The sequence below is a fragment of the Schistocerca nitens genome, chromosome 2 (genome assembly GCF_023898315.1).
Source record: "Schistocerca nitens isolate TAMUIC-IGC-003100 chromosome 2, iqSchNite1.1, whole genome shotgun sequence".
Lineage (NCBI taxonomy): Eukaryota > Metazoa > Arthropoda > Insecta > Orthoptera > Acrididae > Schistocerca > Schistocerca nitens.
The window spans coordinates 799,222,232-799,366,410 of NC_064615.1; the positions used below are offsets into that span (position 1 = coordinate 799,222,232).

A 144,179-nucleotide genomic window follows, 5' to 3' on the forward strand; every position below is an offset into this window, starting at 1 on the left:
TGGTGAAGTTAACGAACTAAGTAAAGAAATATTTAGTAATAATTTTTTAGGGCATGTAATTTTGTATAAAATTGTTTTCGTGTTTCAAGAAGACACAAATTATTAAATTCCAAACTAGAGATTTGACGTTATCTGGCTTCAATAACTCATAGCCCGAGGCTCGGTATGATACTTGGAGACGAATTAGTTATCAGTCAGGTCAGAGATGGATACTTAGTGATCTCTGTCTTATCGTATCAGAATTATCTGAAAAGATATCAAGCTGCCGCTTAAATACCAGAATTAACGCTGAGGCTGAAGGATGAAATACACGTAGGCAGAGTGGTCACGTATTGACTTGCTGTTGGGGATATAGTAGAATGTTTCGTTAGAGACAATTTAAGTGCTTAGCAGAACCCAGCAAAGTCCGTGTTTTCGGGGCGTTCAACTAATTTGCTACTCACCGGAAATTGTGAATTTCGATAAATCTACAGTGAAATGGCAGAAATACAGTGCTGTTTCTGAGACGTTTCCAACAATGGCTTATTAGTGTTTATAAAACTATAGAATTGTGTTCAGACATTGCTTTTTTTCATTTTCATATACTCATAACAGCCGAGATATGATGTTTCTCTGCGCCAGAAGTAAACCCCTCCCCCCCCCCCCCCCTCATTTACTCCTTAAACTATGTAGCAACAATTTTTCGTGCTGTTCTTTTCTTCCTACTTTTACACTCTCTTCGCACTTACAGCTAGTTGATTTCTCATATCCTTCTACAGCACTAAATTTCAGTGCTTTCAGTTTCTTTTCCTCTGCTTTTTTCGATGTTCATATTTCACTTCCATAAAAGACCAGCTTAGTCATTTCGTTGAAACAAGTTCCTTCATCTGAGTTAACTGTTCTCAGTATCTTTGTTGCCGTGAGATAGTGTCTGCAGTCTTTCTACAAGGTAAGTGGCTTTATATTACTTTATTATCATACACGTCGTGCGTTAAGCCATTCGTGTCACTAATTTTTGTGGTCCCCATTCCTTCAGAAGCTCCATGCCATTGAGCTCTGTTTATTCTTACCGCTGCCCCAAAGGCAGGAGGATGAGTCTCTATCCGTTCGTCGACGCTCTTTTCATAAGGTCGTTTGCAGCTTACCCTTGATGCCGGAAGTTTCTAGAACAAAAACAAGTTTTTTAATAATTTTTGATGCGGCTAGAATTGGGTAGTAGTGTATAGCACCAAACTGTGAACTATAAAACTGTGATTCGGTTATAGCTAGCGTTACAATGTGATATGTAAGGAGTGTGTCGGAAATACTTTCGCAAACTTGGGGAACATCAAAACAAGAGGAAGTAGGTATAAACATATTCCACGCAGTTACTTGTTTCTGTTATTGGTGAAAGGGTAGCACACAAACACTTTTTTTGGTCAGTTACTTACACTGAAGAGCTAAATAAACTAGTACACCATCCTAATATCGTGTAGGGCCCCCGCGAACATGAAGAAGTGCCGCAACACGTAGTGGAATTGACTAATCTCTGAAGTAGTGGTGGAGAGAATTGACACCATGACTCCTGCAGGGCTGTCCATAAATCCGTAAGAGTACTAGGGGTTGGAGACCTCTTCTGAACAGCACGTTGCAAAGCATCCCAAATATGTTCAATAATGTTCATGTATTGGGAGTTTGGTGGCCAGCGGAAGTGTTTAAGTTCAGAAGAGTGTTCCTAAGGCTACTCTGTAGCAATCTGGATGTGTAGGTTGTCGCATTGTGCTGCTGGAATAGGCCAAGTCCGTCGGAATGCACAATGGACATGAATGAATGCAGGTGATCAAACAGGATGCTTACGTAGGTGCCACTTGTAAAAGTCGTACTTAGACGTATCAGGGATCTCACATCACTCCAACTGCACACTCCCCATACCATTACATAGTCTCCAACAGCTTGAACAGCCCCCTGCTGAGATGCAGGGTCCATGGATTCATGAAGTTCTCTCCATACTCGTACACGTCCATCCCTTCAATAACAATTTGAAACGAGACTCGTCCGACCAGGCAGCGTGTTTCCTGTCATCAACTGTCGAATGTCGGTGTTTACGGGCCCAGGCGAGACGTAAAGCTTTATTTCGAGCAGTCATCAAGGGTACACGAGTTAGACTTCGGCTCCGAAACCCCATATCGCTGATGTTTCTCTGAATAGTTCGCACTCTGTCATTTCTTAATGGCCCAGCACTGACATTTGGAAATTTGTGGTAAGTTCCTATGGGACTAAACTGTTAAGGTCATCGGTCCCTAGGCTTACACACTACTTAATCTAACTTAAAATAACTTACGCTAAGGACAACACAGACATCCGTGCCAGTTCTAGGCGCTTCAGTTTGGAATCGCGTGACCGCTACGGTCGCAGGTTCGAATCCTGCCTCGGGCATGGATGTGTGTGATGTCCTTAGGTTAGTTAGGTTTAAGTATTTCTAAGTTATAGGGGACTGATGACCACAGATTCTAAGTCCCATAGTGCTCAAAGCCATTTGAACCATTTGAACATCCGTGCCGTAGGGAGGACTCGAACCTCCGACGGGGGAAGCCGCGCGAACCGTGGCAAGGCACCCCTAAGACCACGCGGCTACCCCGCGCGGACCCAGCATTCAAATCTGCACAATTTGCCGAAGGGTTCCACTTATGTCACGTTGATCGATTCTCTTCAGTCGCTGTTGGTCCACATTCTTGCAGGATCTCTTCCCGGCCGTAGCGATGTCGACGATTTGAAGTTTTACCAGATTCCTGACATTCACGCTACCCTCGTGAAATGGTCGTACTGGAAAATTCCCACTTCATCGCTGCCTCGGAGATGCTGTGTCCCATCGCTCGTGAGCCGACTTTAACACCACTTTCAAACACACTTGAATCTTGATAACCTGCCATTGTAGCAGTAGTAACCGATCTATAAACTGCGCCAGACACTTGTTGTCTTATAAAGGCGATGCCGAGCACAGCGCCATATTCTACCTGTGTGCATATCTCTGTATTTGAATATGCATGCCTATACTGCCAGGTGTACCGGTATGAAATGAGCGTTAAGATACAAATGTGTCGATAGGGAACATTTGTTGTGAACGAGCTTTTTTTTTTGTTTGTTTCTTTGACATGACATCTGTCGAAGATATTTAGCATACATCAAGTCATGGAACTAACAACATCATACGTTTTCATCGTGTTAACAATGTCGAACTTTGTACCAGAAAGTGATGATTTGCGGAAAGCATTAATTTTTTTGTTTTCATTTGAAAAAAAGTGCTGCAGAGTCGCATCGAATGCTTGTCGAGGCATATGGTGATCATGCTCTATCAGAAGCAACATGCAAAAGATGGTTTCAACGGTTCAGAAATAATGATTTTGATGTAAGAAATGAAAAACGTGGAAGACCACCAAAAAAGTTCGAAGACGCCGAATTGCAAGAAATATTGGATGAAGATGATACTTTGAGTCAGAAGCAAATGGCAGCAATGCTAAATGTTGCATAACAAACGATTTCTGACCGTTTGAAAGCTATGGGAAAGATCCAAAAGTGTGGAAAATGGGTGCCACATGAACTGAAAGAAAGACAGATGGAAAACCGAAAAACCATTTGTCAAATTTTGCTTCAAAGACATGAAAGAAAATCAGTTTTGCATCGAATTGTTACTGGCGATGAAAAATGGATTTATTTTAAGAATCCTGAACGGGAAAAATCATGGGTTAATGCGGGACAACCATCAACATCGATTACAAAACCAGATCGATTCGGTAAGAAGACAATGCTCTGTGTTTGGTGAGATACGAAAGGTGTGATCTATCATGAGCTTCTAAAACCCGGTGAAACTGTGAATACTAATCGCTACAGGCAACAAATGATCAATTTGAACTATGCATTGATCGAAAAAATATCAGAATGGGCCATAAGACATGGCAAAGTAATTTTTTTAGACGACAATGCACCTGCACACAAAGCAAAACTGGTTCAGGATACAATCAAAACACTTGGCTGGGAGCTGCTACCCCACCCGCCGTATTCACCAGACTTGGCCCCTTCCGACTACCATTTGTTTTCATCAATGGGATACGCATTGGCTGAGGAACACTTCGATTCCTACGAAGAAGTCGAAAATTGGGTGTCTGATTGGTTTGCTTCAAAAGACGAACATTTCTTTCGGTTTGGTGTCCACAAATTGCCAGAAAGGTGCTCAAAATACACTCCTGGAAATGGAAAAAAGAACACATTGACACCGGTGTGTCAGACCCACCATACTTGTTCCGGACACTGCGAGAGGGCTGTACAAGCAATGATCACACGCACGGCACAGCGGACACACCAGGAACCGCGGTGTTGGCCGTCGAATGGCGCTAGCTGCGCAGCATTTGTGCACCGCCGCCGTCAGTGTCAGCCAGTTTGCCGAGGCATACGGAGCTCCATCGCAGTCTTTAACACTGGTAGCATGCCGCGACAGCGTGGACGTGAACCGTATGTGCAGTTGACGGACTTTGAGCGAGGGCGTATAGTGGGCATGCGGGAGGCCGGGTGGACGTACCGCCGAATTGCTCAACACGTGGGGCGTGAGGTCTCCACAGTACATCGATGTTGTCGCCAGTGGTCGGCGGAAGGTGCACGTGCCCGTCGACCTGGGACCGGACCGCAGCGACGCACGGATGCACGCCAAGACCGTAGGATCCTACGCAGTGCCGTAGGGGACCGCACCGACACCTCCCAGCAAATTAGGGACACTGTTGCTCCTGGGGTATCGGCGAGGACCATTCGCAACCGTCTCCATGAAGCTGGGCTACGGTCCCGCACACCGTTAGGCCGTCTTCCGCTCACGCCCCAACATCGTGCAGCCCGCCTCCAGTGGTGTCGCGACAGGCGTGAATGGAGGGACGAATGGAGACGTGTCGTCTTCAGCGATGAGAGTCGCTTCTGCCTTGGTGCCAATGATGGTCGTATGCGTGTTTGGCGCCGTGCAGGTGAGCGCCACAATCAGGACTGCATACGACCGAGGCACACAGGGCCAACACCCGGCATCATGGTGTGTGGAGCGATCTCCTACACTGGCCGTACACCACTGGTGATCGTCGAGGGGACACTGAATAGTGCACGGTACATCCAAACCGTCATCGAACCCATCGTTCTACCATTCCTAGACCGGCAAGGGAACTTGCTGTTCCAACAGGACAATGCACGTCCGCATGTATCCCGTGCCACCCAACGTGCTCTAGAAGGTGTACGTCAACTACCCTTCCCAGCAATATCTCCGGATCTGTCCCCCATTGAGCATGTTTGGGACTGGATGAAGCGTCGTCTCAAGCGGTCTGCACGTGCAGCACGAACGCTGGTCCAACTGAGGCGCCAGGTGGAAATGGCATGGCAAGCCGTTCCACAGGACTACATCCAGCATCTCTACGATCGTCTCCATGGGAGAATAGCAGCCTGCATTGCTGCGAAAGGTGGATATACACTGTACTAGTGCCTACATTGTGCATGCTCTGTTGCCTGTGTCTATGTGCCTGTGGTTCTGTCAGTGTGATCATGTGATGTATCTGACCCCAGGAATGTGTCAATAAAGTTTCCCCTTCCTGGGACAATGAATTCACGGTGTTCTTATTTCAATTTCCAGGAGTGTATATAGAAAGCAGTGGTCAGTACTTTGAATAAAATTGTTTTACTTTTCAGTTCGAAATTAGTGTTTCATTATCACAAAAAACGCTCATTTCATACCGGTACACCTGGTAGTACCTTTGGGGCATCAGCGTATATTCTGTCTGTGTACATATCTCTGTATTTGAATAAGCATGCCTATATTAGTTCCTTTGGCACTTCAGTGTATACAGCGTTCGCAGATGATTGTTACCTCATAAAAATCACAATACACAATAAAATGCGGAGCAGCACTTCTGTTTACGTTAGCTGGACATGTTCTAATCATTGGAGATCCAACTTAGACGGAGTATCTAGTAGTCAAAATGAACACCTGTGATAACAAAAATTTGTGAAGATCTGGAGATGACAGGGAAGGCTGTCGAAACCGATTGTGGTAAATAAATAAGTATTTATGCCGGCTTGGCTTCAGAAAATTTTTGCCAAAAAAAAGTTAAGTTTAGGAAAAGATTCTCGGCTGTGTCGGCTTGTAAGCGTAGGTACTTGACTGTACGTAATCGAGCATGTTGCTCTGCTACCTGTTATTTCGTGCTGGAATTTGTGAGGAAGCTGATCGGACGAAAAAGGAAATGTCGAATTTATCTGAAATGGCATCCGCAGTCGCCAAAATGTACACAAGAGTGCGTGCGGAGCCACGATTCGAGAGGCAGATTCGGCGATTTTTCCCACTCGGTGCTCGCTCTCACACACGCGCTCGGCCACGGCGGGCAGACGTCCCGTACGGAGCCGGCCGGCGTGTCTCACGCTCGTCGTGCGCGCGGAATAGATAGCGACTCATTTCTGGCGGCGGCGTGCTACTTGAATCGGCCTGCCGGCGCGCTTCATCTCCCCCAATATTTAAGAGTATTAGTGGCTGCGACCGGCGGCCCCCGCGGGCACAGCGCTCTGTTGAGACAGCGGGTCCGCACCGCGTGAACTGCCGAGCAGATAAGCGTCTCTATGGCCGGCCCACGGCAGGCGGCACCACTCTCTCTCTCTCCCCCCCCCCCCCCCCCCACCCCTCTGCACTCACCCAGATACACATAAGCGCTCCGGCTCGCCGCTTTAGAAGGCGGCCGATCGTGCCCGCGGTCGAGAGAATGTTTTCATTTCTCGCTTTTCGGTGCGGAGGAGCGGACGATATCTGGCTGTGAGGTAAACGGGCGAGGAAAAGGATGAAATAAAAAAAAAAAATTAAAAAAATTGAATTCTCGACACCTCCCGGGCATCGCGTATGGAAGCGGGTCCCGAAAGCGGAGTGGCCAGTATCTGCATACGGATCGACTGGCCGTCAAGAATTTTAACTAGTTACCGGAATCTCCGCGCTGTCCGTCCGAGCGGAGAGCGGGCCGTTCGGGGAGATTTCTCTCCGCGCCCGGAGGCAATTACCGGGGCGCGGCGCGGCCGGCCGTAATATTGATATAATACCGGCAGATAAGCACGCCAATCTGGGAGAAACAAGTGTTAAGACGTGGCGGCTGCGGCCGCGGCGCCGTGTGTGAACTGGTGGGCGGGCACCAGGGGTGCACACGGTTTAGCGAGCGGCGGGCTCTGTGAACCCCAGCCAGAGGCCCGGCGGAGCGGAGCCGGCTAACGCAGTGGACTTTTTCTCCGTGGAAGCTGCGTTCATATTCTACTGAAGCTACTCTACAGCGCTCTTTACTGATTTTCTCTTGCAGACAAGCGTTATTTAACTGGAATGTCTTGTGTAAACCACATGACGCAACATTCAAATGTCTGGCAGAATGGACACGTCTTAAATACGTACAGTTCTGTAACAACGCGACGTATATTTTATTGCGGATGCAATAATACTGTCGCAATTCGGAACTCATGTAATGTAATGGTCGTCTGCCTTAGAACAACAACAAATGAAGAGGAGATAAAGTTAAGGTAACAGTTCCTGAGAAGCGGGAAATCCGGGTTCGAGTCCCGGTCCGGAAAAAATTTTCAACTTCCGACACTGAATTAGGCTACCACAAATCCCTGTACCTCCCAAAGTCACGAATTCCCATCCACAGAGCCCCTTTGCTTCCCCATCCTCTGTTTCATAAAAACATTCAGAGATACCACCCACCACTCACAAAGGGGACCACATGGCAGTCGGATTTTCATAATCCTTTACATTTATGGTAGGTGAAGTTCAGAACTCAAATACTAATCGCACAAAATAATTCAGCTCTCAAAATTTATTGACAAAAATCGGCTTTGAAGTTTTCTGACCATCGTTAATATGCTAAAGCAAGGTCTATTTTTCTCGACAGGCCATGTAACTGTGTGCTAGAACGCTCTCTTGCTATGTAAGGATTTCTGGTTCGATTCTCGGCTGACGCAAATTTTTAAACCGAGTTGCATGTTCTACTAGCTGTTCCGTGGCGTTTAAAATACGTAAGGACGGAAAAAAGTCAGTAGCGCTCGAGACTGGTACTTGCTGGTTCGAGTCTCGATTTGGTCATTATTTTTTTCTCCTTTTTTGGTTCAGTTAGAATACCTACGACATTTAAATATAAAATTCATTAAATAGATGCTAATTAACAAGTATCTCACTGCTATTTTTATGAAAAATACACGTATTCTTGTTTCTAACTGTATATCCATTGAAGGTATAAATTCCTAATTACTCACCTTTTGTAAAAGATTGTTTAAGTTAAAAATTACAAATCAAATTTATATTCGTCGTTACACATTTTACTCTTCAGGGAGATGTTCAGGGTACGTGCACATTTGTTTAGGTTTTATCAGGGCTGGGAGTTGAACCCCTACCTCACATATATTAGGCGAGCAGTTTATCAAACAGTCTTACAGGCTGTCGAGAAAAATGGACACGAAAGACGGTTTCTCGAGATTTTTGAGATTTATCTCGAACTGCTTTTGCCGAATGATATTTGAGTTCTAAACTTCACGTACCACAAACATAAAAAATTCAAAAATCCGATTGGCAACGAAACTGTTTTTGGACCCACGAGTGAGTTCTTCCACCGATTTAACGCGATTTTTTACAACGGTCGGTGGTCCATGTCTGTCAGGACATTATATCTGCTTGTTCTTGGTTTACCTTTGGTTGTTCCTTAGCCCATCCACTTCAAAGTCACATTGTCAACACTCGACGTGGGCTTTGGATGGGTTAAGTGGTTCGTTATGGATTTGTTAGGTAGACTTCGGTGTCTGCTACAAGTCCGAAGTGACAGAGCTCCTCTGACCGACCCACTCTGCTGTTGCTGCACCTCTACTGACAACACAATACTCCCCACTTCACCATTTTATACTGGCGCGTGCTCTCATCGTATCATCTAGTCGTCAGTCACGCAATTCCTCTGCGTTGTTGGCCGCACCATGTTGTAAAGAAACATTCTGGCCGCTGTTGCAAGTGGATTTTATCAAGTTATATCACAAACTAATGTCTAACGTGGCGTGCTCAAGCATTTGATGGGAACGACAACGATAATCTACAGAGGTCCATAACTGTCGCACATTTTTCTAGCTTTGGCTACGGACTTTTGCTTAGGACAGATTAAGGTGAAATTAAATGTCACAGTCGAGGAAATGTGAGTAACTGCGAACTATACACGAAAGAAAATAGAACTCTAGAGATCATTTTTGTGGTGAATAAATTATTCTTTTTATATGTGTAGAAATTTACATAAAAACAATTTCTAATGCCATTTTTTATATAAGGAGAGTTACATATAAGAGCTATGGACGTCACTAGGAACAACTGAAAGAATGCGGCTTGAGATATACAGGCTAATGCAAAAGATGTCGTACAAACCGCAGGAGCCACGTAGAGCAGTCGGAATGCAACAACACTGGAATAAGTAAAAACTGTCCTGGAAGTAATCCTGAACCAGTGAAAGCTGTGGAGTATCAGAAAAAATAGGGACAATCAGTACACACGCAGCTTAAGTAAAGGTAATGTACCGTTTACTTAACAACGTGAAACATTACAGAAGGTGTTCAACATGCCTATTACCACATTCAACACAGGCATGACATTTTCGTAGAAAATTGTGGCACACACTGCCAAGTACACTGGACATCACGCGAACCTCTTCAGACACTCCAGACATGACGAGAAGTGCATAGTTTTGAGTGACTTGATGTGGGCGCCACAAACGAATTCCTCTCCCGTGCCATCCATCTCAGATTGGCAATTGCAACCTGCGTAGTCAATTATTTTCTGGATGTATTCCAATCTCTGTTTTCCTATACACTTTTTACCCTCTACAGCTCCCTCTAGTACCATGGAAGTTACTGTCTGATCTCTTAACAGTTGATCTATCAGTCCGTCCCTTATTCTTGTCAGTGTTTCGCAGACATTCCTTTCCTCGCACGATCCTGCGGAGAACCTCCTCATTTCTTACCTTATCAGTCTATTTAATTTTTTACTTTCGCCTGTTGCACCACAACTCCAATGCTTGAATTCTCTTCTGTTCCGGTATTCCCACAGTCCATCTTTCACTGTCATTCAATGTTGTGCTCCAGACGTACATTCTCAGAATTTTTTTCCTCAAGTTAAGGCCTACGTTTGGTACTAACCGACTTCTCTTGGCCAGAAATACCCTTTTTGCCAGTGTTAGTCTGCTTTTTACGTCCTCCATGCTTCGTCCATCATAGGCTATTTCGCTGCATAGGTAGCATAATTCCTTAATTTCGTCTACTTCGCGATCCCCAGTTCAGACTTTCTTAGTTCTGCTACTTCTCATTACTTTTGTCTTTCTTTGATTTACTCTCAGTTCCTATTCTGCACTCATTAGACTACTCATTTCATCTAACGGACCCTGTAGTTCTTCTTCACTATCATTGAGGATAGTATGTCATCAGCGAATCCTTTTGCCCTGAATTTCACTCTAAGCACTGTGGGACTTAACATCTGAGGTCATCAGTCCCCTAGAACTTAGAACTACGTCAGCCTAAATAACCTAAGGACATTACACACATCCATGCCCGGAGCAGGGTTCGAACCTGCGACCGTAGCAGCAGCGCGGTTCCGGATTGGAGCGCCTAGAACCACTCGGCCACAGCGGCCTGAGGCCTGAATTTCAATCCCACTGTTGAACCTTTTATTTCAAGCACTGCTTGTTCGATGTATAGATTACACAATAGGGGTGAAAGACTTCATTCGTGTCCTACACTCTTTTTAATCCGAGTGCTATGTTCTTGGTCATCCAGTCTTGGTTCCTATACATACTGTACATTACCAGTCTTTCCATATATATTACGCCTGTTTTTCTCAACATTCGCCATTTGACATTGTCGAACGCTTTTGCGAGGTCTACAAGTGCTACGAACGGGTAGTCCTTTTTCTTCAGTCTTTTTCCATTATCAACTGCAAAATGAGAACTCTCTTTCTGATACCTTTACTTTTCCTAAGCCCGAACTGATCGTCATGTAACAGATACTCAGTTTTCTTTTCCATTTTTCTGTATGTAATTCTTGTCATGAACTTGTATGCATGAGGTATTAAGTTGACTGAGCGATAATTCTCGCACTTTTCGGCTCTTGCTATCTTCGTAATTCTGTGGATCATGTTTTACTGAAAGACAGATGGTATGTGGCCAGCCCCACAACAGAAAATCAAGAGGTGTCACATCAAGGGAACAAGGTGGTCGTCCAGTTGGACTTCCATTTCGGATGACGCGCCGCGAATATTTGGCATTGAGTACGTCACACACTTCCACAGAAAACTATACTACTTTTACTTACACCCAAACGAAAAAATTTTCATTGGTCAGGATTACTTCCGAAACCTTACGGTCTTATTGCATCTCTTTTAACTTGAGCACAACCTTTCGAATCACCCTGAATAGCGAGACAGCAATTAAATATTGTGGGAAAAGAGGCTTATTAGAAGCTTGACCGAGCTACCCTTTCTTATTTCATATGTGTACATTGAAATATAGATAGCAACAGGCACAATACGCAGAGAGTGTGTAACGTTCTTTAAAAAAATGAAAAGCTTTACGGTTACGTTGAATGAATGTCTGAACCGTGGAATGTGTACTGAACTCGAATTATCTTGTAGGGTGTTGTAGCTGCAAGTGGTGTGCTTACTCTGTGTTATTGTTAGCAAAACTTGACACGAATTGACTGGGCGATGCAACGACCAGTACCAATAAAGAAGTAAGTCACTGTAAAAGACATTCAGCCCCTTAGGCACTGAATCATCTGTCCCTCTTCAAAACTGATAACTTTGGTCCCTGTCCACACAACAAGTAAATTCAATTGCCTTACCTCTAAAGCACCATCGGGAGTAATGTGATATATTCTGGTATCTAATGAAAAAATTATAAATATGCTAGCTACAGGCACAGCTGGTCATAATACTTGAAATGCATCTGAAATTCTTTTCGCTGATAAATGAGAGTATTTAACAAAATCCAACATCTTTGAAAAATATATGACCTGGACAGAGAGGCGGTACTGATTGTGGTGAATAACTAACACTGAGTTTTTCAGTAAAAATTATGTTGCAAGTTAAGTTTGGCTTTTCAAACATCTGGCAAATTCATTCACCAACAACGATATATAAACAGCAAGTATTATCTAACCTCACTAAAGCGGTATAAATGCGAATTATCAGGTTACATATATACTATGCGATCAAAAGTATCCGGACATCCCCAGAAACATACGATTTTCATATTAGGTGCATTGTGCTGCCATCTACTGCCAGATACTCCATATCAGCGACCTTAGCAGACATTAGACATCGTGAGAAACCAGGATGGGGCGTTCTCCGGAACTCACGGACTTCGAGCGTAGTCATGTCATACGTCTGTACGAGAGATTTCCACAGTCCTGAACATCCCTAGGTCCACTGTTTCCGATGTGATAATGAAGTGGAAACGTGAAGGGACACTTTACAGCACAGAAGCGTACAGGCCGTCCTCGTCTGTTGACTGACAGAGACTGCCAACAGTTGAGGAGGGTCGTAGTGTGTAATAGGCAGACATCTATCCAGACCATCACACAGAAATTCCAAACTGGATCAGGAACCACTGCAAGTACTATGACAGTTAGGCGGGAGATGAGAAAACTTGGCTTTATGGTCGAGCGGCTGCTCATAAGCCACACATCACGCCGGTAAATGCCAAATGACGCCTCGCTTGGTCTAAGGAGCGTAAACAGTGGACAACTGAACAGTGAAAATGTAGTGGACTGACAAGGCAGCCAGTCCACAGTGACGGGTAGCCGAGAGGGCACACGTACACACACGCCGACTGGCGCGAAGTCTGGAACAGGATTCGTAATGAATGTGATAAAGAAAAGAACGTAGCTACTAGAACACTTAACTTTTATATCGTCCTTTGGTATACAGCAATCTTGATGAGACAAGTGAGACTATCTTGAGATACATGCAATGGTACAAATGGCGCCTTGCTAGGTCGTAGCCATGGACTTAGCTGAAGGCTATTCTAACTATCTCTCGGCAAATGAGAGAAAGGCTTCGTATGTGTAGTCGCTAGCAATGTCGTCCGTACAACTGGGGCGAGTGCTAGTACGTCTCTCGAGACCTGCCTTGTGGTGGCGCTCGGTCTGCGATCCTGACAGTGGCGACACGCGGGTCCGACATGTACTAATGGACCGCGGCCGATTTAAGCTACCACCTAGCAAGTGTGGTGTCTGGCGGTGACACCACAGAAAAAACGTTGTGTGGAGTGACGAATCACGGTACACAATTTGGCGATCCGATGGCAGGGTGTGAGTATGGCGAACGTGATCTGCCAGCGTGTATAGTGCCGACAGTAAAATTCGGAGGCGGTGGTGTTACGGTGTGGTCGTGTTTATCATGGAGAACGCTTGCACCCCTTGTTGTTTTGCGTGGCACTATTACAGCACAGGCTTGCTTCCCAATGCTGAAGAGCAATTCGGGGATGGCAACTGCATCTTTCAACACGATTGAGCGCCTGTTCATAATGCACGGCCTGTGGCGGAGTGGTTACACAGCAATAACATCCATGTAATGGACTTGCCTGCACAGAGCCCTGACCTGAAGCCTACAGAATACCTTTGGGATGTTTTGGAACGCCGACTTCTTGCCAGGCCTCACCGACCGACATCGATACCTCTCCTCAGTGCAGAATTTCCGTAAAGAATGGGCTGCCATTCCCCAAGAAACCTTCCAGCATCTGACTGAACGTATGCCTGCGAGAGTGGAAGCTGTCATCAAGGCTAAGGGTGGGCCAACACCATATTGAATTTCAGTATGACCGATGGGGGTCGCCATGAACTTTTAAGTCATTTTCAGCCAGGTGTCCGGATACTTTTGATCACATAGTATATATCTGTTAACAAATTAAAGGAGCATTACAAAAATGAAATATCTCTTTATCAAAACAGTTTATGTACATTCTGGGGTTACTCAACAATTACTAATTATTAGCCAACTCATTTACCCTAAAGCGCTAGCAAAAACAAAAATCATAATTATTTAAAATGTTTACCTTGCTTGCATGAAGACTCTTGCTTCCAAGTTCACAATATTGTCATTTTTAAATTAATCTAACACTTGGTGACTTCACACAGCACACCATAAAAACTGCCTACTCCACCATCTTTCCTTCACAGACAACTACCTACAAGTGTGTGCCAGGCGCTCTCTTACTCCAGCACTATAATAATCTCAGACCAAAAGCAGTATATCTGTGTCTGCGGTCTTACACAGTCAGCGATATAAAGCCTATCAAAGACATACATCGTTTCAAGCAGAAACAATGTTACATTTGCTACTGCTGTTTGGTACTATGGAATGTTTAGACCATAAATGTAAAGTGAATGAGCTAATGACACTGCCACGTGACGCTCCTCAGATGTGAAGACAGGTGGCAAAAACAAAAGAAAAACAAGAGAAAAGAGCAGAAAGGAAAGGGCGATGAGAGCCAGATGATGAAAGGCTAGAATGTCCGACGAGTTACCTGTAGAAATTATACAGTAGTTATGTCAGCAAATTACGCGCTACTTTAGCCAGCTAGTCAATGAACCTCGCAGTTAATACATGTTTCCAACCTTCTACAGAAAAGAAGCTTATAATTATTTTGAAAGACGAGGACAGAGTTTCAGAAGCAACTATTATTAGGCGTCAATTCAACTCTTGGTTTCCTATGTAAATTGGCGAAAAACTCACTATTCTTAAGATTACAGAAGGTCGATAGAAATGAATGAGTCTGGATGACATGTCAAACGTGCGTGTTTAGCACCCATAATCGGATGTCCATTGCTCGAAGCCTTTGATCAGCGCTGCGTCTAAACCAGTTGTGTTAATGTATGCTGAATGGCTGGAGAAATCCAGCCACAAATCAACTGGTTGGTCGAGACATTACACATTTTCTTTTGTAAGACCTCGTCCAATTGGTGGCGTTAAGATGACTCTCGGGATTAAATTCTATTTGCATGTTGTTTGGTTTAGACCCAGATGACCGAGAAAAATTCGTTTTTTACGTGCACATTGCAATGCTCGTCAGTGTCTCTACGTGGATGGTATTATTTTAGTGTTGGCAATTAATTCTTTTTGCTGTTGATGACATTATATAATGTATTATTGTTGATTTATGGAATTATTTGTAGCGTGACAATATGATACAAGTATGAATGTACGCATGTATGTTCGACATCTCCTAAACTCCTGGATCTATTTCAACCAAACTTGATACACATATCAGTTGCTAAATCTCGAGAGGCATGGTGGTTGTGAGAACAACCTACCTCTCCATGGATTGTGGAGGGGGGGGGGGAGTGGAGGCAGGGTGGGAAAGTAGTGTAACACAGCTCGCGCAAATAGCCAGATTATGTTCATCCACGATTTTAGAAGGAGTGCACTTAACCACTTACAACATACTTAACTCATAATTTCAAACTTTTCCTCGCTGTCGCCGCCCACCTCCCTCGCCTGTCTCCCTCCAACCCCCTCCCCCCTCCGCCCCTCCCAGAAAATAATGAAAGGAAAGAAATTTATCTCTTACTACATTTTCTTTGCTCATGGAGTAAAACTGTCATATCAGACATGACGTTTTAATTTATTACTTCTTTGCTGCTTACTCCATTCGCAACGAAATTTGCAAGCATATCCACATATGCCACTAAATGTGTCTGCAAAATTATATCGTTGTACGACGCGTAGTTGAGGACGAGGCCTATGAGAAAGACGGGCCGCGGCGGGTACGTCACGAAGGCAGGCCAGAACTCAATCGCTCGCTCAACTTAGCACAAAACTACGTTTGTACACCTGTTAACTCGCAGCTGGGTGTGTATGTACTAACGAGAATTCCATCTTGTATTGGAATCTGCTATTATGTAGTGTTACTGATTAACAATACAACAGCCGGCCGCGTTGGCCGAGCGGCTCTAGGCGCCTCAGTCCAGAACCGCGCGACTGCTATGGTCGCAGGTTCGAATCCTGCCTCGGGCATGGATGTGTGTGCTGTCCTTAGGTTAGTTAGGTTTAAGTAGTTCTAAGTTCTAGGGGACTGATGACCTCAGATGTTAAGTCCCATAGTGCTCAGAGCCATTTGAACCATTTGAACAATACAACAACAAAATTCAATTTAAGATTAGTGCTCGATATAAATGTTATAATGGTTTGTTTATAGTATTTAGTCTCTTCTGCACAATAGTCCTCGTATCATACAAGAAATGCTGCGTTATGCAACTGATAATCGTTTTGGCTTGAGTTTAACTTTATTGTACCACAGGACACCCGTAGCAAATTATTAGTAGGCATATGGACTGCCAATCATTATAGGACCAATAACAGTAAGACTCCATAATAGAGGATTCCAGTAGAAGACGAAATTATCGTTAGCACGTATACGTCCAGCTACGAATTAACAGGTTTAGAAACGCATTTTGTCTGCTGAGCTGTCCGAGCGAGCCAACTCAGGCCTAACTTAGTGACGTGCGCGACGTAGGCCTCTGTTCACGAGATATGACGTCATAAAACTGAGATAACGAAAATGCATCATGTATGGCGTTTTAATTTATTACTTCTTACTAATAATTCTATTCTAGTGTTTGATAATGACCGCACCTGGCTTGTTCACAATTTCAAACCTTTTCTAAGCTTATTCTAACTTACATCCTTAATCTCATATATTTAACACATTAACATCTGTAATGTACTCAGAAGTTCGACGCCGTTTTATAGGGGAGTTAGTCTTTAATGAATCGGGGGTTTACTGGTTACTTACCGTCTGGGAAGTACCACTGTGGGAGCTAAGAACAGTCTGCATTCCACTCGGGGTAAGAATTAAAAGGGAATGACATTGAATTATAACTCAGGAATACCTGCAACAATTACAACTAAATTTGTTAGGTTGAAAGTTGGGTTTCTGTTCTGGTTCGGAGTGTATGGTCGTAAATGCATTGCTCGTTATGAAACAAATATTAGATCATACAATAGGAACGAGTGCAGTCCTCGTTCTTCACTTTGAATTCTAACTGTAACTGATTGCGCTACATGATAACAGAGTTTTAGTGAGAACAACGAACATAGCAACTGAAGTTGCATGGCAAAGTAAGCAAGCAACGAGCTGCTCAGAATTTATACAGCACGACCGCAATTCCGACTCTTACCCTAAAATCAGCAAATCAAGTACCCTCCGCACCAAACGGAAGTCGGGAGGCGAGTGACCCTCAAAGCGGGAGGCAGTGGAATTACCACCAAATACAGATATCTCTGCCAGTAATTTCTACTTTCAAAAAAACTGTATGTGGAGAGGACGACTCACTGCTGTTGACAATGTGGTGGATGACAAGATCCCTTATTTAACAAAAAATAGAGGGACGCTACATAGACTTTCACTTTTGCCTTAAAAAACGCACCCTATTGGTCGGCTTTCTTACGCCAAACACAGCGACGGAGCTACTCAGTTCGGTAGGGTGCACCAAATTTTGGAGCGAAATCAACCGACCTTCCCACGCTGGTCCGGCGGCATCTCGATGTATCGTCCGTTGATATCTGAACATAACATGCAGAGATGCTATGTTCAGTTATTCTCTATGAATGGCAGTGGCCATACGGCATCTTCCTCCCACGGCTACGAGAGGCGCCGGCCCTGATGGCAAAAGCTTCTACGAAAACTGCTCACTTCCCATATGACCTACCCTCGCTTAATGAGATTCACCGACGCCTCTTGCTGACGAAGAGGACCCAGAGAAGAGAAATAAGAGAACACGTTTTCAGTGAGACAAATGCAAAGTTTTCGTCCTAGCAAATGTGCCCAGTACACTACAAATAAAATTAACCACGAAATCGTGGCAGAACTGAGTTAGTAAAGCGTAGCGATATCCTGACTGCAAAGTCACAAGGTATGTGACATTGTTGTTGTTGTGGTCTTCAGTCCTGAGACTGGTTTGATGCAGCTCTCCATGCTACTCTATCCTGTGCAAGCTTCTTCATCTCCCAGTACCTACTGCAACCCACATCCTTCTGAATCTGCTTAGTGTATGCATCTCTTGGTCTCCCCCTACGATTTTTACCCTCCACGCTGCCCTCCAATACTAAATTGGTGATCCCTTGATGCCTCAAAACATGTCCTACCAACCGATCCCTTCTTCTGGTCAAGTTGTGCCACAAACTCCTCTTCTCCCCAATCCGATTCAGTACCTCCTCATTAGTTATGTGATCTACCCATCTAATCTTCAGCATTCTTCTGTAGCACCACATTTCGAAAGCTTCTATTCTCTTCTTGTCCAAACTATTTATCGTCCATGTTTCACTTCCATACATGGCTACACTCCATACAAATACTTTCAGAAAAGACTTCCTGACACTTAAATCTATACTCGATGTTAACAAATTTCTCTTCTTCAGAAACGCTTTCCTTGCCATTGCCAGTCTACATTTTATATCCTCTCTACTTCGACCATCATCGGTTATTTTGCTCCCCAAATAGCAAAACTCCTTTACTACTTTAAGTGTCTCATTTCCTAATCTAATACCCTCAACATCACCCGACTTACTTCGACTACATTCCATTATCCTCGTTTTGCTTTCGTTGATGTTCATCTTATATCCTCTCTTCAAGACACCATCCATTCCGTTCAACTGCTCTTCCAAGTCCTTTGCTGTCTCTGACAGAATTACAATGTCATCGGCGAACCTCAAAGTTTTTATTTCTTCTCCATGGATTTTAATACCTACTCCGAATTTTTCTTTTGTTTCCTTCACTGCTTGCTCAATATACAGATTGAATAACATCGGGGAGAGGCTACAACCCTGTCTTACTCCCTTCCCAACCACTGCTTCCCTTTCGTGTCCCTCGACTCTTATAACTGCCATCTGGTTTCTGTACAAATTGTAAATAGCCTTTCGCTCCCTGTATTTTACCCCTGCCACCTTTAGAATTTGAAAGAGAGTATTCCAGTCAACATTGTCAAAAGCTTTCTCTAAGTCTACAAATGCTAGAAACGTAGGTTTGCCTTTCCTTAATCTTTCTTCTAAGATAAGTCGTAAGGTCAGTATTGCCTCACGTGTTCCAGTATTTCTACGGAATCCAAACTGATCTTCCCCGAGGTCGGCTTCTACCAGTTTTTCCATTCGTCTGTAAAGAATTCGTGTTAGTATTTTGCAGCTGTGGCTTATTAAACTGATTGTTCGGTAATTCTCACATCTGTCAACACCTGCTTTCTTTGGGATTGGAATTATTATATTCTTCTTGAAGTCTGAGGGTATTTCGCCTGTTTCATACATCTTGCTCACCAGATGGTAGAGTTTTGTCATGACTGGCTCTCCCAAGGCCGTCAGTAGTTCCAATGGAATGTTGTCTACTCCGGGGGCCTTGTTTCGACTCAGGTCTTTCAGTGCTCTGTCAAACTCTTCACGCAGTATAGTATCTCCCATTTGATCTTCATCTACATCCTCTTCCATTTCCATAATATTGTCCTCAAGTACATCGCCCTTGTATAGACCCTCTATATACTCCTTCCACCTTTCTGCTTTCCCTTCTTTGCTTAGAACTGGGTTTCCATCTGAGCTCTTGATGTTCATAGAAGTGGTTCTCTTATCTCCAAAGGTCTCTTTAATTTTCCTGTAGGCAGTATCTATCTTACCCCTAGTGAGATAAGCCTCTACATCCTTACATTTGTCCTCTAGCCATCCCTGCTTAGCCATTTTGCACTTCCTGTCAATCTCATTTTTGAGACGTTTGTATTCCTTTTTGCCTGCTTCATTTACTGCATTTTTATATTTTCTCCTTTCATCAATTAAACTCAATATTTCTTCTGTTACCCAAGGATTTCTACTAGCCCTCGTCTTTTTACCTACTTTATCCTCTGCTGCCTTCACTACTTCATCCCTCAAAGCTACCCATTCTTCTTCTACTGTATTTCTTTCCCCCATTCCTGTCAATTGTTCCCTTATGCTCTCCCTGAAACTCTGTACAACCTCTGGTTCTTTCAGTTTATCCAGGTCCCATCTCCTTAAATTCCCACCTTTTTGCAGTTTCTTCAGTTTTAATCTACAGGTCATAACCAATAGATTGTGGTCAGAATCCACATCTGCCCCTGGAAATGTCTTACAATTTAAAACCTGGTTCCTAAATCTCTGTCTTACCATTATATAATCTATCTGATACCTTTTAGTTATTGTTATAAAAATATAAAATCCTCATTAGCACTAGGCGAGGGGGAGTGAATGAGAAGGGGTGACATAAAATCTTGTAGGTATTTATTTCCTGTATTTAATTAATATTTAGTTAACTTGTAATACTTCTAAAAGTATAAGATGTAATGTTTCTTTTATTTGTGCTGTTCAGTGTGTTAGCGAGGTCGCGAGAATGGGTACTGAGGAGAGCCAATAATTTTATCAACATGTTTCAGGACCTAAGATGAAGCCACATGACTGAATGCCTTATGTAAGTTTAACAACCACTCTGTAATCATATGGTGTAAAGCAGCAGAGGACCAGAAATATCTGTGTGCAATATATATTACATATGGATATGTTCAACATCTCCTCGTAATCCCCTTCATCGATTTTAACCACACTTAGTACACGTGTTACTTACTTTCCAGAAAGGAACACTATGAAGGCAAAAAAAAATTGCATTGAGGTGATAACGGGGTGATTGACAGAGAAGGGAAGGGGCGAGTAGATGGACTATGGCGATGAAGAGATCAACGCGAAGGAATGGAGGAAAGGAAGTGGACAGGGTTGTAGGAAATGGACAGAGGGAAGGGACAGAGAGGAGATAGACACATAGAGGGGAGAGCAGAAGATGGACAGAGAAAGGGAGCAAAAGGATTTGGATGAGTGATGGAGGTAGGAGAAGGGGGAGGGGCTAAGAGATGGACCAAGACAGGGGAGATGGTTAAAGAGAGAGAGGAGGAGGAGGAGATGAACACAAATAGGAGAGGACGAGAAAGTGGTGAGGAGGAAAGGCGAGAAGAAGGGAAAGAGGGAGAGTGGAGATGATGGACTGTGACAGGGGAGAGTGACAGATAAAGATGGTGAATCAGCCGTGGCGACTTTAATTTTGGCGGGCATGGCACTCTACTGGTGCCTCTAACTACTTCGTTTCCCGCTATCGATTTGAGCTTATGTCAGGAGCTAGGGCCTTTGGCGCATGTTGTTGGTTCAGTGGGCCCTGGTACTGACAGCTAATTGGAGAGAACGTGGCTGACAAGTTGTTCTCTGGTAGAGGCCTCAAGAAGCCACGAGTGGTTAAATCGGTCGAAGGCAGGCCTTGCTGTCTTGTTTAAGGATTGATAGTGGCGAGTGGTAAGAAGAATAGTGGATGTCATGTACAACCTGGTTGGCAAGTTCCAGGCCTAGTGTGGCAGCTTAAATATTACGAGACCTTGAAGACCACCTGTACAGATTGGAGGCAATAACACTCCTTCTTGAATCCAGAAAGTCGTGGATCCATCACTCCTGAGTACAGTTAAGTGTTGTTTTTTTATTTTTTGGGTACGTGGTATCGTGAGGCCCGTTTGTGTTAATGAGGAAATGGATGTGTTATATTAACGCGTCTCCGAGTGATTGTGTGTATGATCATCGGTAGGTGTAAGTGATAGTAATTTGTTGTTCCAGACCACGTTCCGTGCAACTGTGATGAAATTAAATGTGTAACATAGTGTGTGTCGGAGCCAAGGCACTCTTGTAGATGAGTATGCACATTATCAGTACCAGATGTAAAGTGAGTTGAACTTTTTCAAAAATGATAGCTGTCCTGAAGAAATTCGACTTCAGTTTCGTTTACTAGCAACTTTTCTATTATGTTTTGCAACATCTGTTCAATAAAAGAAAAAATGTTATCAACAGGAGCCTCAGCACTATTCTACAGAAAATAAATGTCCTTCACAGTATCGCATACATCTTGAGTGTTGTTTACTTTCGTGACGAATTTCATGTTCCAATATATTTCACTTCAGCATCATTAATGAACACTCTGGTTAATAAATCTCTTGTTACAGCTGTGTAACAATTAACGCTTGGGTAAGGCTGGATTTGTTTACTGCCGTCCAGTCAGTGAGCTTTTTATATTCACTCATCTAAGTTTTCAATTGTTTTAAATTATTGAACGAAACCACGTCAATCATTTTCGCTTTCCTGAACGGCAACTGAGAGGACGCTATTTTCTAAACGCCCCACACGACTTTCAAGGTCCTCTTGCGTTGATGTTTGATGAGTAGACAAGTATTATGGACATCGTGGGTAGAACCTGAAAATATGAAACCACACGTCAAAGTGAACTCACAAAACACATGTAAAATTTACTCATCTCTCTTGGCACAGAATGTACATGGTACATATTACATTATACGTCCTTAACATACCTTTCTTCAAGAACTGATGGTCCAATGGTGCTGTCAATAGTGTACACGTTTTCGTGTCATTTATCCTGGTACTACTTAAAATGGTACCTTTGTTGATATACAACTCACATATTTTTTTTTAAAAAAAAAACATGAAGTTCATTTTTAAGGTTATAGTGAAAATTAAAGAAGTGAGAGATTATAACTGCTTTCCTGGGTCTACTACATTTAGTTCTGCTGACTTGCATTTTACGTAAATATGACTTACCAATGAACCAGAACACACTGATAGTTACTATAGAACGTTTACTGGGTACCTAGACTTGTCCGTGATAAGCCTATCTCCATTCACGTCTCCATTTCTCTTCAGATGAGAAATAAAATACACTGACTTTAGGACCATTATCGTAACTGACTCTGCAATTTGGTGTACACACCTTCAGGACTTTTCAACGGAGTACGTTCAAATGTCCAACACAAACGAAACGGACTTCCAATCAGTACACGCACAACGAACAATATGGACCCAACGAACGCATCAGATCATGCTGCTTCCTTGAAACGACGCCACCTAGTTTCATACCCATATCGGTGACGTCACAGCCTCCTTAGACTTATGATGCGAGGCTTTGTCCCTGGGTAGCGTTGATCTAGGTACTCGTATCACAGTTGCCAAACTGATTATACTTACATCACACGGAATTTAGTGGCTGTATTTGAATATCTGTGGACATCCTACGCCGTTCCCAACACCACTTAGCAGTAGACAACATTAAAAGACTCTGTTCGCACGCATGTTCTAGTGACGTTGTAGGCGAAATCTGCGTTTACGTATTTTGCTCTTTGTGGAATACACCCAAGTTGTTTGTCTCTGGCCACTTAGAAGACAGCACACTATTTCTCACTGGTGAAAAATTCAGACCTGTGGTCTAGGAGTAGCTTCTTTGATTCATAGTGAAAACGTCTTCGGTACATTGTTCGAAAACCGTCACACTTAAATTTTGATTAATAGTCAGCATTGGCGGCCGAAGACTTCCGGCATAACAAGTCACTCCTCATTCTACCAACGGCGCTGGCAAAGAGGGCGGAGGAGCGGACAGAGGTTCAGAGCACTCTCTTGTCTTTGGGGTTGGAAACTGGCCCTAAAGGCGGAAGAATCAGCAATTATCAACGGCATCAGGATGCAGAAGGCAATGGAAACCACAGCATTAAAGGCACGTAACGTGTATCCACAGGACATATGGCCTGTAATTGAAGGAGTGTCAAGATGATGTCTTCATTGGAAAAAGATTCCGGAATAGTCCCCCATTCGGATCTCCGGGAGGGGACTGCCAAGTGGGAGGTTAAGAGAGAAAAAGACTGAATAATCAACGGAATGAGCACGTTCTACAAGTCGGGGCGTGGAATGTCAGAAGCTTGAACGTGCTTGAGAAACTAGAAGATCTGAAAAAGTAAATGCAACGGCTCAGTCTAGATATCATAGGGGTCAGTGAATTGAAGTGGAAAGAAGACAAGGATTTCTGGTCAGATGAGTGTAGAATAATATCAACAGTAGCAGAAAATGGTCTCGCGGGAGTGAGGTTCGCTATGAATAGAAAGGTAGAGTAGAGAGTGTGTCACTGTGAACAATTCAGTGATAGGGTTGTTCTCATCAGAATCGACAGCAAACCAATATCGACAACGATAGTTCAGGTGTACATGCCGACGTCGCAAGCTGAAGATGAAGAAATAGAGAAAATGTATGAGGATATTGAAAGGGTAAACAGTATGTAAAGGATATGAAAATCTAATAGTCATGGTAGACTGAAATGCAGTTGTAGGGGAAGGAGTAGAAGAAAGGGTTACAGGTGAATATGGGCTTGGGAAAAGGAATGAGAGAGGAGAAAGACTGTAACAAGTTTCAGCCAGTAATAGCGAATACTCTGTTCAAGAATCACAAGAGGAGGAGGTATACTTGGAAAAGGCCAGGTGATACGGGAAGATTTCAGTTAGATTACATCATGGTCAGACAGAGATTCCGAAATTAGATACTGGGTTGTAAGGCGTACCCAGGAGCAGACATAGACTCACTTCACAATATAGTAGTGATGAATAGTAGGCTGAAGTTTAAAACATTAGTCCGGAAGAAACAATACGCAAAGAAGTGGGATACAGGAGTACTAATGAATGACAAGATACGGTCGAAGATCTCTGAGGCTATAGATACAGCAATAAGGAATAGTTCAGTAGGCAGCACAGTTGAATGGACATCTCTAAAAAGTGCCATCACAGAAGTTGGGAAGGACAACATAGGAACAAAGAAGGCAACTGCGAAAAAACTATGGGTAACAGAAGAAATACTTCAGTTGATTGATGAAAGGAGGAAGTACAACAAAGTTTCGGGAAACTCAGGAACAGAGAAATACAAGTCGCTGAGGAATGAAATAAATAGGAAGTGCAGGGAAACTAAGACGAAATGGCTGCAGGAAAAACGTGAAGACTTAAAAAAATGACTGTCGGAAGGACAGACTCAGCATACAGGAAAGCCAAAACAAGCTACGCTGACATTAAAAGAAATGGTGATAACATTAAGAGTGCAACGGGAATTCCATTGTTAAATGCAGAGGAGAGAGCGGATGGTTGGAAAGAATACATTGAAAGCCTCTATGAGAGGGAAATTTGTTTTATGTGATAGAAGGAGAAACAGGAGTCGATTTAGAAGAGATAGGGGTCCAGTACTAGAACAAGAATTAAGAGCTTCGGGGGACTTAAGATCAAATAAAGCAGTACGGATGGATAAAATTCCATTAGAATTTCTAAAATCATTGTGGTATGTAGCAAAAAAACTATTATTCACGTTTGTGTGTAGAATTTATGACTCTGGCGTCATACCATCTGACTTTCGGAAAAGCATCATCCACACAATTCCGAAAACGGCAAGAGCTGACAAGTGCGAGAATTACCGCACAATCAGCTTAACAGCAGATGATCCAAGTTGCTGACAAAAAATAATATACAGAAGAATGGAAAAGAAAATTGAGGATGCGCTAGATGACTATCAGTTTGGCTTTAGAAAAGGTAAAGGCGCGAGAGAGTCAATTCTGACGTTACGGTTAATAATGGAAGCAAGACTAAAGAAAAATCAAGATACGTTCATAGGATTTGTCGATCTGAAAATAGCGTTCGACTATGTAAAATGGTGCAAGATGTTCGAAATTCTGAGAAAAGTAGGGGTAAACTATAGGAAGAGACGGGTCATATACAATATGTACAACAGCCAAGAGGAAATAATAAGAGTGGACGACAAAGAACGAAGTGCTCGTATTAAAAAGGGTGTAAGACAAGGGTACAGCCTTTCGCCCCTACTGTTCAATCTGTACAGTGAGGAAGCAGTGATGGAAATAAAAAAAAGGTTAAGGAGTGGGACTAAATTCCAGGTGAAAGAATATCAGTGATACGATTCACTGATGATATTGCTATCCTGAGTGAAAGTGAAGAAGAATTACAGGATCTGCTGAATGGGATGAACCGTTTAATGAGTACAGAGTATGGATTGAGAGTAAATCGAAGAAGACGAAGGTAATGAGAAATAGTAGAAATGAGAACAGTGAGAAACTTAACATCAGAATTGATGGTGACGAAGTAGATGAAGTTGAGGAATTCTGCTAACTATGCAGTATAATAACCAATGACGGACGGAGCAAGGAGGACATCAAAATCAGACTAGCAATGGCAAAAAGGGCATTCCTGGCCAAAAGAAGTCTACTAATATCAAATACCAGCCTTAATTTGAGGCAGAAATTTCTGAAAATGTACGTCTGGAGTACAGCATTGTATTGTAGTGAAACATGGTCTGCGGGAAAACCGGAATAGAAGAGAATCGAAGCATTTGAGATGTGGAGCTGCAGACGAATGTTCAAAATTAGGTGCACTGATAAGGTAAAGAATGAGGAGGTCCTGCGCGGAATCGGAGAGGAAAGGAATACGTGGAAATCTCTGATAAGGAGAAACGACAGGATGATAGGAGCTGTAGAGGGTCGAAAACTGTAGAGGAAGACAGAGATTGGAACACATCCAGCAAATAACTGAGGACGTAGTTTCCAAGTGCTACTCTGAGATGAAGAGGTTGGCACAGGAGAGGAATTCGTGGCGGGCCGCATCAAACCAGTCAAAAGACTGATGAAAAAAAAAAAGAAAAAAAAGTCAATGGCGATGAAAACTTGCATTTCTTTCTCAAACTTTTACTGCATCTCGATAAAGTCGCCGAGGCATGTACTTGCTCTTTCAGCTACTTCTTGACGTTTCGTTATTATGGCTAATTTGAAGTTGTTCTGCGAAAGTGTTTACGTTATTTTCGTAATTTGGGTACTCTTTTATGCTCACTTCTTAATAGCGAACGAGACTTTCTACTGTAACAACAACACACAAACAAATTTTTTCTTCTCTGGTGTGTTATTCGTGTTACTTTACTACGAATCTTTTGTGATATTTTGGTTCAAATGGCTCTGAGCACTATGGGACTTAACTGCTGTGGTCATCAGTCCCCTAGAACTTAGAACTGCTTAAACCTAACTAACCTAAGGACATCACACACATCCATGCCCGAGGCAGGATTCGAACCTGCGACCGTAGCGGTCACGCGGCTCCAGACTGTAGCGCCTAGAACCGCCTGGCCACTCCGGCCGGCTGTGATATTTTGCTTCGGTTTCATAAACATGGTCGAAATTCTGTGAATTCATTGCATAAATATTCCAGATTTTTTTCTTTCCTTTTATGGTTTTTATGGTAACTATACGTATGATCAGTATAATACACACATATTCATATTAAGTAGCACACAAAAAATTTATTCGTTATGCGTCACACTAACGAAGCTTCAGGCCCTTGCTTCACTTTTATAGACTATAACTGCAGCATCGTCACTACCAGCAGCTGACCATTCTCTTCTTCTACTCCTGCTTGTTCTAGAATTTATGGCGTTGTCATTGTTTATACCATGTTGTTAAAGCTATTCGTATATTTTGCGTAAATCGTGATTTTCCAGATATCATTTTCAGTATATAATAAACAATTTTAGTACGTTATGTGCCGCATCTCATAAAAAAGGAGACCAGTTAAAATATTTATTGAATTTTTAAGATTTGAGAAAACTGCTGCTGTAGCATTCTTCCGAAACCCAATTATTTGGAAGTTTAGATGCGTCACAATCAACGCATCAGAAGTTAAATATGAAAAGCATAAGCGAGTAGAATAAAAGCAATTTACTATAATTTCTACTGAGAATGGTCTGTTACGATTACTTATTTTTAACCCGCTTTGTTGATTTTCAGTCTCAGAATCGTTATTGGCGAGCAAATAAGTTTGGTGACGGGGGACGTTTTTAGAGTGCAAACGTTCGAATTTTCTGTGGTTTGCAAATCGACAAGCACTGGCATGTGGATGGCGCGCAAATCGGCACTTCACGAAACTGAACTCCCTCCAGTTACATTTGAACAGAATAACTTTTTCGTACCATTTGTCGCAAATTGTAACAATAGTGATCTACAAATTAAACATAAACAAAATTGGTAATTACGATTAGTATTAACAAACTTCCTAGTTATAATTACAGGGAGTACTTACGTGGCTATGCTGCTGCAAGAGCACCAGAAAGGAAGTGACCAAAGATAGAAGGCTAATAGTGCCCCTCTTATTTGCAAAGGGATGTCGTAATTCACATCAGCAATTGCTGTATTAATTTGGTAGCAACATGTTAGGTTGAATTTGATATCGAAATATTTATTTAGAGTTGCTCGGTGATGTAGTATATATGTTGCAGTATGCACAAGCATTGTTCTTTGTTCTCAGGATGTGAGTATTTCGGACAGTACCAATTCAGTTACATCTACATTTGCGGGGGTTGTGCTGTCGATCGCTGTCAATTTCTGACGGACGAAATTCCGAATATCACTTGCGTGTTGACAAGTAAATCTGAGGATTAATGTATCAACATTTCTACAAACAATGCTATTATCAGTCTGATTAAGATATATTTTATGGAGGTTTTGATTTGTTGGGAATCTGTCGTTGACGATTATGCGACTTTTATATTTCACGGCAGACATGAGCTGGATAATGGAATATATATGAGGGATTTTTCTTTAAGGTTCGATCAGTCGTAAAATGAAAACCACGGCGAAAATCCGATGATACTTTGTGCAGATGACTTGTGCAGCGTCTCCAGTACGCCCGAGGACCACGTCACGCCATACTTTTCAGTTATCAGCGCAAATGAACGTGTAAAAATGATTAGAAAAATAGTCACTTGCGGAGTGTTAAGTGTTAGCTTTCATTCACTTTCTGCACCTGATTTGATGCAGCCCACATAACGCAACTGCCTTGCATGACAGAAAAGTGCGGCAGTCATGTAAGAATTTTAATGCAGGACGTACAGACGTTCATGATGCGAGCGGTCAGAGAAGGAAGCGACTATCAATCGATGACCTGAGGGGACTTGGACATTCGAGAAATCGTCTCCGAAGGACAGTTCAGAATAAGTGAAGATGAACGTTGTCAGACGTTGTCTTTCTTCATGGCAATGTTGTGCCGAACACTGCAGCAGGAAGAAAGACGCTCTTGCACCACTGTCGATAGGAAGTGTTGATCACCCATTATACAGTCCGACTTGGCTCCATCCGATTTTCACACTCCGCAGCAGAGGTCTCTAAAACAAGTCCGTGCAGCAGTACTCGTCTTGGAGGTAAGCTGTTTCGAATTATGGTGGCGGAAAATTTAGCAGAATTTGGCCGGCAAGAGTTGGGAAGGTTTCTGATCATCATTCTTTGCGCCAATGTCCCGGACTGAATCACAGTCCTCAACGTAGTGTCTCAGATAGAGAAACCATGTCATAATTTTTGACGCCGATCCATGTGTCTGTTGGGGATGTTGACCTTGCTATTCAAAAAGAGTGGGCTATTTGCCGGCAACAGATTTCACCCTCTCCCTTCTGGTCATCCATACCAAATTTAATCTAACACTGTACTGTACAAGTACCCATCACAGTCGTCCACACACATCTAAGACTTCATAACGGTTCAGAGGAAGGCATCGGCGCCGGCCGGAGTGGCCGAGCGGTTCTAGGCGCTACAGACTGGATCCGCGCGACTGCTACGATCGCAGGTTCGAATCCTGCCTCGGGCATGGATGTGTGTGATGTTCTTAGGTTAGTTAGGTTTAAGTGGTTCTAAGTTCTAGGGGACTGATGATCTCAGAAGTTAAGTCCCATAGTGCTCAGAGCCATTTTTTTGAAGGCATCGGCAAACGTCGTTAATTAGGACTTGTCCTAAAAGGCGACGCAGGGTTTCTGTATCTGCTCCTCTACGCTCATTCCTTGAGTATCCATAGTCACTAAAACCAGGAGACCCCCATTCCTGGGCCGTACCTAGAACACTGCATTAAGATCATCACTGTTGACTGCGAATAAGACTCATCTATTACACCACCGAGTATTAGGATAACAACTTTCTATCATCATTTAGCGAAGCAGTTGTCGAATGAGATCGTGTTCAACTTTTAAACTCTTTCTTACGATAGGTGCACTAACATATCCAGAACTACTATACAAGGTTTCGTAGATAGAGTGACGTCACCAACCACATCTCTCTCAACTGCTTCCTATGTCATACTGATGCAGGACATGACAGTCTGTCGATAAAGGAAAGAGAACTCCAGCGAGTCCGTATAACTTCAGCGATTATTGGGTGCTGAAGGGACTTTACTCTGAGAAAACTTCGATCATCTGTCGCCTTCATCATCATTTTCTTTCATAGTGTGTCACATCGCAGTACTTTGGACTAGACAGATTTATCCACACGTCACATCGATGCTTGGTTCCACCTTTTACGTTGTGTTGACCATAATCAAACGTCGAAGGAAGATTAACTGTTTCTTAACGAGCTGAAATTGTCGATATGGGAAAGCACATACGAACAGTGAACTGTCCAGCGCGTAATAGCTCCACAGCGAGATGCCTCCACGATGAGAGATTACTTTCACTTCTGTCTTTATCGCCACCGATTGCGTAGAATTTGAAATGTCATCTCAGGGATCCCCGAAAAAGTCAAGCTGGAAGCGTATTGGGCCCTGTGCCGAACGCTGGATCCAAGCGTGATGACATAACAATGAGGCTGTTCATTTTTCCTCAAGAGTGAAAGGAACATTAGGGCTTAACAAATGGTTGACAGTAGAGACATAAGAGCTGGAATACAGACTCAGATTTGGGATGGACGGACAGAAAATCATGATAGTGGCATCTGCGTTGGGGGATACAGGACAACCACGGAAAACCTATACTTGGAAGGGTAAATGGGAATAAGAATTAGTCCACCAGAATTCTTTTCTCTTATGTTCCACTCTCCGCCCCTAAGCATAGAGAGGACAGTTTGAGGTTTGGCCCATTGTGAAGCTGGGTATTTTCAGCCTAATGAAAGAGGGATAGAAGGGGCACAGAGAGATTTAGGAGGGAATCACTAGTTCTGGCGTTTCTGTCTATAATTGCTGCAATCTACACTTTTTTCAGCTTCCTTGCTGTATTCAAGCCACTGTACTTCCCTTTCATGCCCCACGAATCTTGTAACCGCCGTCTGGTTACTATAGAAGTCGTAAACAGGCTCCCGCTCCCTTTATTTTATCCCTGCTCTCTTTAGAATTTGAAAGAGAGAATTCAACTCAACAATGTCAAAAACCTTCTCTGTACAAATGCTATGAACGTAGGTTTGCCTTTCCTTAACCCATCTTCTAAGGTAAGTCGTAGGATCAGTAATTCCTCGCGTGTTCCCACATTTCTCTTTAATCGAAACTGATAATCCCCGAAGTCGGGTTACCAGTTTTTCCATTGTTCTGTAAGCAATTAGTGTTATTATTTTGCAAACATGACTTATTAATATAATATTCAAACGTGTCAGCACCAGCTTTCCTTGAAATTGAAATTACTATATTTTTCTTGAAGTTTGAGGGTATTTCGTCTGCTTCAGGTGTCTTGCACACCAGATGGAAGAGTTTTGTTATGCTGGCTCTTCCAAGGCTGTCAGTAGTTCTGGCGGAATGTCGTCTACTACGGAGCTCGTTTCGGCTTAGGTCTGTCAGCGCTCTGTCATATCTCCCATATCTTCATCTACGTCCTCTTCCATTTCTACAATATTGCCTTCGAGTTCATCTCCCTTGCATAGACCCTCTGTACACTCCTTCCATCTTTCTGCTTTCTCTTCTTCGTTTAGGACTCGTTTTTCATCTGAGTTCTTGATATTCATACATGTGCTTCTGTTTTTTTTTTTTTTTTTTTCTGAAAACCTCTTTAATCTTCCTGTAGGAGGTATCTGAATTTCCCCTAGTGAAATACACTTCTATATCGTTATAGTTATCCTCTGTTATTAAAATCAATACGTGGACGTGTGTAAGGGAAATGACTCTCTTTTTCGAAGTAGTTAGAGTATGCCAGTTCTGGAGAAAGTATGAATGCTGGCCTGACATGAGGACGGGCTCGCCGCTCAGAGAGAGGTAAGGAGAAAGGCACGCGGACGACGGCTGCGCGTCACTTGGCGGCGACGAGCGCAGCGCCTGAGCCACGGAGTGAACGTCCCTCGAGATCAGCGGTGGGTAGTCGGTACTTCCGCGCTGGCGGCGGGGTTAGCGGCGATGACCGGCGGATAGCGCGGTGGGCGTTGGGCGGGGGGCGGCGGCGCGGTCGGCGAGACCCGGCGCGTGAGCCACGGAGGGCGATAGGCCGCGCCGCCCAGCCCCCGGTAACGAGCCGGCCGGGGGCGGCAATTTGTTGCTCATTATGGTCCGAGTAGCCGCCACAGTTACCGGGGTCACCGCCGATGGCTCCGATCACCTCCGCTGGGTTTCCAAGTGAAACACTGCTGGTGCTGTGGGTTACTTTGTGGCAGTCTGGCTCCACAGAGCGCTGGTTCCGCCGTGTGTTGAGAGGAAGGCCTGCCAAACCATCTTATGATGACACCTACAGCCACTTACAGAACAACCCTTGGGCCAAAATGAGACAGTTTGTTGGTATTCTTGTAAGACGCGTATATTTCTATTGTCTATTGTCAAACCACAATTTATGAAAGATGTTTATATTTTATTAATAGGATTAAGTAGGAATAATTAATATTTGTCATGTTGGAAATAATTGTGGTTGCAGGGAATGTCTGCACCAAAGTATTGTTGGCAGGAGAGACCGCACATTAAAATAATTTTAAAAAGGGCGGGAGAAACCGTTTATGGATACATTTAAGAAAACTGAGGGAAAGACCGCGCACTGATACTTTTTGTAATGGTAGCAGGGATTGTCTGCACCAGAAAGCACTGTTGGCGGGAGAGACCGCACTTTAGCGAGAAGTGAAGCGAGTCGGTAGCAGGTCTGAAGCGAGAGGCTGAGAGGAGCGGTGTGCCTGCCAGCCACTAGCTATGGATTACAAGAGATTATAAACGGATGTACAGAGACATCAGCTAACTATTATCATAAGAGGAACTAATATTATTGAATTATTTTTTTGAGAAATTCAAGACTACTGAAGGTATGTTTGCGCAATGCTAGTTGTAAGATTATTGTAAAAAGTAAGTCCCATTTAAACATTTGTGAAATCATTTCATTCAGAATATAATTAATTTTTGCCAGCAGTATTGCATTACTAATTATAATCCATCCCAAAAACCATCAACGTAAAACTGTGCAACATTTTACTGTTGTCAAGAAAAGGTTTAACTATGAATTACGTAACTTCACTCAAATTAATTAAAGAATAACGTCAGCTTTGCTATTAAAGAATAACGTCAGCTTTAGTAATAAATGCAGCCACTTATTATGACAGCCCACCAGCAGCTAATGGAGTATAGTAAAACGCAGTAAGTATATTCATGTCGCAGTTCGATGTAGCAGTCAGATTGTAGTGCTACAACGATGAAAATTAATATTACGACGATGTCAGACCTTATTTTCATGATTTAAAGAAGTATTCATGATATTAAAAAAGTAATTATAATTTTATTATTTTCATTTTTGTGCTCAGTGTATCAAAGACTTTCTAGTGCACGGAATAAATTAGCATTGTTTGTACTACGAAACTATATATGATTGTTAAGGGTTAAGCATGTAATAATTCGATGTAAGACATTTTGTTGAGTCTGAATTTTGTTCTCGTACTGGTCGGTAGAGAAGGAAAAGTTCCTTAATCGATGCGAAGGAATAAAGGCTGTAAAAAGGAGAGAGAGAGAAGGTAAATACAATTTATTCAAAACAAATATCTCCCAAGTGTAACGTCTTCTCATTTCCTGTAACTAAAAATTACAAGGTCTAATCTGAGCCTCTCCTAAATAACAGCGAAGAACATTTAGTTATCATATATTTTCTTCGTTTGATCACTTTTGTGATTCGCATGTTTCTTTTTGTTACGCGACGTGTTATGAATATTTTCATTATACGCGCAAAAGTGCACACAGCTTTAATCGAACCTGCGTCTTTCGGAAACGATAACTTTTAATCAGTACAATTACGCGAATACCGTCTAAATCGCAACCGTGATCGCAAAAGTGTTTCCTGGACCAAATAATTCTTATAAAATGTGTATTCTCCAAAGCGAGCAGCATTGCACTATCGCTGATTCGCAACAATCGAAAGAGTAAAAAACGGTGCTTAAATAAAATTGCCACCTTTTAATAATTATTATTATCCCATTAAATAAATAAATAGCAATTCAGTGGCTATCCAATCAATAAACGGAGGGGGCAATTCAAGATGGCGATCCAGTAACAGTAAAAAAAAGGTAAGGAACAGTTTTGGGTTATTGCAGGTAACGCCTGAGGGCCACCACGACGACAAAGAACATCACTTTTAATAAGCAGCATTTAAATTTGTATGCGGAGATTGAGAAAGAGAATTAATTTCAAAGGGAAGATTTCTTTGTTATTATTAAACAAGAGATAGAAAACCTAAGGGAAGGTTTCATAGGTTATTGTAGAAGGGAAGGTTGCGTAACAAAAGAGATATAGAGGAGACGGGAAGGTTTCATGCTATGTGATCAAAAGTATTCGGACACCTAGCTGAAAATGACTTACAAGTTCGTGGCGCCCTCCATCGTTAATGCTGGAATTAAATATGGTGTTGGCCCACCCTTAAAGCCTTGATGACAGCTTCTACTCTGGCAGACATACGTTCAATGAGGTGCTGGAAGGTTTCTTGGAGAATGGCAGCCCATTCTTCATGGATGTATCGATGTCGGTCGGGGAGGCCTAGCACGAAGTCGGCGTTCCAAAACATCCCAAAGGTGTTCTATAGAATTCAGGTCAGGACTCGGTGCAGGCCAGTCCATTACAGGATTGTTATTGTCGTGTAACCACTCCGCCACAGGTCGTGCATTATGAACAGGAATTGGATCGTGTTGAAAGATGTAATCGCCATCCCCGAATTGCTCTTCAACAGTGGAAAGCACGACGGTGCTTAAAACATCAATGTAGGCCTGTGCAAAACAACAAAGGGTGCAAGCCCCCTCCATGGAAAACACGACCACACCACAACACCACCACCTCCGAATATTTTTGTTGGCACTACACACGCTGGCAGATGACGTTCACCGGGCATTCGGCACACCCCAACCTCCCATCGGATCGCACATTGTGTACCGTGATTGGTCACTCCACAAAACGTTATTCCACTGTTTAATCGTCCATTGTTTACGCTCCTTACACCAAGCGAGGCGTCATTTGGCTTTTACTGGCGTGATTTGTGGCTCATAGTAGCCACTCGACCATGAAATCCAAGTTTCCTCACCTCCCGCCTAACTGTAATAGTACTTGCGGTGGACCCTGAGGTAGTCTGGAATTCCTGTGTGATGGTCTGAATAGATGTCTGCCTATTACACATTACCACCCTCTTCAAATGTCGGCGGTCTCTGTCAGTCAACAGACGAGGTCGGTCTGGACACTTTTGGGCCGTACGTGTCCCTTCAAGTTTCCACTTCACTATCTCATCGGAAACAGTGGTCCTGGGGATGTTTAGGAGTGCGGAAATCTCGCGTACAGACGTTTGACACAAGTGACACCCAATCACCTGACCATGTTCGAAGTCTGTGAGTTCCACGGAGCGCCCCATTCTGCTCTCTCACGATGTCTAATGACTACTGATGTCGCTGATATGGGGTACCTGGCAGTCGGTGGCAGCACAATGAACTTAATACGAAAAACTTGTGTTTTTGGGGGTGTCCGGGTACTTTTGATCACATGGTGTAAGTCCATATTTATTCTATAAGGACGGGAAAACGAATCCAGAAGAAAAAAAGCATCTCGTTACACAGCTCTCATTGCATCGTACTTGACTGACGGTATGTCATATATTCAATTCATTAATATTAGTATCTGGGGATAAGTAACGAAGGAGGTGCCAGAAGGCTTATATTCAGGTCCAGTCCTATTGGTTATGTACATCGATATTCTGCCTCTCAACATACATCAATCACTATTAGTACTTTTGTACACTGCACAAGTGCTGTAACTGATCCTGTTCCAGAGACACTAACATAAGAATTTGCAATATGAAATATTTAAAAAAATATTAAACTGTTTATCACAAAACGGACAAAAAGAACCCTCTTCTAATAATTTCCGGGTATGCAGCCGGATCCCGTCGACATTCTGCCACGATATTTCGGCCCAGGGACGTCCAGCCATCATCAGGTGAGTACACAACTACTGAAGAGCCCAGATAGAAGAAGAAATACGCCGGGAAAATTTCAGAAGTCACATTAAAAAGAACCCTCACTTCCTCACTAGTTCTATGGAGAACCTCACTCAGGTTTTCAGACTTCCAAACGGAAAAATTCCGTCACACAAAATGGAAACCAAACATTGTCCTTACGGTCCTGACGTCGGCTTAATAGTGTGTGTAGTGTTAAATTATGAAATAATATGCGTATAGCGTGTGTACTGTGTGAAGTGAGTGGGCATGAAAAGTGATTGAATAGTCTAGCACTACCCCTTTACATCATTTAATAATCTCTTTGAAAAACAAAATTGTACCCTCGGGATAAAGCGAATTAGGTAACACTTTCAAAAAGCTAGTGTCGTATGTGAGATTTGGACGTTGCAATCTTCATACAACCATAACGATTTAGGCTCTCCTGATTTATATAGATAATGGTTCCTACATTAAGGCTGACTTCCTTTCCTATCCTTGCCCATCTTGACATCTAAGTATGTTTAGTGGTCGAAACCGGTCTCCTTGTTAAATAAATCGTGATCAAGACTGTTTTTAATAGTAATCGAAATGTGAATGATCAGCTATCAGAAAACAAAGAAACTGAAATCATCCAAATTTTTGCGATGTAAGGAAAAAAGTGGATACACAAGGTACGAAATGAATAGGTAGGAAAAGGAAAAAATGAAGAAAGACGACTATCGAAGCCTGTCACCAGAAAAGGAAATAGATTAGTGGAAAATCTGATATGGTGTCACGGAATAGTTAACCTGACACATAAGGGACAGTAGTGGAGAAAGTAGTAGAGGCAGACTTACTCTAGAAAAGACATAACGCAGCAGTTGTCATATTTATGTGTAGCAACAAAACACCATCAGCTGTGTGTATTAGTTTTATTTAGTTGCATCCGGTTTCGGTGGTACAATCTGTCATCTGCAGGTTACTCTATGGAACAGGGTGATCGCTTCTTCTAGGGGAAATATCACCATATTTCTAGTAAAAGGAGCAGAAAACATCGGGAGAAACCATCTACTAACTTTGGCGTTGATGTGCAGCAAACATGACGCATCACACACGACGCGTTCCATGGACGCCGATGGTTTCTGCTTCTTTTACGAGAGATATGGTGGTGATTCCAGTTGAAAACGTGATCACCTTGTGCCGTAGAGAGGCTCGAAGATGTTGGATTGGGTCATCGAAATCAGTAGCAACTAAATAAAAATAATATAACAGCTGATAGTGTTCGTTGCTACAAATGATTCTAGAAGATGTTAGGTGCTGTATTAACAAGCTAGAGCACATGAAAAGAAGTAACATATAAAATATAGTCTAAACTTCGTATTGTAAGGTTAATTGCAGCTATTCACTCAAGGCTTACGGGTGTTGGAACTAAAAACTCCATCGGATCACCAGGATATGTATGCTCTCTGTTTGCTTTCTTCGACAGATCGACGAATATATTGGTTTGGAACTTCACATTTGCAGTATGGTGTTTTCAATTTTGCCCACGCGTATAGATTTTTTGTGCAAATATCATGTCCCGTGCTTGTTCTGCTTAAACTTTCCTTTCCTGACGAGTGAATTGAAAACTACGTCATTCCTTACGGGGTATATAATAGAGTGTTTTCATTCCACACTTCCAGTCTTTTTTCATTGAAATTGAAGCTCTCACCGACACGTTGCTGAGAAAGAGGCCAAGGTGGGTTTAAAGATCTTCCTGTCATGTCCTGGTAGATGGCCAACTCAGGTTTCATGATTTTCTTTACTCCTTGATCAATACTTCCTGTCTGTACTGAGAGGATGCAGCTATATGGCTGACACTTGGAAACTAATATAGTGGAGTAGAATTGATGCACCCAGTAGAAATCCTCACTGCCGTATGCAACTGGGCGTCTATCGCTTTGGGGAATAGCTATTCAACCCGACTGGTGCACAATATCCGGCTGCAGGCTGTATCATGCTTAGAGCTGGAGTTCGTCCGGATTGCCGAAGCTCCCCAGTGCCAGTAAACTTCTGGATAATATTGTTAGTTGTCATCTTGAACCCAATATTTTCAGTAATCTGTTTGACAGGTAAAATTCTTCCTAAACCTTCTCCCGGATATTTAGGGTGCATTCAATGTTTTTCCTCTGTGTTACTCAAAAGGATTTTCAGCTGATCATTTGGATCTCTGTTGTCAGGTGAAAGCAACTAACTTAGCCGTTGTTAAGATTTGGTACAAGCATTTATTCTGTTAAGTATTAATTCACAGTGGAAAAATGTTATAATACAACGGTCTCGGTGATTTCACAGTTTTTCGACAGCTAAGGCTAAGTAAACAGCATAGCCAAACTTTCTTACGGCACTGTTAGGCAAATCTGAAGAACAGACCCTCTGCGGTAGTCCGTTGTTCATCTATGTCTTTTCACTTACATAGATGCATTGCATAGCACGAAAGTATCTGTTTGACAGCATGCTGCTGATTCGTTCAATATTGTGTGGCATGGAATTCCCTTACTCAGCTTTTACAGAAGGCCCTTCTTCCAAATTGTGTTTCAAGCAACAATTAAATCTACAATAACTACTTATAATTCCTTTATTATTGTTTTTGGAATTATAAGTCTACATATGCGGTAAGACTTAACAATTGGTCTTTGCAACATGTGTTTGGTCCAATGCCAAGTTAAACTGGAGGAATGATGTTTGGAATGCTTGGGACAATCCTTTTCAGATCCATCAGACAAGAAAAATCAGAACCAGGTTTCATATCAACTAAATAGAGAACGACATCTTAAATGAAAATGCGAATCAAGTGACACATGACTACAAATAAAAACAAACGAAATGTGGAGAAATTACCCAGTAAAGTTTATTTCATTTATTTATCCACTTCCAGTGTCTGAATATGGTGCTTGCTTACAAATGAGAGTTTTTTAGGTCCTAGCAACTTCACTCATGCTTGACGTTTACCTTCAGTTTTATGCGAAAACCAGCGAAATTTATTTCATATTTGTTTTGCGTGTTCCTGCCGTCACACCATATGGCACACAAGTGTAGGGAATGAAAAGGTATGTTATTCCCTACCATGCTGATTTCTTCGTTCCGATCGACGTGTATCGGAAATAAGGAAGGAAGGAGCAGTAAATTATTAATGTTCTGTTAACGCCAAGGTCATCACTGCCGAATATGAATGAGGATGGAGATGTTTTTCTTACAGTCCCTAAAGTATTTTTAGATAAAACCAGGGAAAATTTAAATTAAGATGACTGAACAAGCTTGTCATGCTTGTTTCTCCTGAAAAACTCAGTGTGATGAATCTGCGACATAGGGTAGTCGTTGATTCCACTATACAAGAAGCATATTTCTCGCGCATTTATTCCAACTTCCCAACGACTGTCACAACGAGACTACTTTATTCTCCGTTCTAACTGCGCTGTAATGACATTAGAGCGAAGAAACGAGTGAAACAAATTCCGCAGATAAGCTTCTCACCGCTCGTGCATTTGTTTGTAAATACAAGTAAATTTTCTCGGAAGGATAGATACCGTACGGAGTCATTACGTGAGTGGTAATATGAAACAGGTACTCATTTCCCTTAGAGATCTTCCCAGTTCGAGGAACTGAATATCGCATTGCGGTAGCAACTTCGATAAAAACGTGTTCAAAACAAACATAGCCTCGCTGCAGGGAAACTGGCAGCCAATTTACTTACCAACTCGGCTATCAAAGGTGGGTGCTTTATCTTATCAGTGACGCTGATAGCGTACGGAGGGAAACGTACAAGCACTGAGCGTCAGTGTGCGACACAAATCCCAGCGAATGGAACAGCCTACTTGAACATTACTGCGAGCTGGTACAAAAGGAACTGGACTTTGTAGCATTTTACGTGAGATAAACAAAGTGAATCGTGATGTAGTGCGTCACTGAAGAAGTGTTTCAATGATTGCTGATCATAGTTATGAAACATTATTTGTATACGAAAACTACTGTACCCAATACAAATGAGTGAGTATACACTACTGATTTCTTCCTATTTAGTCTGAATTGTTTGTAAAGCGTAGACTGTACTTTATTTACAAAATGAGGAGTTGGGGAACTGAGAACTTCACCATTCTTACATTCTCCCGAGCTTATGCTGTAGACTCTAAGTTGCTTACGAAGTCTTGATTTTAAATAGAAGCTGAAAACACCATAGCGCTTTTGGTTGGAAATGTGCCACGTAGAGGCAGCTGAGCTACAGATGTAGGACGTCTTCATAAACGTACCATACGGGCTACGAACAACAGACGCATATGTATCACCTCGTTCATATCACTTAGAAGGGTGCGGCCACTCGAGCTGCGAAGATTTTCGTTGCATCCGTCTAAACACCAGCCGAAGTGTGCTAGTGAATTCCATATGACTCACGTTTTCCTGCTCCCAGTTGTCAGTTTCTCTGAAGGCTGGATCCTTGATGAAGTTTCCCATTGTTTTTCACTTTCCAATTCGCGAGCTGACCATTGGTTGAATGCTGTAGCAGGAGAGTATGAGAGTTAGTTTCTGAATATGACCACAAAACAAATGCTCTACAGACGAAGCCAATTCCAGCCTCTCCTCATAAAATGGTGCAGTTTCCAGGACATTAGAGGATGGAATGAGGTTCAAGTGATTCCTGCCAGGTGAGGAAGACTATCTTTTTTTTTGTTTTGCGAGTTCAAGTCACAAGCAGCTCATCTGGCAAGAACTGGTTACACCACATTAAACTCCTGTCAGGAGTAGACCACTGATACGTCTCACGATTTATGCCTCGACGCCACAACTTGGGTTGATTCATGTATTAACGGTATGCATGCGACAGCATAAAAATTGGTTTTCTAGTGCTTATACCTCGGGTTGTACTACTGATAAAAGGTTGGTCAGGTAGTTTGGATAGCCACTGGTCTACAGACTATTTGTATACCCAATAGAAGGATCGTCTTATTGCCATTATCCTACAATATATGGTCAAAGTATGAATATGACATACTTCCTCCTAATTAGGCAAATGGAGCAAATCGGTTGGTTCTTTTTGTATTTGATGTGGTCTGCGGTGGCCTTGATGGGATGTGTGGAGGCACCATTACATTAAGGTCGGTTACTCGGAAGACCACAAAAAAGGATTTTATTACTACATTGTTGCCGTCACCAGCGGACCAAAACCCACCCGTGGATTCCAAGACCAATATTGACAGAAAACATATGAACCTTGTGCAGTATATACCTGAGATCTCGATCTCGAACAACCTTGAAAATTGTCTTGCTATATTTATCCATTTCCCAGATATAGAGGTTCAAAATGACGCCACTTCTACGTGTAAAATCTGGTAAGAGGAGGCATCTAAAAAATAAATCGTAGAAAATTGGTCAACTTTTAATGGTAAATTTTCTAGACATTCATCTAGAACAACTGTCGCACTGCTTTCGAAAACATTTATTCGTTTTCACTTTTTATCGAGAAACACTCCAAAAACTAGCTTTTAGGGTATAAGAACCCAGCCGCGGTTGTGAAGAGCTGTGAGTAGCAGATTCCTGTAATTTTAATGGTATATTCCTAACGTCCCGATCACAAAAAACCTTGAAAACATTCATCATAACTTTATCCATTTACGAGATACGGGGGTTGCAAGTTATCCTACTTGTACACCCAAAATACGCACGTAAAATAAAAAGAGAGGCCAAAACGTAGTTGATAAAGTGACATAGCACGAAGAAATGCACATTTTGATCAAAAGTATACGGACGTCCCAAAAAACCTTTTGTGTTTCATATTAGGTGAATTGTGCTGCCACTTACTGCCAGGTACTCCATATCACCGACTTGACCTCAGTAGTCGTTAGACATCGTGAGAGAGCAGAATGGGGCGCTCCGCGGAACTCACGGACCTCGAACGTGGTCAGGTGACTGGGTGTCATTTGTGCCACGCGTCTTTGCGGGAGGTTTCCACACTCCTAAACATCCCTAGGTCTACTGTTTCAGATGTGATAGTGAAGAGGAAACGTGAAGGGGCACGTACACCACAAAAGTGTCAAGGCTGACCTAGTCTATTGACTGACAGACCGCTGACAGTTGGGAAGGGCCGTAATGTGTAATAGGCAGACATCTACCCAGACCATCACACAGGAATTCCAAAATGCTTCAGTTAGGCGGGAGGTGAGAAAACTTGGATTTCATGGTCAAGCGGCTGCTCATAAGCCACAGATCACGCCGGTAAATGCCAAACGATGCCTCGCTTGGTGTAAGGGGTGTAAACCTTGGATGATTGAGCAATGGAGAAACGTAGTGTGGAGTGACGATGGCAGGGCGTGGGTATGGCTAACGCTCGGCGAACGTCTTCTGCCAGCGTGTGTAGTGCCAACAGTAAAATTCGTAGGCGGTGGTGTTGGTGTTACGGTGTGGTCATGTTTATCATGGAGGGGGCCTGCACCCCTTATTCTTTTGCGTGGTACTATCACAGCACAGCTCTACATTGATGTTTTAAGCACCTTCTTGCTTTCCGATGTTGACGAGCAATTCGTAGATGGTGATGGCATCTTTCAACAAGATCCAACACCTGTTCATAATGCACGGCCTGTGGCGGAGTGGTTACACAACAATAACATCCCTGTAATGGACTGGCCTGCACAGAGTCCTGACCTGAATCCTATAGAACACATTTGGGATGTTTTTGAAGGCCTACTTCGTGCCAGGCCTCCCCGGCCGGCATCGATATCTCTCCTCAGTGCAGCACTCCGTGAAGAATGGGCTGCCATTCCCCAAGAAACCTTCCAGCATCTGACTGAACGTATGCCTGCGAGAGTGGAAGCCGTCACCAAGGCTAAGGGTGGGCCAACACCAAATTGAATTTCAGCATTACCGATGGAGGTCGCCACGAACTTGCACGTCATTTTCAACGAGGTGTCCAGATACTTTTGATCACATAGTGTAAGCTGTAAAGCGTCTCCGCTATCATCTAAGAACATCATGCTGTAATACTGAAGCACATGCAAAATGTTTTTGCTCTCAAAACCCAATCTGAGGTGTAAAATTATTTTGCGGACTTCAATTTATACATAAGTAAGCTATCTAAATTTTACTGACGAGTACATTACTTTTCACATGAGTTAAATGCCCTGATGATGCAGAGAAATAAAGGGGACCAGTGGATAAATGCTCCTATCGGAGCACAGAAAGGTGAATATGCTCCTTTTAAATGACTGACTGAGAAGTGGGTTACCAGCTGCCTCGTTATACCGTCCTCACCATCTTTAAAAATTTCTCCAAAAAGTTTGGCGTGTGTACATACTCGTGTTCTTTTTTATGCTGAGAAGTCAGTGATAGTGGCAGAAAAGGAAAAGTAATAAGTTCTGGAAGACAGTGGTTGTGTTATAGAAAGAGCGAAGGAGACAATGCCATTGTAAGAGTAAGAGAGAGACGCAGCGGAACATAGCTGACAGAACAGGGCTAGAAAAAGAATGAAGGAGTCAGTGCCCGTGGGAGGGAAGATGGGGGGGGGGGGGGCAATAAAGAGAAAGAGAAACTGCAAGTGGTTGTGAGCAGTCACTGACAATAAGAGACAGGGAGTATAACAATGACAACGAGGATGAAAGAGATAGCGACAGTGCGAGGAGACATCAGCTGTAGGAAGGAAGGAATGAGATAATTAGCAGTAAGAGAGAGGTGAAGAGAAACAGCGACAGTGAGAGGAGATTGCAGTAGTAGGACAGAACGAAGGAGATCGTCGCTGTGACACAGGTTCAAACGGTTCAAATGGCTCTGAGCACTATGGGACTCAACATCTTAGGTCATAAGTCCCCTAGAACTTAGAACTACTTAAACCTAACTAACCTAAGGACATCACACACACCCATGCCCGAGGCAGGATTCGAACCTGCGACCGTAGCAGTCCCGCGGTTCCGGGCTGCAGCGCCAGAACCGCTAGACCACCGCGGCCGGCCTGTGACACAGGAAACAGTAACAGAGAGACATAAGTAGATAATTGCAATGCTGAATGGGTAAGTGTGACAGGAACATTGCATCTTTAAGCTTAACAACACAGGCAGGGCAATATCGTATTCATCGTCCGATGACCGGCAGCGACTTTTTGTTAAAATATCCTCTCCTGTAAGGGAATTACAGTCAGTGTATGAGTCCAGGTTGTGGCGCAGGAACGACGACATATGAGAGTTTGCGTCTGGCCGTGAATCGTGCATGGACAGCCAGAGAGGTTAAGGTGACCACTCACGTAATGCAGGAAATCCAGGTTCGAGCACTGGTCCGGCACAAATTTGCATTGTCGTCATTCGCCCAGAGACTTAATGGTTGTTCGTATTCGCAACTGAAAATACGTTTCATGTATTTCATAAATACTGTAGTCCTCGCAGTGCCCGTTCCTTCGGACATGCATTCATGTCCAAAGCCACACTGCAACATTCTTCTTAACAACACAGGAACTGCAATATTGTATGTCATATATCTGTCCCAAACTACAACTTTCGAAGATGATTTTGGAATGTACTAAACTTTTACCGTCAGAGACCGTAAATAATGTCTTTGGAACCAAAAGTCTAGTACGTAGCTTGGAACAAAAGTCAGACTACAAATATATAAGATGCGTTTTAACTGTCCATAGAGATAGCAGTGCTACGCTAAAAACTAGTAAATTCAGTTCGAGAAAAACAAAAATCCTTCACTAACAAAATAGGTTGTAAATGAGGATTAAATTCTAAAAACCAACGTCCACGCCAAATTTTCTGTACTAAAAATAAACGCAGAGTGTAGTTTTGAGACAAAAAAATTAGATTTTTTCAACAGCTAATGGATATTCAGTGAAAGACAAGACAGAATGAGGAAGTGATAAAATAAAATATTTACACTTCCCAGCGAAAGACTGGAGATTTCGATCTCTCAGCAGGATAGGTCCGCTAGGGTCAAATAAATGATCGAGACTGAAAGAAGTCGCTTAGCCCAGACATTCAATCAAGCTCAGCTTCTCCTCATGGAACTACAACTTGCATGCTTGTTAAATTCTTCGTCATATTTTCTCCAACCTGCCCTCTCCATCTCGGTTCTTCAACAGCTGGGCAGATTTAAAGTTTATAAATTTTCTTCCACATCATATGCCAACCACTTCCGTGATCTTCCTATCATATTACCTTCATACATCTTCTAGTCATTCTTCCAGCATTCATCCTAAGGACATGTGAAAGTCAGACAGTTCTTTTGATTTTGTTAGTCTATTAATACTCCAGCCGCTAAAATTATTTCACTACAGGTAGGAAGATGTATTTTCGGCCTGAACGCCATTCTACCAAATATTAGTAAACTTGTTGACATCATCTGTTTTTGATGCAAATTGCTTTGTACGTATAGTACTCTGCAACTTCGATATGTTGCGGAAAACGTCATCTCAATTCAAAATCGACTAAAGCTGCACAAAATAAGTAGTAGTAGCTATTTTCTTACTCATAGTCTTTTGAGTGGTTTGAAGTGCCACGCCATGGACCCCTCTCCTATGCCAAACTTCACATGTCACAGCAGCAATTAAAACGTGCATCTTTATTTATTTGCTGGATGTATTCCAATCCGTGTAGTTGTCTTCAGCTTCTCTTTAGTACCAAGGAAGCTGTTTCCTGAGGTCGTAAGGGATGCCCCTGTCATCCTGCCTCTCTTCTTTGTCACTGTTTTCCGCATATACCATTCCTCGCCGATTCTGCGGAGGACCTCCTCATTTCTTACTTTATCAGTCTACATAATTTTCAACATTCTTCTTTAACATCACATCTCAAATTCTTCGATTCTCTTCTCTCCCGTTTTTCCACAGCACATATATCACTACTATGCCATGCTGTGCTCCAAAAGTACATTCTCAGAAATATCTTCCTCAAATTAAGGTCTAAGTTTGATGTTGTTGTTGTGGTCTTCAGTCCTGAGACTGGTTTGATGCAGCTCTCCATGCTACTCTATCCTGTGCAAGCTTCTTCATCTCCCAGTACCTACTGAAGCCTACATCCTTCTGAATCTGCTTAGTGTATTTATCTCTTGGTCTCCCTCTACGATTTTTACCCTCCACGCTGCCCTCCAATACTAAATTGGTGATACCTCGATGTCTCAGACCATTTTCTATCAACCGATCCCTTCTTCTACTCAAGTTGTGCCACAAGCTCCTCTTCTCCCCAATTCTATTCAATACCTCCTCATTAGTTATGTGATCAACCCATCTAATCTTCAGCATTCTTCTGTAGCACCACATTTCGAAAGCTTCTATTCTCTTCTTGTCTAAGCTATTTATCGTCCGCGTTTCACTTCCATACATGGCTACACTCCACACAAATACTTTCAGAAATGACTTCCTGACGTTTAAATCTATACTCGATGTTCACAAATTTCTCTTCTTCAGAACCGCTTTCCTTGCCATTGCCAGTCTACATTTTATATCCTCTCTACTTCGACCATCATCAGTTATTTTGCTCCCCAAATAGCAAAACTCCTTTACTACTTTAAGTGTCTCATTTCCTTATCTAATTCCCTCAGCACCACCCGCCTTAATTCGACTACATTCCATTGTCCTCGTTTTGCTTTTGTTGATGTTCATCTTATACCCTCCTTTCAAGACACTGTCCATTCCGTTCAACTGCTCTTCCAAGTCCTTTGCTGTCTCTGACAGAATTACAATGTCATCGGCGAACCTCAAAGTTTTTATTTCTTCGTCATGGATTTTAATATCTACTCCGAACTTTTCTTTTGTTTCCTTTATTGCTTGCTCAATATACAGATTGAATAACATCGGGGATAGGCTACAACCCTGTCTCACTCCCTTCCCAACCACTGCTTCCCTTTCATGCCCCTTGACTCATATGACTGCCATCTGCATTCTGTACAAATTGTAAATAGCCTTTCGCTCTCTGTATTTTACCCCTGCCCCTTCAGAATTTGAAAGAGAGTATTCCAATCAACATTGTCAAAAGCTTTCTCTAAGTCTACAAATGCTAGAAACGTAGGTTTGTCTTTCCTTAATCTTTCTTCTAAGATAAGTCGTAAGGTCAGTATTGCCTCACGTTTTCCAACATTTCTACGGAATCCAAACTGATCTTCTCCGAGGTCGGCTTCTATCAATTTTTCCATTCGTCTGTAAAGAATTCGGGTTAGTATTTTGCAGCTGTGACTTATTAAACTGATAGTTCGGTAATTTTCACATCTGTCAACACCTGCTTTCTTTCGGAATTTGATTATTATATTCTTCTTGAAGTCTGAGTGTATTTCGCCTGTATCATACATCTTGCTCACCAGATGGTAGAGTTTTGGCAGGACTGGCGATCCCAAGGTTGTCAGTAGTTCTAAGGGAACGTTGTCTAATTCCGGGGCCTTGTTTCTACTCAGGTCTTTCAGTGCCCTGTCAAACTCTTCACGCAATATCATATCTCCCATTTCATCTTCATCTACATCCTCTTCCATTTCCATAATATTGTCCTCAAGTACATCGTTCTTGTATAAGCCCTCTATATACTCCTTCCACCTTTCTGCTTTCCCTTCCTTGCTTAGAACTGGGTTTCCATCAAAGCTCTTAATATTCATGCAAGTGGTTCTCTTTTCTCCAAAGGTCTCTTTAATTTTCCTGTGGGCAGTATCTATCTTACCCCTAGTGAGATAAGCCTCTACATCCTTACGTTTGTCCTCTAGCCATCCCTGCTTAGCCATTTTGCACTTCCTGTCGATATCATTTTTTAGACGCTTGTATTCTTTTTTGCCTGCTTCATTTACTGCATTTTTATATTTTCTACTTTCATCAATTAAATTCAATATTTCTTCTGTTACCCAAGGGTTTCTACTAGCCCTCGTCTTTTTACCTATTTGATCCTCTGCTGCCTTCACTATTTCATCCCTCAAAGCTACCCATTCTTCTTCTACTGTATTTATTTCCCCCATTCCTGTCAATTGTTCCCTTAAGCTCTCCCTGAAACTCTGTACAATCTCTGATTCTTTCAGTTTATCCAGGTCCCATCTCCTTAAATTCCCACCTTTTTGCAGTTTCTTCAGTTTTAATCTACAGTTCATAACCAATAGATTGTGGTCAGAGTCCACATCTGCCCCTGGAAATGTCTTACAATTTAAAACCTGGTTCCTAAATCTCTGTCTAACGATTATATAATCTATCTGACACCTTTTAGTATCTCCAGGGTTCTTCCATGTATACAACCTTCTTTCATGATTCTTAAACCAAGTGTTAGCTATGATTAAGTTATGCTCTGCGCAAAATTCTACCAGGCGGCTTCCTCTTTCATGTCTTAGCCCCAATCCATATTCACCTACAATGTTTCCTTCTCTCCCTTTTCCTACTGAAGAATTCCAGTCACCCATGACTATTAAATTTTCGTCTCCCTTCACTACCTGAATAATTTCTTTTATCTCATCATACATTTCATCAACTTCTTCGTCATCTGCAGAGCTAGTTGGCATATAAACTTGTACTACTGTAGTAGGCGTGGGCTTCGTGTCTATCTTGGCCGCAATAACGCGTTCACTATGCTGTTTGTAGTAGCTTACCCGTACACCTGTTTTTTTATTCATTATTAAACCTACTCCTGCATTACCCCTATTTGATTTTGTATTTATAACCCTGTATTCACCTGATCATAAGTCTTGTTCCTCCTGCCACCGAACTTCACTAATTCCCACTATATCTAACTTTAACCTATCCATTTCCCTTTTTAAATTTTCTAACCTACCTGACCGATTAAGGGATCTGATATTCCACTCTCCGATCCGTAGAACGCCAGTTTTCTTTCTCCTGATAACAACGTCCTCTTGAGTAGTCCCCGCCCGGAGATCCGAATGGGGGACTATTTTACCTCCGGAATATTTTACCCAAGAGGATGCCATCATCATTATCATACAGTAAAGCTGCATGCCCTCGGGAAAAATTACGGCTGTAGTTTCCCCTTGCTTTCAGCCGTTCGCAGTACCAGAACAGCAAAGCCATTTTGGTTAGTGTTACAAGACCAGATCAGTCAATCATCCAGACGGTTGCCCCTGCAACGACTGAAAAGGCTGCTGCCTCTCTTCAGGAACCACACGTTTGTCTGGCCTCTCAACAGATACCCCTCCGTTGTGGTTGCACCTACGGTACGGCTATCTGTATCGTTGAGGCACGCAAGCCTCCCCACCAACGGCAAGGCTCATGGTTCATGTCTGATATCATGTTTGATATAAGTACATTTTTCTTGGCCAGAAATTCCCTCTTTTCCACCTACTCAGCTTTTTATGTACTCTTTACTCTGTCCATCATGGGTTTTTTGCTGCCTTCCTTAGCTTTGTTTACTTCGTGATACCCAGTCCAGATGTTAAGTTTCTTGTTGGTCTCATTTCTGCTACTTCCCATTACTTCAGTCTTTCGTCGATTTACTCTAAATCTGTATTCTGTGCTCGTTAGATTACTGATTCCATTTCCCTTTCACTGAGAATAGCAGCATCATCAGCGAATCTTGTCACTGATATACTCTAACTCTGAACTCTTATTCCACTCTTGAGCTTTTCTTTTATTTCCATCATTACTTCTTCGATGTACAGATTTGAACAGTAGGCGAGAGAGTCCATTTCTGTCTTACACCCTTTTTCACGGGAGCGTTTCCATTTTGTTCTTCCAGTCTTACTGTCCCCTTTTGGTTCTTATAGACATTGTATTGTGCCCGTCTTTCCTACACCTTGCCCTTATTTTCCTCAGAGTTTCGAACATCCTGTACCATTATACATTGCCGAACGCTTTGTCCAGGTCGAAAGATCCTATGTATGTGTCTTAATATTTTTGAGTCTTGCTTCCATAATCACCCGAAACCTCAGAACTATCTCTCTGGTGCCTTTAAATTAGCTAAAACCAGAATGATCATCATCTAACAGATGTTCAATTTTCTTTTCCATTCTTGAGCCTATTATTCTTGGATGCATGCTCTGTTAAGCCGATTGTGCGATAATTCTCGTATTTTTCGCCTCTTAGTGTTTTAGAAATTTTGTAGATGATGTTTTTGGGAAAGTCTCATGGTATATTTGCAGTCTCACACATTCTACATACCATGGTAGACAGTCTTACTTTCCCCACATACCCCAATGACTTCAGAAATTCCGATGGAATGTTATCTGTCCCTTCTCCCTTATTTGATCTTAAGTCATCCAAATGTCTTTCTGATTCTGATATAGGATCCTCTATCTCTTCGCTATTGACTCCTTTTCCTTCCTATATCGCGTCATCAGGCAAGTCCTCCCCCTACAGAGTCCTTCAGTGTATTCTTTAGCCGGCCGCGGTGGTCTCGCGGTTCTAGGCGCGCAGTCCGGAACCGTGCGACTGCTACGGTCGCAGGTTCGAATCCTGCCTCGGGCATGGATGTGTGTGATGTCCTTAGGTTAGTTAGGTTTAAGTAGTTCTAAGTTCTAGGGGACTGATAACCACAGCAGTTGAGTCCCATAGTTCTCAGAGCCATTTGAACCATTTTGTATTCTTTACATCAGTCCGCTCTTTCCTCTGCATTTAATAGCGGAATTCCCATTGCACTCTTAATGTTACCGCATTATGCATTTAATGGCAGAATTCCCATTGCACTCTTAATGTTACCGCCAATGCTTTTAATTTAACCGAAGTTTGTTTTGCTTTTTTTGTGTGCTGGGTCAGTCTTTCAGACAATAATTTCTTTTTCGATTTCTTTACATTTTTCATGCAGCCATTACTCCTTAGCTTCCCTGCACTTCCTGTTTATTTCATTGCTACGTGATTTGAATTTTTGTATTCCTGGATTTCCCAGGACATTTTTGTACTTCGTTCTTTCAAATGGTTCAAATGGCTCTGAGCACTATGGGACTTAACATCTATGGTCATCAGTCCCCTAGAACTTAGAACTACTTAAACCTAACTAGCCTAAGGACAGCACACAACACCCAGCCATCACGAGGCAGAGAAAATCCCTGACCTCGCCGGGAATCGAACCCGGGCGTGGGAAGCGAGAACGCTACCGCACGACCACGAGATGCGGGCTTCGTTCTTTCGTCGTTCAACTAAGTATATGTTTTGTTACCCATGGTTTGTTCGTTCCTACAATACTTGCACCAAGTTTTTTTTTCAAATTTTGTGATCCCCTTTTTAGAAACGTCATTCCTTTTCAACTGAACTGTCTATTGAGTTATTTCTTATCGCAGTAGCTACAGCCCCAGATAGCTTTATGAGTATCTCTTCATTCCTTAATAATTCTGTACATCATTTCGTTGCAGGTTGATTCTTCCTGTCTCTTAAGCTTCAGCCTATTCTTCATCAGTACTAAATTCTGATCTGAGTCTGTCTCTGCTTCTAGGTACGCCTTACAATCCATTATCTGATTTCGGGATCTCTACCTGACCAAGTATTCCTCCTCCTCTCGTGATTCTTCAGCAGAGTATCTGCTATTACTAGCTGAAATTTGTTGCAGTACTCAGTTAGTCGTTCTCCTCTCCCATTCCTAGTACCAAGGTCATATTCTCCTGTAACCCTTTCTTCTATTTCCGCTACAACCGCATTCCATTTCCCTGTGACTATTACCCGACCGGGGTGGCCGAGCGGTTGTAGGCGCTACAGTCTGGAACCGCGCGACCGCTACGGTCGCAGGTTCGAATCCTGCCTCGGGCATGGATGTGTGTGATGTCCTTAGGTTAGTTAGGTTTAAGTAGTTCTAAGTTATAGGGGACAGATGACCTCAGAAGTTAAGTCCCATAGTGCTCAGAGCCATTTGAACCATTTTTGAACCCTGTGACTATTAGATTTTCACCCATTCAGTATCCTCGTATACTTTTTGTGTCTCTTCATCTTCTGCTTGCGACGTCGGCAAGTATACTTGTTTTCGGTGTTGGTTTGCTGTCAGCTCTGATGAGAACAACCCTATCACGTAATTTTTCACAGTAGCTCACACTCTGCCCCACGTTCCTACTCCCTCTACGCCATTTTCTGCTGCCGTAGATATTACCCTATATTCGTCTGACCATAAATCCTTCTCTTCTTCCCATTTCATTTCACTGAGTCCCATTGTATCTTGAATGAGCCTTAGAATTTCCCTTTTCATATTTACCAGCTTCGATAGCAGCTATCGTGTTAGCTACCTTGGAGAACGTTATCCCTTCGTTGATTATTCGATCTTTTTCTCACGGTCACCTGCCACTTCACAGTCCCCACCAGAATGTGAGACTAGCACCGAATCTTTTGCAAATGGAGAGATCATCATGACGCTTTTTCAAATAACAGGTCACATGACCTGAGGACATACATAATGAATCTTTAATGCATTGCCTTCTGCATTCTCATGTCGCTGATCATTGCTGATTCTTCCAACTTGCAAGGGCAGTTTTCCATCCGAAGTTCAATGGTGTGCCCTGAACACCTGTTCCCTCCTCCACCAATTTATCAATGTTGTTGGCAGAACGAGGTGACTTCTTACGCCACAAATCTTCGGCAGTCACTGCCTATGATATTACGTCATCGAACGAGTATTGGGTCCAACGCTCAACTTTAGCGGTACCAGAAAGACATAATATTGAAATTTTTTTCAAATGAACAAATGGTTGGAGACCGTGACTGCTACGTAAAATAAATTGTTGATGGTGTACAGCAACCAGCCACAAATTGGTTTAACGTTACTTTATTGAAAGAGTGCCATTTCCGATTTCGAATTTTTCACAATTCATCATGAGCCGATTCTTCGTGCTTTCATCAAAACAAATGTTACATTGTTTTCCTATGAACTGCCCTACGGTAAACAATAATTGTATGTTACTGTTTATCATAGAGAAATTCACAGAAAACCAGTATATCTTCTGATTTGCTGAAAACACGAAAAACCTTCTGATAATGAATTGTGGAAAGTTCGGAACCAGTAACGGTACTTTTCAATAAATTAACTTAAAGTCAATTTGTGGCTGGTTGCTGTACACAGAGAATATTTTCTGATAGCGCGGAAGGTGGGTGCTACAACCAGATCCAATTCGAAAGAAATGAGAATAAATAATCACGACGTAATTGTTGTCCTACGAACTTTCGTGTTGAAACAGTTTCATCAATGCATATGAGGAAGGAAAATGGAGATATAACCCCCATGAGAATCATATGAAACCGTTACTCGACCAACAGGAGTGTAAGTTTTACGGCTGCTAATAAGAACTGCGCATATGATTCCGAAGAGTGAAATCTGGTGATAGAATGCTTGGGGTGTGGGTGGGGGTTGGGGGGGGGGGGTGGGCGGACAAAAAAGAAAAACGCACAACACAAAAAAATTGAAGCTTTCGTTCGAAGAAATTAACAAATTTTACAGCACGCTTTTTCTGCAATCACTTGAAAGCAATAGAACGTAAAACCAGTCCAAGTTTCAAATATTTTAATATTCTTTCGAAGACTAGCTTCGGGCTGACACCCATTCTCATATCAACATAACAAAGTCGAAAATAACATTTCCGAAGATGTCAAAAAAATTGTATATTGTACATTGACAGTGCATACAGATAAGAGTGAAAATTTATTAGCACGAGTTTGTCGCTTACGTATTGTTATATTATTATCTCGTGCGATTAATGAAACTTGGACTAGAGCCGAGCGAATTCCAGCTTCAGTAATTTTTTCAACAGCATTTTGGCAACTAGTGGATATTAAGGTGCAAATGCTAATAAAGGGATCCAGCTTGCAAATTGCATAATTCTGCCCTTCTAACAGTTATAGATTTTATGGGCAGCTTCCGCAAACAAGTACACAGTGAATTCATTTTCCTGAAACTTAATTAGGTTCTTTGAAGCAGTTACATGAAAGTGTAGTGTAGTGTGAATTCCACGGAATGTATGACGAACAAACTACTTTAAGGAGTTGGAACAGCTCTTGTTGCTTGTAGAGTATACAGGATTAAACTTTGATTTAATGACTAGAGGTCCCACAAGGTTTTACGTATATGTTTTTCGAAGATGCATTCTCGCACACACCTATAGAAATTATTCATGGTAAGTCTCATTTATTTAGGGAATATTGTGGAAATATTGTGCTTCTACTGACAAATTCTCGGTAAATTTATAGCCGATCCGGGAGCTTAAAAAATAGGGGTAATGCCTTCATCAGTTTTCCTAAATACAAGTATCACACACACGTGACTAACGTTCCGCATTACAGGTACGTGGATCGGAATATCTGATGACCGTGTGCCTAGATCACACGTGTCTGTTTCTCAGTGTTTGTCTCCTCCGTGTTGCAACCACCAACTGCAATTCTGTAATAGTTTACTTAAATAGCTGCAGATTGGGGGAGCATGCACGTAATGAGGACCACAAATGTATGATAAAGTATATTCTAGCAGTAAAACACATTTATATTAGCTACCCTTTCCATACACTTAGTAATACAATAATTGTAAGTTGTAATTAGCACTTCAGCAACAGTCTCAATATGTTTACAGGTTCTTGACAAACATTTTAGACGTAAAAATAACATTGTGACACCAACTGCGTATCAGTAGTGCCAATAAACTATTCACATGCGTTTTGTGCTGTTATACAAAAATTTAGACGATACTAACTTCATGCTTTCCAACAAGTGTGGTAGAAACTTTTACATATACATAGCCTTACCGTTAATAAATTCACTACAGCCCCATTTATAGGAGACATTAGATGTCGTATAGCTAATTTGTTTAAAAAATATTACATCACTGTATTCTTTACCACTAATTTCTCTCTTTATACATAATGAGAAGCCCCCAATTGATAAATTTCTCAGATCTGGGGCGTATAAAATAAATGTAATATGTGTCAGAGTTTTTATGTAAGACAGACAGCGAAGGCATTTAAGAAGCGTTCTTGTCAGCATTCGCTCAACAAGATTGGTAAAAATTCATATAAGGTAATTTTTACAGAACGTTTTAAAATTTTATTCCCATGAATATATCGTTACTGGAGCCCCAATTTTTATGTCTGTATGTTGTTAATATTCCACTGATTCGCGAGTCTCTCCGAAAGTGTACTAAAAATAGGCTTCACAAGTAATAAATAACTGTAGAGTCGAAATACAAAATGTTGTAAGAACTAAACTTCACATTTTTCAGCAAAATAAGAAAAGCAGCGTATATATAACTTACTTGTATAAAAAAAATTGAGAAGGTATTCTGAACCGCAGAATTATGCCACTCACCTCATTCCTGCAAAAATAATGAGACAAAATAGAAAAACGAATAATTTATTAAGAAAGTTCTAAGTGACATGCCAGGTAACTGGCTGGCTCTAAGTGACAATGAGAAAGTGTAAGTTGAAAGTGCCATGAATACTGAGGCACTACGTTTTATTTGTGATAATATAAGTATAGAAATACAGTCTTTTCCATGTGGCTCCTCACAAGTAACGGAAATGTACTTATAACCAAACTGTACAGCTGAAAACATTATGCCGGCCGAAGTGGCCGTGCGGTTAAAGGCGCTGCAGTCTGGAACCGCAAGACCGCTACGGTCGCAGGTTCGAATCCTGCCTCGGGCATGGATGTTTGTGACGTCCTTAGGTTAGTTAGGTTTTACTAGTTCTAAGTTCTAGGGGACTAATGACCTCAGCAGTTGAGTCCCATAGTGCTCAGAGCCATTTGAACCATTTGAAAACATTATTTTCTCATTAGTTCACATTCATTTAATAAAATACCAGAAAGTTAGGGAAATAAACAGTTGTTGTGTTCTTTAATTAAATATAGGACTATATACACTGTGCCTCGTTATAAACTTAACTTTAAGAATTGAAGCAGTAAATGGAATCTTTCTGGTGTAACCAAAATTCGACAGCCCAGTTCTAATACAAACAATGACTGACTGACTTGCATTAAGTTTCTACTTGTGTTCTCCTGAGAAAAGCGTCTGGTTGCTGCAGAGGTTGCCTCGTCACATTCTGTGCTCATTATTCAAGATGCTTAGTGACAGCCCAGAGGTTCTTTGGCAAACAGCAACGAGAAACATCTTTAAACACGCTGGTTAAAGAAATAAATGTCCTCACTTGTTCGCCTTTTTCTATCGCTTAGCAGAAGATTCATTTTTGATACAACCTCTTTGGATTTAATTTAATACTTTAGGAGGAATTTTGAAATGCAGACGCAGCTCTTTCAATAGATCGCTTTGTGATTAGGCAAGGGTGACGTGGTCTGTCATATCTTTAGTTGTCGTCAAATAACTCGCAGCTGATCTACGAGGAACAGCCAGTTTGTTGTCAGTGTTAACGAGTTGGCGGTTGTTTCAGGGGGGAGCCGCGCTACGGCCCCGCTGCTGGTGGCGCTGGCGGTGTGGGTGGGGAGCGCAGCGGAAGACGGCGGCTGTCCGCTGCCGCAGGTGCAGTGCCCACGCCGCGGCGTTCACGGTTTCGGGCCGCCACGGACCCGGGGCTCCTGGACCTCCGCAACGAAGGTCGTCAACACCACGGACCGCCTCGAGCTGCAGGGCCTCGTCCTTGGGCCCAGCTGGGTTAGTCGCTGCTCTCTCTTACGTCTTCTCCTTTGACACAGCCGCACGTGAAAGAGGTTGTTGTGTGCCTCGTGCATTATGCAGGCTGATTCAGCTGCCCCCTATCGCTGGGTTTTATGCATGCCGCAACACTTCAAGTACCATACACAACATTAACCTGTTAGTCCTACAGAAAAAAAGAATTGGACCTTTTTGTAGGAAATTTAATGTAGTTAAAGTTTGCAGTGGGATACGTTTTCGCTAGAGACTGTATTTCGAATTATGCAAGAAGAAGTAGAAAAGTGATCTTCAAAGGCATTTTTCTTGAATAATTCGAAAACTGTCGCCTGCAGCGAAAACGTATCCCAGTTCAAAATTTAACTACGTTAAATTTCGTACAGTAGGGTCCTGAAATCTGCTTTAACAAGACAGAGCGGATCAGGTTGTGGAAAGGAGCCAAGTTCAATTACTGTTAGTTGTACAAGAACACACACAACTTTATTGCCTCAAACCAATGCACAGTTTTCTCCTGTAAACAACAATGATCAATTCACGGCTGAGGACCCAAGTAACTTCTCCAGAATAGGTTTAAATAATTGCTTTTAAAACACCAGGATTTAGAGTAATGGCTGAAGGCCTTACTTAAATAAAATTACAATATCTTCTCGGCTAAAGGCCGAAATAATATTTCAGAGCAACTAACGAAATTCTTTAAAAGCAAATCATTTACAAATTCCGGCGAAAGGCCATATTAAGGAAAATTCAAGTTAATTCTTCGGCTGGAAGCCCAATAAAGAAATTTTCTTTACATAATAAAAGAGAGGCTTTAAAGATAAGCTTTTACACAGTACAACAGAAAACTTGAAGTACCTTGTCGGCTGGGGGCCCAAACAATTACTCAAGAGTAATTAAAGTCGACCTTAAGATAAACATTTACAGAACGCGGCTGAAGGTCGTTCCAAGAATTCAAGATAATTAAAGAGAAACGTTACAGACAAGGATTTACATATTAAAGCCACAGATTCTGAAACAAACTCGGCTGAAGGCCTAAATACAGAGCAACAAGAATGTTAAATAAAACATTGCTGAAGGCCTAATCTTAAAATAGTTGTCATGAAGTTCGGCTGAAGGCCATACACTAAACATAAAACAAACAACATTAATACACGGTCGAAGGCCTGGCACAGTACCTGCAAGCAAATAAAACGATAATCGCAAACAACAAATGGTGGTGCTCAGAAGTGTTGTAAGGGTCGGCCTGGGGAGGAAACTCTAACCACAGTTTGGGTGGGACAGGCAGCCAAGCGTAACACTGAACAATCAGGTGGCAACATGACCTAGGGACGGCTGAGGAACCAACCAACAACCTTATCAATTCCCAAACACCGGACACACTCGCTGCTCCATTTTAACCGACCGACTGACCACTCCAGTACGCAGACAGCATTCATCCGCTCTGTGGAAATCACAGAAGCTACACACGGTTCCACGCGAACACACTTGAGCAAGAACCCGAACAGTCGTAAAAGCAATCGCTGTGGAACAACAAGGACGGGTGAATTGGACACACAGAGAGTTTCCACAAGCGGTCGGCGACCAAATACACGTCATCCGATGAGACGACTGACCGAACGACCAACCCAGGTCGTTCCCATTGAAGTTACGTGGAAAGGTAACTCTTGCCCATTGGGCACGACATCTCTGCACAAGGAAGGAACCGACCCACGTCCGGCACGATGACCAAGTGACGAGGCCCAGAAACGGTCAAAAGACCCAATACACATCGCCCGATGAGACGACCAACCGAACGACCAACAACGGTCGTCCCGCTCCAATCTCCTTCCGTCGGACAGCTCATGTGTGTAGCCAGCGGTCGGCGAGCACTGGCTGTCCGCACCTCACTGGCGCTCCGTTGCCGACTCACTGCTGCTGCGTCCCGACTTCACTGCTGCTGATCGTCGACTGAGCTCCCAGCCCCACTCCAGACACACGACGACCCGGAAATACTATCGATCGCTCCAGAGATAGTACGACAGTGCACTTATCGATAGGCGCTTCTACTGCCACTCACGGGCAGGTAAGGCAAGAAGTTAGTGACGCCAGTAAATGGAATAGGAAAACGAGGTGGCAGTACCGTAATAGAAGATGACAAACAATAAATGGAGTGAACACGAGCCACGCACGGCTCAGGTCTCTTGTATTCTTTCTATAGGATTAATAGTTTGTGCATAGCAACCGAGAGAATATGAAGATCTCGTGTGTTGTTTTTGAAGGTGTTGCAGGTTGCACAGAACCCGGAAGTAGGGGCAGCTGAATCACCCTGTATGTCTTTTAACACTGTTGGATATTTAGCTTTTGTGGAAAATGTACATCAGTCAGAGTCATTTAGCACATGTTCTGTCGTCGTTGTAGTCTTCTAACTGTACCGTATGGTCTGGAGCTGATCTCTCTGATACCCTTGTCAATGAGATCGCACGTTTATTACAGGGAGATATTGAACATCGAGTCACGCCACGTGTTATAGTAAGTTGAACTCTAGAAAAACTGTTCATGTGAAGAGGGTTCCTCGACGTCCTTGTCCACCGAAAGGCAACTCGGTGTCTCAGCCACAGTTGTTACCGGGAACCCAACCACACTGCATGCTTTGAGTTGCCGCCACCCAGCACAGCAACTTTCTGTTCTGAGAACCTTAGTGCATTGAGCGGAAACTATTTCAGTTGCTCAAAAGTTACCAAAAAAACTTAACAACTTACAGAGTTTTCACAGAGAAAAGCTACAAAAACCAAAAAATTTCCCATACTATTTCACCAAAGCCTCGTAAGTTGAGGGCTCCCAAGGAGGACAAAAAGAAGCTTGCGGTTCTGCCATTCTCTGGTTCAGCGACAGGAAAGACTAACCGTCTCCTAAAGATGCATTAAGTCGATTGTCTTCAGGTTTCCAGCAAAACTTCGACGACTTGTGACACCTGTGAAACATGATATAAGCCTGGGAACAGCAGGAACATACGCCATACCGTGTGGGTATGCACAGTTTTATGTTAAAAAGGCCGTGCGTACTATTGAACAGCGCCGTGTACAACATGAGAGACGTTTTCGCCCATGGTATTCTGAAAAATCAGTGGTAGCAAAGCATGCTCTGGGAAACGGACACCGAGTTGCATTCGAGGAAACATTTATTATGATACACATAGTTCCTGGGGATTCATCACAGAAGAAGCGATTGAGATCAGAAAACACCCTCAGTAACGACAGCGGTTTGCAGTTAAACACAGCTTCGGACCCCGTGATCGGCAGGATGAAGCGGACGTGACAGTTTTGCAACCAAAACGTTTCCTTTTATGGCGCTGGACTGGGCACCAGTCGACGTCAGAGACTGTAGCGCCGCTATATAAGGACGGCAGCAACAACCACACAACACTGATTAGTTGACAATAGCTGAAGAGTACTCGGTCGAAAGCTCGTAGGTTTTAAACCACTTGAAGAGGCTTGAAGCCCGATCTATTTTATTAGGAGTCTGGTTTGTTTAATCCAACCACCTTGATCAGTATTACAAGTGAATGACCTGATTCCTACCTATACCATAGCTGACACCTTCTGCTTCATGAATCCCTTCATTACGTGTCGGGGAGGAAGCAAATTATAACACTGTGTGCTACTTTTTTGTTGTAGTACAGTCAACGAAGGAATCTTAGGGGGAAAATCGTGTAGTCACAAATATTTACACTGCACTTTACTAAACATCCAGACCGGTGGAATGGGAGCTTTGGAGTGGAGTGGGTTTAAATGTCACTCTTTAATGTTCTTCTAGAATACCTTGAAAACCGCTGCTTCTAGCGAAAATGTCTCCCAGTATAAAATTAAACTACTTTAAATTTCGTGCAAAAAATAGTCCCATTTATTTTTTCTCTAGTAATAACAGTTTCCGCATTCAGGGGACAAAAATGTCGAAGATTAGTAAAAATGATGTTCTAACGATGTAAAAATATTTATCTTTAATTGAAGTGGGTTATAAACAAATATTAAATATGTGTAACACATATAAGTGAAGAAGAATCGTATCGAGAGGTAATCAGTATTCTTGGAATATAACAGGGTGGAGGAGGAGATGTATGGTGTAGAAGCACAAGGGAAGTTAGGTCGCCGGATTGTGTTCTTGCACTTCCCTCCTTCGTTGGCCTACAAACTGAAGGTCGAGCGGGTGATTTTCCACTACATTAAGTCACAAGAAGCAACAACGGTATGTTTCACGAAGTTATCGGACCTTCCACACCGCGTCCTATGAATCACTGGAGTGCCTCGGGAGTGTTTATTTTGCACAAAATGCGTTAACATTTTATGGAATGCCGATATGTGTTGCTAATAACATTGGCCCCGTTAATGCATGTGGACATAATCTACATAAATGTATTCACGCTGTTCTACCCTGCCAGAGGAGAAACTGATTCTTAGTCATCCAGTACGGCAGCCGTAGTTCTCTTCCGGTAAAGGCAACTTGCCCCTCTACCAGACTATACCTCCCTAGCATTTATGTCCAATTCTCTTATGCCAATAAACAAAATAACTTCACTAAGCTCGTGTTTTTATAACAGAATTATTTTCACTTTATTTAGTGAGTCCTTATTTGCCGCACAGGATGACTACGAATCAGTTCCTCCTCTATCTGTGTAGAGCAGTATACAGGCATTTATGTAGATTTTATACATATGCATTACCTGGGATAATGTTATGAATAACTCCTACCTACGGCTTTGACGCAGTGGTAACACCGGTTCCCGTCAGATCACCGAAATTAAGCGCTGTCGGGCTGGGCTAGCACTTGGATAGGTGACCATCTGGTCTGCCAAGCGCTTTTGGCAAGCAGAGTGCACTCAACCCTTGTGAGGCAAACCGAGGAGCTACTCGGTTGAGAAGTAGCGGCTCCTGTCTCGTAAACTGACATACGGCCGGGAGAGCGGTGTGCTGACCACATGACCCTCCATATCCGCATCCAGTGACGCCTGTGCGCCGGGGATGACACTGCGGCCGGTCGGTAACTTGGCCCTTCATGGCCTGTTTCGGCGGAGTTAAGATTTTTATATCTGCTTTCCATGAGGTGTTAACGAATTTTGTGGGGGATAAACACTTTTAGTATATGTTTCCGCACTGCTTGGCCAGTGATTCTTGAGGCATGCTGTGGAGGATCGGGGTAACTTTGTGAGACATCCTATAGTGTCTTCTTGTGACGTGGAGGAGTAAATAGGGTGGAGAATTACCTCATCGGTCTTCAGTTTGCAGACCTGTGATGGAAGGAACTGCATGACAACATTCCAGTGACCAACCATCCACCTTCACTCGTACCTGCACCCTCCACCTCCACCCTGTTACACACACCAGAACACAATTTATTCCTTAATGCGGCTCTACTGTGTTTAACATATGATAATAACACACTTTGTTTAAATATGAACCTTATTTTGATATCGTTAAAATATTATTTTTACAATCTGCTACATTTGTATCTCTTGAACGCGGAAAATATTAGTTCTAGAGAAAAATGAATAGGACTTTTTATATAGGAAATTTACAGTACTTTAATTTTGTATCGGGAAACATTTTCGCTAGAAGCAGCGGTCTTCTAGTTACTCGAGAAGTATATAAAAATGTGACCTTCAAAACCCATCTCCATCTCAACGCTTGCAGCTCACCGGTCAGGGTTTTCAGGATTTTGCTCAGGACGCTCCCTCTTATCAGTGAGAGAAAATATGCAACTTCACGATTTTCCCCCAATCGACCTTTCTCGTCTTCGTTGACTGGGCTATTGTTGTTATTACACTCCTGGAAATTGAAATAAGAACACCGTGAATTCATTGTCCCAGGAAGGGGAAACTTTATTGACACATTCCTGGGGTCAGATACATCACATGATCACACCGACAGAACCACAGGCACATAGACACAGGCAACAGAGCATGCACAATGTCGGCACTAGTACAGTGTATATCCACCTTTCGCAGCAATGCAGGCTGCTATTCTCCCATGGAGACGATCGTAGAGATGCTGGATGTAGTCCTGTGGAACGGCTTGCCATGCCATTTCCACCTGGCGCCTCAGTTGGACCAGCGTTCGTGCTGGACGTGCAGACCGCGTGAGACGACGCTTCATCCAGTCCCAAACATGCTCAATGGGGGACAGATCCGGAGATCTTGCTGGCCAGGGTAGTTGACTTACACCTTCTAGAGCACGTTGGGTTGCACGGGATACATGCGGACGTGCATTGTCCTGTTGGAACAGCAAGTTCCCTTGCCGGTCTAGGAATGGTAGAACGATGGGTTCGATGACGGTTTGGATGTACCGTGCACTATTCAGTGTCCCCTCGACGATCACCAATGGTGTACGGCCAGTGTAGGAGATCGCTCCCCACACCATGATGCCGGGTGTTGGCCCTGTGTGCCTCGGTCGTATGCAGTCCTGATTGTGGCGCTCACCTGCACGGCGCCAAACACGCATACGACCATCATTGGCACCAAGGCAGAAGCGACTCTCATCGCTGAAGACGACACGTCTCCATTCGTCCCTCCATTCACGCCTGTCGCGACACCACTGGAGGCGGGCTGCACGATGTTGGGGCGTGAGCGGAAGACGGCCTAACGGTGTGCGGGACCGTAGCCCAGCTTCATGGAGACGGTTGCGAATGGTCCTCGCCGATACCCCAGGAGCAACAGTGTCCCTAATTTGCTGGGAAGTGGCGGTGCGGTCCCCTACGGCACTGCGTAGGATCCTACGGTCTTGGCGTGCATCCGTGCGTCGCTGCGGTCCGGTCCCAGGTCGACGGGCACGTGCACCTTCCGCCGACCACTGGCGACAACATCGATGTACTGTGGAGACCTCACGTCCCACGTGTTGAGCAATTCGGCGGTACGTCCACCCGGCCTCCCGCATGCCCACTATACGCCCTCGCTCAAAGTCCGTCAACTGCACATACGGTTCACGTCCACGCTGTCGCGGCATGCTACCAGTGTTAAAGACTGCGATGGAACTCCGTATGCCACGGCAAACTGGCTGACACTGACGGCGGCGGTTCACAAATGCTGCGCAGCTGGCGCCATTCGACGGCCAACACCGCGGGTCCTGGTGTGTCCGCTGTGCCGTGCGTGTGATCATTGCTTGTACAGCCCTCTCGCAGTGTCCGGAGCAAGTATGGTGGGTCTGACACACCGGTGTCAATGTGTTCTTTTTTCCATTTCCAGGAGTGTATTTCAATAATATGGTTAGTTTTCTGTGTTTAACTAGCGAGAGAAACACACGTCTCTTTTAAAACATTTTCTAATTTTTTTACCGATCTATAGTGAAACTGCTTTCTCCATTTGATTGAATGTCATCTCAGGTAGATCCAAAGTGTTAGGTTTCCATAGAAAGCAAAAACAAGTTCCCTTCTGCATAGATGACCACAGCTAATATTTCACACCTTAAAGATATGGTATGGCTTCCATTTCAATTACTGATTCCTACGACTTTCTCAGATTTTCTATTTCGGTTTTCTTCACGGTGTATCTTAAAGGAACTGCAAACCGATAGTTATCATGATGTCTTCATCGACTATTAGAATGTCTGGCCTCCGGTAGTAAATTGCTTCACCAGTCATCACTTTTTATTCAAATCAGTAGGTGTAGTTTAGAAGACAACGCAGAAGTAGGAAGAAGGAGAACAGTATACAATTAAAATGGTAATGTGTTCTCTCAGATACCCACGTCTTATAAATAGCCACTGTTGTCGTAATTTTCTAACTCGTTACGTGTAACCATGTTGGAGGTTTCTGCAAGGATGATACAGGTGGTCATTAGGTGTTTTACTGACGCACCTGGTTACACGCATCTGCATCTTTAGGACACACTTCCCGTAGTTCCGTTTTCTTTTCGCTGGCTGTGCATGCCACAGTAGGTGTATACTGGAGAGTTTAACTAATCTTATAGCGGACGGCCGATAAACACCGCCGGACCACGATAATGAAGCATTTTGGCCAACCTGAAGTCCTTCTAGAAAGCAGGGGAACTTAACACGTCAGACCTTTTGTTTCGTAGCGCTGCTTAATCTTGGGCACCTGAGCTTCGGATGATTGTGAGAACAAATGAGGCATACTTGTCATCAACCAGCACTACTTGTTCCATTTTCAGCTTATAGAAATATCTATATCATTTTATTTTCCACACTCCCACAAAACTTAAAGACGTAGACTTGTCAATGTTCACTTTTCTTTCGTGAAAAATGAAGTGTTTCAATTAAGGCATTCAAGCAATAAAAAGTTTCACTGTATTGAACATACACATAGAAATGGCGTGAAGACCCCACCATGTCAGTAAATGTTAGCGATATACACCTGTACACTACAAACATCTTTTCCATTATTATAACTTTTACTATTGTGCAAATCACTCCTTACAAACTTTCTGTTATGTGTCTTTTAAAGATGAATACGTCTTACTAAACTGCTTATGTAGATTTGATCTGTAGTTCACTTGATTCGTATCGAGTTTCATGACTACGTGATAGTATGCATAATAAATGCAAATGTATCGATCCATTTGGTACTCACTGCCTCTTTGGCCGGCTTAGTAGGTGACATCCAGGCTGTACTTGATAGTAATTCAGCCAAAACAATTCTGGATCGTGACTGAGTGTGAGCCGGATAAGATGGGTGTGACAGTAACTGTTTCGAGTGACCGAGTGGGAGGTCGTATGGAACCGTTCCCAACACTGCCAGCTAGCGTAATTTCACGCCAATTTACAGAGGCTCCCTGCCAAGTATTTTGCCCGAAAGTTGTTTCACTTTCTCTCTTTTAATTAAATTTATTTTGTATCAAGTATTTTGCCCGAAACTTATTTCACTTTCTCTCTATTAATTTAATTTATTTTGTACCTACTATCAGGTGTGATAAGGACCTCCGTAACGACGGCAACAGACATTTCATGGAGACAACTCTGAAATAGGGAAACAGACGCTCTTTGACTGCTGACTGACTCATCCTCCTCTGTCGTTGATAACCTACTCGCTAGTGTTTTGTTTCTAGTTTTCCTTCTGTTGGCTAGTTCTCATTTGCCCCATTACCGTCCATATCCATATTTAGAAGGCATTATTCTGTCTGGCAATTTGTAAGGCGCCCATTAAGGTACTAGCTTCTTCATACTGGTTGCTGATATGGAAATGGAAATGAAGTGCCATGCTTCTTAACAGAGCTTAGGGGAACATTGCGGGAGACCCGCACCGCCGTACTAGGCAAGGTCCTAATTGAGGTGGTTTGCCGTTGCCTTCCTCCGACCGTAATGGGGATGAATGATGATGATGAAGACGACACAACAACACCCAGTCATCTCGAGGGAGGTGAAAGTCTCTGACCCCGCCGGGAAACGAATCTGGGACCCCAAGCTCGGGAAGCGAGAACGCTACCGCGAGACCACCGGCGCAGACGGTTACTGATATATTATTATTATTATTATTATTATTCAGACTGATATTGTCCATTTGGCATTCGGTAATTCATTATTTTATTATTGTGATTTAGTATGACTACATATGAGGGGCTGAGAGCACCGTGCTGAAGCATACTGGGTAAATGCCTGCCAAAGTTAAATCGTTATTTATAAATTACGCGAGTTCCTGTCATATGTTTTTTATAATTATCTCTGGTCCGTGTATATATATAAGTATGGATTGAGATTGCAGTGCTTCTGCATTATTTTTTATAATGCATTAAAATAATTATACTGCTTGCATAGTAAAACGTTTTAGAGTGAATCAGGTACAAGTGCAAAAACATTTTCTTTGCTGTGCTATATTTTCAAGATTCTTTTTGGTACAACACTCTGATGCTCACAATACAAGTTCATTACAAAACAAAAGAACCAGTATGCAGTTCGTGCAAAATTAACACAATAAGCTGAAAAATAGGTAAATACAAAATACAATAGAAATATCATTTCGAAAATATGTTGGTGGTGTTCCAACACGTACGAAACGTTATTCACTGTCATTTGCGATAATCATCTCACAGTCAGTTCCCTAATGTAGAATCAAAGTCGTATCCTTCCGTGGATCTCTTGAAGAACGTCCTTCTCGGGCAACACCTGTAATACTGTACCGCCGTGTTGCGCATTTCTCAGCCTTCCTTGCCCCTTGTTTGAACCACGTCCTTTTGTTTCTCCACTCCCTCTTCTTATACCGAAGGAAACTGTTGTCTGTGAATGGAATAATTTGCTGTAGATTCATGGTGTAATTCTTCATTTGCTGGATGTTTTTCCCACTTCTCAAATTTTATTTCATTCTCATTTTGATGCAATGGGTGCAGAAGGGGTATTTATTGGCGATCAGTATTGCGCCTCCTGAAATCCGCTTCAACAAACTGAAGAACAGGTTTGAGTGAATACTTTAACTGCACCGTTACAGGATTTTCCCTGCTGATTCTGATCCTACAAATATTCTATCATTGTATTCTGTTTTCTTGATTGTCTTTAAAAACCTTATTCTCTGCTATGGCATCCATAGCTTTAATTGAAAGAAAGTCTTCTGTTTTCATTCCCACAACGGAAAACTTTAGGCTGACCTTCTTCACTGCTTCCATTCATATGTCTCTTTGCACTACCACATTCCATGTACGTATGGCCAGGTTCAAGGAGCAAGTGATCTGTAACGTCAATATGCCGGTTTTGCGTCAAGATGTGTAGCAACAGTTTCAGGACAGGGCCTCATTAAGAATGCATTAAATATTACTATAAGTAAAAAGCATACAAGGTAGGCTACTGCACTACTTCAAAGAATGCAAATCTGAAGCTTCATTAAATATAGCAGTAAGTATCCTTTCGTCCGCCATTTTACTTGTGCTAGTTGTATTCTAAATGCAGCTCAATCATTGGCTTAGAACCTGAATTCTATGATCAAAGAGTGCAAAACTATGCGGGCAACCATTGGTAGTTCTTTTCCTGTGAAGAGATCCACCCTTTAGCTTTACAAAAGTGTGCTTAGATTGTTTTCGTATGAAATGTCCCTTGTACCACTTGTACTCTAATCCCCCACCCCCATATTTAATGAATTTATTAATAATGTGCCATTGACAGTGAGGTTGAAGTGAATGAAGTGGTACGCCTGTCCACAGGACGTGCCAAACTTACCCCAGTTGCGACTGCTTCGCCTGAAGCGATGCCGGCTGCATTCACTACTGAATTCGACCCTTGCTGGTGCACCCGGTCTGCGGCTGGTGGATCTCGAGCACAACTTGCTGCGAATAGTAGCTCCTGGAGCGTTCCGGCCCGTTTCCAGGCTGGAGCACCTCTCACTACGCAGGAACCAACTCACTGCGCTGCCGCCAGATGTCTTCGAGGCCAACGGCAACCTCGTATCGCTCGTTCTGGACTCTAACAGACTGGAGGCTCTACCTGCATCTCTCACAACAGCCTCGAGATCGCTGAGGTACTTGTACCTCAAGGACAATATGATTCGGCACCTGAGTGCCTCTGTCTTTAGTAAGCTCACGAACTTACGACTGTTGGACGTGAGGGGCAACCCCCTGCTGCAGTTCAGCACCAATTCCTTCATAATGATGCTGCAGCTCAAGCACTTGTCGCTCTCTGTTTACGACTTTGGGCTCCTTCGCCTTCTGCGGGATTTGGTTTCGCTAAGTATCGAAGGCAGTGGTGTCAAACAATTCGGATATCAAGCTTTCGACGAATTCACACAGCTGAACAAGCTTTCGCTGTCTAACAATGAGCTGTTCAGCGTGGAAACTAGAACTTTCAATCATCTGACGAAGCTCCAGGTCCTCGACCTGAACAGCAATAAAATTGAAAACATCACGCGTTCCCCGTTCTACATGCTGTCGAATCTTTACTCTCTGAATCTCGCCAACAATAGCGTCACGAGGCTTTTCAGCAGTTCGTTTAAAGGTCTAGGTAATTTGCGGGAGCTGAACGTGTCGCGGAACAGGATAAACTGGATCAGCGCGAACGCTTTCGAGGCGCTGGGGAGGCTGTCGGTGCTGGACCTGTCGTACAACCGGCTGGAGAGCCTGGCGGCGGAGGCGCTGGCGCCGCTGCGGCGCCTGCGGATGCTGTCGCTGAGGGGGAACCTGCTGGCCACGCCGGCGCTCGTGTCTGCCCTGCCGCCGTTGCCCGCGCTGCAGCAGCTGGACGCGTCGCTCAACGCGCTGGCGGAGCTGCGCGCAGACCAGTGGCGGTCGCTGGCGGCCCGCCTGCCGGCGCTCTGCCGCCTCGACGTGGCGGGCAACGCGCTGCACCGGCTGGAGCCGGCAGTCGCACGGTGCCTGCGCCACTGGGCCACCGCCGCCGAGCTGCGCCTCGGCCCGCGCTGCGTATGTGGCGCCCAGCCGCCTCCGTGGCTGGCGGACATCGGCCTCACCTGTCCGTCTGACCCGGAGTGTCTCATGGACCCACAGATTGCCGTGAGTTTCATTCCGTCGTAACTTTATGAAACATTGTTGGAGAACAGCGATCTTTATAGTCATAAAATTACTTAAGGGGAGTTGGAACGGAAATTTTTTTTCACATTTTCGGATTTTTATTTCTTTATAAAATTTGCAATTTTCCGAATAAAATTATATGTATAATAAAATATTATATATATTGTATTATATAATAAAATTAAATATACCGGGTGATCAAAAAGTCAGTATAAATTTGAAAACTTAATAAACCACGGAATAATGTAGATAGAGAGACAAAAATTGACACACATGCTTGGAATGACATGGAGTTTTATTAGAACCAAAAAAAAAAAAAAAAGTCCACAAAATATCCGACAGATGCTCGTCGTTTGGTGATGATCGTGTGCTAAGCCGCCACTTTCGTCATGCTTCGTGTCCCAGGTCCCCAGACCTCAAAAAAGTTTCAAATGGCTCTGAGCACCATGGGACTTAACTTCTGAGGTCATCAGTCCCCTACAACTTAGAACTACTTAAAGCTAACTAACCTGAGGACATCACACACATCCATGCCCGTGGCAGGATAAGAACCTGCGACCGTAGCGGTCGCGCAGTTCCAGACTGTAGCGCCTAGAACTGCTCTCCCACCCCCAAACCTCAGTCCGTGCGATTATTGGCTTTGGGGTTACCTGAAGTCGCAAGTGTATAATGATCGACCGACATCTCTAGGGATACTGAAAGACAACATCCGACGTCAAAGCTTCACCATAACTCCGGACATGCTTTACAGTGCTGTTCGCAACATTATTCCTCGACTACAGCTATTGTTGAGGAATGATGGTGCACATATTGAGCATTTCCCGTAAAGAATATCATCTTTGCTCCGTCTTACTTTGTTATGCTAATTATCGCTATTCTGATCAGATGAAGCGCCATCTATCGGACATTTTTTGAACTTTTGTAATTTTTTTGGTTCTAATAAAACCCCATGTCACTCCAAGCATGTGTGTCAAATATATATATATATATATATATAAAATGTTAAAATTTTTACCTGCATTACTTCAAGATCTAATAAAATCAGTAATTTTTTATATGGAAGGCTGTGGATTGCTGTGTTACAAAGGTCATGTCCAGAAGATGATGGACACCAGGTTGAGGAAGTTGAAACAAAGTCTGAGAGGCTAGAAACTTTCTGATGGTAAAACTATAAGAGGCATGCTGACAGACAAAATGTTTGATGAACTACAGCAGTATTGTGGGGCGGCCGTTAGAAATAATACTGAGGATTTGTTGAAAATGAAGCAGGCAGTATGGGCTACATTCTTCCACAGACTGTCAGTTGATGAAAAACCAGCACACCATCTTTGCCCTCCTGGACCTGATTCGTGGTGCAATTACCGTAATGTCCAGAGTTCAAACAGCTCATACAGCCATAAACATTCCATCCCAGATGCAGTCATGGATATCATAAAACCTATTTACAGAGACCTGGCAAATACTGAATTACTGAGGAAGTGTCTGTATGGTAAGACTCAAAAGTGAGTCGTTCAATAATCTTATATGGACTCGCTTAGCAAAACATGTTTTTGTTGGAATGAAGACACTAAAGTGGGGGTCAGTGATGCTGTTATTGCTTTTAATTATGGCAACATTGGCGGGATGAAAGGGCTACAGCATATGGAAATTAATTCTGGAGCAAATTGCATCACCAGAACTTGAATGGATGGACAAGGTTCTCACTGATAAAGCAGTGTATGCAGCACAGTTGGCCACTAAGGAGTCCAGAAAGAATAAAAGAAGAAAAAACTTGGAAAAAGATCAAGAGGATGATATACAGTATGGTGTAGGGTGCTCCTGAGTGATTAAAAATAAAAAATTAACATATATTAAGTGAGTTACAGTCTTTCGAAACTTTAGGAACCATTCCTGAAAATTTGCATTTTCTGTTGCATTTTTCCCTAAGTCTCAGAAACTGCTTGGAGTAGAGTATCCAAATTTTCAGGAAGTACTAACATACATATCCTGAGTCTACTGAACTAAAAGAAGAACATCATGTTGTTTATAATTAAAATTATTTAGGCTAACGTACAAAACAATTACGCATAATTTTAACAGTGTAATTAAAAAATTGTATTTCCGAATGCAGTGGGTGAAATGCAATTATTGTACTTCAGTAAACTCAGATCATACAGTTTAATGTTCTGTAAAAGTTTATTATCAACGGCTACTGGGGATCCTGAAATCCAGGGAAGCCAAGTCACTAAATTTAACATTTTCGGGATAGGGCGTTCCAACTCCCCTTAAAAGCTGTCGTGATCACAGCCGGTGTTAACTTCTGATAGGTTTCGGCCTAACAAAAGTAAAAGTGAGTCAAAGTGCAATATTACATAGACTAGTCAATGATGTAAAAGTATACTTTAAAACGATGCATCATTATCCATCTGGATGATAGCGATGGCGCCTGACCGTCTTTGGAGTCATCACTCACTGGAACTGATACTGATGGGTAAGCACCGACGAATTATATAGGGTAGAGAGTGGGCGCTCCAGTCTTATACAAGTACATCTTCCACGACTGACAGAAATATCAACCTCGATGTATCCATGAAAACGGTGCCCTAATACGTTATTACAGCGACCAAGAGATGGCACACATATTCAACGATGCATTTAGTTTTTCCTAGTGTTTTTTAAGGCTTTAAATGATTGAATACTAATACAAATAAATCAATACGCCATACATTTGGTTTTATTACGAATAAATAGCAGTAGCTATAGAATTAGCGATCTTACAGTGCTAATTATTTCCTCCAGACGTCCCTCTGGACCTCAGTTAACGAATTACACTAACTTTTAATGTATTTTACCAGGTTGGCTATAACACAGATTATAAAACATAAATGAATATAAACTCGTTTCTTGATTAGTTAAATTTGAAAGATAAATATTTAAAAAATGAAGACCCAAAACGATATGGAAGTCGTTCCCCATTGGCTTACGGCGATACCTTAGGCTCTGAAGCGCCCTCTCTCTACCTTATATAACTCGTGGCTGCTTACCCGTCAGTTGCAGTGAATGATGACTCCACAGCGGCTCAGGGGCCATCGCCGTCATGCAGATGGGTAATGATACACCGTTTTAGAGTATACTTTTACATCACTGACTACTTTATGAAATATTGCACTTTTACTTTTGTTATTACAGTGCAAACTGATGATGGCCAGTAATTAAATGGCCGAAACCGGTCCGAAGTTAACATCGGCTGCGATCAAGACTGGTTTTAAATAATTTTACGTTTCGTCACTTGCAGCATACAGGTGGCCGATAGATGAGGCACCACACTTCTAGTCTTTGAAATTAGTTATAGCATTCTAGATTGCAAGCACGTTTATTGGAAGGTGAATCGTTTCGATCATCGCATGACCGTCTTCAGACTTACAACAGTATTGAGGGAGAATAGCTGTGCACGTTGCAGCCAACTGCATTGAATGGAGCTACTGAGCTATGCCACGCTACGGACGTCATCGACGTGCGCATTATCGTGATAATGCACCAGAGCAAGAGTCGCTAAAAAGGAGTTGACGGCCCATGTGTATTTGTTGGCCGTAATTTAAATTTTAGTATTGTTAAGAATGATACCTTCAGTCATGGTAACGTTTGTTTACTGTTGCTATTGTAAAAACTGGTAGTAGTGTTCCTGCCGCTGTTGGGTTGGATAAATTTCGGTTCCCTGCTTTATGCACAGCCCTTGTTCATCTATATAGTTGTAGATCGGAAGATGATTATGTGGTGGTCTAAGACAACCACCTTTCAGTAAACGTGCCTCGCGATCTAGAGGGTTATAATTAATTTCAATGATTATACTATGCCGGCCGGGGTGGCCGAGCGGTTCTAGGCGCTACAGTCTGGAACCGCGCGACAGCTACGGTCGCAGGTTCGAATCCTGCCTCGGGCATGGATGTGTGTGATGTCCTTTAGGTTAGTTAGGTTTAAGTAGTTCAAAGTTCTAGGGAACTGATGACCTCAGATATTAAGTCCCATAGCGCTCAGAGCTTTTTGAACCATTTGATTATACTGTGCTCGCGGATTTCTCCAATAATATTTTCAAAAACCACACTTCTAAAACTGAAACCAGCGACTCAACAGAAATGTAAAGTCAATTACACTACCCGATCAAAAGTGTGCGGATTCCTAATATGGGATGTGTCCACATTTCACCTATGTAATGGCTTGAACTCTGCTGGGGACGCTTTCAGTGAGGTGTCTGAATGTCTGTGGAGGGAAGGCGGACCATTCTTCCTCGAGTACCGAAATCAGAGAGGTTTGTGATGTTGGGCTTTGGGGTCTGGAGCGAAGTCGACGTTGTGACTCAGAGGAGCTCTGCTGTTTTCATACCGGAACTCTGGCCAGGCCAGCCATCTCATAAATGTTGTAGTCCACAAACCATTGCCTCAAATTTGTTGCTTTGTGGGAGGGTGCATTGTCTTGCTGTTTCATCGTCTCCGAACTGTACCTCTATTGTATGCAGTGCACAATGCTCTAAAATGTGTTCATATCCTTCCCCAGTTTGCGTTTTCTTGATCGCCATACGGGGACCACACATTACCCACGGAAAACACGTCCACGCAGTAACACCACCTCTTCCGTATTTCACATTTACTACTTCACATGATGGCGGATTTTCCAGGCATTCGCCAAACCCAAGTCCTTCCATCGGATTGCCACAGCCTATAGGGTGATTCATCCGTCAAAATCATTCGTTTCCAGTCACCCATTGTCCAATGGCGTCGCTTTGACTGACTACAGAAATATGTGACTTATGAGAAGCTGTTATACCGTTATACCTCATTTTTTTAAATTCTCTGTGCACAGTCATTGTGCTAGCTGGACTACTGATATCACTTTGCAAGTCTCAATTGATTACTTCCGATGATTATATGCGATTTCCTTACAACCACCTACCGTAATGCCCTGTACGCCAGTGCATGAAGTCTGGTGGTCATCGTTCAGCTGTGATTGTTCCTTTGCGTTTCCACTTAAATCACAATCATCCTTGGGGAGCTTTAGAAGGGCTGAAATATTCGTGATGGCTTAGTTACTCAGATGACATTCACTAAACAGCCTACATTCGTGGCCACAGAGCTCTTCTCATAGACACATTCAACTGTTACTGTTTCTATGCTCACAACACAATGCTCTCCATTTCGTTTTATAGTGGGAGATATACCTCTCGGGACCGTTAGTAGCCAATTCTGCGTTACATACCGGTGTTTAAATACGTGTATCAGATAGCGTAGTACGATATTGGAGGAGAGTGGTACCTGTGAGGTTATTTTGCCAACATGGTGGCAAATTTAAAATTACACTAGAAAAAGAAACGTGCCTCCATTTGAGGATAGTATTATTTACGCTCGCGTTATGTCGAATTTTGTTCAGAAAGAGGCAAATGCTGCTGTTAACATACAAAGGCTACAGCATGTACTCCACCTGTTGTCCAGCGCATTGTTAGTTTTCATTGTTTGCCTAATCCATCCCTCATCGACTTTACTTAACACATACGTGGCAAGCATCAAGAATCCTATCTATATGATCTTCATCGCATGCACCATCAGACATTTGGTTGCGAGAAGTTATTATAAGTTTTGTTACTTTTTCCTCTCCCCCCTGTCCCCCTTCCCCCCCTCCCCCGCCGCCCACCAGCACCCTCAGATATAACTGTCACTGTTACTTTTAATGAGCCACAGAGCGCAAAATTGTAATAATGATAATAACGAAAATGTAACATTTTTATGACAACAATTACTATAAAAGGTTTAAAGTAATAATGATAATTGTTTAAGTGGCTGAATGGTACATTTCCTCAGAATAGAGTCATGACAAATGCAATTCAGAAAAAATAATAAGCTTCGGAAGTCGTTTATTCAAACATTGCAGAAAGGCATGTGATGTAATTAATTTAACAACTATAATAGTAACAAACTCTCAAGAAAGCGATAATGTCGTAATCTACACAATCGAAGTCTGCATTCACGATTACTTCTTTATTCTCCAAAAGTTATGTACGAAATTTGGAAACTGATCTACGTAAACATGTAAATACTGCTATTAAAATTTCTTTGGGAAGTTCATGAGCCCGATGAAAACCTCCATCCTCCTTCATGGATCCTCACCTGTAGACAACCTTCACATGCACCACAGACGGAAATCTAATCGACTTAAATCGAGTTGACGCCGCTGCCACTCTGCCGGACGTCATCAACCTATCGACCTCCGGGGAAACTGTATATCCAGGTATTCCCGCCCAGCTAGCAAGTAATGAGATGAGCGCCAACATGCCAAAAGAAAGGTGTAACTGTCCCGTCCTGAAACGGCAGCACGTCTTTACTTAACAACTGCGAAGCTGTGTACCTAGAACGAAGGAAGGCCCAAAAAGTCTATCAATCAGATCAAAATATCAAAGCGTTACATAAATGTTCAGAAGATGCTATACATAATGTTAAAACATTGGAGAAATAAAATTTCACTGAGGCTGCCAACAAAAATAAGTACTATTAAAAAAATTATAAAAAGCATAGTAGACTCGATTTAAACTTACTGTACGTGGCCAGAGAACTACGTACAGTGCTGCTACAACTGTAACAACTCTTACATGAAAGCTAGCTCCAAATAATGGTGCACACAGTCTGGCCGGTAACACAGTTACAGTCAATTAGCAATATCACAAGGCATTTCAAGATATCGACACAATTTGAAATTACTCCAAAGCGACTAAATGCTTACAAAAACTTCTGAAAATAGTGTAAACCTCGTATTCAAAGCGAACTTCTGTCAAAAACATTGCAAAGAAAAGTGAACCTTCCACAGAATCATCCAAAAGAAAGCCAATGCTGTAATACAAGAGCTCTAGAGGAAAATGTCTCAAGGGTTCGTTTAATTTATACACTGCCCAGTCATATTAATGCGACCATCTGTCAAAAGCCTTAATAACCATATTTTACAGGGCGGAAATGCAGGAAGAGAGTCAGTGAAGTTCTGACAGGGATATGGAGCCATGCCGACTCTGGTACCGTGGCGAAGTGTTCTACGTTTCTCCTTCGAGGATCGACGGCACCAACAGCCTGATCGAGGTGGTCCCACAGATTCGATTGGATTTAAATCCGGGGAGATTGGTGAGGGCAATCAGCGCAGTGCTCCTCGATCCACGCACGTACACTGTGAGCTGAGTGGCACTTTGCATTATGCTGCAAGTAGATGCTATCGTACCAAGGGGGAAAAAAACAACCCTGCATGTATGGATGGACATGGTCCCCAGTGATAAATGCATACTTGTGATGATTCACTGCGCTTTCCAGAATGACGAGATCGCCCACGGAATGCCACGAAAACATTCTCCAGACCATAACGCTTCCTTCTCCCATCTGGGCCCTTCCGACGAATGCTGCAAGGTGTTTGTTTTCATCCGTTTCACGTCGTATGCCATCTGTTCGATGGCTTAAAACGTGGCTCGTCTGAAACAGTCACCTGCTGCCACTCAGTGAACATCCGAATGTGGTACAGGCATATGAATTCAAACCTTCGTCGCCGATGAATTGTAGTCAGCTTGGCTACGTGAACCAGGCGCGTGCTTTGGAGGCCCATGAGCGGCAACCTCTTGGTACATCTGGTCGGTCAGCTGCTCAGAGGTTCCACGTCTGTTCGCCTGTACCCATCTCGACTGCCGTTGTTCACTCCTGTCACCTATGGTCCATTGTGCACCATAGTTGCCTAGACACCGGTTTCGTTTACCCCCATTTTGCCATGCCCGGTATAGTTGAACCACGGCCAGGTGAGAATGTTTTACAAACTTATCCGTTTCGGAAATGCCTCCAGTCTTGAGCCGAAAACCAATGATCATGCATGCACCTTTGGACGTCAGATAAGTCCCTCCGTTTCCGCATAACGACTACGAGTGCACCCTTTACATGGCCTCCACTGCCAGTGCTGCCCCCTTGTCGTCTTTGAGTGGTTATTGCACACTGAGGTGGAACACAGCCGGTGATCACATTAATGAGACTGGACCCTTTACATGCTCACATCACCTAGCAGTAGATACAGTAACGAAACTCGGTTCAGTGAATTACTATAGCACAGACGCACTGAGTAACTAATACGCGTGCTCAGAACCAGGGGTGATTCTATAACCAAATGTAGCATTTACGCAGTAATCAGTAGTCTAGCACTGACTAGAATCGTATGGATACAGAAATAACTCTGCTCTCTCCAATGAGCACCCTACCGATTGTACCAGTCAGATAATAGAGAATCACCGGCACCAAGAGTTTAGTGAAGCACTGTATGAAAACAAACTCATACAGATGATGGTGCTGCTCCGGCCGCTGTGGCCGAGCGGGTCTAGGCGCTTCAGTCCGGAACCGCGCTGCTGCTACGGTCACAGGTTCGAATCCTGCCTCGGACATGGATGTGTGTGATGTCCTTAGGTTAGTTAGGTTGTAAAGTATGTATGTAGAACTGTAAACGGATCCTGGCCAAGGCTCGACACACGTTACGCACCAAGAATAATGGAGATGCAACCCTTTTGCGCAATTTCTGGTTAAACCACCTCACAAGGAGTTGCAAATCAAAAAGATGGATATAAATTTAAAAATGACAGGGTCGCCACCAGCCCAAGTCCTTCCTAACAATTAAGAAATACCGAACTGGAAATTATCGGTCTAATTAAATTAAGAATTTAATTATAAGAATGCAATTTTTTTAAAGGAACTAACAACATGAACAGCATTGTATGTCGTACATCAGTGACCTTGTTTAATTACATGTGAATTCCTTAATTTTGAGACAGTACGCCGTTCACTTTGATTTTGCCTCCCATTTTTGTTCATCCCAAGCAAGCAGATTAACTTTAAAGGAAATCGGGGAATAGAATATTAATTTGAAAAGTGGCATCAATGAAAAGGATAAAGGACGCAGAATTTGTCTTTAACGTAGCACATTTATTTCATGACTGAATTTGATGCACATCTTATGAATACACATGACTGGTGCATGAATAAAAATTTAACTAAATTATTCGCCAAAACAATGGTAGAATAGCTCAATTAAAAAGGGAAAAAAACACACAAAAGAGAAGTGGGACATAATCTTTCAATCATTCCGTCTACATACCAACGACTGAAATAGTTCAGAGAGATACCTATCACCATTATGCTCATGCACTAGCTTGGAAAGAGGTTTACCCGATTCGGAAAGTTTTTGTAGAGTAGATATATGGCATGGAAACCGCACCTGCCGCTTACGAACGGCCGAACTTCAGCACGTGGTAAACTTGATTACGAGTTAACTGATCAGAAATTAGACAGTAAACCAAGCACAAATGTAGGAAATTTTAATGGTGCAATACAAGAATGATTTTTTGCCGCCACGAAATAAAATTAACTCGGCAAGGCAGAAACTCCCCCAACCGTTTCAGCTTACACATGGTCCGTTCAGAAACAAACTGTTACAAACATTTCCTCTATGCGCACGAAAAACTGATATTTTACTGAAATTACACATGAAACAATTAAACTGGTAATATGAAAACCTACTGCAGTGCAGTAGTAGACCAGAAGGGTCATCGATTACCACACGCGACGTACAAGACGAGCAAAAAGAAGCTATAGCATCTTCCACGAAAACATTGAAAATAAGAATAATAAAAATCACATTCACACGAAAACACTATTATTCTCACGTTCAACCGATGTTATACTGACTAGCTTTTCCTAAACATATTCACTGCTAGAAATTCCACACCATGATGTCCGAAAGGAACAAAGCAACTTTCGCACTTTTAATTTCAATCACCATCATGGCCGATTTTTTTTAACAAAATAATTATGCCACATTCAGAAAATACACTCCTGGAAATGGAAAAAGGAACACATTGACACCGGTGTGTCAGACCCACCATACTTGCTCCGGACACTGCGAGAGGGCTGTACAAGCAATGATCACACGCACGGCACAGCGGACACACCAGGAACCGCGGTGTTGGCCGTCGAATGGCGCTAGCTGCGCAGCATTTGTGCACCGCCGCCGTCAGTGTCAGCCAGTTTGCCGTGGCATACGGAGCTCCATCGCAGTCTTTAACACTGGTAGCATGCCGCGACAGCGTGGACGTGAACCGTATGTGCAGTTGACGGACTTTGAGCGAGGGCGTATAGTGGGCATGCGGGAGGCCGGGTGGACGTACCGCCGAATTGCTCAACACGTGGGGCGTGAGGTCTCCACAGTACATCGATGTTGTCGCCAGTGGTCGGCGGAAGGTGCACGTGCCCGTCGACCTGGGACCGGACCGCAGCGACGCACGGATGCACGCCAAGACCGTAGGATCCTACACAGTGCCGTAGGGGACCGCACCGCCACTTCCCAGCAAATTAGGGACACTGTTGCTCCTGTGGTATCGGCGAGGACCATTCGCAACCGTCTCCATGAAGCTGGGCTACGGTCCCGCACACCGTTAGGCCGTCTTCCGCTCACGCCCCAACATCGTGCAGCCCGCCTCCAGTGGTGTCGCGACAGGCGTGAATGGAGGGACGAATGGAGACGTGTCGTCTTCAGCGATGAGAGTCGCTTCTGCCTTGGTGCCAATGATGGTCGTATGCGTGTTTGGCGCCGTGTAGGTGAGCGCCACAATCAGGACTCCATACGACCGAGGCACACAGGGCCAACACCCGGCATCATGGTGTGGGGAGCGATCTCCTACACTGGCCGTACACCACTGGTGATCGTCGAGGGGACACTGAATAGTGCACGGTACATCCAAACCGTCATCGAACCCATCGTTCTACCATTCCTAGACCGGCAAGGGAACTTGCTGTTCCAACAGGACAATGCACGTCCGCATGTATCCCGTGCCACCCAACGTGCTCTAGAAGGTGTAAGTCAACTACCCTGGCCAGCAAGATCTCCGGATCTGTCCCCCATTGAGCATGTTTGGGACTGGATGAAGCGTCGTCTCACGCGGTCTGCACGTCCAGCACGAACGCTGGTCCAACTGAGGCGCCAGGTGGAAATGGCATGGCAAGCCGTTCCACAGGACTACATCCAGCATCTCTACGATCGTCTCCATGGGAGAATAGCAGCCTGCATTGCTGCGAAAGGTGGATATACACTGTACTAGTGCCGACATTGTGCATGCTCTGTTGCCTGTGTCTATGTGCCTGTGGTTCTGTCAGTGTGATCATGTGATGTATCTGACCCCAGGAATGTGTCAATAAAGTTTCCCCTTCCTGGGACAATGAATTCACGGTGTTCTTATTTCAATTTCCAGGAGTGTACATAGCTACGCACGCTTCAGTTAAGCTGAATTACTTAAATATTCTATGTGTTTAACATGGGGAAGTTCTAATTCGACCTACTTCCAATCAGCAGAAACCTTCTCTAAGAGCTACGAACGGTACTCTCCAACCGCTAGCGGCAGAGTGTCCTTCGCCTAAGTACCGGTGCAACGGAGGCTACAAGAGGGGTAGGCTTCCGCTACCAACCTGACAGACAAACCAACCACAGACTAAAAGGGGTGAACCTTTCTGTCCAGGTACTGGAATCCTGCTCCTAGCAGACGACAACCAACTCAGCGTCCCCCACAAAAGAAACCCGAAGCCACACGTAAAAACACTCATTCAGCCACATTCACGCACACATGGGGTAGGGTGAAGGGAAAAACGTAACAAATATAGGTCATGATTTCCTATGCAACACAAAAAAATTAAACATAATATCATTTAATAACCCTTAGTTTGATTGCTCAGAGTGAGAGTTAATAAATTAAACCGCAATCAGGCGGTAGATAGAATAGGATGCACAGAATCAAGTGAGACAAGCGTCTTATGAAACGACCCCACAGAGACGTTTAAAGGTATAAGTAGTTCTACGTCTAGGGGTCTGATGTCCTCAGATCTTATGTCCAATAGTGCTTAGAGCCATTTGATGACGCTGCCCCTAATAGTGCCTTCCCTAGATAGGAATGGCAGCTGTGTAGCAAAGAGCACCGGGCGTGTTGTACTGCGACAGTTTTTAACAGGTGATTCATTATGTAAAGGGAGATGAAAATCTAATAGTCGCGTTGGATTGGAATGCGGTTCTAGGGAAATAAGTAGGGAGAATACGGACTTCGTAGAAGCAGTTAGACAGGTGAAAAACTAGCTCAGTTCTGAATTAAATTTTATCTTGTAAAAGCGAATATTCTGTTCAAGAATCACAAGAGGAGGAGGCATACTTGAAAAAGGCAGTGTGACACGGCAATATTCCGGTTAGATTACATCATGGTGAGGCCGAGATTCCGAAATCAGATGCTGAATTGTAAGGCACGCCCAGAAGCAGATATAGACTCAGATCACAATTTAGTAATCATTAAGACTAGGGTGAAGTTAAACAGACTAATCAGAAGAATCAGCACGCAAGGAAGTGGGACACAGATGAAAGAAAAAAGTACAAAAATTTTAAGGCAAATTCAGGAATACAGAAATAAAAGTCATTTAGGAACGAAATAAATACGAAGTACAGGAAAACTAAGGGGAAATGCCTGCATGAAAAATATGAAAAAATTGAAAAAAATTGTTTGTCGGAAGGACTAATTAGCATACATCTAAGTCAAACACACCTTCGGTGAAATTAAAAGCAAGGGTGGTGACCTTAAGAGTGCAATGCGAATGCCACTGTTAAATGCAGAGGAGAGAGCGGATAAGTGAAAAGAGTACATTGAAGGGGGAAGAATTATGTTGTGTGACGCCGTGATAGAAGAAGAAAGAGAAGTTGATATAGAAGAGATAGGGGATCCAGTGTCAGAGTCAGAATTTAATGGTTCAAATGGCTCTGAGCACTATGGGACTTAACATCTTAGGTCATCAGTCCCCTAGAACTTAGAACTAGTTAAACCTAACTAACCTAAGGACATCACACACATCCATGCCCGAGGCAGGATTCGAACCTGCGACCGTAGCAGTCGCGCGGTTCCGGACTGCGCGCCTAGAACCTGAGTCAGAATTTAAAAGAACTTTGGATTACTTAAGATCAAATATGACAGAAGGGAAGGATGACGTATCAACGTAATACCTAAAATCGTTGGGGGAAATGTCAACAAAACGGCTATTCTAATTGGTCTGTACAATGCATGATACTGCCGATATACCAACAGACTTGCCGAAAAACATCATCCATACAATTCCGAAAACAGCAAGTGCCGACAAGTGCGAGAGTTATCGCACTATCATCTTAGCATCTCACACAGCCCAGTTGCCGACATCAATAATATACAGAAGAACGGAAAATAAAACTGAAGACAGATGACGACGTGTTTGGCCTTAGGGAAGGTAAAGGAACCAGAAGGGCAGCTCTGACGTTGCGTCTGACAATGCAAGAACGACTGAAGAAAAATTGAGATATGTTCATGGATTTTCGACCTGGAAAAATCGTTCGATAATGTAAATTGCTGCAAGATGTTCGAAATTCTGAGAAAAATAGAGGTAAGCTATAGCGAAAGACAGGTAATATAGAATATGTACAAGAATCAAGAGAGAACAGTCAGACTGAAGGACCAAGAACGAAGTGCTGGGATTGAAAAGAGGATAAAGGGATCTAGTCTCCCAGCCCTACAGTTCAATTTATACATCGACGGAAATAAATGAAACGTTCAAAAGTGGCATCAAAATTCAAGGTAAAAGAATATTAATAAAAAGATTCACTGATGACATAGCCAACCTCAGTAAAAATGAAAAAGAATTACCGAATCCGTGGAACAGAATATGGATTGAGATTAAATCGAAGAAAGCAATTAGAGGTGCCATAGATGAGCACAGCAAGACACTCCACATCAGAATTGCCATAAGAAGTGGCAGAATTTAAGGAATTATGCTATCCGTGCAGTGAAATAAGCCATGATGGAAGGAACAAGGAGGATATTAAAAGAAGACTGGCTTTGACAAAAAAGTACATTCCTGGCCAGGAAAAGTCTACTAGTATCAAAAAAAGGCCTTAATTTGAGGAAGAAATTTCTGAGAATGTACGTTTGGGGTCCAGCATTGTACAACAGTGAAACGTGGACTGTGGGAACTAGAGCAGAAGAGAATCGAAACATTTGAGATGTGGTGCTACGGAAGACTATTGAAAATTGGGTGGACTGATAAGGTAAGGAAAGAGGAGGTTCTCGCCAGAATCGGCGAGGAAACGAATGTATGGAGGACGCTGAGCCGAAGAAGGGACAGAATGGTATGACATCTTTTAAGATATCAGGGAATGACTTCCGTGGTATTAGAGGGAGCTGTAGAGAGTAAAAACTGTAGAGGAAGACAAAAAGTGGAGTACATCCAGCAAATAATTAAGGACGCAGGTTGCAAGTGCTACTCTGAGATGAGGTGTTTGGTACAGGAGAGGGAATCGTGGCGGGACGAATGAAACCCGTAAAAAAAAAAAAAAAAAAAAAAAAAAAAAAAAAAAAAAAAAAAGCCTCCGTTGTTATAACCTTCATCCGCAGGCAATACATCATAGAAAAATGACGATTTTGGTCCACCTTACGTGTCACTCACTCTGCTGTTTGAACCCAATGATCTGGCCGGTCCTCAGTGAGATGCTGTAAATGTGTCATTACTGTAAGACCGATATTCTCTTACTGAAAAACGACTGACTGCAGTTCCCTGCGAGATGCGGCGAATAGGACGTTTTGGACTCATAATGAGACTGATAGTGAACGATGCCAGAACAGCTGTCGGTGTTGCTTCATGCGTAGCCGTTTCCGATCGTCCAGTTTGAGGTATGTCTACGACAGTGGCAGTTTCACGGGATCCCGCAGGAAGCTTAACCACCGCACTGTGGGTGTTGGGTGGTGTGTCTCGGAGTCGTCCGTTGAAATTCTCTGCAGTAACACGAGTGCTCCATTATCCTGATATCGGTACGTTCTTAGTGCGTTCGAGAAGTGTTACCATCAGCTTTCACATCACCTGTAAATAAGAAACATCAGTCATACTTCGAGAATAAATGAAGTTATGCCCAAATTAAACGTACCATTATTGTTTCCTTCTGATCTCCTATCTGTTTGATATGTTATGTGACCCCCGTACCCTTTGAAAACTATGAGTTGCATCCAAGTTCGTGGCTTCCAAACTGGACGACATGCTGGCAACATAGCCTCACAGGTTTTCATGTTTTCCTATCACGTGCTACTTCACTTTAAATTTCTGTTCAACCATCTCTTTTTTGTTTTAGAAGCGTATTGCCAAACCTAATCACACCTGTCGCCAGCCACGTACACGGAAAACTGACGGAGATAAAGCATACATCCACATTATAGCACGAAGAAAAACAATTTGTAGAGCGAAAAACAAGTCCGAGTTGCAAACTTTTACTTTTTTGTATTGGGTGACTAGTTTCGGGCCGAGACGCATTTTCAAATGATCATAACATAGCTGAAAATGGCATTTCCGAATATATCAAAAATGAGCAATCAATATATACATACATATCTGTATGCACTGTAAATATTTATTGCATATTTTTGACATCTTCGGAAATGCCAATTTCAGCTATGTTATAATGATTCGAAAACGTGTCTCGGCCCGAAACTAGTCATCGAATGAATAAAAGGTAAAAATTTGCAACTTGGACTGGTCTTTCATTCTACAGATTGACGGAAGTTGCTGACCCAAGCTACTCCAGAATGGTTGAAGTTTGTAAAAATAATTTGGTAATAAGATCAGAGGAAAGAAAGGGTCGTCGATTCAAGAAAAATATTACAGATAACCATAGGTCCGGTATGGACTGATTTCTAACCAGGGTCATAAAACGACATCCAATGTGCGACGAGCGCCCTGTAGTTTATGCTTTGAAATTGTCTTGTCCCACATAAGACTGGTTAAGCTCAATAGGCAGCAACTGATTACATTAGACGAAAAGTCAAAACTATGTAGATTATAAATTTTTGTGCATGGAAATGTTAACCGTGAATTTTTGTTACCGGTAAAGCTTGACTAGGAGATCATCTTCGTCAGAAGAGCCGTAGCGTCATTGATTTGTTAAGCTGATAAACTGTACTGCAGTAAAATCAGTGCAGTAAAATAGTCGACTTTTGACGCTGTTAGGTACCAATTTTATTAATAATGAAATATGAAGGCTAATTCTTTTGATAGTTCCCAATGTACAGACACGTCGGAACACGTCAACAAGTGCAGCGTAACACAGCAACCAGAGCTTAGTACATCAGCAGCTTAGTCGGACAAATTCACGTTGTTTAGACACACCAAAACACGCTCGCTTACAGGAAAATCTTCAGTGCTCTCTTCATTGATTGTCTGCTGTTTTGCGGCCGTAGCTTGACAACTGAGTTTAGTTAAAACTCAATATTTGCAGTATACTGCACAAGGAGTGACCACACCATAAGAAATATTGCATGATGGTAAATCAGTAAATGAAACATAATATTCTACATTCTTAGCTGTTTGTGTAGATAAAAAGCTGCACCAGAAGTCTTGTGTTACCGGTCTTTCTAAATGTCTAAGCTCTGCAATTTTCTCTTTATGAATAATACTGGATAATATCTTGTGACACAATATTCTAGGGTGGCTCGTCATTGACGAAATATGTCTTTGTCGCACATAAACGAGTAATAAGGATAATATGTGGATAGCTCTATGAACAGAATGAGATTTTCACTCGGTCGGGCACACAGTTTTAATCTGCCAGGAAGTTTCAGCTCTATGAACAGTTTGGCATACAGCCAACAGCCCCGCAATACATTTATTCTCTTATGATGTCTGCTGTCAGAAACCATTACAACCTGAAAAAAAAACAATACAATTCATAAACATAACCCAAGAACGAGAAATTATTTACACAATCCACCATTTAGCCTTAGTGTTACAGAGCAAGGTAGTCAACAATAAAACAGGAACACGTTAAACAATGGGAGCCAGCCACATGAAAACACCACACTCAGATTTTCATGGAAACGCATACATACTATAATTAAGTCCGTCTCGTTGATTAAACACCCTGTCCAGTTAGCTACTTGACTCCGCAACCTAATTTGAGGTCTCTGGTTGCTGAGCGAGTGCACAGTCGCTAAACGACAGCGCTAGCCTAGAAAACCGGATAGGGCTTAACCATGCAAAACTACACTGGACTTATGGTATGTGTTGAAAGGCTACTGTGACTATGAGTTTGCCTGACAGCTAGTAAGCCTTCCACCTGACTACCTGGTCCACGCGTCTGCTAAACCGAGTTTTTCTTTTGACTGTGTTCGTTGTTGTTAACCTGCATTTGAGGTGATCACATTTATCAGAATCCACATGGGCTTTAGTGCTGAAAAATATTAATGAAATGATGGCTCTGTCATTAAGCTAGTCAACTGTTATTTGGTGATTAATATATCAACATGGGATTAATATTTTATAAGAGTTATGGCACGAGGTTATTGATTCAAATACTGGGACAAACTATACATGCTGGAGAGATGACAAAAAAAAACGCAATCTAAAATTATCTAACACTGAATAGACATTGATGGATTTATCATACACAGAAGTTATACTACTTTGGTACAGATGAAAACAGGTGACGAGACTGTGATGGAGAAAAGTGAGAGACTGACTCATCCTCTCTCAGTAGTAATCTACGTACGCCCACGGCAATGTTCTTTCCAATTCTCTCAACTGTTTTGAGGAAATACGTATCCTGCAGCGGTTATTATTTATTTCCATGTTATTTTTATTTTGCGTACTATGAAGTTTCGACTGTGCAATGTAAAATGACCTAGTTGTGTGCTGCTGTTTGTACTGTACCGAATATCATGGCTACAGTTTACAACCCCAGCCAAACACTGACTACCCATGAAAATGAATGTAACCCAAAACATTTGTACGTAATGAGTTATGCATTTCACTTGAAAATGGCTCCACTGGCGAACGTGTAGGACGCAAAATAAAAATGAAATGCAATTAAAGAATAGCCAATGCAGGTAACTTTTTTCTTTCAAGAAGTTCATCGGGGCTGTGGGCACTGTTACAACTAAGTTATTCCGTTAATTTTCCTTACTGTCAGAAATAATTTGATCATGAACGATCATCTTCTCCCAATATCTGAAATACAGTGCATCTCAGAAGGCACATGACTCCTACATTCCACGAAGACTGCCATTCCACCCCAAGATTCCGCAAACTCCTAACCGGTCTACGAAATCATTTAACATTTAGGCCTTCCAGCCAATCACAATCGTGAACAGAATGTATACATTTTCGCTGGTCATTTCGTTCTCACACTTATAGCACTTCGGAAGGTATTGCTTCCTGCCAGAACTTATCTGTAGTCGGTTTTGGACAACACCGGTCATAATGCGGAAATCAGGTCGACGTCATTTTGCCTCTTATGCTTGGACCTATATTCATTAAGTAGGTTTCAGGAAAGCCCCATTCATTAATTCCAGAAAATGCGCGAAAACAGAAAAGAAATTCCTCAAAAATTAATTTTCTTTGCCGCAGAAACACTTTTTCATTATGGCAAAAGAGAAATTTGCGATATCGCTTCATTAAATTCCTAATTACATACCACGTAAGATTTGCAGCTGTGCGTTATACTATCCCATGCTGCATACATGAGTTTTGCTGCTTGTGGATGGCTCTAGATCGAAGATTTTGTGTTGATTTTATGGCCACAGGCGAAAATTACTGTAGATGGGGCCACACAACGTTGTGTTAGGTGGTATATTGGGTACGTAAGTAGTGGGAACGATGTCTCGACAGTGGTAGAGATATGCATTTATCTTTTTCTTGTTGCTTTAAGCGTTTAAAGAACGGACTTCATAAAAACTACTACAAATCGTGGCGTGGACTGTACTATTAAGGACAAATTTAAATACAGGAAACAACGTAAAATGAGGATGAGTAACATTTCGTGGTGGTGCATGGACAATTGTGTAGCAATTATTGCGGAAATGAGTGAAATTGTGCAATGAAGAGACACCTCTGATAAGGGGTTTTTCAATCACATGTTACCCGCAGTTATTTCAAAAGAAAAGCGTATGAAGAACAAACTTCACAGCCCAGTAAAATAATACGAGCAGAATTATTTAAGCTAATTACTTATGAAAAACACAAACAGGAGACAACTAATTTTCGTTTATCGTTGTGCACAGTCCGAAGGAAACAGATGCCCACCACTCTCGTAATGCAAAGAAAGCATTAGAGCAGTTCAAAAGTTTACATATTTTAACAATCGAGACGAAGGGTTCTTCTTCGTAGGCCTGCAAAATAGTATATAGCATTGTTTCACTTGTGAACAAACTCTGCAATTTATGTGTATTAATATGCATACTATATAAGCGGATGGGACATTTTACGTTTCACCATGACACTTCTATCAGATTTACACGCTACATACGTATACTACTTAACGGTATGTCGAAGTTTTTTTTTTTTTTTCATTGTTTCCAAAAGCTGTATCAGCCTAATAATGCTTGTGGAACGGCATTCGTAATTTGTTCCCTAAAAACTTTAACCCAAGCAGTCTGCTGCACTGCCAGTTTCAAAAGTAAGCTGTTGTTTCTTTGTAGTTGTGGTAGTGATTTCTAATATTTTGCGGTAAAGATATGTCAATTCTGAGGTAATGAAAATAGGATGTCTTGCGATGAAGGTAGTATGTTTTGCAGAAATGCAATCTGCCGTTAATTCCAGGTTTAAGAAAGTCACCTTCTCCTGGAAACTGAGCCTGTCGAATAGCTACAGGAACAGCACACAAACACAGCCGCGGAATGATACATTACGACAGTCACTCCAGCACAAAAGCACATTGTTTTTAACAGACAATTTATTTCCCACAGATCTGATATTTTTACAGTATGCCCTTCATCATAGTGGATCTAAAGCCTGTATTCCTGAGTGATAGAAGTCAGTAGCAGTTCGTCTGAGGCACTGTTCTGCGGACTTCACAATGGAGTTATCTTCAAATCTCGTTCCACGAAGGAATTTCTCCAGTTTACGGAAGAGGTGATAATCACACAGCGTCAGGTGAGGACTATAGGTTGTCCACCCAAACTGTGTGATGTCTGGGTGGGGGGTGGGGGGGGGGGCTTCTCATTGACATATAGTGATCATTATCATGCAACAGTAAAACATCATGTGTTTGCTGATGATGTAGAATGCGACACATTCGAGCATTACGTTTGTTAAGGGTTGCCTCATGCGTCAGAATCGATGGCGGTTCCTTCTAAATAAAAAATATATAAAAAAAACACACACAGTAGCCGTCACTTTTACTACTGATAATGCAGTTTTGAATTACTTGTTCTTCGTCGAGTTTTCATTACGCCATTACATCGCTTGCCTTTTCGTCTCCCATTCAGAGTGATGAAACCGAGTTTCATCTTCCGTCACAATTTTCGTAAAAAAGTCATCTCCAGAATTGCCGTATTGTTCCAAAAGTTCTCTGTGCTCTGTCTTCAGTGATTCTTTGTGGGCATCAGTCAACGTTCTTGGAACTCATCTGGCTCTGACCTTTTCAACTTCAATTCTCTCAATATTCCGCACACACTCCTGTAACTCGCACTCGGATCGACAGCTCGTTCATTCTTACCAGGTAATCAGCTTGCGCAACGATTAGCTCTGCTGCGATAAACCGCGTCATCCCTATACACCTTGCCCAATCTCTTGTTAACGTTTCTCTCTGTCTTGTTGTCAGAACACACGAAGTCCAACATAGCGTGTTGCTTCAGATGAACATGAAGCACAGCAGCCATCTGAACGGAGTGCTACGTCAGCACAACTTGCGGAAGCACGTTCTATTAAACTTTAATACAAGCGGGAAGAATGTTTCCGTGACGTCCGTAATCCAAAAGATTCTAACTTACCTTTATGGAGGGGGGTAAAGAAATATACTTGAAAATTACCGATAAGTCTCACTTGGAAACAGCGGTTTGCTTTGCGTAACTAATTCCCAATTCTTGTAGGAAATAAAAGAGATTCAATAGGCATTGTGAGGTACAATAATTCACGAACTTATAACATTGTTTCTTACTTATCTTTTTCTCTCCTTGATGGTTCTCTCGATGTTTCTCACGGCACAGAACGTCTAAAAGTAAGTTCATGCTTAAAGAGGAGAAATCCAAGATGGTAACTGGCGTTATGCATTGACTTTAGAAATAATTCGCTGGGAATTTTTTTCTCATAAGTATTTCCATCCATTAATTCTTCGCCTTAAAGAACAAGCAATAACGCACAAAATCTTGGATTACAGGTACTTGTACGAGGGCTATCCACAAAGTACATTACGTTTTGGAATTAAAAATAAATAAAGTATTGGAAATTTTTTTATTATATACAGATCAAAGCCACACTTCAATACTACTTTTCTACATAGTTGCCATTTATATTAAGGCACTTATCGTAGCGATGGACGAGCTTGGAAATTCCTTCGTCGTAAAATTCGGCCGCCTGCGCCTTCAACCACGTGGTTACCCCTTCTTGAAGCTGTGCGTCGTCATCAAAACGCTGCATAGCCAACCAGTTCTTCATTGCTGGGAATAAGTGGAAGTCGCTCGGTGCCAGGTCGGGACTGTACGGCGGATGAGGAAACAACTCCCACTTAAAAGATTCGAGAACTTCACGAGTGGCATTTGCCGTGTGGGCCCGGGCGTTGTCGTGAATCAGCAAGATCTTCGAGCCCAACTTTCCCCTGCGCTTGTTTTGTATTGCTCTTCTGAGGTAGTGCAGAGTTTGGCAATACCTTTGAGAGTTTATTGTAGTGCCCCTTTCCAGGAAATCCAAAAAAAAATCGTATTTCTACCGGGTTACTGATTAACCACGTGGTTGAAGGCGCAGGCGGCCGAATTTTACGACGAAGGAATTTCCAAGCTCGTCCACTGCTACGATAAGTGCCTTAACTTAAATGGCAACTATGTAGAAAAGTAGTATTTAAGTGTGGCTTTCATCTGTATGTAATAAAAAAATTTTCCAATACTTTATTTATTTTTAATTCCAAAACGTAATGCACATTGTGGAGAGCCCTCGTATATGAACATGTCCGCCTTTATAACACATCGGCTCACGACACACCATCTTCAACCACGTGTTACAAAACTCGTCTAACAACTGCTGAAAGCGCGTCGAAAACGCAAATATGTTAGCGACGTATTTACTTACACAAATATGTTTGAATTCGATCTCTGCAAGCAAAGACAATTTTATGTGTCTTTCATTATTCTGATGCTTGAGATTACAAGTGTAATAAGTGATCATGAAATTTGTAGAGATAATAATAAATTTACTATTACGGTTGTTTTTTAAAAACTGTAAAATATGAGTATGAGGAAGACATAGAGAAAAATTACGGAAGTTTGGGAATATACGTAGAAAAGACGTCTAAAAAACAAGATTGAAATTTTATGACACAATGTGCAGTTTCAATGCTTGTTTACGGAAGTGAATCGTAACTTGTAAGTAAACTTCAGGAAAGTCGCATATGAGTAACAGGGATGACGCTTGTAAGAGCAATAAAGAAATGCAAGAGCCGATAGATTTCAAAATTTGGCATGTGAGTAAGACCTGAACATAATTAACTCGAAAGAATGAGTGGAGGAAGATCACCACTGCAGATAAGATTTAAGGAGAAAGCGATGGGTACGGTAAAAAAATCGCATGCTGCTTAAAATGACGATAGCTGATGATAAAATATGTTTGACGTGTTTTTAATGTTGCAGTCCTCTATTTTGAAACAATTTTACATCATATTTTTACGTATTAATATGAACAAATTACTCTTTTACCATCTGCCTAACGTAAATGGAAATTAGAATCCAGCTATGTGAAAAATGTTTTGATTGGGTGGTGGCTTTATGTGTGTATCGTGTTGTATACTAGAAATGAAAGTGTCCCTCCAAGTGGTTCCTTTATGAGATGTAGAACAAAAGTTGGGTTCTTGAACAATATTGTACGTTTGTTTCGGAGCGGCCCTCGTACAGTGTGTTGTTTTTGAAGTCCAGACAATGAACTCCATTTTCAGCAGTTTATCAGAGTTTCCTTCGACAGCGCATGGCGATTCTGGTCGTGACGTGCGTCGTGGCTGCGGTGCTGCTGGTTGCTAACGCGGTGCTGGGAACCGCGCTCTGCCTGAGCCACTGCCGTCGAAGGCAGCAGGTGAAGCTGCGTAGGCGGCGGGGGCGGCAGCGGCAGCTGGAGGCTGCCCAGAGGCGCGTCTCCTCCTGGTGGGCGCTGGAGGAGGGCCGCCCCACCGGGCTGACCGACGCGCTGCGCCAGTTCCAGCCGCCGGACCAAGAGCCCGACGTTTCGGCTCCCACGTCGCCCATCGTCTTCAGGAGGCCCGACACTGCCGAGAGCCCTGCTCTGCGCTCTGGCTCGTGGTCCTGGTTCTACAGCCAGCCACACTCAGTGCGGGGCACTCCTACGTCTCCACCGGCGAGCCTCAGGACGTAGCCTGCAGCTTACAGCATCGACAGACTACTTTCTTCATCTCTCTCACTAGCCGTCAGTGGTGCTAGCTTTAGGATTAGTATTAGATATTCAAGGGACACTTAGAGTGCCGTGGAGTAAGTACACCAGCTAGACTGTAGCGAGATACTTGTACGGCCTGTTAAACAAGAGCTTTGTCGGCTTTACACACAGATGGTAAAATATATCGCCTTAGTTCTTTTACAGCCCAAAAGAAAGAACATTTGTCCTTCATGCAATGTACGTAAAGCATTGGTTTGAGTTCTCGACTGAAATGCACAGCGTGAGGGCAGCGCATTGTCAAATTTATCCACATTTTTAACCAATTTATAGCTCGTTATATACCGTTGTGCAACTGACTTACATTTACATACCGCGGCATGACTCATTTTCAGACCTTTGAGGGTAACACAGCCTCAAAACGCGACTCGTAAGCTGCCCTCAAGTCTCTTTTTGTGTGTCTCAGTAGAGAATTCAAAGTAAGTTAATGCTTTGCGGATACTGCATGAAGAGCAAAAGTTTACTCTATTGGGCTGCGAAAGAACTAAAGCGATATCTGTTACCATCTGTGTTTAATGCCGACCCCGCTCTTAGCAGACCATGAGTCTTTCTGAAGTGCAGAAAAGCCAGAGTGATATCCATCCGCCTGGACAGAACGTTCGTAGCACTCACACGTTACTATAGCGCCTGTTCTCCAGATAGCAAACATTTGTTATTGCAGATCTGCACGGGTAAAAAATAGAAAAAAGTGACTTCATATCGCTTGCTTACATCTGCAAGACATTTGCGTACGTCGATAGTAAGTTACTTTAGGCGCAATCCTTTTACACGCTCGGTACCATGGAGTTTCTTTGTTAGGTGTGAACCAGACGTGAATTTTGGACTGTAGTAGCCGGTCGTAATTTTCAGTGCACAGTTAAGAATGAATATGTCGATCATCGCCACATTTTAATACAAAACAGATTGTGATATGTTTGGTATTCTCGTTTAGTTTTAACTTTTTGAAGTAATTACGGAAACAGGTTTTGTGAAATTTTGTGCAGAGTATTTCCACAATACTGATGTCTCGTTACACGCTGTCGTCACATCTTGTACATTCGTGGTTTTTGGTTTTGAGGCTTTCATCTGCAAGTCGCAGTTTTACAACAATTCTATCTTATGCGACTTGGATAGAAGTTATTTTGACCAGACTTCATTCGCTTTACTTGAAGTACATTCAGTGGTTAGTTTTTTGGCTCCTACATTATATCTATCCATTCTTCTGCATACAGTACAGGCATGTAGTTTTCGACACTGCACTGCACTGACACAATATTTCTTCGTTTGCATTTTTTTAAAGATCCAGTGTGCGATCCCATTCCGCACAATCAGTAAGTGTAAGAGGAGAACGTAGATTTATAAAAGAAAGCGAAATGTGTGCCACTGCAGTGCAGTATGCTAAAAACCGAATTCCTTTGTGTAGAATAATGGACGGAAATAGCATAGGAGCAAAAAAACTGACCATTGAAGATTCTTTAAATTTTGTGTACTGTTGGATGTCACCCATTGTATTGTGTATTGAAACCGGGGACTTAGAAACGACCGAGAGGCTTCGTCCGCCGTAGCCGTCAGTGGTTCACAGCCCCACAATAGGCCACAGCAGTCCACCCAACCCACCGCCGCCCCAAACCGAACCCGGCTTATTGTGCGGTTCGGCCCCCGGTGGACGCCAAGTTTACCAACTTTACTGGCCACTCTGCGGCTCCGGAATTCTCATGGGACACATCGTTGTCCAAAGGAGTGGCCGACACTCATGATGAACATCGAATAATTTTTTTTTTAAATTCTGTGTCCGCGTCGTCATGTTGTGAGGCTGACTAACGTTTAAGACAGTATTGCCAGTGGTCCTCAGAATGACGTATTTACTCAGTAAAATGTGTTGGTCATCGTCATCATACGACAACATGGAAAATTCTACTAGATTCGGAAAGGCCGCGGAAGTTGACCCTCGCATAACGAACGTGTTCGGGTTCTATAGCTTTGAAAAGAGATGACCAGCAACTTACCATCTTGCTCTTTCCTTATCTTTCAGAGCATACAATATATCCGGGATATTAGGTGGTTCCTTAAACATGGCTATGACGGGCTTTCTCCAATATCTTTATATATCTGAGCTTATCTCGTACGAAACATCAAACCGTAACTTCCTTCTCTTTACGGGTCAGATCATCATGACACCCTCGTGCTCCTTCAGGTTATGAAGGTAGCGTTGCAGGGAACTGTGATGGTCTGAGGAGCCATCTAGATGTTTACTTTCTCTACAGTTGCCTAATTATTTAAGCTCTTCTGATTGTGTTAGTAACAAATGGAAATTAAAATACAATATGTAGGGAGGTCTGATCATTTGTGCACGATGAAAAGAAACCTCCTTAAAATGTATTTAGGAAGATTACGTTTTTAAAATAACGTGAGTCAACGATAACAAATGAGTTTTGAGACGTTGTAACAGCTGTCATATGCCTGTTACAACTTCTTTCACTCTTAACAGTGTTTCAGAAACGATATTTGGCAGTGAAACCGCATTAATTCCAAAGAACAGGAAGGGAAAGAGAAATCGACAACTATCGTCACCCATTAGTGCCACAGAATTCAAGAGATAGAATCAAGGTCGAAATCGGAAGATAATTCCTGTTCACTTTAAGATGAGAAACTTATTTGTACATTGAAGTTATCTTTTGAAATTGATAAAGATATTTTGCCGGAAACGTTCTACAATTAAGCACAAGAAACTCCATAAGGACGGAAAAAAAGATATTTTCGGACTCTATAACTAAAACAAAGGATTTTGCTTCACACCTTTGTTAATTTCGAATCACCGAATTAAAAACATTATAAACTGGCGAATATTTTTCTTCTCGTCACTTCTGCAAATTTAGCCAGTAAAGACGATGTTCATTGTACCCTAAAACCAAAAATTCCAAGTTACAGAAGTTGTGGATGCTCTTTTGTACTCGTACTACACAGGGACTGAAACAAGTAACCACGCAAGGAACAGAAAGAAAATTTGCAGTGAATCTGCAAAACTGATGAAACATAGCCTACCGCTAAATTTAGCAGATGTTTTGTTTATGCTACTCTTTTTGTATTTGCTTGTAAGAAGAAATCAATATTTCCAGCGAAATGCTTTTTGAGTATTATGTTACTATATGCTCTTGTTTTTTTGCTACTACTTGTACGTAATTCTGCAGAATTTATTTTGATTTTCTTTGTCGCTGAAATAACGTAGCGTAGATGGTACTATGAGATATACAGCCCAGGCAGCCCCGACAGCCCATCTAGGCGGATTCTGGACCAGACACCCTGAAACTTACTGATTGTCGGTGTAAATTACTTCCAAGCATAAATTTCTACCAAAGAAGTAATAAGAAATCACTCTTCAGACTCGCTCTTTCCAGGAAATTTGGTTTCCATTAATGCAAATAGAAGTTATGTATTATTTAATGACAAAATGTAAGTTACATTGAGCTTTGGCCATTTCTTTTAGTATCTGACGTTAAATTGCCTTGATAATATAGTACAAAATATCACATTTGTATTAATATATATGTTACTGTAAAAGACAAATGAAACAAAACAGTGGGTTATTCCCTTTTTTGTGACAGACAAATGAAATAAAAAAGGGACATTCTGTTTTTTATCTTCACTATTATTTTTTAAATGGATTAAGTAATGTAAATACTCTTAACTACTTGTAGCTGCAGGATCCTGACATCGACAACTCTTGTCATGTATAGCTTCTCAACTCCAAAATAGCCGTGACAAAAGTGAGTCAAAAACAGTGAAGAAGTATTCGTGTAGGGAAAAAGCATAGCTGAGGGAACAAATAAACAAAGAAGAAACTTGTTAATGTATATAGAGTGATGTAGTGATGATGTTACAGACTTTCAGGGATGACGGAAAAGGGCAAATGTATCAATTTGAGGCGGTGGACCATGGTTCGGAAATACCTCTGACAGTTGAATACAATTGCCGGTACTGTTTTTGCTAAAATTTCAAAGGAGCCATCTTCCAGAGGTGGTACATTGACCAAAACGAGAAAATAAATGTCTGGTAAGTATGAGATCCAAAAAGCATACATTAAGATCTGTGAGCACTTGTTCATCTTCGCAAATTTGAAACACACTCTTCTAATGACGAAGTGCTCATACCTCTTAGCTATGGATTTTAGAGATCATATTCACCACAAATCTTTTTCTTATTCTGGTCCATAGTACCATCTCTTAAAATTACCTACCCTACAATCTTAACAACAACCCTACCGGTACGTGTATTCCACTGTTGCAAGGTCGTAACGATTTTCGCTTATAACCTTCGACACTGTCGTTTCCGAAACGATGTCCTGTATCTCAAATTGGTGCATTGACCCTACTCCATCGTCCCTGAAATTTTGTAACATCATCACGGAAATCACTCCGAATTCCTATCGAACAAGGATATATTGGAATTTGTGAGATCATAGACTGTACGGCCTATCGACGGATTACAAGAAAAAATCATAATTGCATGTAAGGTTATTAGTAAGGAGAATTTTTCCGGACAGAAAGTAAAAATTCACTTTGCTGGCCTTCTAGAATATGTAACAGAGTGTTATTATGCAGCTGAAGAGAATGAGGCTCTAGTACTGAGTGTTATTAGTAAAATATTTGAGCGAGTCGATTATACAAGGACGAATGCGGAAGAGCTGGGTCTAAGATACGTGGCACGTGGCCCTCTGAGTCACTATATTGGTCATTTAACCTCCCAAAGACGTGTTAATTTTTTAAATTGCATTGTTGTGAACAGGATAAGACAACCATCTTTGTAATATCACGGAAGTCTAGAACGTTTGCGGGTTTCGTCCTGAGCAATAATATTGTTTTTATAATGGTTTGAAATTTTATAGAATATTGATCCACTTCGATTAGATATCAGTCTCTGAATAATGACGTCACGGAATAAGGAATGGAATGATGTTCATTTATTGGCGCTATGTGGTAAGACTTTATGTGTGATGACGTCAGAATGTGATGAAAAATAATTAAACTTCGACTGAGTACTGTGGCTACGAAAAGTTTCCTTGCTTTGAATATGACGCACGTCAGAGGAAACCAGAGCAAGTTCTGTGAAATGGATTTTCTGCGTCAAGGGGATACTAAACACAAGTAAGTTGATAACAGAGAAGCTTTACTGATAATGGAAAGAGAGCTTGGAAGGGAATAATGTGAATATTAGAACACAGTAAATGTTTGAAAATAAAGTACGTCTTGAAATGTGGAGAAAATAAAATGGTTATATTACAAAATCAAAATAAAATTAGAATCGAAATCTCGAATGTATGTATTCCAACGCAGAACTCACCCACTGCACTAACAGTGCAGCACAGTTTCACAGCACTGAAAGAAGATATCTGTCGTGCATGTGACTACAATGTTTCCAAATTATCTTTTTTTGACGTTCATTTTCTGCCAAAAATTTGCACAGGACAGTTCTTGTTACGCAAGGAGGCGCACTGTGCATCCGATTGCTGGAATCCTAGTTCACACTGTTAAACATGGGACATGATACTATGCAGTCTCTCAGTATCCTGATTGCGAATCGCGTATCTCTACAAAACCTGTTGACACACATTGCGGTTTCTAGATCCTCTTTGGCGACTAACATTTGGATCAAATTACAACAGAGGTGTGTGGAAAATTTCAGATTTATTTCAATTTCTTTATGAAATACGGTTTGTCGTTTGGGTACCTTAGGCTTGAAAGGACTGGGCAAACAAGACTTTAACATCGTTCGTGACATACATAAATTTAATAAATATTTTATTACAATGACCAAGTTCCTTGAGAAATAAACAGAAATTATCAATATAATGAAAAACGCCAGCAGAAATCAAACAGTAAGGAAAAAAAATGAAATGAAGATTTTTTATATACTCTTCCACTTCGGCTCTGAATTTGGTGGTGGGCTGCGTTAGGGCAGAGCTCTTTGATGTCAGCAGTAATTGATGCTGTTATTTTTAATCTTGAGTTCTTACTGGGTTTGGACGTAGTATGTATGAGGGTAGGAGAAAGAGGTTTTTTTCTTTTTTTTTAAGTTAAGCCATCAGTCTTCTGACTGGTCTGATGCGGTCCACCATGGATTCCACTCATGTGGCAACTTTTACATCTGAATCACTTGCTGGAAGTATTCCAATCTTTGTCTTCCTGTACAGTTTTTACCCCCTAAGACTGCCTCTAGTACCACGGAAGATATCTTAACAGATGCCTTATTGTTCTGAGCCTTCGTCTTGCCAGTGTTCGCAATATATTCCTTTCCCTGTCAATTCTGCGGAGAACCTCCTCACTCCTTTTCCATACGCAGTCATCCCCTCCGACAATAATTTTTTTCGACTTCTTTATATTTTTCGTTCAGCCATTTCACCTTGCTGCCCTGCACTTCCTGTTTATTCCGTTCCTAAGTGATTTGTATTTCTGTATTCCTTAATTTCCATGAACAGTTTTGTACTTCCTTCTTTCGTCGATCACCTTAAGTTTTTCTTGTGTTATGCATGGTTTCTTCACAGCTACCTTCCTTGTGCCTATGTTTTTCTCTTCAACTTCTATTCGCCCTTTTTAGAGATGTCTATTTCTCTATATGAACTACCTACTGAGTTATTCATTATCGCAATATATAAAGCCTCAGAAAACTTCAGGCGTATCTCTTCATTCCTTAGCACTTACGTGTCCCACTTCTTTACGTCTTGATTCTTCCTGACGAGTCCCTTAAACTTCCATTGACTCTTTATCGTTACTAAATTGCAATCGTCAATATCTGGTCCTGGGTACGTCTTGCAAATCTATTACCTGATTTCGGAATCTCAGCCTGACTGTTGTGTAATCTAAATGGAATCTTCCCGTATCTCCTGGCCTTTTCCAAGTATACCTCCTCCTCTTGCGAGTGTTGAACTGAGAATTCGCTATTAATAACTGATATTTGTTGCAGAACTCAATCAGTCTTTCTTCTCTCTCGTTCCTACTACCAAGCCAATATTCGTCCTTAGCTTTGTCTTCTACTCCATCCCCTGTAATCAATGAACATTAGTTTTTCATCTTCCTTTACGTACTGAATTATCGGTTTAGTATCCTCATATACGATCTCAATCTATTCCTCTTTTGCTTTCGACGTCGGCTTGTATACCTAAAATGTTATTGTCGGTGTCACTTTGGTATCGATTCTGATAAAAACAACACTATCACTGAACGGTTCACATTAATAGACTCTATGACCTGCCTTCCTATTCGTAACGAATCCTAATACCGATACACGATTTGCTACTACTGTTGATATTATCCTATACTCGTCTTACCAGGAATACTTCTCTTCTTTCCATCGTACTTCACTGGTCCCCGTTGTAGGTAGACTCAGCATTAGCATCCCCCTTTTTAGTTTTTGTAGCTTCTCTACCTCGTTCAAACATAGACATTCGAGGTCCCGACTCGTAGAACGTTACTCTTTCGTTGGTTATTCAATCTTTTTTTTCATGGTCACCTCCCCCTTAATAGTCCCACCTCGAAGTTCCGAATGGGGGACCCGTCAGGAGTCTTTTGCCAATGGATAGATCATCAAGGCACTTTTACATTTATAGACCAATGTCCTTACGGATACACATTATGTGTCTTTAATGCAGTGATTTCCACTGCTTTCTGCGTCCTCATGCCGCTGATCATTGCTGATTCTTCCGCCTTTTAAGGATAGCTTCCCACCCTAAGGGCAAGAGAGTGCTCTGAAATTCTGTCTGCTCCTCTACCCTATTCTTATTAATTAATCCTCCACATTAATTAACCCCTGGCATTTGCCTTGCGGCTGAGGAAAAACGTCTGTGCAGAAAAAGCACAGCTGTTACTGTTTGTCTTATGTCTCTGTATTCTGAATATTATTTTTCTGTCTAGTTTAATTGATGTATCACTAATTCTCCTTGACATGGAGTCACTTCCCATCTATTTAGCTAGTGTAACGATATCAGTTCTCTCTCTATGTGATAGATCATACTTTGTGTAACATTTATGTGAGATAAGAGATATATAAGATTTCATAACATTGTGCAATACTGGGCAAAGCCTACTCTCTGCATTTCTTTTTTTTTCCGGTCATCAGTCTTCTGACTAGTTTGATGCGGCCCGCCACGAATTCCTCTCATGTGCCAACCTCTTCATATCAGAGTAGCACTTGCAACCTACGTCCTCAATTATTTGATTGATGTATTCCAGTCTCTGCCTTCCTCTACAGGTTTTGCTCTCTACAATTCCCTCTAATACCATGGAAGTCATTCCCTCATGTCATAACAGATGTCATATCATCCTGTCGCTTCTCCTTATCAGTGTTTACCACAGATTCCTTCCCTCCCCGATTTTGTGCAGAACCTCCTCATTTCTTACCTTATCACTCCATATAATTTTCAACATTCGTCTGTAGCACCACATCTCAAATTATCTGTTTCTCTTCCGTTCCGGTTTTCGCACAGTCCATGTTTCACTACCATACATGTTCTTAGAAGTTTATTCCTCAAAGTAAGGCCTATTTTTAATACTAGTAGACTTCTATTCGCAAGGAGTGTCCTTTTTGCCAGTGTAAGTCCTTTTTTGATTCCTCCTTGCCCCGTTGGTTATTTTGCTGACTAGGTAGCAGAATTGCTTAATTTCATCTACTTCGTGACCGTAAATCTTGATGTCAAGTTTCTCGCTGTTCGCATTTCTGCTACTTCTCATTACTTTCGTCTTTTTTCGATTTACTCTCAGTCTATATTCTGTACTCATTAGACTCTTCATTCCATTCAGCAGATCATGTAGTTCTTCTTCACTTTCACTGTCATCAGCGACTCGTATCACTGATATCCATTCACCTTGAATTTTAATTCCACTATTGAATCTTTCTTTTATTTCCGTCATTGCTGATTCGATGAACAATAAGGGCGAAAGAATACATCCCTGTCTTACACACTTTTTAATCCGAGCACTTCGTTCTTGGTCATCCGGTCTTATTATTCCCTCTTGGCTCTCGTACGTGTTGTACATTACGCGTCTCTCCCAATAGATTACCCCTATTTTTCTCAGAATTTCGAACACCTTGCACAGTTTTACACTGTTCAAGGCTTTATCCAGATCGACAAATCCTGTGAACGTGTCTTAGTTTCAACACTGACGTGCAGGGAAAACAATCAACACGACACGGTATACACGCGGGAGTACCCCAGGCAAGCATCCTAGGGCCCCTACTGTTTAACCTCTACATAAACGATCTCCCAACCACACACAACACAATGATGGCAATCTACGCGGATGACACAGCCATCCTTGCGCAAGATTGGAAGCCATCAAACATTACGTCACGCCTACAGACTGCACTCAGAGTGGCCGAGCCTTGGTTGGAGAAATGTCGTGTTAGAGTAAACGTCGACAAGTGCGAAGCCGTTCTGTTCACTAGAAGACCGAAGCAACTGCGCAAACACCGCTACTGCAGACCAATAACTCTACATGCACGTCCAATACGTTTCCGCGAGAAAGTCAAATACCTCGGTGTCTGCTGGACCGGAAATTACTCTGGGGGGACCACATACAACACATGACCAACCGAGCTAACGCGAGGCTCAAACAGCTCTATCCTATGCTCAACAGGCGTAGCACACTGAACAGAAGGGTGTCGAGGTCCATGTAGATGACACTTGTCCGACCCCTGATGACGTACGCAGCTCCTGTCTGGGGATACGCTGCTCCTACACGCCTGCGCCGTCTGCAGCTCATACAAAACAAAGTACTCAAAATCATAAGCAATGCTCCACGATACACACGCATCGCGGACCTTCACCGGGAATACCGACTTGAGACTCTCACGGAGGTAATCCACAAACTCACCACAAGACTATACAGAAACTCCAGACATTCGCAGAACCCGTTTATTCTGAATCTGGGGAACTACGACCACAACCATAGATGGAAACATAAAAGACCAAAAGACATACTTGTAAAGACATAACATCTATGGCCAAGCATACGCAAACATAACGGCACAGGCGATCCCCTGTTAATCAGACGCAATTACTGGATATCCAGCTGAAATACACTGCCGAATAACTGGCACCACACAGGGAAGCCGTACCGTACACTGCATGCAAGCAAGCTCCACACATTCCCCACACAGTGAGATGATCTATGGCCGTTCTCCGACTACTGTATAACGATCTTGATTGTTCCAGGAATGTAGCAGCTGCAGCAACTGGGACACATCGCCATCGCTTGTCACGGTAATGATGCATGATACCTGTACTAACAAATCCAACCTTGCATGAGCTATCGCAGCTAGTAAGCCACTACTGCTCTTACTACCCATCCCACTGTCGCAGAGGTTTTCTTCCCACGGCACGAGCCATGGCACTTTTTTCCCTCTGCTCTTCAAATCGCTACCCTCACTCGCGTTTCGTCCACTATCTATCACCTGATGGACCGTGTTAATGCATAGTCTTACCCAGACGCACGGACAACATCACAGCCCAGCATCCTGTGATCCACTTACTAGATAACTAACATGTTTACGGAGGTGACAGTAGAACTTTTGGTTTGTTCACCACGTTGGTGCGGGCGTGGAGGGGCCCCATCTCTATTTATCTTAATTTTTCTTTAGTCTTGCTTCCATTATCAACTGCAGCGTCAGAATTGCCTCTCTAGTGCTTTACCTTTTTTAAAGCTAAACTGATCGTTACCTAAGACATACTTATTTTTCTTTTCCATTCTTCGTATATTATTCTTTTGAGGAACTTGGATGCATGAACTGTTAAGCTGATGGTGCGGTAATTCTCACACCGGTCGGCTTTTGCAGTCTTCGGAAATGTGCGGATGATATTTTTCCGAAAGTCAGATCGTATGTTGCGAGACTCATACATTCTACACAACAACATGCCTGGTTGTTTTGTTGCCACTTACCCCAATGATTTTAGAAATTCTGATGGAATGTTGCCTATCCCTTCGGCCTTGTTTGATATTAAGTCCTCCAAAGCTCTTTTAAATTCTGGTTCTAATACTGGATCCCCTATCTCTTCTAAATCGATTCCTATTTCTTCTTCTATTACTTCAGACAAATCTTCCCCATCATGGAGGCTTCCAATGTATTCTTTACAGCTATCCGCTCTGTCGTATGCATTTAATAATTGAATTCCCCTTGCCCTCTTAATGTTATATTCCTTGCTTTTAATGTCACCGAAGGTTTGATGTATGCTGAGTCTGTTCTTCCAACGATAATTTCTTTTTCGATTTCTTCAAATTTTTCATGTCTTAACTTCCCTGCACTTCCTATTTATTTCATTCTTCAGCGACCTGTATTTCCGTGTTCCTGAGTTTCCTGATACATTTTTGCACATCCTCCTTCTATCAATCAAATGAAGCATTTCTACTGTTACCCATGGTTTCATCGCTGTTACCTTCTTTGTAACAATGTTTTTCTTTCCAGCTTATGTGATGGGGCTTTTTAGAGATGTCTATTCCTCTTCAACTATACTGTCTACTGGGCTATTCCTTATTGCTGTATCTATAGCGTGAGAGAACTTCAAGTGTATCTCGTCGTCCCTTAGTACTTCCGTATCCCGCTTCTTTGCATGTTGATTCTTCCTGACTAATGTCTTAACCTTCAGCATACTCTTCACCACTACTGTATTGTGACCTGAGTCTATATCTGCTCCTGGGTACGCCTTACAATCCAGTATCTGATTTCGGAACCTCTTCCTAACCATGATGTAATCTCCGGCCTTTTCCAAGTATACCTCCTCCTCTTATGTATCTTGAACAGAATATTCGCTATTACTAGCTGCAACTCAGTCCCTCTCCTCTCTCATTCCTTGTCCCAAGCCCATATTCTCTTGTAACGTTTTCTTCTACTCCTTCCCCTACAACTACATTCCAGTCTCCCATGAGAATTAGATTTTTGTCTCCTTTTACGTACTCTATTACCCTTTCAGTATCCTCATATACTTTATCTGAACTATAGTTGTCGGTATTGGTTTGCTGTCGATTGTGATAAGAAGAACCGTATCACTGAACTGTTCACAGTAACACACTCTCTGCCCTACCTTCCTACTCGTAACGAATGCTTCTCTCGTTACACCACTTTCTGCTGCTGTTACGGATTTTCCCCAAATATCGCGATGATAGAACTACACCCGTCAGTGCTATGCGAGTCACGGGACAGCACTTCCATTGCAGCGAAGTGACATTCGTGAAGACGCAAGGTTAGTGAATTTCAGGAAAATCGCGAGATGTGACGGGTTTGCACATCTCCAACGACAACCTTGCACATACGGTTCACTGCCACAGTTAGACGCAGGGGCACGTCCTGCCACCGCAAGGAGAGTGTTGTAATTGTCCACTTTGTATAGGTACTCTATGAAGAAAAATGGCTCTGAGCACTATGGGACTGAACATCTAAGGTCATCAGTCCCCTAGAACTTAGAACTACTTAAATCTAACTAACCTAAGGACATGACACACATCCATGCCCGAGGCAGGATTCGAACCTGCGACCGTAGCGGTTAACGCCAGAATTCCATATTCATGTATTTTGCGAAAGAACATTTTGTATGTAAATAACGACACTAATGGATCTGCATCACGCATTCTACATTTCACTTGTCGTTTTACGTTGAATCTATTCCCTGCTTGTCTTATTTTTTTCTGTTTTTGTGCCAATTTAAAAGCTTGTATAAGTGAATTCCAAGACATTTTTGTGTGCTTCCATTTTTGTGTGGTTCTGTGGTGATTTTTTGTCTCCAGAGAAGAATATTAAGTTTGTGTGGTTGCTGTGCTTGCAGGTTAATAATGTGTCTGTGTCGATGTTGGACTGAATCCAAAGGAATATGCCCCGTACTATAAATCATGATGAAAACAAAGACACCGCGTGGTCAACGAGATATACGAATCCTGTGGCTTACATCTCAGCACGTGACACCACAGCTCTCATGAGTTGCAGCGACCGTCTCCTGTGAGCAGCGAGTTACTGTTCAAGACGAGTTTAATATTTCGTCACTGCGCATTTAAAGAGACAAGGGTCGGTGCTGGGGCCACTGCTGTTTCTAATTTATATAAATGATATGCCTTCTAGTATTACAGGTGATTCAAAAATATTTCTGTTTGCTGATGACACCACCTTGGTAGTGAAGGATCTTGTGTGTAATATTGAAACATTATCAAATAATGTAGTTCATGATATAAGTTCGTGGCTTGTGGAAAATATTTTGATGCTAAATCACAGTAAGACTCAGTTTTTACAGTTTCTAACTCACAATTCAACAAGAACTGACATTTTAATCAGACAGAATGGGCATGTTATAAGCGAGACGGAACAGTTCAAGTTCCTAGGCGTACGGATAGATAGTAAGCTGTTGTGGAAAGCCCATGTTCAGGATCTTGTTCAGAAACTAAATGCCGCTTTATTTACCATTAGAACAGTATCTGAAATAAGTGACATTTCAACACGAAAAGTGGTATACTTCGCATATTTTCATACGCTTATGTCATATGGTATTATTTTTTGGGGTAATTCTTCTGATTCAGAAAGGGTATTTTTGGCTCAAAAACGGGCTGTTCGAGCTATGTATGGTGTAAGTTCGAAAACCTCTTGTCGACCCCTATTCAATAGTCTGGGAATTTTGACATTGCCCTCACAGTATGTATTTTCTTTAATGTCGTTTGTTGTTAGCAATATTAGCTTATTCCCAAGAGTTAGCAGCTTTCACTCAGTTAATACTAGGCAGAAATCAAATCTGCATGTGGAATGCACTTCCTTGACTCTTGTGCAGAAAGGAGTGCAGTATTCTGCTGCATCCATTTTCAATAAGCTACCACAAGAATTCAAAAATCTTAGCAGTAGCCCAAACTCTTTTAAGTCTAAACTGAAGAGGTTCCTCATGGCTCACTCCTTCTATTCTGTCGAGGAGCTCCTGGAAGAGCTAAAAAATTAAGCAAATTCCAGTGTTACATTCTTGATTTTCTTTATTTAAACTAACGACTTGTCGCCTGAATATGTTTCTTATATTTAATTTTATCTGTTTCTACAATCGTGTTATAATTTCATGTATTGACTCGTTCCATGACCATGGAGACTTCTCCTAAATGTGGTCCCACGGAACAATAAACAAATAAATAAATAAAAAAAATAAAAAAAGACTCTCGATAACGTCTGACGAAGTTAAGGACTTTATTAGACCTTTTCCTTGGGATACTGATTTCCCGCCCGCCTCCTGGCATAAACGAGCGTACGCGATGTATATCGGGCAAGGTAGCTCGGGACCCACGAGAACTACGTAGACCACAACGACCTTGTCACACTAGTCGGTTAGTCTGTCACACTTCGCCAATGCTCGGCTCCGTATAGGCCCACTGGAAATCAATATGTGATGGAAAAGTTATCCACTAAAGATCTTAACTTTGTTGTGTGCGGTCGAGTGCTTGCATGCATTTAAACGCACAGTCAATAGTTATTCTCATCTGAAATGCACAGACGGAAAAATATCGCAACACCAAGGAGTTGTGCGACATAAACGAAAGTCAGCAGACGTGTTTATACTTCTGAAAGACGAGGTTTATTTAGATTTCGCGCCAGTGGCATAAGAGTGGCGTTAACAGCGCCACTATGATGATGCAAATCAGGTTTTCTCTAAATACGCGTTATAACGGTCGTGGGCGTTTGTTACCTTTGAGATCGGACGTGGTGAGTTCACATTTGTCAAGAATCCCTTTAAGGTGACAAAAACGCCATCACACCAACTCACTGAGTTGGAACGTGGTCGCGCAATAGGGCTTTGAGAAGCTGGATGTTCCTTCCACGACATTGCAGAAAGACTTGGCAGGAATTAACCACCGCACAAGATTGCTGGCAGCGGTGGTCACGGGAATGCACGGTTTCGAGAAGACTGGGCTCTGGACGGCCAAGAAGCAAGAGGCAAGACTGTCGCGTTCGAAGAATGGCTCTGTCGCATCGTGCTGCATCTGCAGCAGCAGCTGGCACCTCAGTAACACAATGAACTGTCACAAATTGGTTACTTTAAGGACAGCTCCGGACCAGACGCACTGTAGCGTGCATTCCACTGACCCCAAACCAGCGTCATTTGCTGCTTCACAGACGTCAAGCTCATTGGAGGGGAGGGTGAAGGTCTCTTGTGTTTTCTTGTGAAACTTGGTTCTGCCTCGGTGTCAGTGACAACCAAGTGTTGGTTAGGAGGATGACAGTTGAAGACCTCCAACCAACTTGTCTGCGTGCTAGACACACAATAGACCTACGTCCGAACTTATGTGTGGGGTGCGATTTCGTATGATAACAGGAGCACTCTCGTTGTTATCCCACGTATCGTGCCTGCAAATTCTTACGTCAGTCTGGTGATGTCAGATGTTGACATGTTGCCTTGGCCTGCTCCATCACCAGATCTGTCTCCTACAAGGGCCATATGGGACATCATCGGACGACATCTGCAGCGTCATCCACAGCCAGAATTAACCGTCCCTGTATTGACCGACCAAGTGCAACAGGCATAGAACTCCATCCCACAAAATGACATCCAGCACCTGTACTGGACAAAGCACGTACGTTTGCGCGCTAGCATACAGCATTATGGCGGTTACATGCGTTGTCAATGTACTAGCATTTCACATTTGCAGTGGCGTACCGCAGCTTACATTAACCTGAGTTATCGCAACTTTAATCACTTAGACACGTTATCTAGACGAATGTATTCCCAAAATTTCATTACTCTTCATCATTTATCTTTTGGTGTTGCGATTTTTTTTTCCCGTGAGTATACTCTTCCGCGAGTTTACTCTTTCCCCGCCAGAGGCGATTGCTGGCACTCGTAAGACCTACAATGTCACTTGCAGTGACGTACTCGGAATGATCTGTCTTTCTCATGGGTCTCTAGTAACTAGTGTGACGTCACACGTTCGTTACGGGGCCCATAATCCTTCGTTGGCACTGACGCAATATGTGGCCACAGTGGCGACTACCACATGATTTACATCTGATTCCGTCACTTCCTCGAGAGACACATGCTTTCCTGACGATGACAATGATCGAAAGTGTTGAATGCACGAAGTTTCATTAATAACACACAAGTTGTGACGAGGCAGCTGGATTTTTCTGTATATACATCTTTCCTATCAAGGCATACTGACTGTAGGCTAGTCCGGCACCCAACAAAAAATATCAGACACTTGTAGTAAGAATACCGTATCAGCAAATTTGCATTTTTGAAATTAAATAATTCAGTGAAATCGTATAATATAATCAAGGATGACGAAGGTTTGCTTATTCACTTACAATAAGAACCTTCAACATTGCATTTTTGTTACAAACAGCTTAGCATGTGCACATGAAAGCATGAACACACACACATCCATACGCAATACATTGTTATTAAGATGCCCAAAAATAAAATAGCAGACCTCGAAAATAACAGACCATCGAAATTACTGATAAACTAGTACAATACGGTGAAACAATTATGATGACTTTTGAGCCCATAATGTTATCAAATGACTTCACGAAGGGAAATATGGCCATTTAAAATGATTCTTAATGCTAAATAGCTTTTGTAGATTTAAATTATGTTACTCAACGTTATGATTTCATATCAGTGCAACAGTTAATTATTTCACTTCCTTTTTCAGTGTTTCACCACAGATATAATGTTATCGTCATGGTCAAAATAATCAGTAAAACTCGTTGTTTAACAAATGCAGAGAGCTTAATTTGGGACGTTTGTACCACTTATCTCTCTGCTCAATAAAAGTAGTGTCGAAGAAAGCATCGTAATTTAAGTAGTACATTGGCATTTCGATCTCTCTCTCTCTCTCTCTCTCTCTCTCTCTCTCTCTCTCTTTCCCGCAGTGCCGCCAGTGTAAGTTTACGTCTATTCATTATCACCAATTCTCTGCTATATTAGCAGGTCCTTGATGTCTCTTTTGTCTGTGATTCATTACCTCCTTCTTGATAATTTTGTGTGTGCTGCCGTTCGTCAAGTCATCAAGGACCTGAAATATTTCATAGCTTTCATTCAACATATCCCTGTAAGACTGTTTTTATTAGTCCCTTCTTTTTTCTTAATATGTTTTCAACCAGTTTCTCTTCCTTATTTTTATTACGTTCAGTAATTGCCTTCGCTCTCCCACTCTTCTCAGTACCTCGTTACTTTTCACTCTATTAATCCGACTTATTGATTTCATCTTGCACATGTGGTTCTATTCCAATACAGTTGGAGAACCCCTACAATGCTTTTAGAGATTAGGGGAGATAGGAAGTGGGCTCAGGTGTGAATGGGAATTTGGTTGAGTAGGGAGGTGAGCTAGGATAGTTGGTGCTGTTGTACGAAACCACGAGGCCATGGTGACGCAGTAGTTAGCACCTCTGCCTAGTGAACAGGAGACCTGCATTCGAATCTCGGCCTTTGTACAAATATTCAATCGTCGTTTCCGTCTGCATATGCATCCGCCGTACAGCCTGGATCTCCCACCGTGTGATTTTCACATCTTTGGCGACCTGAAGAAATATATGCGTGGACGTCCGTGTCGGGTGGACGCGGCAGTGTAAGAATGAGTGCGGTTGTGGATCCGTCAGCGGTTGACCACGTTCTGCGAAACAGGATCTGACTGTTTCGTCTTGCAGTGGCGTAAATTTCTTAACGCGTGTGGTGACTATCTTTGAATGGAACCATTCCGTGGACCAACTGTGGCGTGTGTTCAGTTTTCAGCTGACTGCCCCTTATGTCACATTAGCCAAATTAAGTGAATTTTATGTAACACTGTGGTCATCGTTGTATGTGGTATGCTGGTGACTCATTTATGAGTAGCGTGCATTTTTGATCCATCCGAAGGACTGCTTTGTAATTACTGATTAAGACTCTGATGTACTCGTACATAAGGATAATTCCGAGAGTTTTCGTTCTTGTTGTCTGTGTACGCAGAGCCTGGTAACTGCGCCTTTGTCAGCGACAGCAAATGCTGTTGAATGGAAGGACTGAACCTCGGGGAATTTAAAACATCATTCATCGTTAAAGAGAACAACAGCTTTATTTCAGAATTTACAAGTATTAACAATAACCATTCAGGACGTTAATAAAGTTAAAAAATTTATTTTTACTTTATTGTCCAAGAAAACAATGAATGGACTCAAATTTTAGGAGCTTGAAATTATATGAGCAATCTCTCAAATGTCCAAGTAAACAATAGACAATCCCAAATTTATATAATCTCGAAAGTACATAAAATAATAACTATGCTCGAGGAACTTTACTCCCTAACTTTAATGTTTGACAATAGTTCACATAACAATCTTTGTGGCCGAATTAAGAGAAGACGCATCAATTAGGTTTAGCACAAGCTGCACCTTGAATCAGCTATTAATGACACTTGTCAGCAGAGAATATACGTAACAGCAGTGCACTTTAAGAGTTTATTGTCTCAGCGACACAATAAACCAGCGTAAGCGATTTCATTCAATAGTTAATGATGCACCTTGTGAGAGCTTCCTAATAAAAAGTTAGCTATTCAGAACAAACACCTTTAATCATATTAGCGCTACGAAATAGAATAAAACTTCAGGAGAGCTCAGACATCTTAACTAAAAGAAGCAGCATTTAAATAGCCAAAGACACATAGAGGTGTGCTACCTTTGATACCAAAATTGTTTACAGCTTTCAACCGGCTTTTCTTCACGCAATACACGACCGGTACAAAAAACCGCATGCCCAAAGTATCAGACGCCGCAAACGGACCGTGGCCCAGCACCCAAAGACCTTTAGCGGCCCTCAAAGGAAAACACTTGAAACACATTTAAGTTTAATATTAGAAAAAAAGGGAAATAGTACCACACAGTTTACTATCAATATCGTAGAAAGAGAAAGAGCTTCTTACTTATCAAGATCAAGTTTACGTCTGGTACGTAGCTTAAATACCACTCACAAAGAAATGAGCTGCAATTTTTTTCCTTATACATATATAAACACCAAAAAAATTATGCATCACCCCTGTTCCCAGAACTCCTGAAGATAGACGTTGACTGTGGATATTGTATCACGGACATAGTCCCTTTCACTGTTCAGAGACGTCACTAAACCAGCCGAAAGACATAAACACCCATGCATGAGCAGCGCCTATTAGGCGGAGGGAGTCCGACAGCCGATCACTTCTAGTCATTCCACCTGAAAGGATGTACACGGTACTTTTTGTCTGTACTTCAACCAAGCCTAGACAGTCGATAGCGTCAGACTTAGACTTGGCCAGCCGCTTCACGGCCGGGATCCGCCTTGCTCAGGAGCAGGGGGGGTGGGGGTGGGGTGGGGGGGGGTGAGAAGAGGATGTACATCATAACCGGATAGGACACGCACCAACTGTGACACTAGATTTAAAAATAGGTTGGCATGTAGCAAGATAGGGTAAGGTTTTCTAGGATAGACTGCAGCGATACCAAGTTACCGGCCAGCCCAGTGCCAGGGCCACGCCCACTGGGATTAGCTCAGTGGGCCAGGCCAAACATCCATCAGGTTTATAGATCACTGGCATACCTGTAACGCTGCAGGTATCATAAGTTTTGTAGTGGCAAGATCAAAATCTAAGATTTACCTGTAGTGTGGAAAAATAGCTGCAATACTGTGTATGAAATTCGGACCCACTAATGTACTCAGGTAGTGGGTTAATATGTATAATACGATAATTTGAATAAATAATAATTTGAAAAAAAAAAGGTATTCGGCTGTCGACTATAAAAATGCTTTTCTTCCAGTGTTTTTAACGTCTCGAATTTAGTGTGTCATTACAAAGTGTAAGAGGTATGCGATGTATGCGCTGCCTGCAATAGGCAAGGCAGAGGAGAGTCTCTGACCAGAGAGCAGTATGTAGTTAGTTGTTGCTTGTCGCTAGTCGGCATCAGTCTGCATTAGTCTTCAGTAGTCTGCGTGAGTCGACGGTAGTCGGCGCGTGTCTGCGCTTGTGTGCAGTCTGCTCTGGTCGGGACTCTGGAGGATGAGTATTATTGTAGAAGAAACAAATAAGTGTAAAAGAAATAAATTAAACAAACCACAGTGGATTATTATGAAATGGGAATTTCACCTTCGCAATGGACGAAAGAAGATACAATACCTCGTCACGAAGAGTAAATGGATCAGAATTAACAAACATTAACAAGAATTTACTATACACGTCGTATGATAGCAGTCTTAACTAATTTTTTCTTTCCGAATACGAGGCGATTGATGTAGGCTGTCAGACAGAACTACACATCTTAGTTTTAGTGATGAAATATGCTAGAAATAAGGAACTCCATACTATGAATAGTTGTATAATGAAGTGACTTTTTTGCAGATGATAATGAATGATAATGAATAGTGATGAAGAATATGCTACTATGGATAATGAAGTTTTTCTTTACAGGTGATGATAACAATGGAATTATGTTGATATGGATAATGAAGTTTTTCTTTGCAGCTGATGATAGTAATGATAATGAAGTTTTTCTTTGCAGATGAGGATAATGTTGAAGTTTATGTATTAATGCTATGTAGTTATTTAAGTATTTGTTGCAGTTCGTTTTGACAGTATGTCTTATGTCGCATGGTATGATGACTGAAGGTTTTGGAAAGGACAGCTAGAGAACATATATATTTAATACACATTTCATTACCTGTTAATTCGAAGTTCATTACTTTTCAGCATAATATCCGTTTCTTCTTTCAGCTTAATAATCAATTTTGTATTTTTTGCAAGAGAAATTATTCATGAAATTAATGTGCTATAAGCAGTTGGTCATTAAACCTGTGTCATTCATGAATGTGATCACATATACTCTATTTGTTTCATAACCTTGCTACAGCTGACTCATGACGTTACACATATTCATTTGCAGCAATAAGACAAATGCAAATATTATTATAACCCAGCAATTAATTATCGATCCCAATGCAATGCATTGCTAGCACAAAAAAAAATGTATTACCAGTCCCAAACAATGCTACCAATTTAAAAGAGTTATGAGTAATACTGAATGATGTTTTCTAATCACAGACTTTGAGTAATAGTTACAGAGTGTTACATTTTTAATTATGTCTTATGTCACTTGAATGATGAGTTCTGAGTAATAGTGAATGATATTTTGTAATAATGCGTGCATGCTCTACACTCTTTAACTCCTGTTTTGACTGATGACTTCTGATGTTTTGTAACTGGCCAATGAGTGCCAATAATTATTTTTAAATATGTCATATGTCACTTGAATGATGAAAAATGTTTTGTAATATTCAATACTTGCTGACCAACGAATGCCACTGTTTCTTATATTTTAAATTTATATTATGTCACTTTCATGCTATATATATGAATAACAGTAGCTTGATGCTACACTCATTAGCTCCTGTTTTGAATGATGACTTCTGATGGTTTGTAAGTGGTCAATGAGTGGCAATGTTCTCTGCAAATAGATAACTTATGAACATTATTCTGTAATACTTCATACATGGTACAGAAATGTTTAGTAACTGGGCGATGAGTGCCACGAATTACTTAAATCAGTTAATAGACTAGTGTAATTATCAATGATGACTGGCATAAGACTTAATGTCCTTCACTTTCGGACCTAATTACCAGAAATTACTGCAATATCCGTTTGTCCTGTCTATCCTCATGCTCATGGAGCACTATATTTGGTTTTTGCACTAATTCTACGTTGGTGTACCTTACGTGGTGTTGACACGACATGCTGTCCACCACCTTAAGCGATGGAGATGTTACTATGGTCCCACTGTTTGGTGTACCTAATGTACTACCAAAATGATAACATGGAATATTACTAGGACATTTCAGTGTCTTGGCTACATTGATTAATACTTCAGGGAAAAGAATTTCAGATTTTCTCACTTGGTGTTGTGCTTCTGTAGAAAGATATGGACTTTCAGTGCAGCTGTGTGCAACCTAATGTGCTACAACCATGATGCAATCATTCCCTTTCTTATCCTAGTTCTTGTAATATAGTAAAAAAAAAATGTACTACAGTGCGTGTGCACTTTTGCCATTTGTTAATATGTTTTGTACTCATTGTGTATACATTTTGTCATTGCTTGATATGTTCTGTACTCAGTGCATGTGCACTATATTTTATTTCATGTTCTGTACTTATATATATGTATATATTCTGTGATTGTAAAGTTAGTTAATTAAGAATAATTTGTTGTTCATGGCAAGTCCAATTGACTCACCATCGCTGCCAAATTTTTGCCCCCCCCCCCCCCCCCCTCCCGCAGTGGAGGGTTATGTAAGAGGTATGCGATGTATGCGCTGCCTGCAATAGGCAAGGCAGAGGAGAGTCTCTGACCAGAGAGCAGTATGTAGTTAGTTGTTGCTTGTCGCTCGTCGGCATCAGTCTGCATTAGTCTTAAGTAGTCTGCGTGAGTCGGCAGTAGTGTGCAGTAGTCTTCAGTACTGCGCGTGTCTGCGCTTGTGTGCAGTCTGCTCTGGTCGGGACTCTGGAGGATGAGTATTATTGTAGAAGGTAAATAAGCAGCCTTGCGCATATCTAATAATGTATGTCAACTGTCATTCAATTTCTTTTAAAAATTCCCCAATAATAATTTTTATAATATAAAGTAATTTTTTTTTTAAAAAAAAGCATTCATTTCAATTTAAAGATTTTATTCAATGGATTATCTTTCCTTTCATGAATCACAAAGCATAGGCCAGCATTGCACGGAGCTGTGCCGAAAATTTTTGTGTAAGAGCAGATATATTCGCAGTTTTTATTGAGGTAAGAATTTTTTTTTTATTAATAATACAGGGCCGAGGCGCAGCACTGCTGTCGTCATAAAATTTATCAGGTTACTGAATTTTTTTTATTATTTTGGTGTTTAGGAATTTTTCTGTTTCGAACTTAACAGTAAATGAGAAAAGAATTTTGTGGTTACATTAAATGTGAATGCATTTCTGCACGGAGACTATAACTGGGAGCCAATTTTGTTCAGAGGTAACAATATTTAAAAATTCATTTTTTATTATTATTTCCGTGGGGAGTTTACACATGGTTCATATTTTAATTTTAATATTTTTGTGGGGAGGTTACACTTGGTTCATATTTTATTTTTTTTAAATATTTTTGTGGGGAGGTTACAAAAGTACCCCACCTACATTTGCCGAAATTATTACAGCGCACAGAAACTTGTTGGGCACATTGCAGAAAACGTTGCAGTAGCGCTCTAGCAAACGTGATGTGCAGTGGGGTGTCGTTGTGCGTGTTGGCGCAGGTGATCCCGGCCGCCCCTCGAGGCACGGGGGAGGCAGCTGCTCCGCTCTGCCTCGCATCGCCACGCGGCTTCTTTTTAACCGCAAGGAGGTGGCCGCCCGGGGCCGCGTTTTTAATTTGCAATTGAGCGTAATTCCCGTAAGCCGTGCCGCTGTTTTTCTCGCCGGCGGAGGAGCGGCTCTGGCCCCGGAGACGCGTCCCGGAGGAGGGCGCGCAGTAATCCCGGCGCGAGGTAGCAAGTGCGGGCCGGCCTGGAGCCGCCTTATCCCCAATCCGGGCGGCCGTGCGCCCACACCTGCCCAGACTAATGCTCGCTGCGCCGCCTCTCCCAGCCGGGCCCTCCTAATTCCGAGACAACGCAAGAAGAGCCCCGGGCGCGCAATTCCTCTCGCCAGTAGCTCTTTTTTTCTTTTTTTTTACCCCCTCTGCCTCCTGTTCCTCTCGTCTCGCATAGCCGTGTTTGTTATTTCTTTTTCCGCTTTCTTCAGGCACCTGAGGACGCGGTTTACCGGGAGATACATGCTAAACTCTAGATGCACAGGTACGGCTTTGCGAAAACGGAGAGAGAGAGAGAGAGAGAGTTGCGGCACATATTGCGTCTTCGTTCTCACTTGCGTCAGTGGCTGCTTTGCTAGATGGAGTTCGCCTGCTGCAGCTGTAAGAGTACTTTTTATCAAAGGCAGGTTTAATTCTGACGTATGTCTGCCAGTGAGGATCGAGGAAGAGGAAAAAGAAACGACGGAAAAGAAAAGGGAAGATCCGCCCGCGCTTCTGGACGCTCCGAAAAAGCTCTTCCGCTGTTGGCCCTTCTGTTTCCCCGCCACGGAGAGAGAAGTAAGAAGTTTATGAAAACGGTATTTCATCCGCCGGAGTGACATTAAGCCCATTGAAATACGGCCGCGCAGCGGAGCCGCGAGCCGCCCGCCGCCGCTATCTGATCGATGCGTGGGTGGTTACACTCGTCAGAGCTTCCAGTTCCAGTTCCAGAGGGGGCTCAGGACACTGGGGCGGGGAGGGAAGCGGTGGGTGGGGCCACGAAACGCTTGTTCGCACCGTTCGATTTTAAAAGCGGACCCGCTTATTTAAATATGTTTCCTTTTTTTCCCCTCCCTGTCTCTCCCTCCCCCGCGAGCGCGTATTTGTGTTTTCCCCGCTGAATAATTCGGCTCACGTCCCTCGATCCGCCAGTTACCATTAGGAGCGACGAGCGGCGATGGCTGCCTCCGATTGGACCAGCCTGTCCGGCCGGCAGGCTACAGCGGCGCTCCACAGCCACTCGTGACAGCCAAGCGCCGCACTGGCCGGCAAAGCGTGGGCTTCTCTTCCGAAGCAGCTTCACTAACCACTAGGGAGCTATCTGTAGCACTGTACAAAGACCCTGACAATGGTTGTAGACAGAGCTTAAGGCAACCGAAGAGTAAACAGGCCACCCGTGCCAAACCTTCGCACTTTTAAAGTTAAAAATAATGACAGTATTTTGAATAATTTTAGTCGTTGGGGTAAGGTAACTGTGGGAATGAAGAGAAAACACCTTTGTAAAAGAACCGAACGACTGAAATAATAATCATACACTTATGATAGCCTACGTCGTTATATACAGCGTGTTCGGAAATTCTCATTAAAAACTTCCATGATTTGTAGAGTGGAGTGAGTACATAATACTTCAAATAGGAAGTCATGTCCGAATCCGTCATCCAACGAAGCTACAGAGCGTCAAAGCTACACGCGTCGGCGCCTGTAAATGTATGTATACACAGGGCGATTCGGTGATGGTGTTCAAATGGTTCAAATGGTTCTGAGCACTAGGGGACTTAACTTCTGAGGTCATCAGTCCCCTAGAACTTAGAACGACTTAAACGTAACTAACTTAAGGACATCACACACATCAATGCCCGAGGCGGGATCCGAACCTGCGATCGTCGCGGTCGCGCAGTTCCAGACTGTAGCGCCTAGAGCCACTCGGCCGCTCCGGCCGGCGGTGATGGTGTTACGAGATTTCTTGGGTGATGGAGAAGGATAAATGTATCACTCTGAGGTAAGGGTCTCTGTACCGGAAACGAACGAGTCGAAAGTTATAAGCGAAAGCCGTTCTTATATCTCTGACAGTGGAAGACATGTACCGGTACTGTTTCTGCTAATGTTGTAGGGTAGGTAACTTTCAAAACAAGACAAAATGTCCAGTAAACATGGGCTCTAAAATGCGTACCTTAACAGCTATGGGCACTTGTTCGATAGAGGAGATGGGTTTCACAGTAACGAAGATGAATAAGTGCTCAAAGTTCCTAAGGTATGCATTTTAGAGCCCATGTTTACTGGACCTCTGAAAGTTGCCTGCTCTACAGTCTTAGCAACAATAACACCAGCACTTGTATTCGACTGTTAGAGGTATCAGAAAGGCTTTCGCTTTTAACTGGCTCGTTTCCGGTACGGGGACCGTTACCCAAAACTGATACTTTTATCCATCAACCTAGCAACTTTGTAATATCACCATGGGATCTGCCCGTAGATTTATAGGTGTCGGCGCTTATAACTATAACGATCTGTAGCAACGTTGGATGACGTTTCTTGACATGCATTCCAAATCAAAATATTACGTACTCAGTCAAAAATGGCTCTGAGTACTATGCGACTTAACTTCTGAGGTCATCAGTCGCCTAGAACTTAGAATTAATTAAACCGAACTAACCTAAGGACATCACACACATCCATGCCCGAGGCAGGATTCGAACCGGCGACCGTTGTGGTCGCTCGGTTCCAGAGTGTAGCGCCTAGAACCGCACGGCCACTCCGGCCGGCCGTATTCAGTCCTCGCTACAACACCTGGAAGCTAGTAACGGGAATTTTCGAACATCCTGTGCGTGAGGATGTGTCATAAATTCATGAATCACCGTGTACATTGGTGCTCGCGCCTATATTTCTCTTTAAAGTCAGTACCGCCCAAATGTGTGTGAAATCTTATGGGACTTAACTGCTAAGGTCATCAGTCCCTAAGCTTACACACTACTTAACCTAAATTATCCTAAGGACAAACACACACACCCAGTCCCTCGCGTATGGGTGTGTGTGTTCGTCCTTAGGTTTAAGTAGTTCTGAGTCTAGGGGACTGATGACCTTAGATGTTAAGTCCTATAGTTCTCAGAACCATTTGCAGTATTTTTGATATTCGACGTAAGAATGGAATCTTCTGCACTTTATGGTTTTGACTTTCTTTAACGAATACAAAAATATTAGCTGATGTAGTTACCCTAGAGAAGGCTACATACAACGGTCCGTGGGTAAAGGTGAGATTTGGTAACTACGATCCAGCTGTTTGAAGCGTTTGTCCCTGCTACTTTTTTTTAAAGTGACAGGAAATGCAATATTAATAAGCAACTGTCCTCTTGTCAAGTGGAGTCAGGCTTCTATCACATGGTGTTAAGTTCGTCGGTGGTGACAACAGTTAATATTAATGAACAAATACGAACACAAAATAAAAGAAGTAAAGAGAAAGAGAATCGTTGCTGGTCTGGTGGTGAAGTGCAAACGTGACTGAATAACCAAAGCTAAACCAAGACGAAGTGGACTTCGTAAAGACGGAGAGGAATCGTCGATCATTGCGGTGTATGGTTGTAAAAAACCGCATGAAATCAGCGGAAGGAATCAGTCGTGAGTTCCAGAGTGCTACCAGCAGTCCAGCCAGCACAGTGATTGCGTATAGGGGTACAATAATCAAGCATCTCATCATAAGCGAAACATTTCTGTGGTCAATGGTAGGCGACACTTGGGATGCTCTAAAGAGCGATATCACTGGACGACGCATGACTGGAAACGACTAATTTGCACTGACAAATCAAACTACACCCCGTGGGAATCCAATGTAAGGGCGAGGGTTCAGCGAATGCCTGACGAACGTTACCTGCCATCAGTTATAGTGCCAAAAGCGATGTACGGAGGACGTGACGTCTTTTTCGTGGCTGTGGTGTGATCCCCTTGTTCTGCCTGAATATTTGTGCTTTTAAGTTCGAAAATTCTCAGTTTTTTAGTGTCATTATAGCATTTTGGAAACTGCTTTAGTAGAAAGAAAATCATAAAATATATTTTCTTGGACTTTCTTTCGTTGTTTTCAAAAAGGGACTTGAGAGTCCCTTAAGGTCATAATGATACACTCATCAACAAACATTAGTTCATGATACTGGTTTTGATAAAAACGACTCTCTTTCTCATTGGCACATAAAACCACCTTACCTTGGGTTCACTTTGAATGAGTTCTTCGTTCTATTACATATTCTAACAGCATAGGTTCCAGATTTTCCACAACAAGCCATAAAATCTGACCATGAGCTCCAATATTTTGTGTTCGAATTTAACTGAAAGTGAAAATCTCTTCTTTCTTCTTTTGCTCTGAATTCCTTCAGCAAAAAAAAAAAAAAAAAAAAAACATCTGAGGTCATTAGAACTACTTAAACCAAACTAACGTAAGGACATCACACACCCAAGCCGGAGGCAGGATTCGAACCTGCGACCGTAGCAGCAGCTCGATTCCGGACTGAAGCGCCTAGAACCGCTTGGCCACAGCGTCCGGCAATTCCTTCAGCACCTGGAGAACAAGTAGAAATACTCTTGAGAGTCCCTTAAGATCATAATGGTACACTCATCGACAAACATTAGTTCATGAGTCTGGTTTTGATAAAAAGGACCCTCTTCCTCACTGATATATAAAACCATCTTACCTTGGGATCCCTTTGAATGAGTTCTTCGTTTTATTACATATTCTAACAGCATAGGTTTAGCATTTTCCACAATTAGCAATAACATCTGGCCATGAGCTCCAATATTTTGTATTCGAATTTAAATGAAAGTAAAAATCTCTTCTTTCTTCTTTTGCTCTGAATTCCTTCAGAAATAAAAAAAATGGTTTAAATGGCTCTAAGCACTATGGGACTTAACATCTGAGGTCATTAGAACAACTTAAACCTAACTAACCTAAGGACATCACACACATCCAAGCCGGAGGCAGGATTCGAACCAGCGACAGTAGCAGCAGCTCGGTTCCCAACTGAAGCGCCTAGAACCGCTTGGCCACAGCGTCCGGTAATTCCTTCAGCACCTGGAGAACAAGTAGAAATACTCTGTGTATAATGACGTATGTCGTAGTGTCATATTTCGTTTGTTTGGCCTTTAAATTGTTGAACTCGAATTATTCACGAACGTGTTTTGTTTCAGAATCGCTACTTTTCTCATTTGGTGTATCAATATCAAATGGAAAAATCCCTCCTTATCTTCCAATTTTCTTGCAATGAAAATTATTGAAGCTACAGACCTGAATTGATTTACAAGTACAGAATACTGAAATTTCTTAAAAACAGAGATTGGAAAGAGCAATCCTTATTTACAATGAAAAAAATTTAATAGCCAAGATCGCATTCAGTATTCTTTATTTCTCATGACCGATTTCAATAGTTAAGACTCCGTGATCTTCGAAAAACTTACTGTTATACGCCCTGTTGAATTATGATTGTATCACACATGCGATGTTAACATTATAGGTTTGTTACAAATAAAAACAAGTTTGTCACAAATAAAAACAATACAGTTAACAAGCCCCTTGTGTAAGTAGGGATGAAACCTAATTACACAATGGGCATTTTAATTGTAATGTTTTTCTTTGTTACAAATTTGTTTTTATTTTTAACAACCTACTGAATGTAACAGTACTGAATGTGATTATGGCTATTAAAAGTTTCTTCAAGTACAGGATATTTTATACGAAAATTTTCTATAAATTTACAGTATTTTGTGCTTATACACAGTTATTAGCATGAACACTGTTACCAGGACATGAGGGAAAGATATGAAAGGACGCCTTATAACTACAAGCAACCAAATAGCGTGAGGTTTGCGAGAGCTTAGATTCAAACTGCTCTGGAGCCACAGATAATACGTCTCCAAAACGTCTGTGATATGTTAGCAATGTACCAAACTAACAATATATGGTCTGCAGTAACCTGTTAGGCTACTAACGATGGAGAGCATTTTATGCCCTTTCCTGTAAGTTGCATTCGGAAGTCATGCCAGATCATAAAGTTTTTAAGAACACAATAAATGCGAAAGTATACGAACGCATTTTACAGCGCCGTATTCTGTGTATAGTAGAGAAACAATGCAGAGACGATTGTTGTATTGGTATGAAAATGCACTCTATCATAAACCAACATCTGTAACGCTGTGACTTGTAGACAATAACGTTCCCAAAATGGACTGGCCTGTTCACAGCCTCCACCTGAACGCAATGAAAAATGTTTGGGATGAGACAAAACGTCGACATCGCTCCAGACCACAGCGTCCAATTCCACTACCATCTCTGGTTTCCGCTTTTGAGAAAGACTGGCTGTCATTCCTCCACAGACATTCAGAGACCTCGTCGAAAATATCCCCAGCCAAGGCAAGGGATGCATACAACCCATATCAGTGTGTACCTATGCTCTGATCAGTGGTATATCAGTTCAATGTGTGGTGCAGGACCGGCCGATAGAGGGTAAGAAGGTAAGTGCTACAAACTCTCTGCTGTTCCTCATCTACATAAACGATTTAGGGGACAATCTGAGCAGTGCCCTTAGATTATTTGCAGATGGTGCTTTTATTTGTGTGGCAAAGTCATCCAGAAAATAAAAAACAGTGCAAAATGATTTAGATAGGTTACCTGTTAGTTGACGATTAGTTTGGCTTTGGAAAAGATAAAGGCTCCATAGAGGCAGTTCTGGCTTTTCATTTGATAATGGAAGCAAGAGTGTAGAAAATTCAGGACTTGTTCATACTATTTGACGATCTGGAAAAAAGCGTTCGTCTATGTCAAACGGTGCGAGATGTTCGAAATCCTGAAAAAAATAGGTAAGCTATAGGGAAAGACGGGTAATCTGCAATGTGTACAAGATCTAATAGGAAACAATAAGAGCGGAAGACCAAGAGCGACGTGCACGGATTAAGGAGGATGTAAGATAGGGATGTAGTCCTTCGTCCCTTCTGTTCAATCTACACATCGAAGAAGCAATGACGGAAATAAAAGAAAGGTTCAAGAATGGGATTAAAATGCAAGACGAAAGGATATCAATGATACGATTCGCTGATGACATAGCTATCCTCAGTAAAACTAAAGTCCGCCTCCGATAGCTGAATGGTCAGCGTGACGGATAATCAATCCTCGGGGCCCGGGTTCGATTCCTGGCTGGGTCGGGGAATTTTCTCCGTCCAGGGTCTGGGTGTTGTGTTGTCCTCATCATCATCCTATGACCCTCATCGACTGCAGGTCGCCTAAATGGTGTCAAATTGAAAGACCGGCACCCGGCGAACGGTCCGCCCGACGGAGGGTTCTAGCCATACGAATAAATAAATAAAAATAAAGTAAATCTTAAGAAAAGTTGCAGAACCTGTTGAATGGAATGGTCTAATGAGTAAGACTATCGGTTGAGAGTAAATACAAGAAAAATGAAAGTAATGGGAAGTAGCAGAAATGAGAACAGCGAGAAACTATTGGTGATCACGAAGTATATGAAGTTAGGGGATTCTGTCACCTAGATTGGAAAATAAGCTATGTAGGGCGGAGCAAGGAGGACATAAAAAGCCCATTAGCATTGGCAAACAGGGCTTTTCTGGGCAAGAGAATCAAACATAGGTCTTGATTTGAGGAAGAAATTCCTGAGAATTCCTGAGAATGTACGTTTGGAGTACAGAATTTTGTGGCAGAGAGACACGGACTGTGGGAAAACCGGAGCAGAAGAGACTAGACGCATTTGAGATGCGGTGCTACAGAAGAACGTCGAAAATTAGGTGGACTGATAAAGTAAGGAATGCGGAAGTTCTCCGCAGAATCGGCGAGGAAATGAATATGTGGAAAACAGGAACAAGAAGAAGGTACAGGATGTTAGGATATCTGTTAAGACTTCAGGGGATAATTTCCATAACACTAGAGGGAACTGTAGAGGGTAAAAACTGAAGCCGGCCGGAGTGGCCGAGTGGTTCTAGGCGCTACAGTCTTTAGCCGCGCGACCGCTACGGACGCAGGTTCGAATCCTGCCTCGGGTATGGATGTGTGTGATGTCCTTAGGTTAGTTAGGTTTAAGTAGTTCTAAGTTCTAGGAGACTGATGACCTCAGAAGTTAAGTCCCATAGTGCTCAGAGCCATTTGAACCATTTTTTTTAAAAACTGAAGAGGAAGACAGAGATTTGGATACATCAAGCAAGTAATGGAGGACTTAGGTTGCAAGCGCTAATCTGTGATGAAGAGGTTGGCACAAAAGAATGGCTAGTAGCATCAGATCAGACAGAAGACTGATGACCCGAAAAAAAAAAAAAGTCGGTAAATCTGTATTGTGCGAAAAGAGGCAGTTGAGCCTAAATAATGAAAAGTTTGACAGGGGAAAGAGTGTTTCCAATATGAGACCCGAGGTGGGGCGGCTATCACTAAAAGCAACGCGTTTTTCATTGCGGTAGGATCTTTTCAGGAAATTACAGTTTACAACTTTCTCCTCCAATTGGAAGAATATTTTGCTGACACCTACCTACATAGGGAGAAATGATCGTTGTAATAAAATGAGGGAGATCAGTCTGACACGGAAAGATTTAAGTGATTGTTTTTTCCCGCGCGCTATTTGAGATAGTAACGGCACAGCATTAGTATGAAAGCGGTTTAGTAAACCCTCTGCCAGGCACTTAAGTGTTAAGTGCAAAGTAGTCATGTAGATGTAGATTTACGTAAGTATAGATGTATTTTTCCTGGTTATATAAAAAAGTTACTAATCGTAAACAATATGGCAATTTTCGTTAGCGCACGTCCTTGTAGTAACTCGAATGCAATGCAGTAGTGACAATTCAGTATTATCTTCTAGCTCCTTTACGACGAGGTGGTAGACGCATACATAACTTATGAAACCCAGGTAACGGGTTCGGGATAGGAAAGGATCAAACATCAACACATGGATGACCCGTCAGATAATTCGTCGTTTTCACCAAATAAACACTGACCAAATAAATTCCACATTAATAACAACATAAAAACCATCAGAATTATAGTGACATATAAGGTGACAAACTAATCACATTTACCAATACAAGCAGAAGGAAACAGTATTCAGTAAACACAAGGCATCTGAGTTCATGAACAGTAAGAACGAAATTTGAATTTTTCAGTAAAGAGAAACTACATTAACTTACGAAAGTTCAAGAGTTAATCCCTCTAAACTCCACAGCCTACGACCCTGGCGGCAGTCGCTCAACCCAGATATACACTCCTGGAAATTGAAATAAGAACACCGTGAATTCATTGTCCCAGGAAGGGGAAACTTTATTGACACATTCCTGGGGTCAGATACATCACATGATCACACTGACAGAACCACAGGCACATAGACACAGGCAACAGAGCATGCACAATGTCGGCACTAGTACAGTGTATATCCACCTTTCGCAGCAATGCAGGCTGCTATTCTCCCATGGAGACGATCGTAGAGATGCTGGATGTAGTCCTGTGGAACGGCTTGCCATGCCATTTCCACCTGGCGCCTCAGTTGGACCAGCGTTCGTGCTGGACGTGCAGACCGCGTGAGACGACGGTTCATCCAGTCCCAAACATGCTCAATGGGGGACAGATCCGGAGATCTTGCTGGCCAGGGTAGTTGACTTACACCTTCTAGAGCACGTTGGGTGGCACGGGATGCATGCGGACGTGCATTGTCCTGTTGGAACAGCAAGTTCCCTTGCCGGTCTAGGAATGGTAGAACGACGGGTTCGATGACGGTTCGGATGTACCGTGCACTATTCAGTGTCCCCTCGACGATCACCAGCGGTGTACGGCCAGTGTAGGAGATCGCTCCCCACACCATGATGCCGGGTGTTGGCCCTGTGTGCCTCGGTCGTATGCAGTCCTGATTGTGGCGCTCACCTGCACGGCGCCAAACACGCATACGACCATCATTGGCACCAAGGCAGAAGCGACTCTCATCGCTGAAGACGACACGTCTCCATTCGTCCCTCCATTCACGCCTGTCGCGACACCACTGGAGACGGGCTGCACGATGTTGGGGCGTGAGCGGAAGACGGCCTAACGGTGTGCGGGACCGTAGCCCAGCTTCATGGAGACGATTGCGAATGGTCCTCGCCGATACCCCAGGAGCAACAGTGTCCCTAATTTGCTGGGAAGTGGCGGTGCGGTCCCCTACGGCACTGCGTAGGATCCTACGGTCTTGGCGTGCATCCGTGCGTCGCTGCGGTCCGGTCCCAGGTCGACGGGTACGTGCACCTTCCGCCGACCACTGGCGACAACATCGATGTACTGTGGAGACCTCACGCCCCACGTGTTGAGCAATTCGGCGGTACGTCCACCCGGCCTCCCGCATGCCCACTATACGCCCTCGCTCAAAGTCCGTCAACTGCACATACGGTTCACGTCCACGCCGTCGCGGCATGCTACCAGTGTTAAAGACTGCGATGGAGCTCCGTATGCCACGGCAAACTGGCTGACACTGACGGCGGCGGTGCACAAATGCTGCGCAGCTAGCGCCATTCGACGGCCAACACCGCGGTTCCTGGTGTGTCCGCTGTGCCGTGCGTGTGATCATTGCTTGTACAGCCCTCTCGCAGTGTCCGGAGCAAGTATGGTGGGTCTGACACACCGGTGTCAATGTGTTCTTTTTTCCATTTCCAGGAGTGTAGCTCCAAGGAAAAATACAAGTATTCAACTTTTGCTAGGTACGACAGACGACGTGGCAAATGGCTCCCGCGGCAGTAACTTAGACATCGCGTTTGGCGAGATGCCGCCGAGGTAGCGCCCCACAAGTCACGGCTGCCAACACCAAGGTAGAATCAGCACCCCTCAAACAATAACAAAATATACAGTAAATATACACTAAAAATGAGACTCGCTTTAGCGAGATAAATACAAGTCGCAGCCTTACACAAAACAAATAGTTAAGGCCGAAAACTAATATATATATATATATATATATATATATATATATATATATATATATATATATATATATATATATATATATATATGCCTTCACGAGGCTTTTAATCAGATCGGGGAAAGATTGACAGAGATAATTAGAATGGATTTTGTCGTATACAATAAATACATACGCTTCTGTCTAGGTAAAATGATAAGCAAGTACATGTAACTAACAAGGGGCAGGTGCAAACAGAGCAGTTGCAGTTAAACCCCTTAAACGCCTTAAGAAACACTAGTTAAGGTGAGCTTAACAAAGCAGAAAATTTCACTCAGTAGTAGCCCTACGCAATTCAATTATGACTGAAACACATCAACGTAGGTTAGAATAAATACACTTTACTAAATCACAATTAGATTTCAAATCCATACTCGGTACCTGATACAGTACCATGACATCACCACCAGGTACAGTGCCACTCACCGGTGTTACTACTTCAATTAATAACATCGCACCACAAGCGGATGCACACAAGCGGTCTACCAATTAACAGAATCACGTGGCTTCAGAGAAGACGCACTAACAACTATTGGCCATTCTCAAGCCAAGGCTCACTGCAGAACAAACAAATATATATCATTCGCTGAACAAGACACAGTAATACTGCGCCAATTTTCCTTTTAAATAATGAAGCCACAGGGCCAGAATCTCAATAGGCAGTATGCTGCGGTGCATTCTCCCCACCGTCAATTATTCTTTTAACTCCTTTTCGAATAACAGGAAGAGGCCCCCGTCACCAGAGCTGCAGAGCACGACTTTCGTCACCTTCTTTAGCGGCTGCACAACATTCGACAAGTCGCCCGGCGATCCCGCTGGGTACGTGGGTTGTCCAATGCAAATCGGCCCAACCAAACCCCGCCGGCAGTCACTGCTGCTCCAGCCCCCCTCCTTCCACTGCAATGGAGGAGCTATGCAATGGCATCTACAATTTTCGCTGATAGAACACGTTGTTGACATATCTACTTTACCTCCGAGCAAATGGGCTCGCCCGTCCCACGTCACCGGCGTGCGCACAATCGAGGGAAACACAGCCACTTGTGAGCGAGCGGCCTAACGTAACGGTGTCACTATGTTTTCGAAACAGGAACAACGGAAATGGATCAAGATTGAATGTGCCAAAGGTCGTACAGCACGACAGTGTCATCAAGGTCTTGAAGAGGTGTGCGGGGAATCGGCATTACTGTACAGAACAGTGGTACGTTGGGTAAAAGCCTTCAATGAAGGTCGGCAAACTGTGGCAGACATGCATCGGGCAGGTCGTCGTAGCGTCTCTGAAGAATGAAGTGCATGCTGTTGCAGCGTTAGTGGACAGCGATCGACGCCATACGATTCGTGAGCTTGCCCACAAAATCGGATTACCGCACACTACTGTACTTCGCGTCCTGAATGAACTCCTGGGCATGCGAAAAACTGCATCACGTGACGTAAAGGCAGAAGTAGATGCGTTACGACGCTGCTCAGACGCACTTGGAGTGCTATGAGCGTGAAGGAGAGGCTTTCTTACGCCGTATCGTAACAGTGGATGAGACATAGACCTCATCGTACGAACCAAAACTGAAACGCCAATCCGACGAATGGCGTCATTATGGGTGGCTGTGAAAGTTGAAAGTGCATCAGAGTCCCAGTATGGTGAAAGATATGGTGATTCTCGTGTACGACTGTGATGGTGTTATCCTAACGAATTACGTTCCTCCACGGCAGACCGTCAATGCACGGTGTTACTGTTCGTATTTGGAGCATCACCTGCGACCAGCTTTGCGGAAGAAGCGGCGACACTTTCTGCGTAACCCACCCATCATTTTGCACGACAATGAGCGGGCGCATACAGCGCAAGCTGTGGCTGCTCTGTTCGGTCGATGGGACTGGGAAGTACTGCACCATCCACCACACTTCCCGGACTTAAGTCCTTGTGACTTGGATTTGATTCCGAAGATGAAGGAACCGCTTCGTGGCATTCGCTTCAGAACTGTTCAAGAGATTCGACAGGCAGTAGACCGCTCCATTCGCACCATCAACAGAACAATGTTGTGCAGGCACGCAATTGCTCTGCGGTGGGGAATAGTTTAGGTGATGTGCTGCAAACAGAAGCAGAGGGATTCGTCAAGTGCTTTGATTTGAAATTGGTGGACAGGTTGGAAAAAGCAGCTAAACATGTAGAGATTGATGACCCCTAGAATCTAAGTGTAATTGTACTTGAAACTGAACAAAACTACTTTAGATGTAAACAAATTGAGAAGGATTTATTAGAAGATGTTTATGAGAAACCTGTTTAGAGTACCTTATTATAAAAACTAACATCTCAGAAGTAACAGTGCGTTGCCTTCTTGACAGTGGCAGTGAAGCAAGTGCTTTGTCCCAAGCATTTTTTGATTATATTTCTAATAAGCGTGAATTAACTGTCATGAAAGTAAGTGGTTTGGAAATAATAGTTGCTACTGGAAAAGTTTCTAGACCAATACTGCACGAAGCTTTGATAAAAATCGGTATAGGTGACGTGAAAATAGATCGTCTTTGTTCAATCGTGCTTGGTTTAAGTGTTGAAATATTGATAGGCACGGATTTCTTAACAAAATGTCAGGGGAGGAACGGTTTTGAGCAGAACAATTTAGTTTTAAACTTACCTTACTCTCAGATAATAATAGAGCCTTTCATAGAACGTTATATAGACAGTAATAATGGAACTTGGGGACTGCCTATTAGGGTGATGAGGAATAAAGGATACTTGTAGGAAGATACTGAATTCATTAATAATGTGCAAGATGCTAATGCAGAAGGAAGCTATATTCTAGAAGAAATAGAGGCAAAGGTACAGTCAACAAATCAAATTTCTTATAGACTAAGAGCAGAATTAAGGAAAATATTAACCACGCATCACAATGTATTCTCGAATATACCTGCTAAAGTTAAAGGGTATGTATGCCGTTTGAATGTACTCGTAAAACCTGGGCAGGCAGTTTTCAAGAATCCTTAACAGATACATGCTTCAAGAAAACAAGTGATGAAGAAAGAAATTCAACGTATGTTGGCACGGGGTGTCATTGAGCAAGCAGTTAGTGAACATAATAATCCTCTTGTTGTTATGCCTAAGCGTGATGGAAAAGTTAGATTAGTACTGGATGAGCGCTGGTCCCAAAATTTGGACGAGCTAATTCAAAAATTCCGAGGAGTTAGGTACCTTACATCTATGGCCATAACTTGTGGGTACTGGAATTTGCCCCTGGCGATGGAATCACGTACATATACAGCCTTTTTGTATGAAGGAGTGTGCTACCAGTATAAACTAGTCCCATTTGGATTAAATATTTCTGTGAGTGCCTTTGTAAGAGTAATGACTCATGTATCGGGGCAGGAATTGTCAGATCAGGTAATTAATTATGTAGATGATATACTGTTAGCAACTCCCACATGGGAAGAACATATCAGTCTACTGGAGAGGGAGCTAGAAGCTATAGAAAAAGAAGGTATGAAATTGAAGTTAGTGAAGACTGAGTGTGTAAGGGACAAACTAAAATTTCTGGGCTATGAAATTAATAGGGATGATATATTAACTGATCCCTCCAAATTATCAGACATTGAAAACTTTGAAGCGTCCCGAAATAAAAAGCAGCTCAGGTCAATGTTCGGTTTCTTCGGATTCTACCGCGGTTTTCTTAAAGATCACTTGTTTAATGCACTTTGTTTGTTCAACTTCTTGAAGAAGAACACCCCATGTGTTTGGACTAAAGATTGCCAGTCTGCCAGTCTGCTTATGAAGAATTAAGAAACTGTTTGATAAAGAGTCCGCTTTTACACAATCCAGATTTTTCAAAACCTTTTGGCAGACAGTTGACGCAAGTGGTTACGGGATTGCATTAAAGGAGCTTCAGATGGAGACAGAAGGCGACCAAGAGGTTCATAAAACCATCGGTTTTGCGAGCGTTCACTGCTACCTGCTGAGCGAAATTATGCAATTTCGGAATCAGGGGAACTGTCCATCGTGTTTGGTATGCAGAATTTTGAGCATTATTTGTTAGGGCACAAGGTGATAATCTATAGTGATAACAAGGCACTTAAGTTTTTAAAAACTTGCAAACTGAGACATCCAAGACTAACCAGGTGGGCTATGTACCTTCAGCAGTTCAACCTTGAAATTAAATACATCCAAGGAATGAACAATCTGGTAGCAGATGGGCTGTCAAAAAGTGCTGAGTTATGCAGTGAATCAGAAATTTCCTTACCAGGTAGCAATGAAGTACGCATGTTTGCCGTATATGAGCTCAAGGAGGAGAGCGCCTGGAAGAAAATATTTAAAAACTTAAGACATGAGCAGAATGATGATGACCAGTTGAGGTTACTCAAAAGCCATTTAGGAGTCCCTAATTATCCAAAAGTAGCTCAATACTATTGCTTACATAAAGGAATTTTATTCCGAAGAAGAAAGTTAGATTCAGCAGAATGGAAAATATATTTTCCTTCAAAACATGTGAATCTGGTGATAGATTTCATGCATCTACGATATGGCCATTATGGGTTCAAGAAATGCATTGCTAAATTAAGAAAGAAAGTCGTTTTTGATATCATGCATCGTAGAGTAGCAAGAAGATTAGCATCTTGTGTTATATGCCAGAAGGTAAGTGCGATAAATAGTATAGTACAGGGACATATGCACCATGTAGAACCAAATGAACCCCTGGAATTATGTGAAACCTATCTTTTTGGCCCCCTCCTGACATCTCAAGGAGGATGTACCCATGTTTCTGTGGTAATTGACAGCTTTAGCAAATATGTCAAACTATATCCGAGAAAAGAGAGCTAATGCCAAAACGCTTGTAGAGAAGCTAGAAAAGGGCTATTTTGTAGACTTTGGCAAGCCAAAGAATCACCGCAGAGATAATGGCCCTCAATTTGTATCTGATAAAGTTAAGGTATGTCTTGAAAAGGGCAGAATTCGCCATATAACGATCTCGGCGTGTTTTCCGCAGGGGATTATGAGCTAGAGAGTTATGCGTGAGTTTAACAGACTGTGTAGAACTTACTGTGCCAGAAAGCGTTCGACTTGGGCAGATCATAAAAAAAATTCAAACAAATCATCAATAATCAAATATGGGCAATGCAGGAGTAGGTTTAATAATGAATTTAAAAAATAGGAGCGCTGGTCAGCTACTACGAACAGCATAGTGAAAGCATTATTGTAGCCAAGATTGACACGAAGCCCACGCCTACCACAGTAGTACAAGTTTATACGCCAACTAGCTCCGCAGATAATAAAGAGATTGAAGAAATGTATGATGAGATAAAAGAAATTGTTCAGATAGTGAAGGGAGACGAAAATTTAATAGTCATGGAGGAATGGAATTCGACAGTGGGAAAAGGAAGAGAGGGAAACGTAATAGGTGAATATGGAATAGGGCTAAGGAATGAAAGAGGAAGCCGCCTGGCAGAATTTTGCACAGAGCATCACTTAATCATAGCTAACACTTGGTTCAAGAGTATTGTCAAAAGGTTGTATACATGAAGGAAGCCTGGAGATACTTTAAGGTTTCAGATAGATTATATAATGGTAAGACAGAGATTTAGGAACGAGGTATTAAATTGTAAGACATTTCCAGAGCAGATGTGGACTCTGACCACAATCTATTAGTTATGAAATGTAGATGAAAACTGAAGAAACTGCAAAAAGGTGGAAATTTAATGAGATGGGACTTGGATAAACTGAAAGAACCAGAGGTTGTATAAAGTTTCAGAGAGGGATTAGGGAGCGATTGACAGGAACAGGGGAAAGAAATACAGTAGAAGAAGAATGGGTAGCTTGGAGAGATGAAATAGTGAAGACAGCAGAGGATCAGGTAGATAAAAAGACGAGGGCTAGTAGAAATCCTTGGGTAACAGAAGAATTATTGAATTTAATTGATAAAAGGAGAAAATATAGAAATGCACTAAATGAAGCAGGCAAAAAGGAATACAAACGTCTCAAAAATGAAATCGACAGGAAGTGCAAAATGGCTAAGCAGGGATGGCTAGAGGCAAATGTAAGGATATAGAGGCTTATCTCATTAGGGGTAAGATAGATACTGCCTACAGGAAAATTAAAGACACATTTGGAGAAAAGAGGACCACTTCCATGAATATCAAGAGCTCAGATGGAAACCCAGTTCTAAACAAAGAAGGGAAAGCAGAAAGGTGGAAGGAGTATATAGAGGGTCTATACAAGGGCGATAAAGTTGAGGACAATATTATGGAAATGGAAGAGGATGTAGATGAAGATGAAATGGGAGATACGATACTCCGTGAAGAGTTTGACAGAGCACAGAAAGACCTGAGTCGAAACAAGGCCCCGAAAGTAGACAACATTCCACTAGAACAACTGACAGATTTGGAAGAGCCGGTCCTGAAAAAACTCTACCATCTGGTGAGCAAGATGTATGAGACAGGTGAAATACCCTGAGACTTCAAGAAGAATATAATAATTCCAATCCCAAAGGAAGCAGGTGTTGACAGATGTGAAAATTATCGAACTATCAGTTTAATAAGTCACGGCTGCAAAATACGAACGCGAATTCTTTACAGACGAATGGAAAAACTAGTAGAAGCCGACCATGGGGAAGATCAGTCCAGATTCTGTAGAAATGTTTGAACACGTGAGGCAATAGTGTTCCTACGACTTATCTAAGAAGATAGATTAAGGAAAAGCAAATCTACGTTTCTAGAAGTTGTAGACTTAGAGAAAGCTTTTGACAACGTTAACTGGAATACTCTCTTTCAAATTCTGAAGGTGGCAGGGATAAAATACAGGCTATTTACAGTATGTACAGAAACCAAATGGTAGTTTTAAGAGTAGAGGGGCACGAAACGGAAGTAATGGTTGGGAACGGATTGGGACAGGGTTGTAGCCTATCCCAGATGTTATTCAATCTGTATATTGAGCGAGCAGTGAAGGAAACAAAAGAAAAATTTGGAGCAGGAATTAACATCCATGGAGAAGAAATAAAAACATTGAGGTTTGCCGATTACATTGTAATTCTGTCAGAGACAGCAAAGGACCTGGAAGAGCAGTTGAACGGAATGGACAGTATTTTGAAAGCAGGATATAAGATGAACATCAGCAAAAGCAAAACGAGGATAATGGAATGTGGTCTAATTAAATCAGGTGACGTTGAGGGAATTACATTAGGATATGAGACACTTAAAGTAATAGATGAGTTTTGCTATCTGGGGAGCAAAATAACCGATAATGTTCGAAGTAGAGAGGATATGAAATGTAGACTGGCTATGCCAACGAAAGCTTTTCTAAAGAAGAGAAATTTGTTAAGATAACGTATAGATTTAAGTGTCAGCAAGGCTTTTCTAAATTTGTCTGTATGGAGTGTAGCCACGTATGGATGTGAAACGTGGACGATAAATAGTTAAGACCAGAAGAGAGTAGAAGCTTTCGAAATGTGGTGCTACAGAAGAATGCTGAAGATTAGATGGGTAGTTCACGTAACTAACGAGGAGGTACTGAATAGAATTGGGGAGAAGAGAATGTTCTGAGGCATCAAGGGATCACCAATTTAGTATTGGTGGGCAGCATGGAGGGTACAAATTGTAGAGGGAGACCAAGAGATGAATAAACTAAGCAGATTCAGAAGGGATGTAGGGTGCAATAGTTACTTGGAGATGAGGAAGTTTGCACAGGATACAGTAGCATGGAGAACTACACCAAACCAGTCTCTTGACTGAAGACCACAGCAACAACAACAACAACAACAACAACAACAACAACAACAACAATAATCTTAAACACGATGGCACAGGCTTTGCTCCTTGTGAACTGATGTTTAATCAAAAACCCCATAACATCATTTCAAGCATGGCTGTTTTTTTCAGACCTAACACAGAGCTCTTTAGATGAGAAGAAGGCACAAGCTAGGGCAAATATACGTAAAAGAGCCTTGGATAGAAAAAGACGGCATGACGCAAAAGCTTCCCCCAGTAGTTTTACATCTGTGAACTGCCATTGGTACAAACTAAAGAAAAATCTAAGAAAATTTCAGAGGAAATAAAGAAGTTTATGCATGTTTATCAAGGACCATTCATGGTAAAAAATAAGCCTCATGCAAACGTTTACTACTTGCAATACCCGAAGAGTAAGAAAGAACTAGGTCTACGAAATATTGTACGTCTGAAGAAATTTAAACAGAACAGCAACTAGGTACTGTAGGGAGTCTGCCACTCTTTGGCAGACACACAGTTAGGCGAACTTTGCGGTCCCAGCTGGATGAAACTTTATTTCTCTTTCAAGTTTCATTCCCATCTTCTGTTCTGTCTATACTAGATTCCGTAGGAAGTCTACCACGCTTTGGCGGATACACGGTTTGGCGTTCTGTGCTGTCCTAGATGGATGAAACTTTATTTCCCTTTCAAGTTTCATTCCCTTCTTCTGTCCTATGATAGTAAATGAGGAATACATGTCTTCATGTTGTATATATGATGTTAGTTTGTAATGTCTTCCTAGTGAACAAGAATGATTCCCGAACATGGCTATATCCAAATGATGACTTACAAAATAATGTGACAGGTAGTTTGCAGGAGTAAATTTTGAAGGTTAAAATAACAATGGGTAACTTTTGAGCACCAATAATAGAAAAAGCATGGCTAAATTAAATAAGTAATAAATACTATCCTAAAAAAGGATTAGTAACTAAGAAACACGGAACACATTGCATTAAGAGAAGTTACTGAACTGGAAATTCCTAAAATCTGATTCTATAGAGTCTGCATAAATTAATAATTCTCAATTTGGGGTAAGGTTGTCTGAAGGTAAGAAAGGGTAAGAATGTGGTCCTCTAGAGGCAAGCCGAATCGTTTTAATATTAATTAAAGGAGAATTTTGGAAGTGGTGTGAGGATCGCACCAAATGAATAGGTAAATAGTGAGGTCAGTAGGCGGACAAAGGGAAAATGGAGAAAGAAGCGTCGAAATATATGTATAAATGAAAATGGGAAGAATCAGAAGAAATGAAGTCGGTAGGCTGACATATATGGTGAAAAGTTGATGAGTAATTCCCACGTGTCTCGTAAAAAGGTTTGAGAAACGTGTAACCTTGCTTAAGGCAGATGGTCAATTAACAAATAAATGCAGCAACAAAATACAAATAAACGAATGTGTTAAGAAATGCAGATCGTAAAGTATTGATATGTTATAATATGAAAAAACAGCTTTCTAATTGTATGAGTCAAAAAGAAAAGTAAATGCTGAAAAAAAATGATTTCCTTAGCACACTAATCCGTGTAATTAAGCCAAAAGAAGGAAAAAACTTACAAAGATTACTCAATTTTCTGAGTAACGCAACATATAAGTAATGAAATATATTGCAAACTAGACAAAAATGCCACTATTCATGAACATAAATTGACCTCAGTGCCTAGTAGCTATGGTTTATGTGTGAAAGAAAACAGAAATGCAAAGTTTGTGATTCACGCTTAATAATGCAATGAGATGTTACGATTCTATGATGTAATGCATTGCCAATACTCATTTTGAAAAAAGTTAATAACAATTTTCTAAAAAAAGGAAAAAGAAAATCTTTCTGGTAATTTCACAATTATTGAAACGATAGAAGGAAAATAGAATATAAAATGCGTTTTTTCCTCCCTTAGATGTAAGTTGAGAACAGAAGCTTAGGCTATGTCATCTGTTTCTCAATGACATGGAGGCTTCATGAAAGGCAGCCTACAAACTGTAGAGTAGAAGGAAGCGAGGACAACAGGAGCTACAGTGAATCTTCCCCTTTCCTTTTTGTTATAAAATATAACGTAGAGGTGAATTCCCACCCCCTACTTCTAATAATTTAGTGAAAATGTCGTACGGATGCTCACACTGGTGCCTACGATAGTGATTAAATATGTGAGTACTGAAAAGTGAAAAATTTTGTGTGTTTCCCTTTCAGATAAAGACCAAAAAATTTATGTAAAAAGTAATTTTGTAATCATCGATAATTTTATTTCATGTTTCTATGCAATTTATGTACATGATTTGTAAAAGTAAATTATGTCACTTTTTATGTATATATGTAAGGTTACTTTGTAAGTATAGTGTTAAGTAATTTTGCTACAAAACAATTTCATTTAAAAGAGATCAGCTATAGTAACATCCCTTTTATCTCATATTTAATTTCGTTCAAAAACAAATTTTTTCACAAAATAAATAGGGACTGAGTGCTGTATCATTTTAGAGTTACAGAGGCTAGAGGGTGTGCGGGACTTACCCCAGTTCACCACTAGTAGCGCCACATCACCATAATGCGTCTGCGCGTAGCACACAAGTGTTGCACAATAATTTAAGAATGAAATTAAATGTTAAAGTTGGCTTTCCAAACTTTGTCAGCTTGTGCTTATATATATATTAATATTTAAATTGTCGAATCTCAGATTGATCAGATGAATATCTTTCCCTAAATACATTGTTTTAAGAAAAAAGTAAGTGGCGCTACATAATAAAGCTAGGAGGCCAAAAATTGATCATAATGTGCAGATGTACAGTATGTGATCAAAAGTATCGAGACACCCCCAAAAACAAACGTTTTTTTGTATTAGGATCATTGTGCTGCCACTTTTGTATTAGGATCACTGTGCTGCCACTTTTGTATTAGGATCATTGTGCTGCCACCTACTGTCAGGAACTCCATATCAGCGACCTCAGTAGTCATAGACATCGTGAGAGAGCAGAATGGGGCGTTCCGCGGAACTCACTGACTTCGAACGTGGTCAGGTGATTGCGTGTCACTTGTGTCATAAATCTGTATGCGAAGTTTCCACACTCGTAGACACCTCTAGGTCCACTGTTTTCGATGTGATAGTGAAGTGGATACATGAAGGGACACGTACAGCACAAAAACGTACAGGCCGACCTCTTCCTCTTGACTGACAGAGACCGCCGACATTTTCAGAGTGTCGTAATGCGTAATAGGCAGACGTCTTTCCAGCCCATCACACAGGAATTTCAAACTGTATCAGGATTCAGTGCAAGTGCTATGACAGTTAGGCGGGAGGTGAGAAAACTTGGATTTCAGGTGCTCATAAGCCATACATCACACCGTTAAACGCCAAACGACGCCTCGCTTGGTGTAAGGAGCGTAAAAACTGGACGATTGAATAGTGGAAAAACGTTGTGTGGAGAGAGGGATCACTGTACACAATGTGGCGATCCGATGGCAGGATGTGGGTATGGCGAATGCATGGCGTACGTCATTGCCAGCGCATGTAGTGCCAACAGTAAAATTCGGAGGCGGTGGTGTTATGGTGTGGTCGTGTTTTTCATGGAGGTGGCTTGCGCCCCTTGTTGTTTTGGGAGGCAGTATCACAGCATAGGCCTATGTTTTAAGTACCCTCTTGCTTTCCCCCTGTTGAAGAGAAATTCGGGAATGGCGGTTGTATCTTTCAACACGATCGAGCACCTGTTCATAACGCACGGCCTGTGGAGGAGTGGTTACACGACAATAACATCCCTGTAATGGACTGACCTGCTCAGAGTCCTTACCGGAATCCTATAGCACACCTTTGGGATGTTTTGGAACGCAGACGTATTGCCAGGCCTCACTGACAGACATCGATACCTCTCCTCAGTGCAGCACTCCGTGAAGAATGGTTTGCGATTCCCCAAGAAACCTTCCAGCACCTGATTGAACGTATACCTGCAAGAGTGGAAGCTGTCACCAAGGCTAAGGGTGGGCCAATATCACAGAATTCCAGTATAAATACGGCCCGATGGAGGGCGCCACGAACTTGTAAGTCATTTTCAGTTTGGTGTCCGGATACTTTTGATCACACAGTGTATGACAAAATTTACTGGTTCAAGTCTCAACGTGATTAAAGCAATATTTTGGTCAGAATCCAAGTTTTGAAGAAAAATTGAAGGCCTTAGATATCAGACTCAGAAATTTGAAAATTTATAACCTATTAAGAAGTAGAGTTATATCAAGTTTCAAGGCCTGGATGCTAATAACAACCAAAACAAGGTCTCTTAAAGTTGTAGTTCAGAGGTCATGTTCTACTGTCGGTTCCGTTCTAAAAATCCTAGACAGCAAAGTTTATATGTAGGCGAGCAAAATATTTTTGTGTGACTGTAGTCATCTTTATTGAATTCATACAAAAATTATGAAGATTCTAAATTGATTCATTACATTGTTATAAAATATTGTGTGTTCAAGAAAGCGGCAGTTTAGAGGCTACTACAGGGGGCATAGAGGGGATGACAGCAGGTGTTCTCTTGGCCGTGCGGTGTGCCCGTATAAATACGGCCCGAGAGGCAAGACTTCACTTCACTTCGCACCCAGCTACCTTACGACCCACGTCAGTCAAACGTCGGAGTATGCGATGCCTCGGATGACGTCACAGTCAGACCGCTACTAAACTCATGTTTTTGGTACAAATAGGAAGTGAAATCGGGAGGACTGTACACCATCCTGGATCGCTTAGATTTCGCGGAAATAACTATTAGGGTGTTGCCCGTAATGTTAACAAATCCGCATGGCAAGTGGGGAAATTATTTTCCACTTTTGTAGAGAGCAATTATTTTGATTATCAGAAGTCATGGCGAAAGACCATTTAATGGGAACTTACGGTAGAGGTCGCCTTTGACCTGCTCATAGTGCTGTTTAGATTAGAGAGACTTATTGTTAGTATTAACATCATGAATATTACGGTGTTGTGCGTGTGAAAATTTACCAAATTTATCTATCAACTGGAACTCAAAATCTTCATTTATAATCATAATTCCTGACCCAGCTGAGTAAGTAGAGAATAGAAATATTTCTTTCAGTGGGCTGGACAAGAATGTGGACTTGCAGATTGGAAACTATTGTCAGTATGTTCTCCATCGCTTTCTGGCTGGCCACAAAAATAGTTTCCACCCTCTCGTAAGGACGGCGAACAATATTCTAATATTTCCTATTACTTATGATTTATAATTATTAACAACCGCCCCACGATCACGAGAATAAGATACGAGAGGTTAGGGCATGTATAGACATTTATAGATAGTCATTTTCCCTCCCTCAGAACGCGAATGTAATAGTAAAGAAAATCGGTAATATTGGTACAATGTTCCCTTTGCCATGCATGCATTGTACACTGAATTTCGGAATACACAAGTATATGTCGGAGTGGATATAAATAGCAGAATATGGATAAAAAGGCCGGCCGGGGTGGCCAAGCGGTTGAAGGCGCTACAGGTTGGAACCGCGCGACCGCTGCGGTCGCAGGTTCGAATCCTGCCTCGGGCATGGATGTGTGTGATGTCCTTAGGTTAGTTAGGTTTAAGTAGCTCTAAGTTCTAGGGGACTGATGACCTTAGAAGTTAAGTCCCATAGTGCTCAGAGCCATTTGAACCTTTTTTTTTTTTTTATAAAAAGGAAACCAGAGAACAACGAAATTTTAGGGAGCCTATGATACAGGTTAGCAATACCAAAGCCGGGGAATTTATGGTAGCCGAAGCGAACAAATGCTGCTAACTCTGAAGCTAGATGAAGCATGATGGGCAAAGCAAGGAGACTAGCGCAGGAAAATAGAGCGTTCCCCACCAAATGAAATCTACTGGTATTTAGTATGAGGAAAGAAGTTTTAGGCCTCTATGTCTGTAGTATGGCTTTGTAGTGAATCGTGGAGTTTGGGAACACTGGAAAAGGAGAGATTCGAAGCGTTTGCGATGTGGTATTGGAGAAGGAAGGGCAGCGATAGAAATATGTGTAAAAAGCTAACAGTAATAAGGGACATAGGACATGGGTGAAATACATGAGAGAATGACTTCCGTAGTACTATAGGGGAAGATAAAAAACTGTACAGAAAGACTCAGGTTGGAATACATATACACAACAAATAAATGCTACCCTGCAGTTAAGAGAGTACCACAGAAGATGAAATCGTGTCAAGACTCACGAAACCACACAGAAAACATGAAAATAGGGACGTAATTATCTAAAATATGGTGTGATTGTGAATACTGTAATACACATTCAGTTTATTTGTTTTTACTACAAACGGATCGTTTTAAATTACAATGGTACCTTGATTAACGACGACAGTTCATTATAGGATTCCTGTCTCTAACCGAAACCTCATTTAACCAAAGTATGATTGCCCGTAATATTTAACTTAAAACTTTTAAATTTCTTGCGGCTCATCCCAGTAACCACAGAACACGTAAAATTTACCGATAATGGTTTTTAAAATGTCTTGACATTTTCTCAATATAATTTATTTATTACGTTTCTGCGAAAGTAAACATTAATAAAATAAATACGTAGCGTTTAGTGTCACTCTTTACCTGGAAAATTGAAAAGCTTTAGAGTTTACTGAAGTCTATATCTGTTGTTCAGAATTTAACTTTTCTTGAAAACTGCATGGAAATCCTAATCTATTTCTCTGTATTTCTCAGCATTCATGAATTATTTTGATATCATTTCCTAGCCACGGTTTCAGCATCCTTCCACTCAGCAAAGCGTTTTTGATGACAAGGACTGATCTTTTTTTATTTCTCTCTGGCTTAATCTTTGGTTGAAATTTCAATTCCTTTTTATTAACATTGATCCGTGAAAAATTATTTCAGTTCAGTAGTAGACAGTTTCTTGGTAATACTCCTCCAGTATTATTTTAAAGTCTTGTTTCACCGAGTTAAAGTCGTACATATTTACCACGATATAATGTACTATAACAAAGGATGGCTATATTGTTTAACATACTAATATTTAGAATTAGCTGAACTGCAACGACAATTTTTTATTGTGCTTTGTGCTCTCGAGCAAAGTTATTTATTCCTTTATTTCGCAATTATCACATGATAATTAATTACTCATATATGAAGTGGGAATAAGGATGCTAGAAATAAACCACCTCTTTCGTTAGGTGTTACGATTTCCCCAGGGCGATAATTGTATAGACAAGAATAAACATTTTTCATAAATGAGATAATTATTTCCTTGGGTTGTAAGACTCTTGTTATGTACATACACATTGATTTAGGTGGGTAGAGGTTCATACAACCAAAAGTCTTCAATCAAACATGTTTCGTTACCGAAGACTTTTTTTTGCAGTCTATCTTCTTTAACTGTGAACTGCACTATTCTACGTCGTCGTTAGTTTTTAATTCTTTGTATCCACTAGAGCCATACGATACTGTAATTTTGTTTTCTTTTTCTGCGCTAGTGAGCTTACTTTAAGACATCAGTAACTCAGAAAAAAAATTCATACTTCGTGGTTACCCAGTCAAAATCAAATGGTTCAAATGCCTCTAAGCACTACAGGACTTAACAGCTGAGGTCATCAGTCCCCTAGACTTGGAACTACTTAAACCTAAACAACCTAAGAACGTCACACACATCCACGCCCGAGGCAGGATTCGAACCTGCGACCGTAGCAGCAGTGCGGTTCCGGACTGGAGCGCCTAGAACCGCTCGACCACAACGGTCGGCTGGTTACCTAGTCGACGTTGTATAGAACATTAAACATTATTTCGTAACGGAGATGTAACATTTTAAAAATTGATTAGATCAGTCTCGACCGCAATAAAGCATTTATTTACAATGATTACCAGTTTCGGTCGCGGTGAACGGACCAGATGTTATAAGACCCCGAAACTCAATTGCTAAGGAGAGTAATGTAGTTGCTGCATAAATACCGATGCTCCGTCCACTGCATACCAAATTAGGTAAGCTATAGCCAGTCAGGCATAAGGGACGTAAAAATGTTGTTACTGTAGACTATATGTAGAGTAGTTACACATAAGCTAATAACAAATGAATAAAAACGTACATTACATTATATAAAACATTATATAAAATAACTGCTATAAACTGCATTTCGTCGTGAGAACACCGATAGCCACTGGGGGGGGGGGGGGGGGGGAGGGTTGTCGAAAATTCGTAGATCATAGGTCAGCAAAGACAGCGGTTAAGCGACGCCAATGATTTCCATGGAGACGTCGTTGTATTTACATGCGCCATCCAGTAGAAGACGGTTTCAAAGCCGCGACAGCGGTTGGGTGTTATATACGAACTGGAATGCATGCAGACAAGTAGAAACGCATGCCAGGTGTTGCAGATTGCTCCTAGATCATGATTCCAGTGAAAAAACTTATTGAGTGACGCCGCTATTTACCATACAAGCAGCGTGGAGGTGTCGAAGTCGACATTTCAACAGGGGAAGAATTCATCGTTGTGACAGCGACTAACTGTTACAAAATATTGGCTTCCAAGTAAAACAACTGTCGTAATGTACGTCAGATCCCCCAGATGTAAGCGACCAATTGGCCCGTAACTAACAACATATAAAGTAAAATAGAGTACATAATACCTAAAACATGGAAAAATATGTTACATCAAACGAAACTATGGCTCAAAATATCATTGATCCATCGAGGTAGTCGAAAACATAACACATAGAGCATAAGCAATTGAAATTTAAAGATACTGCGAACATAGTTGTTTACAGTCATGACTGTTCCATGAAATTCCGTGAAATAGGTTCATATAATGTTAGGTTTACGGAAACGTAGGTTACATCACTATGATACAACACATCATGGACCAAAATAGGTAGTAGTAAATGTAAAATAAACGCATAAACAGTCAAAAATTGTCTTGCTTGCATACCAGTATTCCGTAACAGCTAGCCGCTTTCGCAACTTTGAATTCATTTTCTGCTGAAACGTGCACATCGACATTTCCATGCTGCTTCCATGGTAAACGGCGGTGTCACTCAAGCAGTATTTTCACTGGCACTAGGATGTAGGAGCATCCTGTAATACCTGGCATGCATTTGTAGATGTCGGCCTGCTTGGCAGTATGCATTTAACATCCAGTCGCTGCCGCAGCTTTGAAATCGTCTTCCACTGAATGGCACATATCGGTACTGCCCCCTCTCCGTGGGAATCACTGGAGTCGCTTAACCACTAAATTTTCTGACATACGATCTACTTGTTTCCAACAAATCGTCATTGATGGCTATCCGTGTTCTCGCAAACGATTATTATTGATTATCTTTTCTATTTATATTGACGAAATGCCGTTTATAGCAGTTATTTTATACCTTTATAATGTAATGCACTTATTTCTTTATTTATTATTAGCCTTTTGTGTAACTGTTTAGCATATACCTATCATCAGTTTTATTTAATTTGTGTATTGATGACTTCGTTATGAGGTGGAAAGATTAAATACACTTAGGAATTAAAATAGGATCTAGCATACCATTAAATACTTCGTTATATGCTGAGGACCAGATAATTAGACAGGAAATAGAAGATAATTTGCAGTGAGAAATATATAAATTTAGCCAAAACACAGAATATTACAATTTAACTATACCTGCAAATAAGCTAAGGATAATGGATATCAAAGGGGAGAATGTAGTTGTATAGAAAATAACAATAAATGAGAAAATTTGAGAACAGTTGTCCCACTTCAATAATTCGGATGTAATACTAGTTTTAAGTATGACAAAGGCGTTGAGAAGGAGGTTAATGAACATCAAGCTAGCTGTGTAAGAACTGGGAGAACTTTGGGAAGGAAAA

General features: G+C 42.1%; 1 protein-coding gene across 1 annotated transcript; it reads left to right on the plus strand.

The window, feature by feature from the left end:
• Nucleotides 1–32,219: 32,219 nt before the first annotated feature.
• Nucleotides 32,220–92,361, plus strand: LOC126235341 (insulin-like growth factor-binding protein complex acid labile subunit). The gene is made up of 4 exons (XM_049944063.1): nucleotides 32,220–32,409; nucleotides 56,309–56,529; nucleotides 67,631–68,932; nucleotides 91,957–92,361. Exons 1-4 carry the CDS (start codon nucleotides 32,220–32,222, stop codon nucleotides 92,359–92,361), a joined length of 2,118 nt encoding a protein of 705 aa, XP_049800020.1.
• The last annotated feature ends 51,818 nt before the right edge of the window (nucleotides 92,362–144,179 follow it).

Excerpts from the sequence above, each read along its gene's own strand:
- LOC126235341 (XM_049944063.1), top strand. The coding sequence starts at position 32,220 with ATGGCTCCGATCACCTCCGCTGGGTTTCCAAGTGAAACACTGCTGGTG. Across the intron at positions 56,530-67,630 it reads TCGTCCTTGGGCCCAGCTGG|GACGTGCCAAACTTACCCCA; the intron begins GTTAGTCGCTGC and ends GCCTGTCCACAG. Across the intron at positions 68,933-91,956 it reads TCATGGACCCACAGATTGCC|CGCATGGCGATTCTGGTCGT; the intron begins GTGAGTTTCATT and ends TTCCTTCGACAG.